At 49.4% G+C, this 115,992-nt stretch overlaps 4 protein-coding genes and 1 long non-coding RNA gene across 9 annotated transcripts; 2 read left to right on the top strand and 3 right to left on the bottom strand.

Annotated features, from left to right (window-relative positions):
• Positions 1-12,999: 12,999 nt before the first annotated feature.
• LOC133356641 (gamma-crystallin S-like) lies at positions 13,000-16,442 on the top strand. Its single transcript, XM_061574265.1, has 3 exons — positions 13,000-13,083; positions 13,875-14,117; positions 16,061-16,442. Exons 1-3 carry the CDS (start codon positions 13,075-13,077, stop codon positions 16,337-16,339), a joined length of 531 nt encoding a protein of 176 aa, XP_061430249.1. The 5' UTR covers positions 13,000-13,074; the 3' UTR covers positions 16,340-16,442.
• A 3,066-nt stretch (positions 16,443-19,508) lies between these two features.
• Positions 19,509-28,693, top strand: CCDC174 (coiled-coil domain containing 174). The gene is made up of 11 exons (XM_061574280.1): positions 19,509-19,988; positions 20,801-20,902; positions 21,802-21,902; positions 23,094-23,152; positions 23,859-24,084; positions 24,906-25,004; positions 25,286-25,422; positions 25,729-25,823; positions 26,526-26,664; positions 27,301-27,444; positions 28,331-28,693. Exons 1-11 carry the CDS (start codon positions 19,944-19,946, stop codon positions 28,585-28,587), a joined length of 1,404 nt encoding a protein of 467 aa, XP_061430264.1. The 5' UTR covers positions 19,509-19,943; the 3' UTR covers positions 28,588-28,693.
• Positions 28,694-29,780: 1,087 nt separating this feature from the next.
• On the bottom strand, positions 29,781-35,132 carry LOC133356650 (uncharacterized). The gene is made up of 3 exons (XR_009756880.1): positions 34,184-35,132; positions 33,261-33,359; positions 29,781-31,998 (listed from the first exon to the last, which is right to left on the bottom strand). It is a non-coding gene; the product is annotated as an uncharacterized LOC133356650 (long non-coding RNA).
• A 92-nt stretch (positions 35,133-35,224) lies between these two features.
• On the bottom strand, positions 35,225-58,101 carry LOC133356676 (interleukin-1 receptor-associated kinase 3-like). The gene is made up of 13 exons (XM_061574316.1): positions 57,051-58,101; positions 49,281-49,460; positions 48,433-48,573; positions 45,938-46,110; positions 45,373-45,436; positions 43,817-43,983; positions 42,881-42,945; positions 41,643-41,757; positions 39,571-39,689; positions 38,472-38,682; positions 37,433-37,495; positions 36,471-36,623; positions 35,225-35,260 (listed from the first exon to the last, which is right to left on the bottom strand). The coding sequence occupies exons 1-13, from the start codon at positions 57,178-57,180 to the stop codon at positions 35,225-35,227; spliced, it is 1,617 nt and encodes a 538-aa protein (XP_061430300.1). The 5' UTR covers positions 57,181-58,101.
• A 4,271-nt stretch (positions 58,102-62,372) lies between these two features.
• On the bottom strand, positions 62,373-104,770 carry CCKAR (cholecystokinin A receptor). Of its 5 annotated transcripts, none has more exons than XM_061574380.1 (7): positions 104,752-104,770; positions 70,815-70,981; positions 67,937-68,194; positions 67,041-67,302; positions 65,781-65,908; positions 65,320-65,492; positions 62,373-64,136 (listed from the first exon to the last, which is right to left on the bottom strand). In XM_061574380.1, exons 2-7 carry the CDS (start codon positions 70,939-70,941, stop codon positions 63,534-63,536), a joined length of 1,551 nt encoding a protein of 516 aa, XP_061430364.1. In that variant the 5' UTR covers positions 70,942-70,981; positions 104,752-104,770; the 3' UTR covers positions 62,373-63,533. The 5 variants fall into 5 exon arrangements, with proteins under 5 accessions (XP_061430364.1, XP_061430365.1, XP_061430363.1 ...); XM_061574381.1 differs by lacking the exon at positions 104,752-104,770 and adding an exon at positions 95,722-95,740; XM_061574379.1 differs by lacking the exon at positions 104,752-104,770 and adding an exon at positions 89,552-89,826.
• Between the last annotated feature and the right edge of the window lie 11,222 nt (positions 104,771-115,992).

Below are 115,992 nucleotides of genomic sequence, written 5' to 3'. Positions count from 1 at the left end.
AGGAAAACCGCAATCATCCAGCAGCCACGTGAACAACAACAAAAAAACGAGGGCCCCGCTGCCACTGGCCGGAGATGTCGGCACGAGCTAGAGCCGAGGGCATGGATGCTGTTCTCGCCACGCCGAAAACTCCGGGCGAATCTTTGTCTGGCGCGAAGGGGGAAAACGGCGAGGAAACCGCCGGGGCCACCACTCCACCCCCTCTTCGCTGTTGGTGAAGAGTCATCAGCCCCACCGGGCAGGGGCTGGCTCCGAGCCAGTTCAATCGCATATTCCCCACGGTAGAACACTGATCGCTCGCACAAATTCTACTGATTTCGAAACGTTTTAGTTTGAACGTGAAGGCGGCTGGCTCCTCGAGTCTCTCTTCGTGACGAAGATAAAGAATCGTCGGCTCGTTCGGAGTTAGGCGAAATGAGTGGCGGTGCAGGGGTCAGCGCGCCGCGGCATGAACCCAGGAGGCCGAGCTTCGTTTCCTGTCGCCGTGGCAATTATCGTTGGCGAGTGACATCCTGGGCCAGGAGCGGCGTCACGAGCGTGGGGCAGGCACGGGGTGTCTTGCAACCCACCCCACGCCCCTGGTGGCCAACCCTATAAGTTACCCTTCCCCCCCGACACTCACGAAGAGAAAGAAGATGAACAAAGAAGAGCGACGTGCAACGGTGTTTGGCACGGCCAGACACCGTTGCACGTAGAGGCCTTCATCCAGCAGTGGATTGGTAATGGGGCTGGATATTATTCGTTGCTAATGTATCAAATGAGCCACGGTTTGTTCTCAGTGTGGGAACGACCTAAATATAATGCAGCACATAATCTATGAGAGTTGCAGAAGTTCTTCCAGATCAGAGGTTTTATCCCTAAACATACAAACACATTTGACGCTTATCTGTGGTGGCTGTGTTAGAGGCGCTGTCAGTGGCTCCTGTTATCTGCGCCACCCATGGAAATCACCCTCCACTATCAACTTGGACATCTGGGGACACCCGAGAATAACCGGGAGAATTTACCGCCACTTCCAAATCACTCCTCTTACTTGCGGCCACCACTCCTCGTGACTTCGTGTCCGCCCGTGGCTGGACACAGGTAAGAGGCAGAATTAGCCACCACTTACAGGTTACCCTCCGGATAGTGGGGATGATGTAGCTCTTGGATGTGTTTTGTTTGGGGTCGCACTGCGTTTTGTTTGCCACGATGTCCGACGTTTCGCCCCGCGGGCTGGGAGCTTCTCATTTCAACTCAATTTAAAGATCTATAAGGATGCCAAAACATGTAAAAGGACACAATGAGTAAAAATTTTATTTCGGATAGCAGCAGGGTTACACAACAAGGCCATTCATTAGCATAACTAGAGAAAGGAAATGTTCGATTTCCTGGCCGTGTAATGAGAAAACGAGAGGCTGAATATGAATATAAAATCTACAGGTACAACAAGAAGACAGATAATTAATTAAGCGAATTAAATAAAACATTGTATCCAACTGGAAAGTATCCGACGCAATATTCCAGAGTAAATATCACAGACGGGGCTCAATGTAAGAAAGTCCAAATGATCGCCGACGGCAAGGAGGAGTGATGAACGTGCATGGCACACGCGCACAGCGAGAAAGACACTTCACGATTGCAGAAATACTTGCGGCAACTTCACTGTCGAGTTTTTCGCAGCAAAACATGTTGCAATCGGCCATTTAAAGTTGGAATTGTATTGCTTTTCTGCCGTAAATTTCCTCAGCTTATTTTGGGTGCATTTATTAAGCAGATTTTTCAAGTAAGATGGTAAAAAAACGAATCTTAAAACAAAAAAATCGTTACAAAAATTATTTGGAAAGCTGGCTCATTTTGCTATCAATGAGCTGAATCAAAAGCCCCGAGACCGGCGACGGCTGATGGCTGGGGGCTGACTGCAGGTGAAGAGTCGCCGGGAAGGGAGAAGGCAATCACAGCTCCAGGGTGGCAGGGAAGCGACGAGGGTGGCGGGCGGGAGGGGGAAGTCATAAATTGCTGCGAACGCAGATCCAGAGACGCGATTACAATCCAGCGCACGCATCGCCGATCCTGACTCCTGGCCGTCGAGAGGAGGAGTCGAGAGGTCGGCTCGCCACACTTACGTAAGTAACACTGCCGGCTTTGTCCAAACCGACTTAAAAGAGGGCCCAGCGACGTTTCCCACAGAAGGGAAGTACTTTAAACGTCTGAAGGGAACGTAATTGCGCACATCTACAACATCTGTATACAATAAACTTGTCAGATGCAATCTGATGACATGAACTGGCAGTAATCCTACTTATGGAGCCCCTGACATTAACCTACAAAGAAGATAAACAAAGAGTTGTTGGCGCTGCTGGCGCTGCGCTCCACGGCCCCAGGGTGCTGCGTGCGCACGCTGCGCTCTGGCGGACGGTCCGCACGGGGGCCTCTTCCAGGGTCCCCTTCAAAAGGCTCGACCGCGGGGCCGGACAGGGGCTTGTGGGGGGGGGGGGGCTTGGGGGGGGAGGGCTTGGGGGGGGCGTGTGGGGGGGACTTGTGGGGGGGGGGGGCCACGGACGGGGAAGCGCTCGGTTGGTGTGGGGTGCGCTTGAGCCGGAACGGCGGCGGGGGTGCGCTGCATCTCGACGACCCCCGCCGCCTCTGACTCTGTGCCAGGCGACACCGCCTCGACCACCGCTCCTCCTGCTCCGCACGCCGCCAGAGCGGAGGGGTTGCCCCCCCCCCCACCGAGTGCCCCCCCCACTCCGCCTCGGCCGCGTGCCGCAGACACCCGCGGACTCGACGCATTCGTCGGAAAGCGATGCCGTAATGGATCGCGAGAACAAACACACAAACACACACAACACATACACACAGTGACACACACACACAACACATACACACACAGACACACACACACAACACATACACACAGTGACACACACACAACACATACAACAACAACAACCGCCATTCGCCACTAAGTGGCGGTGACGTCACCACGATGCTTGTGCCAGGCCAAGGGCACCTTGAGGCCACGTGAAGTGTCGAACGCCCGCTGGCAGGAGGTCACGGGGCAGACCCAGCAGGTGCCACGGGTCGACTGACCGAGATGACCGAGATGACTGGCTGTGCCTCCTAATGTGCCAACTTGCTGTGCTTTAGCCACCCGGCGCTCCGCTCGTTGTTGTGAGCGTCGCTCCTCCGCCCTCCGTTGTTGTTGGAGGGCGACTGCCTCCAACTGCCCAGTAGCGTCCTTCACGAGCCTCCTCCACTGAGGCCGATCTTGACACCGCTGGTACCAGTCATCGGCAAGTCCACTCAGCTCCACGTCCTCCTGTACCACATCACTCCATCTCTCCTCCAGCCCGTGCCGCGCCCGTCTAGCCCCCTCGATCCGGCCGAACAAAAGCTGTTTAGGCATGCGGTGGCTGGGCATGCGGGCTACATGACCCAGCCAACGCAGCCTTGCCTGCCGGAGGAGCTCACTGATGGGACTTTGCCCAGATCTTTCAAGGATTTGTGAGCTCCTCACACAATCCAGCCTGGTTAAACCCGGGATGGATCGTAGGCAGGCCAGCCTAAACGTTTCTAACCGGCGAAGATGCTCCACTAGGGGGGTCCACGTTTCGCAAGCGTAGAGAAGGGAGGGAATGACTGTGGCCGAGAAGATCCGAAGCTTCGTGCGGAGCGATAGATCAGGTAGCTTCCACACAGCGTTACGCAACCGATGAAAAGATAATGCCGCTCGACTGATTCGGAGTGAGACCTCTGCTGTTAAACCGGAGTCGGTCATAAGCACACTGCCCAGGTATGGGGAACTCTCCACTCTCTCCACAACTACCCTACACACACATACAAAGACAAAGATCCCCGTATAGCCTTACCATACTGTTGGGGCAAGTGCTGTTAGCGAGCACCTATAAAGGCCGGCACGGCACACGAGGGGGTGGGTGGCCAGCACCACGTCTGACCGCCTTTGTCTCCCCAGTGGCGATGTTTACACACCGCACCAGGTACTCATTTGAGGCTGAGGCGACTTAGGGGAGGCCCAGGAGCAGTTACGATAATCGTCATCGATGTTTTCCGTGATCCTTGGTGCACACACTACGCTATTGTATCGACAACGTGGACTCTCACGATGAACAAATAAAATAAAAGCTCAGAAGTGTACGCAAACAACAACAACAACAACGCACTGAGAGGTGCATGCATGGGTGTTTGCACTGAGGCACGAGAGAGAGGAACACGCGGAATCAGAGAGCACGCGCGGGCTAGAGGCATCGTTCTGTTTGGTAAGAAAAGCGAGTTGGGCCCAGGCGGGATGCGTCGCTATGTGGAGACGATGGTGAAAGAAGAAGAAGAAGAAGACGATGATGCCATACTTGCCAATCCCTTATCAGTGCCTACTTTATTACAGACCAATTCATGACTAATGGATGAACGTTGAGATTTACACGGGCAGGGGTAACCAAAATGAATCGACGAAACTTCGCGGTCGGTGGAGGGTCGGTCTATGCACGCATCCTATTGTCTGTGTGTATCTGCTCGTTTCACTCAGCTTGTCTTCACGGTAAAGCGCGGATAATCACGGATAGCAGGATGGACGCATCACCCGCACTTCTTGATTATCCCCTTTTCATGCACGTGCACGTGTCACGTAAGAGCGCATGTTTCTCCCGGACCCTGACGGACAAGTTGGACAATGGATTTTTTTTTATCACCGCCGCGTTCGGGCTAATGCCCCTCATTCTCCGCAAAGCCTCTAATAATAGGAAGAATGTGGCAAACAGGTCAACAGGTAAATAGCAAGGTGCACAGCTCACTCATGGCGCGCGATTAATCCTTCCTCTCCTCTGGCGTGTGGCGATTCAAACGCGACGGTTGATCACCGGACCCCCCCCTCCACCCCTTCCTATCCCAGATGGCTTCAGGGGGAGCAAGGGGGCACTCCCTGCCGCTGTCCCTCCCGGGGACGCGTGCGTTGGGCGGCGATTGGCGATCAACGCGGCTCGTGGACCGTGCTTCACACCGCGTTCGCAGGGAGGGAGAGACCCTCGGTGCGTGCGTCGTGAATCGGAAATGCGGACCGGAGGATGCAGGACAAAGATCATTCTTCCGCCGAACTTAACTCGTGCAGAGTGAGCACGGCACGCAGGCGCGCAGGCGAGGTGAAGGCGGAGTACTTGCACCGCATCGTCATGCGTCAGAGATGCTTCATCAATCTTACAATGCATTGCATCTGTTGTCCATACACCCCAACACCCACCTCTCCGTAACAGCGCATCACAATGGAATGCACTTGAACTCTGTCCGATTCCTATCGTTGCAGACACAGCCGGGTAACGTTAATGCGCATTACCACGGGGACGGTATATTGATCTACCAGCTTCGCCGATCGTATTATCTGGATTCACATTAATGACGTCCATTTGGCCGAGATGGCGGTTACTAGTTGTGTGTTCGGGTGAAACGGAAATACGTACGGGGGCCACCACCTCAAGGATACCGTCTGTGGTTCGAAGAGTACAGCAGCGATGTCTGCGCTCCTTCCAACGCAGCAGGAGGGACATCAAGACGACACGAACTCTCTTTCTCGGCGTGGCCAGCAGCAGACATCGGCGTTGGCATTGCGTCCACGTGCACGTCTCTGCCAAGCGCAAGGAGTGGGATAGACTCTACCGGCGACTCGTCTGCCCGGCAGGAATTCCGCAAGTTTTCAACTTTCCACTCCGTACAAGTTTACAACGAGCAGAACTCAGTCGTGTAGTTACGTCACACGCTGGAGGGGTAGTTGATGGGATAACGTCCAGGAGAAAGAGTGGAACAACACGGGAGTCCAGAATAAACACCTCATTCGAGACCCACACATCACACCACCTCCTGGTTTTGCCATTCCTCCAAGACACTGGTGGTGTGACCATCAAATGCGTCAGAACATCAGAAGGCCGAGGCACACAATCTGCTTCATGAATGGAATATGAAAGACAGGCTACAGTCGTGTGGTTGTGGTCACGCAACCCAAACTATGAAACGTATAGTAAACCACTTGTAGCCTGCGCTCATAACTAATACGTTTATATATTCCATCAAGGTCCTTAAGATCTTTTGATCTCCAACTGCTCAGCACTCCCAGGTCTAGGCTGTACTCTTTTGGTGATCGAGCTTTTGTTAACGTGGCACCCAAGCTATGGCACGCCTGGCCACTTGAAATCAGGCAATCGGAGTCAGTAGATATATTAAAGTTTGCTTTGAAAACCCATCTATTTAAAGTGGCCTTCTTCCCTCTCTAGTTTGGTCGCTTGCCCCCTGGTTCTGTTTTAGTTTCACTGCTTTTCACGCATTTGCGCATTGGGATCCTAGGATGAAATGCGCATTATGCATTTGATTTATTAAAACAAAACTAAGCAAAAATCCTCCCTCCCTGTAGCCCTCTCGTCATGGCCAACATTGGGCCTCCAGCTCCTGAACACTATTGCTGCCATACGCGAGAATAGAACGTCCAGAAAGTTCTCGTTTGTACTTGACCTGTCCCATAGACAACTACGAGATGTAACAGACGAAAAATAAACATAGCAGTGATGCTAAATGACGCTTTTGTATTCATCGAATATTTTTGGGAAAATATAAAAAAAAAACTTCCTCAGCTCGGGACTTCCAACTGCACTGTTCTTTTTTCTCAGTTAACATTTTAAAAGCACCGAATTATAAAAAATTTCCCTCTCTCCCTCAAAAAAATGATTCACACACATGGCCCCCTTGTTGTTTAAAGTTGGCACCGTAACAGACAAATAGTTTATCGTAATCTCAACAACTGCACTTGCTTTCACGCTGACGACATTGAATGAACAAGGGCACATCGCTGGTTCGGAATGAGGCCACTCTCCCCCAATCGCTCATTCTGATGTCAGCACCACGGCAAAAAAAAACCTCTGAACTCGACTCCCAGAGTCCCTCTCCAGGCCCCGAGTGAGAATTCCGAGGGTGACCCTGGGTTAGTTACTGGGGCGAAGGCAATCGGGGTGCAGTGAAAGTAATAATATTGTTGTTTTTTAACACGTAGGTATCCATAATATGTTTTTTGTGGGGTTTTCGTGGCGTAAATACTACTGTGTCTTTAAACCCGCCACCACCCGATACAGCCAATTAGTGAGGTTTGTCACGTAAACCCACGACATTGAGAATTGTGGGTTAAAGTAGTCACTAATTGGCACGTTTTGTTTACCACAAATGTACCTCGTGGTTGATGAGGTGTGGTGGGATCAGAGGCTTTGGCCACGATGACATCTTGATTTTGATTTATTTACTGAGGAAATCCATCCCGAGTCCCACGACTCTCTGTCAGCGAGGTCCTACATCGGGATGCTTGGCCTAACAGCAGTGGGAGTGCTTGCGTTTCGCTCTGGGTGTAAACTGCAGAAACACCCAGGAAACTCACGCAAAACAGGGGGGAGAACACACACAACTCAATAGAGAGGGACACCCTCGTCAGGAATCGAACCCAAGTCCTTCTCGCTGTGCGTGCCACCACAGCGACGCGCACAGCGATTGAAAACTCAGGTTTTCTCGATTTAAAACGAATTTCTTTAGAATTAATTTTTGTGTTTAGTTTGTTGTCCCTACACCGCACCTCCGAGAAGCACGGTTGGCTTCGTACGGTGCGAAAGAAGTTCGACGTACACACATACACTGCTACCCTGCCGCTCGTGATGCATCAATTCATCGTCTGATACAGGATTTTTTCAGGCTCTTTATGTCTCCAAGCGGTCAGCAACAAACAGCACGCACGAAGTGTAAATAGAATCGAGCGAGATTGTACTAACTTGGGCCAAAGAGACTATGGGGGAAGGAAAGTGGAGCCGTGCAAAAGGAATAAGCAGAGACACTTGCTTCAGACAGACAGACGTGGAACAAGGGAGGACGCACACACACATGAGGAGCGTCACTCGCACGGACGGAGGATAGAATCGGTACCTCGGGACTACATTGACAGTCTCTACTACAATCTACCGGGGCACGGAAACAATGAGCTAAAGTCAAACGTTGGGTTAACGTCGAAAACTAACGCGTCCAAAAATCGGACCTGAAAAACTAAATTAAAAAACAACACAAACGAAACGAGGGGGAAACTTGGATGAAAACTGCTCCTGTTTCATCAAATTGTCGTTGTCCCAAGATCGGCCAAGTTTGTGCACTCGACTGCCGTCAATTGTCCCGGCCCGGCGAGGCAGCGCCGCCTATAGGCCAAGTGGCTCATGGCAGGCCCTCCGCCATCCTCTTTGTGAGGCCTTTTGCCGCCTGCCACGGCACCACCATTCTACAGCAGAGCCCGCGTGTCACCACCAAGCCCACACCGGCCGTGACTCGGCCATGTGCTGTTGCTGGCGTTAGGAAGCCACTGGGAACGTCGTTTGTTTTGAAAATTCGGTCACAGTTCCTATGATCACTGTTTCATTGCTTTTATGGCTTTATTTTGGTGATTTTCGAAAAGTTTTTCGGTTTGGCCATGTTTGTTTGTTGTAGTACAGAGTTAGACTGATGGCCTTAATCTAAGTTGTCTTGTGGTTGTTGTTGTTGTTTGACTTGCATCCCATTGGGATTTTTGCACACAGTGTTGGTGTACGGTGCTTTTTCTGCAATATTTTGCTGTCTTTTCTTGGATTTTCTGTTTGCACAAAGTCACTTTAAGATGTTTTCTTGTTCATGTTTTTGTTTTTTTGTTTGTTGCGGTTGCACCAGATTCAAGAGCCGAATGGCCCACAGGGCTATACGTAATCAATGAACTTGAACTTGAGCTGTTCGTAGCGCGGCGCGATGACCCCTCACTCCACACGCTCACACGTGCACAGAGAGCCATCGTACAGAGCCATGCTGTTCCAAAACTACACGTACATTCTAATTCAAGTCATGGACTTAACTCATCAGTGCATCGGCTGTTCACGCTCATATGATCGCACAGCGCTCTCACGAAGGAAGGCGCTCTGTTTCTCAGACGATCCGCAGGAGTTAAATCAATCAAAGTTTATTAGTCGCATACATAGTTCAGCTGATGTTATAGCGATGCCGATATGTGGTGTTTACACAATTGAGTGCGCATGTTTTGCTGCTGAATGAAATGCGAAATAGGCAACAACAACACCATGTTTACGCCCGTGAAGCCATTGCAGAGGTGCCAAGTGCTTGGTGACGGGTCCTTCTCTCCTTCTCCTCTGCTGCTCGCACTGCCTGGAAATCCACTGGGGCCAACCGAGCTCTCAACTCTTCAATAACTCAAGAACTCAATAACTCAAGAACTCAATAACTCAATAACTCAATAACTCAATTACTCAAGAACTCATTAACTCAAGAACTCAATAACTCAAGAACTCAAGAACTCAATAACTCAAGAACTCAAGAACTCAAGAACTCAATAACTCAAGAACTCAAGAACTCAAGAATGCAATAACTCAAGAACTCAATAACTCAAGCACTAAAGAACTCAATAACTCAAGAACTCAATTACTCAAGAACTCAAGAACTCAATAACTCAAGAACTCAATAACTCAAGCACTCAAGAACTCAATAACTCAATAACTCAATTACTCAAGAACTCAATAACTCAAGAACTCAAGAACTCAATAACTCAAGAACTCAAGAACTCAAGAACTCAATAACTCAAGAACTCAATAACTCAAGAACTCAATAACTCAATAACTCAAGAACTCAATAACTCAAGAACTCAATAACTCAAGAACTCAATAACTCAAGAACTCAATAACTCAAGAACTCAATTACTCAAGAACTCAAGAATGCAATAACTCAAGAACTCAATAACTCAAGCACTCAAGAACTCAATAACTCAATTACTCAAGAACTCAAGAACTCAATAACTCAAGAACTCCATAACTCAAGGTCTCCCGCTTCTCCTACTGCCCGACGACTCACTCTTTTTGTGACATGAATATACGAATACACACTCTGAAATGTGTTGTTGCCGTTGTGTTTTTTTGCTCAAAGGATGTTAAACATTTGATGGACTGACACGATGAGTGACGAATACGAATAGGTTGTTCACCCTTTCTGGTAATAGAACAGGAGGTGTCAAGATGTTCAATCACCAAACAGAAACATTTGTCAAGGCATCATCAAGGTTTGAAGCTTTCGTGACTGCAAGGATTTATACTCTTAGGTTTTTTTTCGGTAAGGTCACGTAGGTAAAATAATATTAAAATAATAAATGAAAATAAATCAATTTATTATTATTTAATTTCTATTTTTATGAAAATAAATCTATTCATTATTATTTTATTTCTATTATTATTATTTTACCTACGTGACTTTACCGAAAAAAACCTAAGAGCATCATCAAGGCTGCATTAAGCACACATACTTGTGGCAAACATGCAAACAAATACGCTCTGAAAATGTGTGCATTCTCTTTGAAACTGATTGGCCTACAATAGAGACAGTCGCCTTCTGTATGGCCTCGTCTCACCAGCGTCAGACCAGAGAACGCCAAGATGCGACCAGCAGAAAGACAATCCACTGTCAGGTCACTTGTAGCTCGGGTCGAGCTGCTGCTACATCTACGGAGTCCGTTTTCCCAGTATCCAAAATGATGAAAAATAAGAATAGGTTTAGCCCTTTCTGGCAAAACAACAGGTGGTGTCAAGATGTCCAAACAGCAAATGGAAACCTTTTTCAAGGCGTATCAAGACGAGTGACGTAAATATGGGGGGGGGGGAGGATTTAGATATTAGGGTCATGGTAGTTTAATCAGGGTAGTTTACCGAACTTGACTTTTAAAATGTAAGATCACGAGTGAAACATTAATTAACGTCCGAAACCAAATATTTACAAGAAGCGTTTCTCATCATTTCCAGGATCAACCCGTGGCGCGTTTTGCATCACAGCCCCGGCGGACCACGTGGAGGAGATTCGCGGAGCCGGAGACCAACACTCTTAGAGCCACCGCTCCCTCTAAACACGTGGGTGCTGTGGTGTGTTGTTGTATCGTTCTCTGGTTAAATGCGAAGAAAATTCCACCGCGGACAACATTGGAGGAACGTGGCGGACCACCGGCGCTACCGGAGACCAACACCACTCTGAGAACCACCGCCCCCTCTAAACACGTGGGGTGGTGTGGTGGGTGATTATATTGTTCACCGGTTAAAGGCGAATAAAATACCAACGTGCGTAGCGCATTCAAGCGTCACGTTTACCCGTTCAGATGTGTCACCGATCTCAAGTTCGCGTCGCGTTTGTGCGCCGGTGATCCCCGCCCGAACAGGCGTAGCAGCTCCGCAAGGCCACACGATACCCAGCGTGGCTCGTGCGAGCTGATGGCATCATGGCATGCCCGTGCATTCCGCTGTGTATAGACACAAGTGTTTGGGAGTGCCGCTGTGGGGTTGTTATATTTCAGCAGAGGGTGCAAGCGCATTCGAACATCCAGTGTTGGCCTGGCATTCTATGATCGCCATCGTCGATCGCCACGACACTGACGATTGGCGAAGAATGATGAGAAACTCTCCACGACGAACCCACGAGACGTGGGGAGACACTCATCCAGCAGTGGATCGACAGAAGGAATAGCAACACATCCACTGCGTGTGTGTACACACAGATGATATGTTGCTCGTGGGTGAGGGATACAATGATTGATTTAACGGAAGTTCGTGTGCTCAGTATTGTTCCATACTTAAGCACAAATCATTCGCGTGACATTTATAATATATGTTTACGCGTACACATGTTTAGAGGTTCCACGGTGTGTGTGGCAAGTGAATGAATGACACAAAGAGCGACTACTGAACGTCGTGACGTGCGATTCGTTGAACTAAGACGTTGTAATGATTTTCGAACGAGTGTTTGAATAAATTAAATGAACTGCAAAAAACAATGCGACATGCACATCGCTGGCAAAATACTCTTCCGAAAGTATAATTTCCTGAACAGCATTGAAGCCTGTCGCATCAACCCGATCTTATTGACTGAACAGAAACCGAGAACGTTGTTGACACGTGCAGTGTTCGCTCTCTGTTGCTCGTCATGATGCTTTGTGTTAAGTTTGCGCTACGCGGCGTGTTAATGTGCACCAAACTAATCACACTTTGCCTACATAAACAGCCATTACGCAACGCGATGTTGGTGTCAGTGTGTGTGAGTGTGTGTGTGTCAGTATGTGTGTGTGTGTCAGTGTGTGTGTCAGTGTGTGTGTGTGAGTGTGTGTCAGTGAGTGTGTGTGAGTGTGTGTGTTTCAGTGTGTGTGTGTCAGTGTGTGTGTGTGGTACAGTAGGGGGCACAGGTGGTGCATCAGCCAGTCATCTCGGTCATCTCGGTCAGTCGACCCGTGGCACCTGGGTCTGCCTCGTGACCTCCTGCCACCGGGCGTTCGACGCTTCACGTGGCCTCAAGGTGCACTTGGCCTGGCACAAGCATCGTGGTGACGTCACCGCCACTTAGTGGCGAATGGCGGTTGTTGTTGTGTGTGAGTGTGTGTGAGTGTGTGTGTTTCAGTGTGTGTGTGTGTCAGTGTGTGTGTGTGAGTGTGTGTGTCAGTGTGTGTGTGTCAGTGTGTGTGTGTCAGTGTGTGTGTGTTTCAGTGTGTGTGTCAGTGTGTGTGTGTCAGTGTGTGTCAGTGTGTGTGTGTGTGTCAGTGTGTGTGTGTGTCAGTGTGTGAGTGTGTGTGTCAGTGTGTGTGTCAGTGTGTGTGTCAGTGTGTGTGTGTCAGTGTGTGTGTGTGTCAGTGTGTGTGTGTCAGTGTGTGTGTGTTCAGTGTGTGTGTCAGTGTGTGTGTGTCAGTGTGTGTGTGTTTCAGTGTGTGTGTGTTCAGTGTGTGTGTCAGTGTGTGTGTGTCAGTGTGTGTTTGTGCATAATGAGCGTCGGATATCTCGCAAACTCTCCCTGTCTGTTCTGAATTGCAATCCCGCTGATTTGTGCTAAAATGGACAATAAAAGTCGCGCATCGACGGATTTGTTTGGCCATTTCCCCCCCTGCGCAAAGCGTGCACCGGGAGCGTATATAAAGAGCACCTCCAGCCCCACATCGGTACCGTCGCCACCACCAGCAGCCTACAAAAGGTCATCGGCAGCGGCCACAGCAGCAGCAGCAGCAACATCAACATCATCATGGGGAAGGTAACGTGCCCCGCGCCCACCACCTGTGCACTCACACTTGTTGTTCTTGGGTACAAGTTAAAGGCGCAGCCCTGCAATCATTTTGTAGCTCCCGCCCCTGCCGGCGGATAGGCCTCCGCTTAGAGGGTGTTTGAGAGAGCACACATCTAGAGGGTCATTTGGCCTACTCTTCCACGCTGGGCAGAAATTGTGTACACTACTCCACCGCGTGGTCCTCCCATTGGCTGTGGTGAAACCGTTGATGCTGCTGGGTGGACAGAGGCGGTCGAGGGATTTGAGAAACTTGCAACTTTGCTTCGACTACTCGACTATCACGCCGGGCATTTTTTTTTTCTTGATCGAAACAATTTTTTTATTTCCGATTGAAACGAATAATGTTTACATTTTATATATATATGCGTGTAAAATGCTTTCGCTCGGACAAGATGCCCACTAATTTGCAATGTCAAATGTCGTAATAATATAAGCAGGTTCGATATCCGAGTAAAATTAGTGCGGCATCTATAAACGTGTTGGTGTACAATTATTTACTGCCGGGGTATTGAGCAGTGGCGACGCAGCACATTCCTTCACAACAGTGGGGTTTGTTAGCCGTTCCTTCCGATGGTGTTGTTTAATGGGATCTTGCGTCACGGAATTCGCGACACAATTCACTGCACCCACTCCCCTCCTCCCCTCCTCCAGAGCTCCCTCTCGGCGGAGGAGCGCAGAGTGAGCAACTTGCAGGGCGCCATCCCTCACCAACCGGGGTGGCTACCTGCTCTGCTCCTCGTCTCTCTCTCTCTCTGCAGATCATCTTCTACGAGGAGCGCAACTTTCAGGGGCGCCGCTACGAGTGCAGCCAGGAGACCACCAACACGAGCCCCTTCCTGAGCCGCTGCAACTCGATCCGCGTGGAGTCTGGCGCCTGGGTGGTGTTCGAGCGAGCCGACTTCAAGGGCTACATGTACATCCTCGAGCCCGGGGAGTACGCCGACTACCAGCGCTGGGCCGGATTCAACGAGCGACTGGGCTCCTGCAGGACGGTCCGCGAGGTCTGAATTCGCATCGCGGCGCCACTGAGGCCAGCTCAGCCCCGTGGCCCCGCGGGCCAAACTGGCGGCTCCTCGTGGCCTTTAGTGCGGCCCCTGACGAAGCGGGCTCCGGGGTTCATCTCGCTCGCTCTCACTCTCAAACTCTCACACTCGCTCTCACACTCACTCTCACACTCCCTCTTACACTCGCTCTCACACTCTCTCTCACACTCTCTCACACTCACTCTCACACTCATTCTCATTATCACACTCACACACACTCTCTCTCTCACACTCGCTCTCACACTCGCTCTCACACTCTCTCTTACACTCGCTCTCACACTCTCTCTCACACTCTCTCACACTCACTCTCATTATCACACTCACACACACTCTCTCTCTCACACTCACTCTCACACTCTCACACTCACTCTCACACTCTCTCTCACACTCCCTCTCACACTCTCTCTCACACTCTCTCTCACACTCCCTCTCACACTCTCACTCACACTCGCTCTCACTCTCTCACACTGGCTCTCTCTCACACTCGCTCTCACACTCTCTCTCACACTCTCTCACACTCACTCTCACACTCATTCTCATTATCACACTCACACACACTCTCTCTCTCACACTCGCTCTCACACTCGCTCTCACACTCTCTCTTACACTCGCTCTCACACTCTCTCTCACACTCTCTCACACTCACTCTCATTATCACACTCACACACACTCTCTCTCTCACACTCACTCTCACACTCTCACACTCACTCTCACACTCTCTCTCACACTCCCTCTCACACTCTCTCTCACACTCTCTCTCACACTCCCTCTCACACTCTCACTCACACTCGCTCTCACTCTCTCACACTGGCTCTCTCTCACACTCGCTCTCACACTCTCTCTCACACTCTCTCACACTCACTCTCACACTCATTCTCATTATCACACTCACACACACTCTCTCTCTCACACTCGCTCTCACACTCGCTCTCACACTCTCTCTTACACTCGCTCTCACACTCTCTCTCTCACACTCTCTCACACTCACTCTCATTATCACACTCACACACACTCTCTCTCACACTCCCTCTCACACTCTCTCTCACACTCTCTCTCACACTCCCTCTCACACTCTCACTCACACTCGCTCTCACTCTCTCACACTGGCTCTCTCTCACACTCGCTCTCACACTCTCTCTCACACTCTCTCACACTCACTCTCACACTCATTCTCATTATCACACTCACACACACTCTCTCTCTCACACTCGCTCTCACACTCGCTCTCACACTCTCTCTCACACTCGCTCTCACACCCTCTCTCTCACACTCTCTCACACTCTCTCTCATTATCACACTCACACACACTCTCTCTCTCACACTCACTCTCACACTCTCACACTCACTCTCACACTCTCTCTCACACTCCCTCTCACACTCTCTCTCACACTCTCTCTCACACTCCCTCTCACACTCTCACTCACACTCGCTCTCACTCTCTCACACTGGCTCTCTCTCACACTCGCTCTCACACTCTCTCTCACACTCCCTCTCACACTCTCTCACACTCGCTCTCACACTCACTCTCACACTCATTCTCATTATCACACTCACACACACTCTCTCTCGCCCTAACACTCTCTCACTCTCAAACTCTCACACTCTCTCTCACACTCGCTCTCACACTCTCTCACACTCTCTCACTCTCAAACTCTCACACTCTCTCTCACACTCGCTCTCACACTCTCTCACACTCCCTCTCACACTCGCTCTCACACCCACTCTCACACTCACTCTCATTCTCACACTCACTCTCAAACTTTCACTCTCACACTCACACACACTCTCTCTCTCTCACACTCACTCTCACACTCTCTCTCACACACACTCTCACACTCACTCTCACACTCTTTCTCTCACTCTCTCTCAACTCCCCACCCCGCGCGCTCCAACCGGGACAGGCGGACCGCCCCCAGCAGCAGCGCCTGGCCCTCTACGAGAGCGAGGACTTCGGCGGCCAGCTGATGGAGCTCGCCGACGACTGCCCGTGCCTGCTCGAGCGCTTCCGCCGGCGCGAGGTGCGCTCCGTGCGCGTCCTCGACGGCGCGTGGGTGGCCCACGAGGAGCCCCACTACAAGGGGCGCCAGTACCTGCTGGAGAAGGGCGACTACCGCAAGTGCAGCGAGTGGGGGGCCTCGAGCCCCACCGTGCAGTCCGTGCGCTGTATCAAGAAGCACTGACGGACGTGGACGACGACGGGGCGACTTTGAGCGCGCGCGTGCACGTGTGCGTGTGTGCGCACGCGCCTCGACGCACGCGCATGTGTGTGTGTGCGCACGCGCCTCGACGCACGCGCACGTGTGTGTGTGCGCACGCGCCTCGACACACGCGCACGTGTGTGTGTGTGTGCACGCGCCTCGACGCACGCGCACGTGTGTGTGTGCACGCGCATCGACGCACGCGCACGTGTGTGTGTGCGCACGCGCCTCGACGCACGCGCACGTGTGTGTGTGTGCGCACGCGCGACTTAACCTGATGAACGACACTCCGAAAGCAACTCTCCCCACCCCTCATTGACACAGACAAATGTAGTACCTGGTGAATTATTTTCTTATTTGCTGCAGATTTAAATAAAGGATTACGATGTTGCAAAGTACCGAGTGTGTATCGGAGTTTCCTTGTGGGTGTGCTTCTACTCTGTATACGAGGTATCTTTCACACGGCATATGTTGATGGAGAAAAGCTACGGTAATTTTACAGTGAGGTGGTTAATCAGCAAGATCCATGCTGCGGGAGTAGAAGAGTCTATCCTTCTGAGATCTACTTCACATAGTCGTCTGTGTGAGTCTGTGGGTGTCTGTGTGAGTCTGTGGGTGTCTGCGAGTCTGAAGGATCTCGGTGGGAATCTCTAAATCTATGTGTGAGTCTGTGGGTCCTCTCCATGTATAGGTATCAGTGTGGATCTATAGATTGCTTTGTGAGTCTGGGTCTCTGTGGATGTATGAGTTCAGTATCAATCTATAGATCTCTGAGTGTGTGCATCTCTGTGTGAGTCTATGAATCTCTATGCGAGTCTATGGGTCTCTATGTGAGTCTATGGGTCTCCATGTGCGTCTATGGGTTTCTTTGTGAGTCTATGGGTCTCTATGCAAGTCTATGGGTCTCTATGTGAGTCTATGGGTTTCTATGTAAGTCTATGGGTCTCTATGTGAGTCTATGGGTTTCTATGTGAGTCTATGGGTCTCTATGTGAGTCTATGGGTCTCTATGTGAGTTTATGGGTCTCTATGTGAGTCTATGGGTCTCTATGCGAGTTTATGGGTCTCTATGTGAGTCTGTGGGTCTCTGTGTGAGTCTGTGGGTCTCTGTGTGAGTCTACGGGTGTCCGTGTGAGTCTATGGGTCTCTATGTAAGTTTATGGGTCTCTATGTGAGTCTATGGGTCTTTATGTGGGTCTATGGGTCTCTATGTGAGTCTATGGGTCTTTATGTGGGTCTATGGGTCTCTATGTGAGTCTATGGGTCTCTGTGTGAGTCTACATTGAGGTGGTGAATGAGCCATACAATAATTGCACGAGGAGTTTCGGAGTCGTGCATCGCTGCGATTATGTCTCGTCCTATTTGTCAATCGGCCATGTAGTCGTTGTGAATTCTATGGTCTGTTGTGGATGGCAACCACAGTTGCACACTGCCAGAGAGTTGTTAATTTTACATTTGTGCATCATCATCATCAGGTAACCGCATCTGATGCCGTGGTTTGTGCAGTGAATTCGGTTAAAGGGGTTTTGGCCGATAAGCTTCGTGGAAGGTCGAAGACCCAACGTTGGGTCTGACAACAGTTTCCACGTGGAGGTTGGTGAAAGAGACCGAACCAAAATAATAAATTGTCGGAGTTGCTCCAGAGCGATTGGTGGCTGAACAGGAAGGAAGTGATGGATGGCAGCAAGGTTGCCAAAGTTGGGGGAAATCGTGACATTCACCAGTTTTCTCCACTGGTAGCCACCAGGCGGCGCCAATGCGAAGGTTTCAGGTCAGCGAGGGGCGTTTAAATAAAACGACAGTCGTTCATGAAGCCTGTCTTCGCCAGGCTAAAGGTTGTAATAAATATAATAATGAACCTGATATGAATTTCGACTTAAAGCTTTCGTGACTGCAGGGATTCATATTCTTGGTTCTTTCGGCAAAGTCACGTAGAAGGGAAAGAATTAAAATAAAACAATTAAATTCTCACGACTTTTCGATTGCAACACAAGCAATCATCATCAGGTGTGAAAACAACAGAAAGAATATTTTTCAAAATTAAAAAAAAATCACAAATTTAATTGAACTGGGTATTGATTTCTCTAAGACGATCAGCCACGGCAGAAGTATTGGTGCTACCGTGTTTAAGATCTGCCTTATGTTCACCAACACGGTCCGAGACATGTGGCGTAGTTTCCCCAATGTAACTGCTGCCGCAGATACAGCTTAGTTTGTAGACACCGGGATATTGCATGTCAGGAATCTTGTCCTTCACAGATGGGATCAGATCACGAATTTTATCTACTGTGTTAAATCGGACCTGGATCTTGAGTTTGTTCAATATTATTATTTTATTTTTATTATTTTTTCTATGTACGTGACTTTACCAAAAGAACCATAGAATATGAATTCCTGCAGTCACGAAAGTTTTAAGTGAAATAATAGGTTTTACCCTTTCTGGCAATAAAACAGCTGTTAAGATATATATATTCTTGGTTCTTTCGTTAAGAAAAAACCACGACTTTTTTCAAATGTTCTTGCTGTGTTTTTCACACCTGATGATGGTTGCTTGTGTTGCAGTCGAAACATCGTGAGAATTTGATTGTTTTTTATTTATATGATTTTATTGTTTCCCTTCTACGTGCCTTTACCGAAAGAACCAAGAATATGAATCTCTGCAGTCACGAAAGCTTTAAATCAAAAGGTGTTAAGATGTTCAAACACCAAACAGAAGCCTTTAGCAAGGTTAATTTGAACTTTATTCCTTGAAAAAGGTTTCTATTTGGTGTTTGAACATCTTTACACCTCTTTTTGCCAGAAAGGATAAAACATATTCCTTATATTTTTTCATAATCCATAAAAACCTCGATACCACGAATAACGAATCGCGCTCGCGAGAAGGGAACCCGCTCGGCGACCCGTACGCGGACACCACTCAATTCCCCCCCCCCACCTCTCTCCTGCCCACCGACCAATAGGAATGCGGCGTTTTAACTACGCGCGGCTGCGGGAACCAATCAGGGGGCGTGGGAGTAGCAAGATGGCGCCCCGTGGAGACGACTACGGGAGCCTGGTGGTGCTAGTTCGGGCCGCGTAGGGGGTCGAGGGGTCCGTGTAGAGGGGGGCTCCGTGTAGAGGGGGGCTCCGTGTCGAGGGGGGCTCCGTGTAGAAGGGGGCTCCGTGTAGAGGGGGGCTCCGTGTCGAGGGGGCTCCGTGTCGAGGGGGGCTCCGTATCGAGGGGGGCTCCGTGTCGAGGGGGGCTCCGTGTCGAGGGGGTAGCGTAGTGGGGAGCGGTTCTCGCTGCGCTACGAAGCCCGTCGGCCCGAGTTTGATCCCCGCTCACGGCCACCAACCCCAGTGTGACGGTACCTGGGCCTCCCCTAGGTCGACTCGGCCTCAAATGAGTACCTGGCGCGGTGTGCAGTAAACATCGCCACTGGGGAGACAAAGGCGGCCGGGCGTGGTTGCTGGCCACCCCCTCGTGTGCCGTGCCGACCTTCATAGGCGCTCGCTAACAGCACTTGCCCCCCTGCAGTCTGTCAAGGCCCTCTCACGCGTGGTGGCTGAAGGGCGGGGGTTGTTCACTTTGTGATTTGCTCGTGACGATGGACAAGAAGAAGAAGATCGTGTTCAAAGTGAACGCGTCCTCGGTATGTCGTCGTGTCTCTTCCCCCCCCCCCTCCCAAAGGGTTAAGAACCATTGTCATCATGAATATATAGAGCATCATGATGATGAGTATGATCAGTCATCACGGGAACAGTATCTTCCCCATCAATACTAACACCATCGTTATAATTAAGGTCGTTATCGTTCACTGTCTTTAACACAATCGTCATTTATGTACGTTGAACTTCTTTCGCACCATACAATGTATGGTGTATACATTCGCATGTGTCGAGTTGAGTGGTGGAGGGGTAACATTACGAGAGGGTACGTTGTTTAAATGCATGCCTATGCAGGTCACCATACTTCAATGGGGATTGCCATTGGACTACATCAGGCACGGATATTTTAGTGCACACAATGGACAGGAGGTACAGACTAATTGGCGTGCATAATGTGCATGCGTAATGTACGTTGATTACAATATAAATAGCCCAACCGGCAATGGATACCCATAATCATGTATATGCATTCATTAATCCACCCCACTTCTAAGGAACGAACCGGGAGGATTTCTCCACAACTCTGGCTGTCGCCTGATGAAGCTAGTTGTAATTACTGGCAAGACGTCGTACTCAGTAAATCTTGTGGATTTTCTCACCAACACACCGGTGTGCTGTACTGGTAGCGAATTGGCAAGTTCTGTTTACGTGACAAACCTTACTAATTGGCTGTGTCGGGTGGTGGCGGGTTTAACGACGCATTTATATTTACGCGATCTAACCCAAAAAACCTGTATGAAGGCTGTTAACGATTGTGTGCAATCCTGACCGCGTGTGTCGTGACGCCTCTCTCCAGCTGGTGGACCTGAAGGCCGAGCTTTACCGCAAGCAGGAGTCTTTCAAGCAGGAGAAGATCCATCAAGAGCAAGGACTGCCCACTCAGAGGCTTCCCATCAAGGTAACGTGGCCATGAGTGTATGCTTGTATGCAGCAGAATACTTGCTCTCGGTAGACAATAGAAGAAATTACATATTCGCTGGTGTCTCCCGTTTATAACAGCATGTATGGTTAAGGTGGTCATGATTTTCAAGGTGAAAATGCACGGCTTAAGTTTATGTTGTATTATCTTTGCATGTGTTGGTTGTATTGTATCTTATTGGTTGTTTCTTGTGGACTCGGGTCACCCATAAAGGGACTTGTCAGTCTCAATGTTGGGTTTTCACTTGGCAAAATAAAGTTGTATCAATACACCAATCGTAAGTAATTGGCAGATTTATCTTTACAATTTCAGAGTAATGATTTATACTGGCGGTTTACTCTTATGATTCAGTGTTATTTTGTAACAAACTTGCACCAGTGTATGCTTTTATGCCTTTCATATATGAACCTTATGGCGGTACCCCGGGGTACCAAAGTACCCCGGCTCTCGCATAATGTCCGTGATGCAGTCATTTTTAGTCTGTCGATGGTTGCGATGCGGCAATCGACGAGCTGTACACGATGCACCACCACGGTGCGTACCGCGAGCGTTCAGGGTTTCGGCGCAATCGTCCTCGCTGTGTTTCGACATCGCGGAGTGGCACCGATTTGGGATCGATTGGTACCCCAGTCGCGGAGTGAAGTACACACACCCTGGACAAAAATAAAAGTGTCCCAGAAATAACATGTTTAATTGCCTCGGCCATGTTGTGTTATTTTGTACCCCGGGGTACCGCCATCAGGATCATATATTTAAGACGTTTTCCAGATTGTTTCAAGTTTATTATGTTTAGCCAGGATAAGTGTCATTTGCAAGAGTGACATGGGTAAATGCTGTCACCTGTTATTTTATTGGTTGCCTTTGGTCTTGTGCTTTAGAAACCAGGATTGTGGAATAAGCAGAATGTGGGTGTTGCGGAACGTTCCGAGAAGGACCAGAAGGAAAAGACTGAGGAGGAATTGACTTTGGACAAGGCGAGGTGAGTTATGGTTACACTTAAACACCGTTGGCGTTATATTTCGATTTAAAGCTTTCGTGACTGCAGGGATTCATCTTCTTGGTTCTTTCGGTAAAGTCACATAGAAGGGAAATAATAAAATAATAAAATTTAACATAATAAAATACAATTCTCACGACCTGTTCTTTACTTGAGGATGGCTGCTTGCGTTGTGGCCGAAACGTGAGAATTGTATATTATTATGTTGTATTTTTTATTATTTCCCTTCTACGTGACTTTACCGAAAGAACCAAGAAGATGAACCGTTGGCGTTCCTTTGATTTATCATCAGCAGGCATGTTCATTCCACTGCTGCATGAAGGACTCCCCAAGCTACCACCCACCACCACCTGTCTTGATAATTCAGTGGGATGGAAATAATTTAGGAGAGGTTGCATCTCTTGGCAACATTAGCATTGTCATCAACATTAGACCGTGTTATGAATGCGACCTGGACTACATCTGAAGTGCTTTAATTATAAGCAAAGCTGGCAGCTATTGAACTATGTAAATCTTCAAACACCAGAACATGTTCAATAACTAAACTGCACCACGGCAATGTAAGTGAAGAATGTTTTAAGATTAATTATTTTGTAGCAAACCATAAAACACAAGGTGACATTCATCAATTAGCCTTTAGGCCTTATCTACACATGTTTTTCAGGAGCATTAAAGCAGGGAAACTGGACCAGTTTTATCTTTCTGGGTCACATCGTCAGTCGGGCTGTTAAACGAATGCTGCTGAGTTGACTGATGTTATAGGAAAGAGTACTTCAAGTATAGGTTGTGAATCGTGCAGGTCAAAGTAGCAAAGTTATATATATGGCTAACTTCCAAACATTTAACCACATCTTTGCTGCCCTCCAATCCAATTACTTTGCATATCCAGTTTTCCAGTCTCACTGTCCATCCTGCATAGTTTACCCTCCCATTCAACAAACCCAGCCCACGTATGCTTACCTCTCTTCCCATCTTCCTGCTCTGCTGCCTTTTGGAGTTGCATTAATGAAGAGAATCGGTGGTTACATCTTTTATTACATGCTCCACAGTACCAATTACTTAAATGTTTACTTTGTGGCACACAGCAGCAAAGGTCATATTTTCGAGATAATTTTCTTTCCCCCTGAATGGCCTTGATTATTAACAACCATTGGTCACTCGTGATTTTTACAGGGAGAAATTGGAAGAAAAAGCAAAGCTGTACGACCAGATGGAGAAGGGTGGCCTGCCTGGTATGGAGAACCATAACCATGATCGTGTCCCTTACCACCGGTGTTCTGTCATGGGTAGTGAGTGAACTCTGGCCACAAAACACCACTGCTTTGTCCTATCTATGTCAACTGCAGGGCTCTGATTCATGATGTCGATTACAATTATAAACACACAAGTATAACAAACAAGCAAGGAGGCAATATATGCACGTAAGATAATGTGTGTTGTGCATTGACCTGTCTTATACACCTTATGAAAGTGTTTTCCAGCAGAATTATTTATTTTTTTACCTACGTGACTTTGCCGAAAAAACCTAAGAGTATGAATCCTTGCAGTCACGAAAGCTTCAAATCTAGAATTAATGAGTAAGCAGGCCAAATCTCAACTGGTTTCATCCATAGATAAGAATAGCACATTAACTCGTACACATTCAAGAGTGAATACATTAAAGCCAGTGTAAATGAAAATAAATGTGTATTAATTTAAGACTGCAGAACTGCATCATGGGAGAAAAGTTACAAAATCTGGGAGTACTGAAGGAATTTCATTTGTGTGAAGTCACTTATTCACACTGCAGACACTTTGGGAATTGTGTGTGCGAGTCAAACCTGTTCTTCTGCAGTTACCTCTATTGGTACATTTGCACGTTTAAATCATGTGTGTTTTTCTTAGAAACCCTTTTAGTGACATGCATCTTGTGTGTTTAATATTGGATGGCTTGGCAAGGTGAGGAGGCAGAGGAGATGTTCCTGGTGGACTTCACTCAGAAGTTTCTCGACAAACAGAAAGACGCAGTGGTGCAGCGTGGCCTCCGGGAGCAGGAGGAGGCGGTGGGGGGCCCAGACGAAGGGGCAACCAGGGCCAGGCATCCAAACGGGCTGCAGGAGGAGGAGGAAGAGGAGTTGGCTAAAGACGAGGATATCCCAGCACCATCAAACCCGAGTGAAGAATGGTGAGAGGCTTTTCACGGGTTAGGATGGATGTTTTCTGAAGGTGATCTTCGGGATGAATGATCTTTGGTTTGTGAACTGTTATGTTCTAAATTCAGTCTGTAATTCTATTTGGCATTAGCCAGCATTGCTGGTCAATCTTGTCTTTCTGTCGGCTGCATACAAGAGGTCGTGGGTTCGATCCCGACCTTGACGATGCCTTTATATTTGGAGTTTGCATGTTCTGTGTGGATTTTTCTCCGGGTGCTCCGGTTTTCCCCTCCACATTTAGAAGCATGCGTTTAGAGTATTTTGCTGCTGTAAATGTCCACATGATATGCATCTTTGTTGAGCTATTCTTTGTGATAGGCAGGTCGCTTCTTAAAAATAGTTATATAGCTCAGTGGGCCTTACCTGGTAAAACAAAAAAGTTTAGTTTAATAATTGCTGTCCGTGTTCTTTAATTCCCTGCTGTTGGTCATCCATGCTACCAACTCCCTGCCCCGGTTCAAGTCCAGGTTCAAGGCCTTCCTCTTTTCCTCTGCCTGTAAACGTGTCTCCTCTATTTGAAGTAAAACAAACAAAAACTTGTCTTCTTCCAGTGCGTCATGTGATGCTGCATGTCCTGAAACTTAGTACAAATCACAAAATGCAATTGCATTCAAAATCTATTGAATTGTATTTCTTAAGATACAGAAATTGTGTACACACATGAGACGGAGTTTAGCATTGCACAGCCGTGTGCATATCTGAATGCACACGCCAGTCGATATGAGCATTGAGAGGGGAGAACAATCTCGTGGCATGGGCAAATTGTCAACGCACCTGATTTGTGTGTGTGCAGGGTTGACTTTGTGGACTCGCTGGGCCGATCGAGACGCTGCTTGAGGAAGGATCTGCGTGACTTACAGGAAATGGACAAAAAGCTGTCTGGCAGCAGGGGGTGAGATTCCACTTTTCACCACGTTGAGCTAACGGGCAATCACGTGTACGTGTATTTAACCATCGTGACGTGCCTTCTTTTGTTACATGTTTTCATGTTGAGTGGTTTACACAGAATCCAGGTTTTTAACTTGTTTTAATACGTATAGAAATGTACCCTCATGTAAATGGATGTACATAACACACGAGCTGTTCTCCAAATGGGGAGGCAGCAAGTGAATGACCACCCATTATACATTGTTGATTTTTGTTGTTGTTGAATCTTTGTGTGTAACCTGGCAGGCCCGTGGCCGGTGAACGGACTCTGCTGTCGGAGGATATGCGAAAGGAGATGGAACGCGAGCGCTGGGAGAAAGAGCAGGAGGAGCTGCGGGCGCAGCCAATTGGTCCTATCCACTACGAACACCTCCGAGAGCACGGTGCGAACACACGCACACAGGCCCACGGGGAGAGATTGCTGGATGTTCTTGGCAGGAGCACTCCCGTCAAAGCTACGGCACCCTAGTCCACGAAAAATAATCAACATTATGCACAAACTCGTTCTTCGGTTGTTGTTGTTGTAAAGCGTCATGGGTCTTAACATTTGGCAACCCAGTAGCATTGCGTGAAACAAGCCCGACCCTTTTGATGGGGTCAGAGGTACAAAACTGGTCCAGAGTCTTGCTCGCAAGTGTGTGCGGGTGTTTGTGTATGCATGTGCAGCGTCCTCTTTGTGTTCAAAACAGAGGTACGAGATCTGGGCGTCGGCTACTTTGCATTTTCCAAGGATGAGCTCAAGCGCAAGAGACAGATGGATACCCTGGACATGCTGCGAGATCAGGTGGGCCAATATGGTTCCTCTGCATTGCCCACCGGCTGACTGATCGCTGTCGATTGACTAAGTCAGTTGCTGCTTGTTTTTGCCTGGAATTACCCTGTTGTCCTCTCCTTGGAAGCATGGAAGCGTAACCTTTGCATCACACCAACCCGTTGTCAAATTGCTCGTGTTGAATTTGATGGGGGGATAGATACACCTCTTACAATTTAGGGTTTGTCCATGAGAGTGAATTTAATGTTATTTATAATTCAACATTTTCGTGCCTCCACATCCATTATTTAGATTCCAATTATTTTTAAAAAAATGTCCACTCTAATGTTCATTCTCCTTAATCCGATGCCAAACTCGCCAAACTCGCCAATCATCCTCCCAACCTATAAGCTTTACCCAACATTTCATGGAAATCACCCGGAATGATGTAGCATTTTGCCCTCACTTAACTAGTTGGTTAAATTCATTTGACATGTAATTTGTGGAAATTTTAAAACATTTCAAGACGTGGTTTGGATGTATCGTGGACATGAGGAATCGATTGATCAATGCGTCGTTGAACAATCTTAGTTGCCCATCTCATTGACCCTGGAGGGATGACTATGCGCTAAGTTGGTTCCGTATTGGGATTTAAATTTGCGACTATCCCATGGCGAATCTTTGCTTTACACCCCCACTACGTACACTCGCCAAGCGTGGTTTGCTTCTGCACAGACACTAGACCAACGCTCCAAGAGAGAGAAGCTGAAGGAAAAGCGTCAGGCCGTGTTGGAGGCCCGGCTGGAGCGAGTGCGCCAGCGCAAGGGCAAGAAGCCTGCCACGGATGGGCCCGAGAGAGAGACGCTGGATGGAGGTTGGTTCAAACGCACCGCGTCTGCAGCGCGGTGATAGACAAATGTGCACATTTTGACTCTCTCGTGCATGAATTGTGAAGAGCAAAAACCAATCGCTACAGTACATTTTGAATCTATATTTTTCTTTTCAAAAGATTCTGATCGTGTCCATTGGTGGGTGCTGAACTTCTGCCAACTGCTGTTATATGGAATGTGAAGCTCTGCTTTAGCCCTCCCGTGTTCTGGCAATAGTCGACACTTTGTCCAGCACTCTGGTCACTGCCACGCAGGATAGATTACGTCCTACGGAGATGACTGTGCATCCACCAAAGTTTTGCGGCTTTGTGCACTGTGATTGAGGTGCAAACAAATCGTAGCAGTCCACTATAGAAGATGTTATGAATGAGAGTAAAAAAAAACATTAAAATGCAAATCAAAAGTCAGTGGCAGGCTGAGCCTGCATTTGTATTATTCATAAACATGGTGAAGGGCTCTTGGATTGTAAAATCGATGTTAATTGGTTATAAAAAAATATACTGTTTCTGAACTAAAGGCGAACATTCGCTCACGTTTTAACTTGTCTAATTGCTGTAATTATTGAATGTTATCTGAATGACACTGTACCACTACAAATATCCTCAATCGTTTTTTTACAGAACATTTACGTGCTGGGTCAGAGCCTGCAGAGGATGTCCTCCAGCCAGGGCCGAGTGCAGCGAAGGTGGAGGTCGTGGTACAAGTGAGGAGAGACACCAAGAAGGGAGAAATGCCACGGGTCCGAGAATGGGACCAAGGCAAAGGTAAGACAAAATCATTCGGCTCCGTACTTTGTCTGGTTTTTGTGGCCTTGTATATATGACAGTCTAAAGAGTTGTTGATGCTTGTGATGTTCATGTACTATTAGGCTGGATCACATAGTGGTGTGGTCACTTGACCTCTATAAAGGTCATTGCTTCAGGTCCGGCTCTGCCTTAAAATGAAGCTTTTACCTGATATAGGTGGCATCTGCTGCTGTCTGCAGAACATACAATTGGCATATTGAAATGGCTGTAACTCAATTCACACTTTTTAAAATGTACTTTGCTTTAGTACAAAAACAACTGCTTGCGTATGTTTTTGCAGCTATGGCGATGGTGTTTGTAGGTTGTACTTCTTGTTGAACGTGTCTGATATTTTGATCCACGTTGCTGGCAGCTTCATATCGTAACGAAGCAGCAGTCCCTGGAGAGCTCCCAGCACGATTAGCGAAACGTCACCCGTCACCAACAACACGCGTTAGTCCGGAAGCAAAAAAACATTGGAGAGCTTTTTTTCATGTTCCTATTTAATGAAATTAAGTTTTACTCTGTTGATTGTTGTGGTTTTATAACATTATCGGTGGTGAGATGTTAACTACCTCGTGGGTTCGATCCCGTCCCTGATGCCTGTATATTTGGAGTCTGCATACTCTCCCTGTGATCGTGTGGCTTTTTCTCCCGATCCTCTGCTTTTTTCTTCCACATTTAGAAACATCTGTTTAGAGTATTTGGCTGCTATCAATTTCACTCGATAAGCCACTAATCCTTGAGCTATCATTTGTGCCCAGGTCGCTTCTGACAAATAGCTACATAGCTCAGTGGGCCTTACCTGGTAAAATAATAAAAATGTGTATAGTTTAGCTTAATAATTTTCTCCTCCTCCGTGCAGACTTCATGTTGCAGGACTGGCAGAAGGGCCACGGGTCCCAGCAGCGTTTGCCACGCGATCGCCCAGCTGAGTTTGCCCCTCCCACGAATTACTTCAGTGGCAACAAAGCGGGGACCCTTCCCAGCAGCGAGAGGCTGCCCCCCCCCCGTGTGGCCACCCAGGGTCCACGGACATCCGACTCCTCTCAACACACGCCCGCACAACCACCCACCCAGTTGGATGAGATGCTTGCATTCTACAAGCAGTCGAATAAATAATGTACAGTGTACAGCATTCTTTTTATCGTATCATTCATTTGGTAAGCGAGCAATGTGTGTATGCAGTGAACGATGGATATGGTTACGGGGATCTATACAAAAAAAGGTGTGATAATTGGTTCTTTACCCTTCTATCTGACACCTTGCAAAAAGGTGTCAGTTTTGTTGCCAGATAGAAGGGTAAAGAACCAATTATCATATTTTTTACTGGCAAATGAGGTCCCCATAGTGTAAAAAAAGGTGTGTACAATAAAATATTTCCATTGCTAATTTATAAGAATCCTGTGATTGTCTTCATGGCTTATTTTGAAATGTTTTAAAGAAGACATTACAGATAACGTTAGTGTGATGCAGTCTTGTCTTGGTATGATTCTTCCCAGTTAAATGCATCCAAAACACAAGTGCTGTGGCAAATTTCACCTCCAATGTGCTTATCCGAAATGGTATTAAACTCCCCAAGATTATCCAAATTCTTAAATTGTCGACGCATCCCAACTCTGCAGGAGCTCTTAACTTCCACATGTGCAACAATCTCTACTAATATTTGCAAGTTTAGCGTCTCCTCTACAACCAAGAGCCTCATACCCGAGTCACCTCCGACTGCAATCATTTCCTGAGGCTTCGGCAAATATTTAACTACCAAATCTCACAGCAAGACTCGTCGCCCACACCCACAAATGAGACGACATCACCCTCTCGGATCTCTCCACTGGGTCCCGTTGAAGTGCCACAACAAGCTGAAGATCCAAAGACTTTAAAAATGACGGCCACCTCAGCACCTTGCCTCTTGGAAGGTGGGAAACCCCCATACAAGCTCCGCCCAGTGTGATGCGGCTGATGACATCACAAAGCAATCACCTGCCCATCGTCGCACGCGGGAATGAGAGGTGAAACATTTTTCAACTGCTGTCTTATGCAATTGGTTTACCAAACCGATAATCGGAAGCGTAACTTATTAATTAAATAATTGGCTAGCCCATCTCGAGAGAGTACCTAAAATATGCTGCGCTCAAGGCAAAATCGGAATGTGTAAAACGTCATAAGCTGAAACAACGTGACATTTACACGCAAGGGTAGTTGCTGGCCTATTTAAAAACTTAACACAATTCTACAAAATTGAAAAACAATTGTGGAGGATGTGAATGTTTAAGATGCGTATCTTAAAATTATAAAAAGTAAATAATGCAACAAAATACAATTCATAAGACTAGTTTAATGTCAACTACTTACTGCAAACTATACAATAAATATACAATCTTCAACATTCAAATGGTTAGTCTCCTCACACTAAGCAAAAGAAGTGTTGATAATATGTATTCCAAATCTCGCTTTCGATATCCTAAGCTTCGCGAACCTGACACCGGAATTGATACGATATCTCGATCACTACGATATCTCGATCACTACGATGAACAAACGTGCCAGTACTGATTTTTTTTTACCTACGTGACTTTACCGAAAAAACCAAAGAGTATGAATCCTTGTAGTCACGAAAACTTCAAATCTAGGAAAAAAAACGTGCCAGTATATTCCAGCTTCAGCAGTACCACACCAGTCTATTGTGGGAGAGTGATCCACACACATTTGACAACAGAGAAGAGTTTTCACTGGTAGTTACAGCCAGCATCATCAGGCAGTTGACAGGATTCTGCCCAGCAGTCGTAATAAATCAGTAAATTTGTTAACGCCACAAACTTTATCCATTGGCTGTGTCGGGTGGAGGAGGGTTTACGACAACATTTTACTTTCGCGATCAGACCCAAGCATCAATAGATATTGAATCGTAATTCTGGTAGCAAAAGCACAGCAAAGTGCCAAATCTCTCGAGCGTTCGTCCGACGCACACCGACCGCATCACCGGCGATGCTGAAACCGCCACGCGTAGAAGCCAAGTACGGGTTTCCCCTCGCTACGTGCGGGTTCGGTTTGTGCGATTTTGCATACACGCGGCTAAGCTATTTCTACCCAAAATTCGCTTCGTGCGGGTCAAATTCACTCGTATGCGGCTGTGCAGTCAGATGTGGGACACAACATTGTGCGTGTGTGTGTACTGTGTATGTACTGTGTGTGTACTGTGTGTGTACTGTGTGTACTGTGTGCGTACTGTGCGTACTGTGTGTGTGTGTGTACTGTGTGTATGTACTGTGTGTACTGTGTGTGTAGTGTGTGTACTGTGTACTGTACACGCTAATCGGCAGGCAGCGGTCTCCTCGTGCGGCGCATTGTGGTGACCGTGCGCTCCGTGGCTGCGCGATTTCGCTTCGTGTTTTTGGAATGCATCCATCACAGCAAGTGAGGGCAACCTGTAACGTAGACGTTGGCGACAATACTGACTGGTCACTTTTACGGAAGCAACTTCGGACCATGTTTTGTATTTGATTAAGCTTTTTGATTTTCCGTAAGTTAGAAATTAGTTTCTTCACAAACCGGTTCATCCAACAATAACATTCGTTTCACATTGATTATTAAAAAAACGTTATGCGCTAATATACCCAACACGGCCGCGCACTAAAATGTACTCAATATCCGCATGCTGATGAGTGACGCACTGAAATGGTAAAATAAAAACTTAAGCATTAAAATGAAGAGCGTATCACTTAATTCATAACGTTCCCATTTAAAAAAAAAATTTTGCTTTTGGCATAACACGTTTGACTCTAATATTTTAACAATATATGTACAAAAACTTGTATACGAATTGGCAATAATCGGCATGTAGGTTCTGATGGATCACTGTAACGCAGGCACCGGCTTGGCGAGGCCTTCCTCCAGCAGTGGACTGATCATGGCTGATGATGAATCGATATTCCTGTATAACAATGAACAATAAATGGAATGAGTCATGGTGGCACCACCACAAGTCCCTTCAGCTAAAAACCCGAGTTCACATCTCCTCCTTAGCCGTGAATCACTGTCACACATGGTGGCCCAACACAATAGCTCTGCTACCCTGAAAAAACTTCGACTCAGGTGGCTAGGAAAAGTGACAAGAAGAGAGGAAACCACTTGGGAATTCAGATGAAAGTGCCTGAGCAGAGGTCGAGAGGCAGGCCCAGAGAACGGTGGCTGGAAGTGATGAGAGATGCTTCAGATGTTGACTCAGGACAGGGATGGGTGGAGAATATGGCCAAGCCCACACGAGCGGTAACAATGCCAGGAAGAAGATGGAATGGTCGAACAACAATTTTACGTGACACCGCAGGGTCCTCCCTAACACAACAATGAGACCAATTCAGTTGGAGCATTTACACATCCGAGCCCAACGCCCCGGAGGAAATGAAGGTAACTACGCTGTCGTGTCGTGCTGTGGCGATGCACCGCATTCTCGGCTGTTTGATTCCGCCGTGCTGTGTACAACATCTGCTTGCGACTATGAAGAGTGATTTTCTTCAGCTGCGGCTTGATCTTGATCTAAAAAAAAACAAATATTTGTATAAATTAAAGTATTCATGTTGATGCAATGAGTTCGAACAACAAATGATGAATGTTATTTCATCCACTTGTACATCTCTTTTGGTCTATCAACTGCTGGACGAAAGCCTCCGCAAGCGTGAGGGTTTTGTTTTTTAACCATATTTCTCCCACGCCGATCGGGGCGGCAGAGTGGAAGGCGGGCAGCATGCCCGTGGGAGCATGCACGTCGAGCAGGGCAATGTGTGGTTCTGCACTGCCACCTGCTGCCCACAACGTAGCCCCGCAGCAAGTTCAAGTTCATTTATTTGGCATAGCTCTGTGAACCATTCAGCTCTTGAATCGGGTGCAACCGCAACAAACAAAAAAACTAAAACATGAACAAGAAAACATCTTAAAGTGACGATGTGCAAACAGAAAATCCAAGAAAAGACAACAAAATATTGCAGAAAAAGCACCGTACACCAACACTGTGTGCAAAAATCCCAGTGGGATGCAAGTCAAACAACAACCACAAGACAACTTAGATTAAGGCCAAACCGAAAAACTTTTCGAAAATCATCAAGATAAAGCCGTAAAAGCAATGAAACAGTGATCATTGATCATAGGAACTGTGACCGAATTTTCACAATAAACGACGTAAACAACATCTATTACCAAACTCTGCAGCCAACGCTGGCTGCATGAGTCACGGCAGCCTATAGCACCTGTTTATGGTCAGCAGCCACCCATTCAAACACTGTCCGGGCTCAAAACGTGCTTTGCTTCTGAGGTCTGACAAGATTCCAAAGCAATCCGAGTGATATGGCCATAATATTTTGCTCAAAAATCTGTTAAAAATCAACACACAAAAGGCTTAATTGGTAAACGTTACATATATATTTTTCCACCAAACTATTTCCTCAGAAGTCATCGGGGGCAGAATACATTTTCCATAAATAAATGTCCTTGGCTATTCATAATAAAGGTTTATAAAGAACACTGTCTCAAAAACACTGAAAAAAAAAAGAATTAAGAAATCTTACCGACGTCACTCGCCAAACATTTGAATACGTGTGACTCATCCTAAAATACTTGTTTTACATTTACAAAGCTTAAGCTAATGCCAGACAGCCGAACACGTGAAACCTCGATATCCATATTCGTTCAAGCGACGGCTGGAGGAGTCCACGTGATCGTCTTATTTGCTGCAGCAGAGGGACGGTTAAAGCGCCTGAGACTAAAGCCGCTGACCTGACGCTCCTCGCCTTCCACGCCGTTACCTGCATCCAGAGAGACCAGCTCCGCTGTGTCGATACGTCCCTCCATGTACAGCTGGATTTTGCTCATCATCCTCACCTTGGCAGGATGCGTATGCATTTCTGTAAGTAAATATAATTTTGTAAAAATCGGGTGGTTTTGTCAGGCATCACATCGCATTGGGTTTGTCCCGTCATGCTTATTTCTCCAGAGCACAGCAATTAAGGGCCACCGCCCAACACACACACACAGCTATTTATTTATTTATATCACGTAGGCGTTTGGCGGTTGCGCCGTTGTAGCTCTCCGATGTGTTTTCGGGTCGTACTGAACGTTGTTAGGCGTGGTGTCAGACGTTTCGCTCCACGTGCTGTTCCAGGAAGCTCCCAGCACATGCGGTGAAATTTGAAGACTTTGTGCCAAACAACCCGCGGTACAACCAGGAAACGTGTTCGAGGTGTCTCTATGGGACCTTTTTTATTACCAGTATCCACAACGATGAAAAATAAGAATAGGTTTTACTCTTTCTGGTAATAAAACAGGAGGTGGTAAGATGTTTAAACACCAAACAGATACCTTTTTCAAGGCATCAAGTCTGCAAAGATGAACACTGGTGAGACTAGGCTAATCAGTTTCAAAGACAATGCATACATTATCAGAGCATGTTTGTTTGCATGTTTTGCCACAAGTACGTGCGGTTAATGCAGACTTGATGCCTGGCGATGATGACAGTGACGGGGTTTTTGCTCTCTGCCCCGGTCACCGACAGCCAACGCACTCCGTTTGACTTAATCGTTGGTTTTAGGATGAACCTTTTTTTTTTATATCAGAAAAGGGATGTTATTTTGAGACTAAAAGCATTACTCGGTCCACATCTCCTACCCCTAAGTGATGGCTACACATTCTGGACAATCGCATCTCAACCTTAATTTTTGTTTGTACTTACCTTTAGAAATGTGCTGCGGATCAGGAGGCCTCCGTTGACCCACACGCTCCAGCCTGCTCGCCGACACTCCCTGCCCCTGAAATTACTTGGACCTTGCTGAGAGGTCGCCCCAGCGGCAGCCGCCGGCTTTGTAGAATCCTCGCAGGAACCGCCCTCGTCGGCGCCACCACCCGGGGGACGTTCCCGTGTGAATCTCTTCTCGGGGACCGTGCACGAATCGGCTCCGACTACCTCCCGCTCGAAGTCCGCGAGGGCGTCCCGTCCGGTGGACGGCGGCGGCGGCGGCATCTTCCCTTGCGCAAGAGAGGGAGAGCCTGCTCAGGGCCTCGCTTGCCGTGCCAGCGCCGTGGTCTGCCCGAGGTACGCGACTGCTCACGGCTTCGGCGTCAGCACGGTCGATCGGCTCCGCCGAGCGCCGTCCGTCAGACTTGTCTTCGCCACAAGCCGCCTGGAAATCCAGCTGCATCGCAGGATCCAGAGACTCGACGGGAGCTCGGCCATATTTTGCTTCGATCAAATCAAATGTCCACGAGTCGGTGTTAGCTTTGAACGGCGCTTCGAGGCTTTGCAAAAGCAGTGAAGAAGTGGTGCCCTCGTGTGGAAACACTTCGAAGACGTCAGCTTTAGATACGCCGCCGTAGGCTTTCTTTGTTCCGTCCTCTGTGTCGAAGGCTCCTGGCATCGACAGGTTTGCAGCTGGCAACGTCGCTATTTGCTACAGCTGCACCGCCTGCTTTGAGGCTGCAAGGGCCTGCAGCTGGTTCTGCGCGCGGCAGCTCGGCCGAATGAACGTCCGTCATCTCTGCCGGTCTACGGCGTTGCGGTCTGTGCTGCTGAGGAGCATTTGCAAAGCTTCCTTCAAACGTGGAACCGGCAAGCACGTGTTGATCATCTGTGAAGTGTCCTTTGTGAAGGATTTCGAGTCTTCGTAGACCTGAATGAAAATAGACAAAACACGAGGATTTCACCAGCTTTACGTTTTAACGAACTCAGTTCTGTGTTTGTAGTCGACATTTAAAACATACGTGGTGCAAGGCTCCCTTATAGTCGAGGGCCTTCTTCCAGCGGTGGCGTAAACTGGCAATGGCAGGTCTGCACCCTTACTTACCACGTGTGCATTATGTTGTGTCCACATCAGAAATGATAATAAAACCCATTTCCACAACTAAATAGTCGTCTCTCCAATGTATAACTACAAAGGCCTCCCTTACCAAGAGAGATGTACAAATTAAACGAGAATACTCTTACTTTCAAGACATAATTCGAGAAATGTGCTGTAATAATGAATAACCTCCTGCAGCAGATTATAAAATGCTGTTCCTTTTCCATTCAACTAATAGAGGAAATAAAATATGGATCGGTGACACGTAGGGAGCGGCGAGCTGCAGGAAAGTGATGGTGAGGAGATCATTTGAGCAAAGAGCGAGAGGAAGGAAAAGGAACGGTGACGCTGGGTGGTGTCGAACAGCGGAAGTCAGCGAGACAACGAGGAGAGACTTCGTGCCTCGGACCGGTCTCTGCACACAACGACAGAATGGTCCTGCCCCACCATATCTCAGCCACTCTTGTGTATTTCTCCGTGTCGCCTTCTCGCCCTCTACGTTCTCAATCTCTGCTCTCTCTCTGTCACTCCTTCAGCGGGTGCTCAATCCGCACTTTCGCTCTTCCTCTCTTCTCGCCCCCCTTCACTGGAACAAACTTCTCCCTTTCGATTTAAAGCTTTCGTGACTGCAGGGATTAATCTTCTTGGTTCTTTCGGTAAAGTCACGTATTTTTATTATTTTATTATTTTCCTTCTACGTGACTTTACCGAAGGAACCAAGAAGATGAAACTTCTCCCTCCACATCCAGCGGTCACCTACGCTCACTAGTTTCCGCTCTTCACTCAAACCTCACTTATCTTCCCGGGCTCACCCCACGACCCCCTTAATCTCCCCCCCGTAACCACCACCGTTACTGTTCCCTCTTCATATTCTCGTGATATGGCGATCACTCATTCCCCGTTCATTCATTCCATTCATCATCATTTACTCTCATCAATTTCACTTCCACCAAATTCACGCACCACAGATTCGCACTATTGCTTCCTCTCATCTATTCCATTCACCTCATCTCCACCATTACATTCACATGTAGTACCGTTGTTTATTCTTTGTAAAGTGCCTTGGTTAAGGCGCTATATACATTCTGTTGAATACGTGATTATGTAGTATTCTAATTAAGTGCAAAGCAAAAAAAACAACAACAACGCACAGGCAGATGCCACCGATGTTGTCGCCGTTGTTACCTCTCTTATGTGAGGCCGCGACTTGCGTGGCCCGATGCACCGCAGGGCGAGCGCGAGCAGGGCGGACGACACGGACGCCGGCCAGGCACCCGCAGTCTTGTCTACAAGCTGCTCTGGCGGCAGCGAGGGATCGCTGTCCAGGACCAAGTCCTTCTGCGCTCCACAAACAAACGGCGTTCAATAAATACCATCACAGACAAAGATCCCCCGTATAGCATTAACAGTGTGTTGGGGCAAGTGCTGTTAGCGAATAGCACCGATGAAGACCGGCACTGTGGCACACGATGGGGCGGGTGGCCAGCACCACGCCCGGCAACTTTTGTCTCCCCAGTGGCGAAGTTTACACATCGCTCCAGGTACTCATTTGAGGCTGAATTGATCTGGGGGAAGCCCCGGACCGGTTCAAATATTTGCCACCGATATTGGTCGTGAGCAGGTATTGAACTCGGCTCGCTGGGTTCTAAGCGCAGTGCGCTAACCATTGCGCCACCGCTCCCCACACACACACACAGGGTGGGTGATACAAACAAGTCGAGTTCATTAAACAAACAGACGGTTTGGTATCATCCATACTGCGTTCAACCACCACACACCGCAGGTCACAACACCTGTTGGATTCTTCCCTTGCACTGCTCCACTTTAGAGTTCCATCCCAAGTTGCAATAACAGGCTTTGCTCAATTCAAGAAAAGTGTAAACTTTTATCTAACACAACCGCGATCGCGATGGTGATGTTGTGTTTTGCTGCCACTTAACATTTCGGGTCATTGGGGGCCTGTGTTCAGCAACTGTGCTTAGAGAAAAAGGCTTCACAGCGATGGGAAATCAATAAATCACGGCCCTCTATTAACTCACCGTAGGATTAAGGCCTCCCCAGGCCAGTGCGAGTGAATTGTGTTTGTCCGATTGCTCAAAATATAATTCACAAAGGAGATGGAAACTGTCGAGGAGGGAAAGGTTTACCAGTAATCGGGGCTTCCGGCTGGCATCGTAGGCCTTGAGCCCACTCAGAAGCTCGAGCAGAACCTTGGGATTGGGAGGAACAAGAGGAGCGTGCGTTGTGAGCGACAGACATTGCAGCGTTGTTAAGGACAGCCAAGATGCCGCGACCATGCTCGGCAGTGGCAACATACAACACCGTCATTCCACCGCTGGATCAAGGCCTCCCCAACTGGCCTGTCAGCCAAGGGGGTTGTTTGATCATACTACACCATGCTGGTCTGTGCTCGTCAGCGAATGTGGAGCTAGGATCGGCTCAGATTTCACTTGCCACTGATGTTACACGTGGCCTGGGATCAAACTCGTGTGCACAAGGTTGATAGTGCAGTGGCCTGACTGCTGTGCAAGTGCTCCACCCTCTCAGACATTGCAAACCTGGACCTATTCTTGCAACCGATATGCTTCATTTTCATTTAGTATTTATTTTATACGCTTTACGCCGTCTAGTTTGTCCCAGGCTTCCGTTGAAAATCAGACCGTAGGCCTCAAATAGCCTGTCAGCTGTGGGGATCTGTGAGTGTTATCTCCGCTTAGGCATGGGTTGTCTCTGGGTTATCTCCAGGTTATCTCTGGGTACTCAAGTTTTTGTCCCCCACAAACAAAACAATTATTTTAATGGGATTCACCTATGACCCTATTGCAGAAGCCTCCTGGAAAAAAAAAAAGATACCTGATACTCTCTTTAAACTATTTTTATTGTACCAGGTAAGGCCCACTGAGCCAGAGAAGTGACCTGGCCACAAATGACAGCACAACGAGAGGTGGCTTATCATGTGGACATTTTACAGCAGAAAAACAAGAGGTCCCGAACAAAAGTCCACGCGACCACGGGGACAGAGACACGCAAACTCCAAATATACAGCAGGCATCAGGGTCGGGATCGAACCCACAACTTCCTGCATACCAGGCGAGGTAGTTAACATCTCCTAGCCACCGTGGCGCAGTGAAGCTTTCCCAAATAAACAGGCGGGGACATCGTCCCTAAAAAGCACGCGCGACTCACAATGCCGCAGCTGTAAACGTCCAGGCTGGCGGAGAGCTGTCCATCCTTCAAGAACTCGTCAGGGAGGTACGCCAGCTGGCTGCCGAGCAGGCTCGTGCGCATCGTGACGGTGACGCTGTGGTCGCGAGCGAGCCCCAGGGACGGGCGCAGGCTCGCGAACCCAAAGCCCCCCAGCTTCGGCTCAAAGCCCTCGGTCAGCAGCACCTTCGAGCTGTGCGGTGAGGGGGGCGGCAGTTTGTTCATCAGCAGCACAAACAAACATCAACAAATCAAATCCACGCTGCAGTTGTGGCGCTCGCACGATGCCGCAGTCGCGAGAGGCGTCGAGGGAAGGGACAACAACAGTGGGCGGCAGCGAGGCGCGATGGCAACGCTCGTGCCACACGGCAAGAAACATCTGGGTTCGACTCCTGACTCGGGTGCCTTTAGTATGTGCGCCCCCTGTTCTGTCATGGTTCCATCTGGGTTTCTCCACTACCTTCTCACGGTTAGAATAATATAAAATGGTGGCTAAACATCCCACCAATGTATAGACCTTCCCAAAACAGTCAAAAGACTGGTCGAAGCTTTCCTGATAAAAAAATAAACAATTCATAAAACCAAAACAGAGGTCTGTGTTCACATTATAGATTAAATTTCACCGTTGCTGACATTGTTAATGTTACTTTAACGTAGACTAAAGAAACTATCACTTGCATATCAGAACAAGTAACAATATCATATACACACATACAGAATATACGGCAGTATTTTTTTTTTTGGAAATAAGCGATTGAATGGAATTTACTCATCTACAGCCCTTTTTGTCGATAGAATTCTGCACGAGGCCCTCCCCACCGCGGGTACATTGTCACGTGTTTGGCAAGTCGGTGACCAAAACACCGGCACACAACCACCACAGGGGGGGAGCGTCGGCGTCTGCCGCGGCGTTAATGAACCAGGGGCGGCCGCGAGTGGGAAACGCGCCGCCGTGCGGCCGTGCCCACGTAAGCCCGCCAACCCCCGTTTGGTGCCTCCTCCCTCCACACGTGCAGCTCTGTGGTCCGCGGCGCCGCGACATGCGACGTGCGGGCGAGCGGCCGGGTGTGGGGAGGCCGACCTGCGGACGTTCCCGTGGACGACGGGGGCCGCTTGCGACGTGTGCATGAAGAGGACGGCGCGCGCCAGGCCCGCGGCGATGGCGACGCGCCGTCGCCACGGCAGCGGCGCCGTGCCGCCCTGCGGGACAAAACGACCAAACGTCGACGGGAGGCCTCGGGTCCATTCGTACTTTCGGGGAGACGTTGAAGATTTTGCGAGGCAAGTTGCGCTCGGGCAGATTTATTTTGAGAATGGTTATCCGGCGTGCATGAGTTGAGACGTTGACTTGGCAACGTAGATAGGTATGAGGTTTTATAGTAGCTTGAATACGTGACCTGAGTAGCCAAAGCTTTTTAGCAGGTAGATTTTTTGCAAACAATATATTCGTTCGTAAATGATTTTTGCGTTCGGTCACGACAATTTGACCAAATTTGTGTCGTTAATACCTCCCCCACCACCCGATACAGCAAAACAAATGAAATCGTCATGTGTGCAAGCGTTTCACGCACCAATTATCACGGTTTCAGCTCACACACGTGAGTTGACATAACAATCCTCACCGCCAAATTTAGCAAATAGATTCGACGTTTCTATTCACACTGCGTCATTAAACATCAAAATAAATTAAACTTAAAAAAACATCAAATCTTACACATGTGCGGTTGGATCAATGTGGAATGAGCCTAAGGACTGATATTAATCGATGTATAGGGAAATCATCCACCACTAATTAACATGGTACGTGGAATGCTGGGCAGGGTTGTAGCTACACTAAATACAGGGTGTCCATCAAGCTATCATCCATTATTAAGGCATCATCACGAGCCAACATTGTGGCCGCTTGGTTGAATATTGGGGTTATGATGCGAGAAATGAATCCATTAAAAAAACCTAAATATCTTGAGTGATCTTCAACAACACATGAGAGAAACATCGTAAATTGTGACCCGAGATATTTGGTGGACGCTTGGCTCTCTTAAATGTGAATGCGACGCTGTCGCCAACAACGCAATAGCAAACATGCGGAGGTCTGGTGATGACACCCGTAAGGTAACATTTTCACACTACCAAGTGTGCGTGGGGTTTTACATGTCAATCGACCGCGCGCAAACTGCCGGTCCCAATTATAAACCGAGAACAATGGATGACACCTTTGTGGACGATGCCCCGCTGGGTGAAATTGCCACGTGGGGAAGGGGGGGGGCTTTGCGCACGTACACGATACTGAGCGTGCAAGCGTGCGATTGCAGAGGCCGCGTGAGCATGCACGTGCGACATTCGCTGCGAAGAGCGTGCGCCTACACGGGGCTCACACAGCGCTGTTCATCGTTACGCAGCTCGCAGCAGATGATTCGCAAAGCGCCTTACCCACAAGCGTCAGGACCTCCTCTAGCCTGTAAATATTTTCACAGCACAAAAAAATAAGTTCAGGGGGCTCACTCTATACTGCGCATGTAGCCACGAAATACACGTTGATAATTCCAAGCTTGAAACGTAGTGTCGCACAGTATCCGCCCCACTCCTCGGAGAGACGGAACAACTCGGGGGCAAGTGGAGGAACCACAGACAATAAGGAAAGCAGCAACCAGCCGGTGTGTTAGCGCCAATAATTGCCCAAGCTCTGCGGTCCTCTATATACTAAAATGTTTACGGCCAATTAATGAGTGTTGAAAACGTGTGAGGAAACCATAGCGCCTGCCTTGCAACTCAGGAGGGCTTCAACAATGGCTCACCTATACTACCCCCAACTTGAGACTTCATGTCAGAGTCGAGGTGAGACAATTGTCTAATTTAAACCCACATCCCACGATGGAAACATCTTTCACGTGGCTGCTGGAATATAAATGACAAAATCAGTTACCCGGCTTGCCCTTCGGATTCCACATTCTACAACAGCCTGACAAACTGAACATTTAACTTGGCAAAGCACCTTTTTCCGACACGTGTGGCCATCGTAGAAGAGTAGGCCCAAATACCTGCACCGCTACCACCTTCACCTTTAGTGGGGTTTGGGAAAAGATATTACGAAAGGCCAACGCATGTTACATTCGGCAATTAAAACTACGGGCATGGATCTGTAGCCTGACTCACCACACACTGGAGCCGGTCAGACAGGGATCCGTTTGCCGCCAGCTCGTAGATTAGGCAGCACTGCTCACCCTTCTGGCTGTAGCCGGCCAACACGATGATATTTGGGTGTTTCAACCTGCAGCCACACGGGGAACAAACCCATTTGTGAATCAATGCCGTGGCGTCTCAGAGCCCTTTGCGCACAATAAGCGACTTGCATCACATGGCGAGCATCTATCCCTGTGGGCACAAGGTGACCTCGTACCTGGCCTGCAATCAGGAATTAATCTGCCAGTAGGGGGGGGGGGAAATGCTGTGTGTCATCCAAATTATGCAATGTTGGTAATTTTTAGAATTTGGCAAATTTGGAACAAAGACACCGGCACACAATCGCCCACTCGTTTTCCAATGACGTCAGAGGGGATTTCGTTTAACGCCCGTTGTGGAAGCAGATGGCGCTTAGTATTCTGTGATTATTACAAATATATGATAACCAGGGCGGCCGCTGGGGTTCTAACCGTGAACCTCTGCCAACCATTCATTCATTCAATTTATTTTTTGAGTAAGAACTGGCCCCCACTAAAGAGGGCATGGCAATACTTTACAGTATAAATTATACGAAGGTAGTCCCTACCTATAAAATCAAGAAACATAAAAAATACCAAAATGAGGGAACATACACAGGGAAAAGCTAAACGGAAAAAAATTGTCTTGCAGATTTTCCTGCACTGTTTGGTGCTCGGAGCCAATCAGAGTGCCGGCGGCGAATGCACGAACCACTGGGCCATACCACCGACAGCAGCGGCACGAGCGAAGCAACAAGTTGCAGGGATTGCACCTTGAGCTCTTTCAGCTGCGAACTGAGAGATTCGCAGTGACGGAGACGTATTTCACACGCCCGCCGTTTCAGAGCGGCAGGCCTCGAGAAGCGGAGGTACGGGGGCGGTATCTTCCCCACCCCCAGTGTGAGGTGTCGGGATGAGAGCACAAAAGAATGCTCTCAAGATGGATGTGTCATCGTGGTCGAAGGCGTTGCTGCCACCACACCTCGCCAAAGCCCTCTACCCTCCTCCGTCAGATCCCATGGTTGTTACACCATAGACACGTGACCCCCCCCCCCACCCCCATCTGGTTACACTGTCCGAAAAAATTAAGCTTTATTCAAAATAAATTTCTGCTTAATCTCTCATGTCAATGTGTCGTGGTACATGCTTTGATAGTCGACATGATATTGTTGACATTTGTTTTTGCGAACTTACTGGGAAAGGTTTCTGGCTTCTGACTCAACAACTTTCCAAACGGCCTCCTCTTTAAATCCACCCATCTGCGACAGACAACAACACAATCCTCAGCACGCAACGCACATTTCTTTTTATGAACGCATCGTGTTTAAAGCCATCGGAACAAAAGAAATACACTCGAACTGTACGCATTTTAGTAATACAAACACGGTGTTAAGTACAACATTGTCCATCAAAATTTCACTGGCAAAATAAGGGGCAGTGGAATGCACGCCCAGTCCAAACAATCTTCACGCAGAACACGAAATGGGGTAGACCTTCATGCAGCAGTGGATTTATAAACGGCTGCAAATCGTTTCTTTTTATATATTACAATTATTAAGTAATACAAACGACACATTTTTGGGGGAAAATGTAATTTTACAGCCTTAGCATCATATGTAGCGATGTACAATGACAGATCCCCTGTATAACCTAAAAAGATGGTTGGGGAAAGTACTGTTAGTGAGCGCCTATAAGGGCCGGCATGGCACCCGAGGGGGTAGGTGGCCAGCACCACGCCCGGCCACCTCAATCTCTCTAGTGGCGACGTTTACACACCGCACCAGATACCCATTGAAGGCCGAGTCGACCGAGGGAGACCCAAGATCGGTTCAGATAATTTTCACGGGTATTGGCCGTGAGCAGGAATCGAACTCTGGTCGCCAGGGTTCGGAATGCAGCGCGCTTAACCATTACGATGCCGCCGCCCATACATGCGTACGCACGTCAATGTACGTGCATTAAGAATCCACTTGTTAGAAAGAGCACGAAGATGCACTCGCATCGCAGGTCAAGGCGAGGCCAACGAGCTTGCGCACCACAACACCCCACCTGCGCCGTGTTTGCACTCAAAGAAAGCAGAGACGCTGTGTGAACACGGCTGGCGGTGCCCTCCTACAGTTCCCGTAGCACCTGTCTCAGCAGCTTGGCAGCGTAGTCGGTTCGGCAGATGCAGGCCCCGTACACGGTGCCCAGACTGCCCTCGCCTAGCTTGCGGCCTTCGCTGAAGTTCTGAGTGCCAGAGCAGACCAGGTCGTGCGAAAACCGTAGCCGGGATTCTGGCTCTGCCTGTAGAGACGCTGGACACGATGGGACGCTGTTAGTGACACCGGACACTAACGTGTATATATATATTTAGCTTTTACATAGCAGCGTTGTTAATGCTATTGTATCTCATATAGTATCAGTGAATGTTTTGTATACATGTTCAACACGAGTAATTGTGGTTAATGCAGACTTGGTTCCTCGCAAAAGGTTTCTACTTGGTGTTTGAACATCTTAACACCTCCTGTTTTATTGGCACCTATTTTTATTTTTCATTCTTTTATACTGGTAAAAAAGGTCCCATAATGTAGCTGCTCACCCCGGGCTACAAATGCTCTGATGGTGGCATTGTCTTTGTACTGCTCGTCTTTGTGAGTTGTTCTCTGGTCTGACGCGAGTGAAACTAGGACATAAAGAAGGCTGTCGCTGGTGTAGGCCAATCAGTTTCAAAGACAATGCCGATAGAATCAGAACATGTTTTGATTGCATGTTCACCACAAATAATTGTGGTTAATGCAGACTTGGTTCCTTGCAAAAGGGATCGATTTGGTGTTTGAACATCTTAACACCTCTCTTGTTTTTATTGCCAGAAAGGGTAAAACCAAATCTTATGTTTCAATCTTTGCGACTGCCAGAAGAGGTCCCATGCACGATGCATCTCACAACGCTGCGCAATCGGCAACGCACGCAAGGCGTGTTCCACGTGGAGAAGTGTTCATTCAACTACTGAGTGTCTATGCACGTGGGGAGGAAGCTGGAGCACCTGGAGAAAACCCACACGTGCAAGGGGTAAACACTCTATTCCGTACACATGGGACGGATGGTGATTAGTCCACGCTTGCTGTACCGCTTTTTCCTAGCAAGCGAGTACATTTATTTAGTTATCACATAGGCTTTTGCAACCAATATCAGGTTTTTTTGGGTTAGATCTCGATCTAACCCAAAAAAAACTGTATTATGGACGTTTATTTATTGTTGGAATGTGGCGTGCGTCAGAAAACTGTGGAATGCACGCATCGCTGAATTTTGGGTTCAAAATGTAGTTGATGACACTTGTTGGGGTTGTATCCCGTGAAAACGACACCGTGTACATTACTGGAGTTGAGGCATAATGTTGTCAGGAGGGCGATTGTCTGCAGAGGGTGGTGATGGAGGGGACACTGGAGATGGAGCTAGGGGGATGAGGAAGAGCAGAATCGCTCTGAACATCACGCATCAAACACGGGACGGGATGGAAGCTCTCTCAGTTGAACAACGGAGTGGTGGACAGAGAGAGACGTGGAGAGAGCGAGGTAACGGTTGGGCCCCAGTAGGCCCAAAGGCCAAGGAGGCATGGACAAGAAATGCGAATGATGTCAGTTGAGTAGTGCGAGGTAATTTCTCTGCCATAATTGTGCCGCACAAGGAACACCATAGACACTTACCGGAAAATTTTGAAGAGGGAGGTTGAGAAAGATTGTTGATGGTCCCCTTCTCTTTTGGATTCCCCTGGGGGAATGAACATTCAAAAACATTAATACGTAAAAAAAAAATTTACCCTCTCGCAGAGAAATTACAACCGCGGGCGGCCGCTCTCCGGATCACGGTGACGGCATGTGAAGAAGACGCGCAGGTTAGCTCGACGCCGAATTATCGTCGACTCTGAGTGTACACTCATCTGTTGCATCCGCAGAAGCGAGGACACGGTGCACTTCCTGTATCGTTACGAACCAGTGCTGCTGAAACTCAAGCCTCACGACCGCACGGGTGCAGCTTCCCCAATTACAGCCCATAAGGTGCACGCGACGCGCACATGCTTTATTTAAGTATGCATGGAAAAAGATCACCAAATTATTACGGCTGTAACAATTTGACTACCATGGATTCAAATAATTGTCACGATGATGCACTTAGATGAATGGGAGAGTCGCACGTAGCCAACCGTGCCCATCGGAGGTGCGAGAGAAAGACGGCCAGTGCAGGACAACCATTCAACCTGTGAACGCTGACCTGGGGCGCAACGGACAGAGGCGATGGTGTTGCCGACGTATGGTTTGCACACTTGATGGAGTCGCTTGGCTGGAGCAGATGCTGCTTGTAGCAGTTCAGGGAACAGAAACTGTGGCTGGGTGGATGTGGGGGAAGTAACAGGACTCCAGGTTTATCCATCTCAACACCTCGATCTGAGCGGAGACACAAAAGAGAAAAGGAGACAAATTATCATGGCGGTGACGGTGGACAAGTGGCAGCGTGTTTGCAATTTAAACTAAACGAAACCATTTTTATTTTACCAGGTAAGGCCCACTGAGCTGTATAGCTCTTTTTCAAAAGCGACCTGGCCACAAATGATAGCTCAACGAAGCCGCTCACGTGGGAATTTATAGCCAGCCAAATGCTCCGAACACGTGTTGTTGATTATTCTAAACGTGGAGGGAAAACCAGAGGGAGGACCTGCAGAAAAATACACACAACAACGGGGAGAGAGACATGCAAACTCCAAATATACAGCAGCGACCAGGGTCGGGATCGAACCCACGACCCTCCTGTCTAGCAGGCGAGGTAGTTAACATCTCCTAGCCACCGTGGCGCCCCCAACGTTGCACAGCATCGCAGTTCGAGGACAGCGGCCAACCTGGTTAATACTGCGGGTGCACCAACTGTGAACACGCGCCATCCGCTCCATAGGCGGCGTGTTTGCAGTAGGTGCTGCGATGTTATTCTAAAAAAACTAGGCCGTGTGTACCCGCGCCACGGTCCAAATTATATAAATCATTCGCATATGACCTAATTGGGGAGATAAAGAAAACCCACATAACAACATCGCCCCCCGGCACGACACCACCTATGCTGACGTTTGATCGATGTAGCCTAAAGTTTATTCTGGTTTTATTATACATGCTTAACATTCCCTTAAAATTTAAAAGCCAAATATGCCTGGTTACACAAGTGACATTGCTATTGTTGTTCAGGAAAATACAAGTATCATTCCAAAGTAGTTTCAGATCATTATATGAAGTAGCATTTCAAAAACACTTTTAATGCCAAATATATATCAGAAATGACACATCGGCAATGAAGACAACAGCACCCCCATGTTGCTGTTGGCTGATCCTATTATCCACCTATCTTCCTCATCTCAAAACGTGCAAATAAGCGTACACACATGTGGAAAATCGGTCGAATTTGCTGCCAATTATTGTTACACATCTCAGCGGTAGGCAATCGATTCAGGTGCGAATATATTATGGAGAGGCTAATAGGAGGGGCAGATAAGAGCTGTGTTTTAACTGCATCTGTGCACACTGGATACTGAATTAGGATCTGGTCGTGATCACTCAGTCATCCAGTTGCGATGTACATCCCTTTGCCAATCGACAATTTGTGGATGAAAGCTTCCCCACGCCATGTCGACTGTGCGGGTTATGTAACGCGGCACAACGACACTGCAGACAGTGCACGTGTGTGAAGAAGGCGCTGGTTCAAATATCACCGTTCAAGTGATGTTAGTCACGGCTAGGAATCAAAATCAGGCGGCCGTGTTTACAGTGCAGTGAGCTAAGCTCCGATGTGATCGCTCCCTCTGTTAACCCTCAACGGGTTGGCAGGTTACAACCGGTTGACCAAAATGAAAAGGGCTGTGCACACACCGATGGCAAATGTTCACACTCTTCCACTTCATGTGCAAGTTAATCTGAAACGAAGCCCATTTACATTATATGCAATTACAGTTAACGTGCTTACTTGACGATATATTTGCAATGCTTCATCATGTGAACGCATGTATATTATTACATACAGCATCTTGAGGTGTGTTTGCACTTACAGTATATGCTCCGTATACCCAAATTGCATTGTAATTGTATTGCACTGCTGATTGCTATCTGATTTTGCACGATTTTGGAGAGTAAAAAAAAAAGATTACGTTTCATGCTATTAAATTGGCCACCTGAAAATTCACCAATGTTCCTGGCTCTGTAAAAGCGCTGATGAATAAAACTTGCATATTTCAAAAGACCATTATCACCGAACACCAGTGCCCTATTAATAATCACCATTATAATAATTACTTGCTTATGACTGGAAGAAGGACACAACACTTGAATGTGTGGTATTATGTTTAAATATATTATGACATATTGTTGATCCTCTGACCAAATTAACAGGAATGTGTCCAACCTTGACAGATCTGGCAAGCTAAGCAGAATTGAGGCCTGGATAGTGCCTGGGTGGGTAACCATCATGTACACAAACAGGTTGTCATGGGGGAGCACCGGGGTGCATTGTGGGCCATGTGGTGGACAGCAATGTTCGAACAAAAATCCACCGTTGTATTACACTTATAAGTTCCCGTGACTGTGCACCACGTCTTCGCCAACCCCGCACGGACCGGCGTGGCTAAAGCATGGTGACGTCACCCCCACACGAGCAGCACACTGCAAGGGGGCGAGGGCCTCAATCCAGCAGTGGGCGTGAGGCGGTGGTGAACGCGGGAAGCAAAAGGGCACCTGGTGTGGGTGGCACGGCTTCTCGCGCCAAGTCTGGCGAAGCCGGTACGGAGTGGTGGTGGTGGTGGTCAGGAGGAGGGGGAGGAGGAGGAGAGGCACCAGGGAAGCTGTGTCGTGGATGTGCACTGGGGGAGCCGGTCACTGCAAGCAAACGCAGCCGCAACAAAAGAAAACAGGCGCCAAGCAAAATTTGGCTTCTAAGGATTGTTCTTCGTGTTACCGGTGAGCCGAAAGAATAAATTAAGTGTCGAGTTAATAAACACTTGCACGCATGACATATTGCATTTGTTTGGCTGTGTTGGGTAGGGGGCCCTTATTGACGCCCACTCGTTCACATGGCCTCACCGAAACTCACAACTGGGGTGTGTCCTTTACACGTCAAATCACTGTGAGGTTGGTGACAATTGTCATTTTCATTAATGGCCTAAATATGCCATTATCTCTTGATGCTCGACACAACAGGTGGGACAAGTTTATCGGGATGGGGTGGGGTCTAAAAGATTGAGTGGAAGTTATATATCATAATGGAGGTGTACTACTAATCTGTTTTTTATTATTGAATTCAATGTAATGACAGTTGCAACACATAAACATATACATAATTACACACACACATACTAAGGATGTTATCGATTACCTGGTGAATTTGAAACATTTGCAAATCATCCTTAGATATGAACATTTGGAAGATGTGGCAATTTTTTATTCGTGAGAATGGCGTCACCTACATCACGTCACTACTTCTGTGTTTTTCCTACCAAAAGTGTCGTCACGTGGCATTGGGCAACGTCACTGTTGTGAACATGAGGCTTGTCCCGCGGTGTCTGTGTGTGTGTGTGTGTACGTACGCTCGCGCTGCAGGTACTCGACGCAGCGATGGTTTTCGATGGCGATGAGCACCTGCAGGAGGTCGTGAACCGTGGCGTTCTTCTGGGCCCACAGCCAGAGCACCTCCTCGGCCATGCTGTGTCCTCGCCTGGAATTCTCGATTTCGCGCACCTTCATTTGGTCGTCCAGAACGTGTGCCGCTGCAATATCAGCGACGACTTGTGTCAAGACGCGTTGAACCACCGCGGATATTTTGTTGCGCGATTGTGCCGTACAGCTCTCTCAATGTGTTCAGCTCCACGTGTCTGTCGGGGAGCTACTCCAGGAACTGAATTCAGGTCCTGAATAAGCCTCCAACATGCACAGCAAAACGTCGAACATCATGCCCGAACTGAATGTGCCCGGCACATTCAGTCCAGACTTTGGAAAGGGCCCAAAGTTTTCACGGCTTCACTTTGTGCATTTAGATTGACAAATTTCACAAAGGTCCTGGCCTATGACGGTGCACAGTTGCAAAACATTGCTTTGTAGGCAATTGTTGATGCGTTGCACAGATATGGGAACACTCTGAAATTGACTCGTCGAAGGCTGTGGTGGGACAGCAAATGGTTCCTCAAATATCGCTGGGACCTTTTTGCCAGTATCCAAAATGATGAAAAAAATTAGATGAAAAGGAAGCTTTCAATGCACACACTTTTATTTGCACTCAAATGTGGAAAATAACTTATTTTGACCCCGGAATTAATCAAATTTTATGTGCTCAATAAAAGTATGAGGCTTGCATATAGAAAATTAAGCATGCTCTGATTCATATATGCCTTGTCTTTGCAACCGATTCGCCTAAATCAGAGACAGTCTTCTTTTTGGCCTCGTCGATGTTTTTACACAAGTACGTGTGGTTGACGCAGAATTGATGGAGGGTCTTTATGCCACCAATTTGGTCAGACAGGTGTGGCCTGAGGTAAAAACCATTGTACATAATTCAAAACAAAACATCCAAATTTGTTTTCTAAACTCTTCACACACCATAAGCATTGACACACACCTGCATCAATTATATCCAAAACTTTGGATTTGTCTCGCAGACTCAGGGATTTATACTTCAGTCCCTTGCCATTGCTTCTTGGTGTAGGTGTAGACGACATTGCTGAGAGGGTTGGCTTGCGCAGAGTGCACATAAACAAGGTAAAGTCCCAAGCGACGAGTCTGCACTGACGCTCACCACGCTCACCACGCTCACCACATTCACCACGCTCACCACGCTCACCACGTTCACCACACTCACCACGTTCACCACGCTCACCACGCTCACCACGTTCACCACGCTCACCACGCTCACCACACTCACCACGTTCACCACGCTCACCACGCTCACCACGCTCACCACGTTCACCACGCTCACCACGCTCACCACGTTCACCACGCTCACCACGCTCACCACGTGCGCCGCCGCCAGACTGAGTCGTTGTTTTGGTCGTGCCGTCGCTCCACGTGCGTGCCGAACTTGGACCATTCGGTACGGCAATTCGGCTCATGGCGAATTACTAACACACCGTATATGTGCCGAAAGCACAGCCGTGCCGACTTATCCCCCATTACAAATGATCAAATACCGAAATAACGAGGTTTTACTGGAAACATAAAACACTGACACACCAGTGAAAACCCAATCACGATACAATATTCTTTGCAGCACACGAAATTCCCCTTCTTACCTTTCCCAATGCAATGCAGCCCTACATAAAAAATAATCCTACGTTAAAGAATGTAGGGCTGAATTGATTCTAAAAAAACAGAACTGGCAAAAAGCCTCTGTTCATTAAACCCACCGCAGCCATTCAGGCCAGTGTGGGAAATTCCCTACCCTGTTTGTTTAACTTTCTTCAAGCTCTTTCAAATCTTGAAGACCTACAGTGAACCCCCATGAGTAAAGAAAAGGTACAAAATGTACATCTCGTCACGAGCCGACCTCACGGCATCTCCTAAAGCGTACAAAAAAAAGTCAAAGGTGGGCGTTGACAAGTTCACTTGCAAAGTTGAACTGCTACGACTGCACAAGTCGGACACAGCGGTCGATGCCGCGTCCACTCACGACCAGGAGAGAATGGCTCCACCGAGTAGACCGACTTCACCGAACACCCCTCCCTACCGAGACGGGCCCCTTTGAGCGGCCCACCCCTCTCCGGAGACATCACACACGCGTGCCTCTATGACGGACCAACTTTTAGCGAATTCACTGCTCGATGAAGACCTTCACCAACACCACGTTGGTCACAGTGGTTGGTTGGTTCAACATGCATACTTCACAACGCTGATCAGTGTGAGTGAGATGTTAACTACCTCGCCTGGTATACAGGAGGACGTGGGTTCGATCCCAACCCCTGTATATTTGGAGTCCGCTACCCCTGCCGCGGTTGTCTGGCTTGACCAACCTGGATGTGAAGGTGTAGCTGTTGCGCTGCATCAGCCTTACGGAAGAAGGATGACCAATGGAATCAATGACTCAGACATTATGACTGGGTTGAAACACATTCCAATCATTGAGGCATGTTGTGCCATTAGACCACAAATCAAAATAAACTTTTGCTCAAATAAGCATTTGGGTGGTGCTCATTTGCTGTGTTATAGCCCGAGCCAGTGGTGGAAATTCCACATTCCTATGACGGGAGGGGGGAGTTTAAATAGGATTAACCACTGTTGACTTCCTGAAAGTGTCACGGATTTCATAGACCCTAGGTGAACGATAGTCTGAGTCAACTCCCAACTAGGATTTGGACTTGCACAACTCAAGGATATGCTCCAATTTGTATACTCTCAATTCATGACAGAACGTATCCCATGTACCTTGTGTCCTGTTGTCTTATCCCATGCATTATCTTGCCCATGGACCACGTTAATCCTCCTGTAATCCGCAAACTCTCCAACAAATTGAACACTACAATCCTAACAGCAGACTTCATGCTGTGCATGATACTGCTGGCAACATGGAGTTTCCCTGCCATGCGGTTGACCAACTTTGTGTAGCGAGCTTTGTTATCATCGGATGGTAAGAAGTGGGCATAAAAGATAGTGTCGTCCATGGACAACAAGGTCGTCTGCCCAGTTGGCATCATGTTCGGGTTTCTGTCAGGCTCAGGGCGCTGGTTGGCATTGTATCAACAATGGAGAAGTCTTTAGCAAGTGCTTTCAAACCACTACACAAATTACACACGTTATTGGCCACATCATATCCGACCACAAAATGAAATAACAGAAGGAAAATAAGATTACATGTTTTTGGTTATAAATGAATGTGCTTAACCACAATATCAAGTGCCAAAAGCATGTACAACACATTTGACCACATCACTTCTTGATGAGGGCCCTCCCCATGCCGTTGAGGCCTTGGTGAAGCGTTGACACATTGCTTCACGATGCCAGTAATAGCAGGTTGGTGAAGATAAGGAGCGTAGACGTAGAGACATAAAGTATAGTGTAGAAATGAACTTTGCTGACCACTCCCTTGTGCGGCCCACCACTTGGCCTAGCGGTGAGTTCACCCGCTGTATGCAAGGTGATCAACCCTCGAAACATAAAGCAGGTGAACTATCCAGGCACAGCCCTTCTTAGCTTCTGCTATCGGGTGACGGTGGATGCATTCCCGGTGAGTTTGGCTTCAGCTCCAGTGACGTATTGATCTAAACCGAAATTAAAACCACCATTTTGGCACGGAGGGTACCCAGGTAAAGGAAATCATGAACTCTAATAAAGTTTGCTAAAGCTTGGAATTTGCTGTAGTAACGTAAATAAATTGGCCCGCTCCATTTATTTCCCTTAAAATGCTAAATATATGTAAATCTGTGTACTGTAGTAACGCCATGACGTGGGGCAGTGGCAGCACTACGATGGGCATGGGGAGGACGTGGGGATGGATGTCTCTGTGTCATTCTATTCCATCCTGAATTGATTTTAAATGCCAACTTTTGTTTTAAAGGAGGGAATTTTCTTAAATTAGTCACCCGTTTTTTTTCTTTTTTTAATAGACTTGTACATCTTTAAATACATTTATATGTTCTTATTTAAACAATAATTAAAGGAATGTTTAGATGGGGCATCAACTTCGATCTTATTCTTGTAACCTTTTTTGTGAATTATAGTTTTACTCAGCTCAGCCATGTACCTTTGACACAAAAATTTGTATCGTGCCTCATCTATACTGTTCTGTATAATAAATTAATTCGAAAGAGAAATGTGGCTTAACAAAACATTAGATTATTAACAAATGTTTTTAACCAAGCCAAAAGTGCAATCTAAAAAAACCACGGATAGAATCCCACTCTGGCAATGTATCTTCTCAACGCGTTAAGACTCTGCAATGAAATTCATGCGACTCGTTTTGTTTTTGTCAATCGCCAGCAAGGATTTGAAGTGGAAACCTTCCGATTGTGATCGAGCGAATACCACGGGTAGTACAGAAGTGGATTTAGTGAATGCGGAGTCAGAACAGTTGAAGTTGGAGTGATAGCAGTGCGAGTAGACCGGTGGAGTTAATGTGAAGGCAGTACAGCTGTGGTGTTGGTGGATGTGGGGCAGTGGAGCTGGTGAGTGTGGGTGGTGGTGTGAGTGGGTGGTGGTGAATATGGGTGGGTGGTGGTGTAAGTGGGGGTTGGTGTGAGTGGTGGGTGGTGAATATGGGTGGGTGGTGGTGTGAGTGGGTGGTGGTGTGAGTGGGGGGTGGTGTGAGTGGGGGGGTGGTGTGAGTGGGGGGTGGTGTGAGTGGGGCTGGGTGGTGTGAGTGGGGCTGGGTGGTGTGAGTGGGGCTGGGTGGTGTGAGTGGGGGGTGGTGTGAGTGGGGGGTGGTGTGAGTGGGTGGTGGTGTGAGTGGGGGGTGGTGTGAGTGGGGCTGGGTGGTGTGAGTGGGGGGTGGTGTGAGTGGGTGGTGGTGTGAGTGGGTGGTGGTGTGAGTGGGGGGTGGTGTGAGTGGGTGGTGGTGTGAGTGGGGGGTGGTGTGAGTGGGGGGTGGTTAATGTGGGGGGTGGTGGTGTGAGTGGGGCTGGGTGGTGTGAGTGGGGGGTGGTGTGAGTGGGTGGTGGTGTGAGTGGGTGGTGGTGTGAGTGGGGGGTGGTGTGAGTGGGTGGTTGTGTGAGTGGGGGGTGGTGTGAGTGGGGGGTGGTTAATGTGGGGGGTGGTGGGGTGAGTGGGGCTGGGTGGTGTGAGTGAGGGGTGGTGAATGTGGATGGTGAATGTGGTGGTGTGAGTGGGGCTGGGTGGTGTGAGTGGGGGGTGGTGTGAGTGGGTGGTGGTGTGAGTGGGTGGTGGTGTGAGTGGGTGGTGGTGTGAGTGGGTGGTGGTGTGAGTGGGGGGTGGTGTGAGTGGGGGGTGGTGTGAGTGGGGGGTGGTGTGAGTGGGTGGTGGTGTGAGTGGGTGGTGGTGTGAGTGGGGGTGGTGTGGTGGTGGTGTGAGTGGGGGGTGGTGTGAGTGGGGGGTGGTTAATGTGGGGGGTGGTGGTGTGAGTGGGGCTGGGTGGTGTGAGTGGGGGGTGGTGTGAGTGGGTGGTGGTGTGAGTGGGGGGTGGTGTGAGTGGGGGTGGGTGTGAGTGGGGGTGGTGTGAGTGGGGGGTGGTGTGAGTGGGGGGTGGTGTGAGTGGGTGGTGGTGTGAGTGGGGGGTGGTGTGAGTGGGTGGTGGTGTGAGTGGGGGGTGGTGTGAGTGGGGGGTGGTGTGAGTGGGGGGTGGTGTGAGTGGGGGGTGGTGTGAGTGGGTGGTGGTGTGAGTGGGGGGTGGTGTGAGTGGGTGGTGGTGTGAGTGGGGGGTGGTGTGCGTGGGGGGGTGGTTAATGTGGGGGGTGGTGGTGTGAGTGGGGCTGGGTGGTGTGAGTGAGGGGTGGTGAATGTGGATGGTGAATGTGGTGGTGTGAGTGGGGCTGGGTGGTGTGAGTGGGGGTGGTTGTGAGTGGGTGGTGGTGTGAGTGGGTGGTGGTGTGTGAGGGGTGGTGGTGTGAGTGGTGGTGGTGTGAGTGGGGGGTGGTGGTGAGGGGGGGTGGTGTGACGTGGGGGGTGGTGTGAGTGGGGGTGGTGTGAGTGGGTGGTGGTGTGAGTGGGTGGTGGTGTGAGTGGGGGGTGGTGTGAGTGGGTGGTGGTGTGAGTGGGGGGTGGTGTGAGTGGGGGGTGGTTAATGTGGGGGGTGGTGGTGTGAGTGGGGCTGGGTGGTGTGAGGGGGGGGTGGTGTGAGTGGGTGGTGGTGTGAGTGGGGGGTGGTGTGAGTGGGGGTGGTGTGAGTGGGGGGTGGTGTGAGTGGGGGGTGGTGTGAGTGGGTGGTGGTGTGAGTGGGGGGTGGTGTGAGTGGGGGGTGGTGTGAGTGGGTGGTGGTGTGAGTGGGGGGTGGTGTGAGTGGGGGGTGGTTTGAGTGGGGGGGTGGTGTGAGTGGGGGGTGGTGTGAGTGGGTGGTGGTGTGAGTGGGTGGTGGTGTGAGTGGGGGGTGGTGTGAGTGGGGGGTGGTTAATGTGGGGGGTGGTGGTGTGAGTGGGGCTGGGTGGTGTGAGTGAGGGGTGGTGAATGTGGATGGTGAATGTGGTGGTGTGAGTGGGGCTGGGTGGTGTGAGTGGGGGGTGGTGTGAGTGGGTGGTGGTGTGAGTGGGTGGTGGTGTGAGTGGGTGGTGGTGTGAGTGGGTGGTGGTGTGAGTGGGGGGTGGTGTGAGTGGGGGGTGGTGTGAGTGGGGGGTGGTGTGAGTGGGTGGTGGTGTGAGTGGGTGGTGGTGTGAGTGGGGGGTGGTTGTGAGTGGGGGGTGGTTAATGTGGGGGGTGGTGGTGTGAGTGGGGCTGGGTGGTGTGAGTGGGGGGTGGTGTGAGTGGGTGGTGGTGTGAGTGGGGGGTGGTGTGAGTGGGGGTGGTGTGAGTGGGGGGTGGTGTGAGTGGGGGGTGGTGTGAGTGGGTGGTGGTGTGAGTGGGGGTGGTGTGAGTGGGGGGTGGTGTGAGTGGGTGGTGGTGTGAGTGGGGGGTGGTGTGAGTGGGGGGTGGTGTGAGTGGGGGGTGGTGTGAGTGAGGGGTGGTGAATGTGGATGGTGGTGTGAGTGATGTGAGTGGGGGGTGGTGTGAGTGGGGGGTGGTGTGAGTGGGTGGTGGTGTGAGTGGGGGGTGTGTGAGTGGGTGGTGGTGTGAGTGGGTGGTGGTGTGAGTGGGTGGTGGTGTGAGTGGGTGGTGGTGTGAGTGGGTGGTGGTGTGAGTGGGTGGTGGTGTGAGTGGGTGGTGGTGTGAGTGGGGGGTGGTGTGAGTGGGGGGTGGTTAATGTGGGGGGTGGTGGTGTGAGTGGGGCTGGGTGGTGTGAGTGAGGGGTGGTGAATGTGGATGGTGAATGTGGGTGGTGTGAGTGGGTGGTGGTGTGAGTGGGTGGTGGTGAATATGGGTGGGTGGTGGTGTGAGTGGGGGGTGGTGTGAGTGGGGGGTGTGTGGAGTGGGGGGTGGTGTGAGTGGGGGGTGGTGTGAGTGGGGGGTGGTGTGAGTGGGCTGGGTGGTGTGAGTGAGGGGTGGTGAATGTGGATGGTGGTGTGAATGTGGATGGTGGTGTGAGTGGGTGGTGGTGTGAGTGGGGGGTGGTGTGAGTGGGGTCCGGGTGGTGTGAGTGTGATGGTGAATGTGGTGGTGTGAGTGGGGGGTGGTGTGAGTGGGGTCCGGGTGGTGTGAGTGTGATGGTGAATGTGGGTGGTGTGAGTGGGTGGTGAATGTGGATGGTGAATGTGGGTGGTGTGAGTGGGTGGTGAATGTGGATGGTGAATGTGGTGAATGTGAGTGGGGTCCGGGTGGTGGAGGTTCCTCACCTAAGTGCCTCGCGCCGCTCACGGAGTCGCACGAGTCCAGGATCCGCGCCACGCCGAAGAAGACGGCGGGGGGCAGCTCGTGCACGCGCAGGCGCCACCACGCGGGCTCCGTGCCCCCCACGGGCTCCATGCCCCCCACGACTGCCACTACCACCACTCGACTACCACCACCACCACTCTACTGTTACACTGACTCTACTACTGCTGCTGATACCACTACTCTACTGTTACACTGATTCTACTACCACTACCACTACTATACTGTTACACTGACTCTACTACTGCTGCAACTACTCAGTCTGCTGTCACAGTGTACTACTACTGCTGCCACTACTGCCAGAATGAATGTAGTAGTGACACGACTGCACTAATTACCACCCACTACTGGGACCAGCGCTGTACAACTACCACTGACACCACCAACACCGCCGTCAACTCACCACCAACACCGCCGTCAACTCACCACCAACACCACCAACACCGCCGTCAACTCGCCCTGTAGGAACACCGCCACGTGGTGGTACTGCAGCTGCTTCCTGCTCCTACCGATTATCGTGCCGTCAATGACTACAGCCCCCCCCTAATCACCTATTAGCGAATATCGATTATCGTGCCGTCAATGACTACAGCCCCCTCCCTAATCACCTGTTAGCGAATATCGATTATCGTGCCGTCAATGACTACCTCCCTACCATTGACAACTTTAAACAGCCCCCCTAATCACCTGTTAGACCTACCACTGACTACTCCCAATACACCCCCACGGCTATTATTGAGTATCGATACACCCCCACGGGTATTAGCGAGTATCGATTATCGCGCCGTCGTCGCCTCTCCCCCGCTGGAACCTGCGGCGAGTGACGCCGCCGTCGATTTGAATCGACGATTCACTTCTATTCAAACAGAGTTGTAGTTAGGTATCGATGTCCGCAAAGGTTCTATTATAAATATATATTTTTAAATCATCTCCCAGTAGGAGATGTATTAGAATTTAATCCCAGCGATGCCATCCCAGCGAGCAGCAGAAATTCTTGACTCCGTTTAGTGCCGAATCTGGAGCCAGCTGAATCGATTACCGAAGTTGAATCGATTACCTCCTTCGATTCCTAACGCGGAAATTCCCACGGCGCGCGTTCATCCCTTCGCGGACGAGCGGCGAGATAATCGATTCTTTTTATTGCGCGGAGTCGAATCGCAATCGACGAATCACTAAAGGATGCCCCTTTCTTAGGGGCCGTCCCTAAATGACGTCACGCACCTAAGGGGGGGGGGGAGTCAGACATTTGTGACGATGTGTGACGAGGGGGGGGGGGTGAGAAATGTGACGTCACATCATAATGCGCAACTTTAAATAAATACAGACAACACGTTCTACTTAGTTAAATAGACTTTTAAATAAATGTTTTCTCCTACAACATCAGAGTGCAGCGCCACATTAAATAGGCACTACAATGACAATAGTTTAAAGAGATTTTTTTTTGGGGGGGGGGGGCAGAGCTTTGTGACGTCATATTTGAGGGGGGGGTCTAACCCTCTAAACCCCTAATTCTTTGTGTGGAGTGTGGTGGGTGGTGGGCATCACGGGGTGGGTGGACGGTGTGTGTGGTGGGTTATGCGTGGTGGGTGTGGTGATAGTGGTCGTGGTTCACACCGATCCACGACCACCACCACCTCTACTGTGCGCTGAACCGGCCACCACAGCAGCAGCAGCGCGAGTCGGAGGAGTGAGCGGATGGCTCTCCCTACGCGGGTCAGGCCCCCTCGCTTCGTCTCCTCCCCATTACCTGCTCCTCTTTCCTTGTCTTCTCCTTCTCCGCCACCTGCACCACCCTCTCCAGCACCACCATCTCCTCCACCACCATCTCCTCCACCAATGTCTCCTCTTCCTCCTCCACCTGCACCACCATCTCCTGCACCACCATCTCCTCCACCACCATCTCCTCCACCAATGTCTCCTCCACCTGCACCACCCTCTCCTGCACCACCATCTCCTCCACCACCATCTCCTCCACCAATGTCTCCTCCTCCTCCTCCACCTGCACCACCATCTCCTCCACCACCATCTCCTCCACCAATGTCTCCTCCTCCTCCACCTGCACCACCCTCTCCAGCACCACCATCTCGTCCTCCTGCTCCTTCTTTGTCTCCACCTCCTCCGTCTACCCCCCCCCCCCCCCATCTCCTCTTCTTCCTGCACCACCAGCTCCTCCACCAGTGATGAGAGAAGCCCTGCTTCTCTCTGGCAGTCATCTTTCAGCAATGGGATGTTTTGGCCCAATACCTGTTTACACTGTGTGTGGGTCCCACAGTCTCACACAGGGACTCACAGTCTCACACTGGGACCCACAGACTCACACAGAGACCCACAGACTCACACAGAGACCCACAGTGTCACACAGAGACCCACAATCTCACACAGAGGCCCACATCCTTAACACGGATTCACACGCTTGGACACTCCTGTACGCTATCAAGTAGACGTATTTTCCACCAGAGGGCAGAACGTAACCATGTACAGACAGCTCTGTACAGGTGCTTTAGTACTACGACTCCCACATGGTTCAGTGTCAATCGCTCAGGCTCCCCAGAGCCAGACTAGAAACTCCCGTAGGGTTCAATGTTATACAAATTGCGTGCACATGGGCAGCTCTGCCAATCCACTGCTGGATAGATGCATCCCGCTTGCCGGGTCACACGTGACCCACCACACGTGACTCACCACGTGTGCTCGCCGTGGCCGGGAGATGTCTTTCAGATCGCCGGGTTCCGAGTGCAGTGCGCTAACCACTGCGCCACGACTCCTCCGCCACTGTGTACAATACGCGTGCCTATGCGTGTGGTGTGAATCAATGCAGTGTAGACTTACACACAGACCCATAGATTTACAGACCCATACACAAACACACGCAACCATTGACTTACACACAGACCCATAGACTTACAGATCCATAGACAAACACACGCAACCATTGACTTACACACAGACTCATAGATTTACAGACCCATATACAAACACACGTAACCATTGACTTACACACAGATCCATAGACAAACACACGCAACCATTGACTTACACACAGACCCATAGACTTACAGATCCATATACAAACACACGCAACCATTGACTTACACACAGACCCATAGACAAACACACGCAACCATTGACTTACACACAGACCCATAGACTTACAGATCCATAGACAAACACACGCAACCATTGACTTACACGCAGACCCATAGACTTACAGATCCATAGACAAACACACGCAACCATTGACTTACACACAGACCCATAGACTTACAGATCCATAGACAAACACACGCAACCATTGACTTACACGCAGACCCATAGACTTACAGATCCATAGACAAACACACGCAACCATTGACTTACACGCAGACCCATAGACTTACAGATCCATAGACAAACACATGCAACCATTGACTTACAGATCCACAGACAAACACACCCGACCACTGACTTGCACACAGATACATAGACATACACACACAACCACTAACTTATACACAGATCCATAGACACACACACACAAGCACTGACTTTCACACAGACCCATAGACAGACGCACAGAACCACTGCCATAGACATACGGTCTACATAGCATCATTGACTTGCACATACCCATAGACACACACAGACCCACAGACTCAAATCGATACCCATACACTTACATAGGGACCCATAGACACCCACACAAGTACTCAGACTCCCACAAAGACGCACAGCCTCACCCGGACACCCACAGACGAGAAGGCCTGTGCAGATGGCACTGGTCGCACTCATTCCACACAACGTGCTTGCCACAAACGACCACAACGCCTTCGCCGATCTCGTCAAGGAATATAAACCATCACGCGAACTCCGGCGGTCATCCTCGCAGCAACAAAGGCGGTGGTCCCCGTATCGCGCGGCGCTTTCAGACGCGCTTCTGCGGCCGTCTGGAACGCTCTTCCTTCCGATATTAGCAAGCCGCTGGAGCGATGCACTTTTACATCATCATCATCTAGATTGACAAACTCATTTCTTTAGAACTGCTTGTTGTGTTTAGTTTGCTGTCGTTCTCCCGCACCTCCGATTAGCGCGGTTGGCTACGTACGGTGCGAACCAGGTTCTGCATACAGAGGAAGGAGAGGGACATTGCGGGGGAGATGGGAAGTCTACGGAGGAGGGAGATGTGGTGACAGTGAACGTGAAGTGGCACAGAATATACAATCTGAGCACTGCAGTGACATCACACACACACACACACCACGTGTGCATCACGTCACGGATTCGTGTTTGCACATTCTCTCTCTCACACACACAGCAGCAGCAGCAATCGGAGAGACCACAACTTCCTCGGGAGTTTCATGTCCTGAAGAAGATCCCAGCAACGTGGAGCAAACCGTCGGACATCGTGCTGAACAAACGCGCGGCTCACCCCGAGCACATGCGATGATTCTTTACTCTTCTGTGTTCGTGTATTGGATGAGACCGAGTTTTATTTCGCATTTACACGCGATGTTTAGTTAATGCAGTCAGTGTCCTTTTGCAGACATTATTGCATCGCATTTCTTTACGCACATTTAATTGCGAAGTACCAATTCTCATGAAACTAGTTGTTAAAATGTACTCTAGACATATTTGCTCAGCGTAATTTTTTTAAAATAATTCAGTGTGCTTAAAGTGTCTTGAGGTAGGCTCAGGTCACCCCTTGCAAAAGAATCCCACGACGTCCCACGTGCCTCTCCGCACGTGTATTGCATCCAGTGGTAAAAACAGCAGATGCCCAGTGACTGAACTGCTTACTGCTGATGATACACTGAATGTCAAAACCGGTTCAATTTTAATTACTGTTATTACTGTTGTTGTTACTGTTATTGTCTTGAGGCAACAATAACAATAAGGTTACAATCCTGTCCACAGGGGGCGCCCAGGGGCATCGTGGCTGAAGTAAAAATGGATGACGGTACTGCACTGATGAGTCCGAGTGAGAGTGAAACCAGTCTACAGCGATCTCGTTCCACTGCTGCCTGCTGCTCGGCTGGGCCTACATCTTCTCCTACTCTTGAGTTGGTGGCGCTAAATGACAAAATTGCCGCACGTTCAGTTATGTTTGAGCCGGTGGTCTGGCTAAGGCTGAACGTGTTTGTGCGTGCAACGCAATACCCTGCGCTTGCTGTGGTGACGGATTGCAGGTGTCGACTTGCAGGAAGTGAAGTGATGGTTCTATGCGAGGTGGAGTGCTGGGACGCTATTAAGCACGTGGATAGAAACGCGTTTTTGTTCCGTTGGAAGTAAATCGACACGTTCACTTGAAATTGAATCTTGTACATTTTATTTAATGCAAGGTTACACGTTGTTTTACGTATGAATGTGCCAAAGTTGGTTGGCTTTTGATACATGCCTCTGACCTCACGTCCCTGGGTTTAAATAAACGACGCGAGTTCGGTGTGTCATCGGCTTTTGGTTGTGACCAACACATACAGGGATACAGAGCCCGCGTGATTAAAGCACTCCAATGAAGCCAGAACACACCGCATACGTTGGTGAACCGGGCCATACATAATAACCATTGCAGCTCACCTGCTCTGTGTGAACAGCATAAGTTTAACTGGAACTGAAAGCGAGGCCGATTCTATTCCTTGACACTCGATATACAGTATAACGAACAGGCTGCAATGTACCTGCTAGTTTACTCATCTGTGATGGTTGTTGATTACATTATTTGAAGCAGAGTTCTACGGCACGATATGTGGAGCGTAAGCATACACTTCAATCGTACTCTGGTACAAGGTCCAAGTCCTAACCCCAAGTTACCGGCAGATGTTTGGAAACCCATCTTTCGAGTCTGAGCCAGTTTTTACGACAGACTTGACCGTCGCTATCCCCAAAGAGCATTCCCCGTGTGATCAGTGCGGCGGATTTGTGGTGGAATTGGGACTCGGAGGAGCGCGCGATGTCAAATGTTCAGACTTGCACGGAATGCGTCTCTGCACGAGCACGCGAATTGGCACCATCAGACGACGGGGCTACTCCGACGAGCGTGCGTCAGTGGCCATATCCATCGCTGGCTCGGAAGCAGATGGCGAGTGCTGGGGAATTAATAAATCCTATGTCAGGACCGATATCGCCCGTACGGTGACCGCCGTTAACTTCCCACATATTCCGACTCATCTTGCCAACCCCCGGCAATATTTGGTCTCTTCCATGCGACCCACAGCCCTGGGATGCTTCTGACAGAGTGGATGTCTAACACAAAACCCCAACAGCAACAAGTCCGTGCACGTCGACAATGGCAGTACGCGCGTTACACAACCCACGGAAATACGCACGGGACACCTCACGTACACATGCGAGTGAACGGCGACACAAAGATGCACATCACTTAAAGCAGCCTATGCGAATAGGCGGTCCACACCACACACCACATGACTCTATGACGCGCGCACAAACGCCATTCTTAACGCCGCTCCTGCGATCTAGCCCACGGTGCTGACGGTCGTGTACGTGTAGCGGGACATGGACGCGCTCGTCCCAGTCCCGTCCTCATCCCCGCTAGCCTCCAGCCGAACGCCACCGCCCCGAGTTCCCCACGACCGCAGGTCCCAAACCCACGTTCGTCCGCGCGCCACGATCCCCCGAGGTTCCCTCGAATCGGGCCACTTGCCCGAAGGGGGCGTCCCCCTGTGGGCGCAGCGAGCGCCGGTGGCGGCGCCCGTGGCCGAGCAGCAGACGGAGGCGCAGCAGCGCGAGATGGTGGCGGTGCACGCCTGCCTGAAGCGCTTGTTCATGAAGCAGTAAATGATGGGGTTGAGGCACGCGGAGGCGTAAGACATGAGGTGTATGAAGGAAATCGGAGCGCCGGAGAGGACCTGGCTCGCTCTGCATTTGTCGAAGGCTCGCCAAGCGTTCGCGCTGAACACCGGCGTCCAGCAGATGAAAAACATCACCACGATGGTGATGAGCATGCGGATGACGCGCTTCTTGGCCAGGAGGTTGGCTTCCGAGGCAGTGCTGCGAGCGCGGTCGATGGGCTTGGAGCCGCAATCCGCGGTCTCGCCACTCCGTCTCGCGGATTTATTCTATAGCCCACACACACACACAAACATTATTACACACACACACACAACATTATTACACACACACAAACATAATTACACACACAAACATAATTACACACACATAAACACACACACACACAAACATAATTACACACACATAATTACACACACACACAAACATAATTACACACACACACAAACATTATTACACACACATAAACACACACACAAACATTATTACACACACACACACAACATTATTACACACACACAAACATAATTACACACACATAACACACCCAAACATAATTACACACACAACCTACTACACAACATAAACACACACACACACACAAACATAATTACACACACATAATTACACACACACAACATAATTACACACACACACAAACATTATTACACACACATAAACACACACACAAACATTATTACACACACATTATTACACACACAAAAACATAATTACACACACAAACATGATTACACACACATAAACACACACACAAACATTATTACACACACATTATTACACACACACAAACATAATTACACACACACATTATTACACACACACACACACATACAAACATTATTACACACACATTATTACACACACACAAACATAATTACACACACACAAACATAATTACACACACACAAACATAATTACACACACACACACAAACATAATTACTCACGGCTCATAAACTTTACTCTCAGCGTCTCTATCAACTTGCATCCTATCGCTCTTCACGGCTGAGTTCTTATCGAATGAGCAATAAAAATCGGACATTTCATTGTCCTGTTCTAACGCCAAACAAACACAGATAATCGCGACACACGCATATCAATGACATGCTAAACTTTGATTTAAAGCTTTCGTGACTGCAGGGATTCATTGTCTTGGTTCTTTCGGTAAAGCCACGTAGAAGGGAAATAACTAAATAATATAAATTTAAAACAATATTGTTTTATATTTATATTATATTCCCTGTGTTTAGTGTACATTACAAAACAATATTGTTTAATATTTATATTATTTTGTTATTTCCCTTCTACGTGGCTTTACCGAAAGAACCAAGAATATAACACGCTAAACATTGACGACCATGTGACAAGACATGTTGCATCCATGCAGGAAGGTTAAGAACACAAACGTTTGTGAATAACGGTCCCAGCTTACCATAGACGGGTTGCGATGTGCCAGGGATGTCTGCTGCTGCTGCTGCAGATTGCCCATCTCGACAGCGGAGCGACTTGGGGAAACGTAGCATCCGTCACCATCCCCATCACCATCATCGCCTCCATCGCTGTAGCCGTCAGAACCAGAAGCGTACCTTGCGCCTTGCTTTATTTCTGAAAGTCAGATCAGGGATTAAAATGTAAATGCTGGCCGTTTATCCCAGAGCATCTGAGAGCCCATTGGGTTTTTCCCGTTTAACGAGTAGTTTGGGGGGGGGGGGGGGTAACACAAAGTGAAATGCGTTTGCATTCTTCAATCGACGATTTAAGATGCTGCTACGCCGTTGCAATGAGGAGTGACGTCACCGAGCCACGTTTCGGTGAGAAGTAAAATTTCGATTGTTGATTTGGCCATGGCTCAATGTTTGCGGGAAAATTGCGAAGTTTAGGTGCGTTTCGCACCCTCGGCCTCTCTCCTCTGACGACTCTCGAACTTGATGCCCTTGTACAGCTCCCAGGAGATGAGTCCATAGGCCACCATCATGATGAGGCCGGGCAGCAGGAATAGCGCCACCAGTAGAAACAACTGCCTGCATTAGACATGGACATACACAACACACAACGACTGTTGGGGCAAGTGCTGTTAGCGAGTAGTACCTATGAAGGCCAACACAACGCCCGGCCACCTTTGTCTCCCCAGTGGCGATGTTTACATATCGCACCAGGTACTCATTTGAGGCAAAGTCGACCTAGGGGAGGCCCAGGGATGGTTCAAATACTCGTCACCGGTGTTGGCCCTGAGCAGGAATCGAACTCGGCTCGCCGGGTTCATAGCGCAGCGCGCGAACCGCTACACTACCGCTCCTCATTGGACACACACACACATATATGGTGTTAGCGAGCGCCTATTAGACTGCCATGGTATATGAGGGGGTTGTGGTGTGGCCAGCACCACGCCCGGCCACCCGTGTATTTCCAGTGCAATGTAATTGGTCGTTTCAGCGCATCGGTGGTTGCAGCGCGTGCTGACATCGGCACACGTGGCCCCAGGCTCCCACCAGCAGCCCCCCGCGGCTTGAGGCGCAGAGAGGGGAGCCCCCCGCCCGATCTGCACGGCGAGGAGGACGAATTTGGTGGAATTTCTTTGACGTAATTCAACCCATTTGTCGCTACAAATTCGGATCAAGGGGAGCCAGTTGAGGTGGTTCGGGCACCCGCTAAGGATGCCCCCCGGTCGACTCCCCCTGGGACTCTACCGGGCAGCAGCAGCAGCAACGTCCCACTGGGCCAAGACGCCGGGGCCGGGCCCAGGACACGCTGCTGGCGGTGGTGAGACTGTGTAGCTTGGCTGGCCTGGGAACGCCTGGGAATTGCTCAGGAAGAGCTAGAGTCTCTGTATAACAGTGTAGTGTGTAGTGTATAGTAGTATAGTATTGTATAGTGTAGTGTATAGTGTAGTAGTGCTAGAGTCCGTCACCAGGGAAACGGAGGTCTGAAACTCCCACTACTCAACACGCTGCCTCCGTGACCCTCACCAGGACAAGCGGACTGATAAACCCACTAACGATTCCACCCACAACCTGAAGCTGGATCACACCGTGTTGGATCAGCCCCTGTTAACTTACTCCACTTCCTCAAAGCAATTCCACACAATTCCCTTTTTCACCCGCTCCTCCCTCCGTGCCCCCAGCCCAACCAGGGCGTGTTGCGCTGCTCGCGAACCAGGCCTGCTGCAACGCCACGTTGGTCAATGCCATCCGGCACATCTGGCCCATGGTGCCGTCTCGCTTCTTGAAGACGACCAGGTCGTAGAACGCGGCGTATGGGACCATGAGCAGCATGGAGAGGCTCCAAGTGACGGCGATCACGCGCTGCGCGTGGGACCGCGTCTGCCACACGCGCGACGCCAGCGGGTTGCAGATCGCGCCGTAGCGCTCGATGGAGATGGCCACCAGGCTGAAGGTGGAGACGCTCACGGAGAGACCTTGGAGGGACGGGGGCAGAGAGCCGCATGCGACGGGGGAAGGGGGGGGGGCGTTCGTGGTTTTAGTGGCGCGTTCTGGCCGACCGCTGTGGCTGGGAGACCAAATATATAGACATGGGTAGCAATATATAGACATGTGTAGTAATATATAGACATGGGTAGCAATATATAGACATGTGTAGCAATATATAGACATGGGTATCAATATATAGACATGGGTAGCAATATATAGACATGGGTAGCAATATATAGACATGGGTAGTAATATATAGACATGGGTATCAATATATAGACATGGGTAGTAATATATAGACATGGGTAGCAATATATAGACATGGGTAGTAATATATAGACATGGGTAGTAATATATAGACATGGGTAGCAATATATAGACATGGGTAGTAATATATAGACATGGGTAGCAATATATAGACATGGGTAGTAACATATAGACATGGGTATCAATATATAGACATGGGTAGTAATATATAGACATGGGTAGCAATATATAGACATGGGTAGTAATATATAGACATGGGTAGCAATATATAGACATGGGTAGTAACATATAGACATGTGCGTTGCACCTCCACGCACAAGCGCCACCGCGACCACGAAGCGCGCGCGGCCTCACCCATGAGGTAAGCCACCGCCCGGCACACCACCTCGCCGAATATGAAGTCCTTCATGAGGTTGGGCACCAGGGTGAAGGGCATGCAGAAGAGCACGAGCAGTAGGTCGCTGACGGCGAGCGACAGAAGGAACACGTTGGTGACCGTGCGCATGCGCCGGTTGCAGGCCAGCACGGCGATGATCATGCCGTTGCCGACCACGCTGAGCAGGAAGATCGCCGAGTAGAGGGCGATCCGCAGGGACACGGCAAGGTCTGAAACTGACAAAGGGGGTCAGCGGCCATGAGGTTTTTTTTTAAGCGGAATTTGTTCATTTCCATACGATTGACAACAGGTGGAAGCCAACAGATGATAATAATAATAATTCACACCACTTATAAAGCACGTTGCACTCAGAGGTGACAAGGCGCTGCGCAGGGCTAAAAGAAAGTCAATAAATAAACGCAATTCCAAAACCTAAAATGAACAAAGCAGGCTCATAATTTAACCACAGATACAAATACCCCCCTCCCCTCCCCACACACTCCCAAAACACACACAACACAATTAACAAAGGAGAAATAACCTTTAAAGAAACAAAATGTCTTAAGGCGGGATTCAAATAAACCGAGGGACTCAGCCGATCGAGTTTTGGACAGGGAGTGAATTCAACAGCTTGGAAGGGGGGGAGGGGCACACAGGATAAAGAACCCCCGGGTCACCCATTGAACGGAGGTGCGATCTCGGCACACGCAACAGGAGCCCACACTCAGACAAGCGGAGAACTGGAACATGCGGGTGGAGGAGGTCACGGAATAAGAGAGGGGGGGGGGGGGGATTATTGAGGGCCTTGAAGGTGGGAAGAAGGATTTTGAACTCCACTCGAAAGCTGACCGGCAACCAATGGAGAGATACAAGTTCAGGGGTCATGTGCTCAGCGGCTGGTGTTCAAGTAAGAACTCTGGCAGCTGCATTCAGCAAAGCTATTGTCTATAAACACAGCTAATAAGCACAACTATTGTCTTGTAGATGTAGATGGATACGTGCCATGCTTGCGGGCTCCAGGCTGTTTGGAGGAAGATGGTTGTGTTATAAAGAGAAACATTTAAATATTAAAGTCACGATCAAGAATCCTCTGGCTATGTCACTGCAGACCATTTCTGTACGGTTTCATGAAAACACTTCCAACTCATGTCAGACAACCCAAGACACGCCACCTAGATATGTATACACAGCTGGTTTATTTGATCGTGGCTTGCATCTTCATTCAATAGCATTGAAAGTAGTAACTTTAAAAATGAAACGAATGTTAATCGACAAAACCAACGTGTGCATCGAAGCAGAACGGCTTTCTGGAAGGAATATAAAGTGCCTTGCACCGCATTCTGGCAGTACAGTTGTGAAATTAATCCTTTCATATTACGTGAATATTCAACCGACCTTCCCCTGCCACTCCACCTTAATGCCTTCCCTCTTCGGCTTCCCCCATTCGTCACGCTGTGAAAGAGCCACACAATCTCCTCCGCTGCCACAGCCGCCTTCAGCTGCGTTGCAGCGGGCCACTGTCGGCACTGCTGTGGGCATTTTACAGATAAGAGATGGGCTCCCCCCCCCCCCCCCACTGAGAAGTTATGCGTAGCCTCCATTTCTCGCTGGGTTCAAACTTCCCCCAGGTCACTGCAAAATCCCTTCTTGGTTCTGTAATGCGATGGTGTTGACCCGATCTCTCAAGGATCTCGCGATCTCCTCACACAATTGCAGCTTGGTCAAACCCGGGATGGACTGGAGGCAGGCCAGCCTAAACGTTTCCGACTCGCGCAGATGGTTCTTTAAAGGGGCCCACATTTCGCAAGCACAGAGAAAGGAGGGCATGACTGTGGTCGAAAAGAACCGACGCTGCATATGGAACGATATACAAGGTAGGCGATCCCACAATAGCCTGGAACTCAAAGCGTCCACACCACCATGGTCTCACGCTCCCCTTCATTACTTTGTTCAGCAGAACTAGACTAACCTACACTTTTTATTTTCCCAGGTAAGGCCCACTGAGCTATATAGCAGCTATTTTTCAGAAGCGACCTGGCCACAAATGATAGCTCAACGACGTGGCTTATCGTGTGGACATTTATAGAAGAGGGAAACACTGGTGGACCTGGAACAAAATCTATTCAACCACGGGGAGAACATGCAAACTCCAAATATACAGACGTCAGGGTTGGGATCGAACCCATAACATCCTGTAAACCAGACAAGGTAGTTAACATCTCACAACCACAGCGCCCAGAAGAGCCCACTCCCTGTTATTGGGCAGTTTTCTGCCCCGAGTGGAGAACTGAACACCCCTTGTAGCGACCAGAGCCACGTAACCAGTCCACCAGAACTCCTGATCTCCAAAGAGTTCCAGGTAGATAAGGTCCAGCTCCTGACAGAGGAATTGCAGCATCTCCCCCCCCCCCTGCAGTCAGTCAGCGTTTGAACATGCCCACGTGACCAGGTACAGGGTTTTTCGTTGCTTCTGGGCGGACTCGCAGGAGGGGGGGTGGGTGGGGGCGGTCAGTCTTGTGGCTCTGCCAAATGGCGTTGGGCCAGGAGATCTCACAGGCTCGTGCATGCTGAGTTGTCCCCTGAACGAGGAGTCGGGTTTGCATCACAATCTGGCTTCAACCAACGTGTAAGCGTAGCAGTAAAGAAGGCCGAAATAAACCACACCTTGCCCCCCCCCCCCCGCCCCCACCAAAACAAACACACGAGCCAACTCCATTTTAGAGAAACTAATTGTTTATTTTACTGGACATCATCGACGTGCTTCGTATTTAAAAATATATATATATATATTTTAAACGTGAGTAAATAATCCATCTGTTGCCACTGGTTTACGTGGAGCAGAGCGCTGTCCCTTACCTTGCTGCCGAGTCGGGCAGGACACGTTGCGCTGGGTCTGGTTTGGGTCAGAATCCTGAGCGACTTGTCCCACCGCGTGGAGGAAGGCCGCGGAGCCATTGGCATTGCTGCCATTCAAAGCTTCCATCTTCAGGCCGTTGTCATCGTCACACGAGTCTCATTGTGCACTGCAAGGGGGTTAAGGGGATTTGGTCAAAAGAGAGGCACGGATATGGGGGGGGTTCGTTAATAAAAGTACATGAATTAAATTGTTTACAGATGTTATTGTTTTACAATGCTCCTTGTTGTTTGATTGATGGGGGTGTTGTTTGTGGTCTGAGGGCCAGGGGCCAACAGCAAGGGATCTCAGCCACGGCAGTGCAGGGCAGGCATGCCTCGCATGGTGCGCAGGATGCACTCTTGGTTAACGGGGCGTTATAGGAAACCGCGCTGTAGGGGGGTCACTATCACGTGGCCGCGATGAAGATGCGCTTACTGACAATGCTGGGGGCGCCACAGTGGCCACGAGATGTTAACTACCTCGTCTGGTACGCAGGAAGTAGTGGGTTCGATCCCGACTCTGACGCCTGTATATGTGAAGTTTGCGTGTCTCTCTCTCCCCGTGGTCGCGTGGATTTTTCTCCAGGTCCTCCGGTTTTTTTTATTCTACGTTTAGAAACATGCGTTTCGAGTATTTGGCTGCTATCAATGTCCACGTGATGAGCCACTCCGTTGAACTATCATTTGTGATAGCCAGGTCGCTTCTGAAACAGAGCTATAGAGTTCATTAGGCCTTACCTGGTAAAATAAATAATTACTTTTCACCTATGCGTGACATATGAGGGCTTCATTTGGGGTATTGGTAATAGCCTTAATAATGATACTGTACACATGATAAATGTATTCCATAGATTCATAAATTATTATTTTAAATAATAACTACCATAAGAATATAAAAACAAGGACTCCTCTATTTAAGAACATTCGACTTACGAACATTCAGAGATACGAACAAACCGATCTGTATGTCCTGTTGCCTGCTCGGACCGAGAGTCGTAAATTCAACCGCCACGCACAATAGATGGCGGTGGTGGCATCCACATCTACAGGAGATTATATAACTTTTAAAGCCATTCCCATGTTTAGTGTACACGCCATACAACGTGTTTGGAATCGACAGGAGTAAAGTTGGACTTACGAACAAATCGACTTACGAACAGACCTCTGGAACCCAACCACCAAGTGGCGTTAATAGTTTGATCGAGATAAACAAAAAAACATCCCATTCTTTACAACACAGCCTTGCCTGGACGTCTAAGAATACAGGTGTTGCTGTTGCATGATGTTTTTTTTTATTGTTCCCCCGTGCACAGTTCGTCTCACTTGCACCGTTTTCACTCGACCCATCGACACGTCCCACGTGCTGCGGAAGCTGCACTTTGATGGCGACATGTTTCCGCCGAATCTGACGGCGGTCACTGCGCGCCCCCTCTACGTCTCGGCGCTGAATCAAAACAGCAAGAGCACGAAAAAACCACCACGGTAATAAACAATAAAAAAGAATTTAACATTTCAACATGTTTTTGTATCGGCAAACTAAATACTCGGCACGAATGCGTTGGCCTCATCGCGAGGGTACACGGATTGGGCCGATGCGAGCTGGCAGAGGATGATGACGGGGTGCAAACACTCACTTATCTCTGACGCACACGTGACACACTCACTCAGAGTGAATAAATGTGAGCACTCACACAGAGTGAGTGAAAGTGTGGCAAGGTGGACAAAAACAATCCACGTCAGAGCTCTCCTCCACTCGCCTTTTCACTACGACACAGACAGCCCTGATTCAGCCGTGGCCACTGGACATCAATGTGCCCAACTCGAAGTGGGGAAGAGGATCCTTACCGGTCAACATCTGGCAGTTCACCAGCACGGGTTCAACCAAAGACGACTGCTGATCACACACTGGATGTCAAAACCGGTACATTTTTAAACCAATGCTGCTTGAGAATGCACTGTATTTGTCTGTGTAGACAGAAAAATAATGCCATATTTTCTGCTTATCTATTTTATCACAATGGAATAAGGTGCGACACTGGGAAATATACAATTCACAATTTTGACCTGGGTTAAGAGTCACACGTGATTTTTTTAAAAGTTATCTAGCCGCTCACTTCCAGATTTATGAGTTTATTTCCTTATTTATGCACTTATTTAAGAGGTCCTATGATGGACGCTTCACTTCCAACCCTCTGGGATGACATTTTCACCCATGTTGGTATTCATATATTCATTTGTTTATTTATACTCTTAGAGCTTTCATTGTGGTATGGTATTGACTTAAAGAAAAAAAAAGTGGAATAAGTAATATGTGGAACCCCTCAAGCGTGAAATGCGTTGACGGATATCGGATAATAATAGATGGCGAGTTGAAAGACATTCCGATCGAACATCATAGGAAAAATCCCATATTGCCTTGCGAGCCTTAGCTGAGCTCTCACATCCACATCAGCCCGAATGAGCGAGCATCTTCACAGAAGCCATTCAGTCATTTCCCACGATGTTTCACAGGCTACCTGTCTTTCACCTCAAAGTGAATTCATATATCGTCCTGGTCTGCAGTAAAAAAAAGAACACAACACGTTCTTGCTGCTAAGAATTCCCTTTGGCGAGATAAATTCATGCGGCGATACTGCGATGGCAGTGATGCAGAGGTCCAAATAATAAAACAAAACAATAAATCATCACGTAAGTTATAAACACTGTGGCCTTTAAAAAGTTACAAACTATATTTAATAGTTGAAGTTTTGGGAAATAGACGATCGTTCTTCATAGCACACAGAGAGAGAGAGAGCAGAGACTGGGTCGATAGTAACAGTTGGAGACTGTGCGTTACATCATTTAAAACATTTTGCCGATGAAAAATTTTCACTTTGACAGAATTTCAAAGTAACTATTCAAATATCAATTTAAAAACTTGTCGTGAAACGCTGTTCACAATGGCTACTTTAAGAGAGGCACTGGAGACGTCCTGGGGGAGGGCTGAAAAGTGTGCAAAGATATAGGCAGAGACGGGCGCTCAAATCGGTTCGCTGCAGAGCAACATGTGGATTATTCTTTGGTTCTTTCGGTAAAGTCACGTATACAGATAAAAAAATAAATTAAATAATAGCATACTACGACGTTTATTATTTTATCTTTATACGTGACTTTACCGAAAGAACCAAAGAATAATTCCTGCAGTCACGAAAGCTCCAAAATTAAGATTGAACATGTGGATTAGATTAGAAAATGCTCTCATAAAGCAGACGTGCTGTTGAGTATTAAGAAGATAATGTATTGATGTGTGTTGAACTTTTTCGCACCGTACGTAGCCAACCGTGCTTCTCGGAGGTGCGGGGGGGGGGATAACAAACTACACACAAACAGCAGTTATAAAGAAATTAGTTTTTTCAATCTAGATGATAATCTAAAAGTGCATAGCTCTCACTGACATCCTAATATCGGAAGGAAGAGCGTTCCAGACGGCCGCAGAAGCGCATCTGAAAGCGGCGGGATGCGGTGACCGCCGTCTTTGTTTCTGGTTAGCCAAAAGCCGCCGCTGCTGCTGCTGCTGCTGCTGATGTTGCAGCAGCTGCTGCTGATGCTGCTGCTGCTGCTGCTGCTGCTGCTGTGAGGTTGACTGGAGTGAGTGGGGCCTGAGCGGGAAACGTCGCTTCAGGCGATGTGGTGTCCGGTGGTCGAGACTAACAACGGAGCGGCAGCTGGGGGAGGGAATGCCCCCAGGAGAATGCCCTCCACGAAGACGCAGGGAGTGCATGGAGGATCGTTTACTCTGCAGCGCCGTGAGCGGTAGCAATAGCCCGGCGAGGGGCACATCCAGCAGGAGATAGATTGTGGCCGGCTGTGACGATGATGCTGATAATGATGATCGTAAAAGGTTGTTCATTCATATCATATCGTGAATGTAATAAGGTTACGATTAGTGGGTAGTTTTCTCAAACCAGTGGCTCTGGACGGCTGCTTGCGTGCACATTGATACCTCAAGTCAACTTGCTTCAAGATACCCTCAAGTGTGAGTGGCACAAGGTTGGTCCCACCACAGCCACCACGAACGCGATATACTCTATTAATGTACAATTCGGATATACTGTTAGTATTTATTTATCCCCCCCCCCCCCATTTAATTTAATCTCAGCTCTGAAAATGTTCATCTGGAAGCTTGACGGACACATGACGACACAAAACGGAGCGCCCCCAGTGCCTCGAAGTGGGAGCCACGGAGGGAGTGGCATCGGTGGGAGTCGCTCTCCCCGCCTCGCGAATCTCTCTCCCGGCCACACAATGGTAGGCGATCTGGTGCCAAGAGCTTTCAGGAATGACGAAGTAGGTCAAATTACAACGTAGACGCCGAGATTGTGTCGGTCAGCTGGCCGGGAAACGCCTGGTAATTCCCCAGGAAGAGCTAGAGTCTGTGTATGGTAGTGTATAATGTATAGTAGTGTCGTGTATAGTGTAGTGTATAGTGTAGTATATAGTAGTGTAGTGTATAGTGTAGTAGTGTATAGTGTAGTATATAGTAGTGTAGTTGTATAGTGTGTAGTGTATAGTAGTGTATAGTAGTGTAGTGTAGTAGTGTATAGTAGTGTAGTGGTGTAGTGTATAGTAGTGTATAGTGCAGTAGTGCTGGAGTCTGTCGCCAGGCAAAGGGAGGTCTGGACCGCCACTGTTTAACACGCTGCTGTAGTGTAGTAGTGTATATTAGTGTAGTGTATAGTGTAGTAGTGTAAAGTAGTGTAGTGTATAGCTGTAGTAGTGTAAAGTAGTGTAGTGTATAGTGTAGTGTATAGTGTAGTAGTGTAACACGACCCTCGCCAACACAAGCTGATTGAGAAACAAACGAATGAACGAATAAAATGACAAAAATGTAAAAAAAAAATCAGCTGTCTAAATAAATAAATAAATCCCTTTTCAGCAAGGAGACTTTTAATGTTTTTAAAAACAATTTTATAACTTAGAAACTTAATCCTGTTTAAGATACATAACCTTTGGATCTTGGGAATTCACAACAAATCATAGTCTGGCAACCCTAATGATTCCCTTCTTTACTTCCCAATCACAAACACGCAGTAATTGGACAAAAAAATACAAAGGAATAAATCCCTATATAATTCACAACGAAATAGATCAATTGCGTGTCCCTGGTCTCTCATCCTCGTTACAAACGCCCGTGATTGGAATCAAAGTCAATTAAAATTCAATTCGACCATTCGAAGGGGGAAAGTGGTTTGTTGAACTTAGGTGGTTTATTACCCTAAAAAAAGTATAAATCCCGGGAGATATGTGTTGCATACATCCTCCCACCGTGCAAAACATATTTAATCATTATACCTTTAAGGATGCTTTTCCACGGTAGTGTTCCAAGGCTAAGCATCGTAACGATTACGTAGTACATCTTTTATATATATAATAACATCACTCCCAGCGAAACCAGCGCCGTGACCTCGGTTAACACATTTCATGAGCCGCAATCTGAAAATCAAATTCTCACACTGAGAACGATCGGATTGAGGTCGCGTGGTCAAAGCGGCCCTCTGTACGCACGCGACTCTCACCCCGACAACGGGAGGGGTGGCGCCCCCACACCGAGGGGGGGGGGTGACAGAACCCCGCGGCTCTGGAGCCGCACGGCGGCTCTCGAAGGGACCGCTTCGTGATCGTTATTCACGCAGGGCGACCCACCACCAAAGACAAAGATCCCCCGTATAGTCTTAACAGACTGTTGGGGCAAGTGCTGGTAGCGAGCAGCACCTATGAAGGCCGGAACGGCACACGAGGGGGGGTGGGTGGCCAGCAGCACGCCCGGCAGCCTTTGTCTCCCCAGTGGCAATGTTTACGCACCGCACCAGGTTCTCATTTGAGGCCGAGTCGACCTAGGGCAGGCCCAGGACCGGTTCAGAAAATCGTCACCGGTGTTGACGTTGAGTGGGAATCGAACCCGGGTCGCCAGGTTCGTAGCGTAGCGCGCTAACCGCTGCACCACCGCTCACCACCGTCTTTGCGTTCATCCACAGAGCATTGCGGGCTCTTGAAATATAGAGTTTTTGTTTTAACCGAATGTTGTTGTTTAACAACAAAAAACTGCGGCTCTGTTTTGTTAATTTGGTTTCCGACTCCCCCCCCCTCACCCCCCCCCCTGGTCTGCACCAAAGGCTGCCCAAGGGAGGCGCGGTCCCACGTGGGATGGATGCCCCGTGCACATTCCCACGGCGAGCCGTCAATTCGTCGTCATTGCACGGCGATAACAGTGATCGTGTACCTCGATTTGTGTGTTCGTGCAAGAAATACATCAATATTAAATAAATGTGTCGATGTAATTAAGCATAAGGGGTACAGATTAGATATTAGAATGGATTTTGTTATTGTTATAATATTTGTTTTAACAGGATACCCGTGCCTTGCCGTGTGATGGCGACATCGCGATATGGGGCAATATATACCCTGCTAAATTAAAGTAAACATTGATAACATTGTCCGTTTTCACGCGATATCACTCAACAATTGACACTCGCTCACCGTACCGCCCCCACACACTCTGCATCACTATGTAATCTATTTAGATACATACTAAGTAGGACCAAGAGAACGATCATGAAGTAACGAGGGAATGAAACGGGAAATTAGGAAACTGAAAACGCAGTGACAGAGCTTGCTTGTTTTTAAAACACGATTTGGTGATATTTGTAATGGATTCTATAACCTAACGTCTGCACATCCTACAGCTCCCATTGCCCCATCTAAAAAACTTAGACACACTGTGGTCAGCAGACACATTATATGACAGTCTTACGACAGATGAATCTATGCACTGGTCCATTTAAACCCATCCAGGACAGAAGCAGACACCAGTCAGATGTTAAAGTCGTGGACTATATTTGTGTAACTAATTGGTCAATGTCACCTTCACATATCAGTCTTTCCAAATAAAATGTAATCAAAGTGTTGCTTACACGACCCATCAGCCACACGGCCTTCTGGGAATGCACAATTTCAGCAGCATTGATGTCAAGACGAGCAGAGCTCTGGAGCAGTTTTGACATCCAGTGCCTCATCAGCAGAGCGAGGCTTGGCTTTACACAACAACGCTGCAGGACGGGCAATGGTACAGGCGACAGGGATATGAGAGAGTGTTGTTCAATGTGGAGAGACGGATACGTGGTGACATCTTATCTGCTTATTTGTTTTGTTATTGAAATTCTCTAAGGGGCCGTCCATAAATGACGTCACGCACCTGGGGGGGGGGGGGGTTCAGACATTTGTGACGATGTGTGACGAAGGGGGGGGGGGGGGTGAGAAATGTGACGTCACATCAAACTGTGCAACTTTAAATAAATATAGACAACACGTTCTACTTAATAAAATAGCCTTTTTAATAAATGTTTCTCCTACAACATCAGAGTGCAGCGCCACATTAAATACGCACTACAATGACAATAGTTATAAGCGATTTGAAGCATGTTTTATTTTGGGGAGGGGGGCAGAGCTTTTTGATGTCATATTTTAGGAGGGGGTCTGACTTTTTGTGACGCCGTGTGAATAGGGGGGGGGGTCAAAAATCGTCCAAAATCGCGTGACGTCATTTATGGACGGCCCCCAACAACGACGCAAGTCATTCTTTTAGTACGTGTACAAAAGGTACATTTTACATTATAATGATGAATGAATAGCATTGGGACGACGTCGTAATCGATTTTAAGATTTTATTTAAAATAAATTACGTGGGCTTATCGCCAGCGAATCTCACATAACTCAACACACCTATTCCGGGCACCCGTGATGTTATCTTCCCACAGTGCTGCCAACCGTCGTGGCTGCTGCTGGCGTTAATCATGCACAACTATAACATCTCGTTTCTAGCCAATCCTAAAACACGTGGCTTTTAGTTGTTGTGCCATAACCCAAACTAAGGGCCATGAAGTAAAGCAGCGTAACAGAGGTCGCAACCGGGTACCCGATACCCGTACCCTACCCGATACCCGGCTACCCTGGTGCGGTCGAGTACGGGTACGGGTAAGGAATCAAAACCCGTTTGCGAGCTCTGCACCGTAATCAGCGCTCCTTCCACGGAGGAGGAGGAGGAACAGAAAGAAGCCACGCCAAGTCTCTCCTCTCGTCGTCACTGCTGAGACAAATCGCCGACATGCGGAAGAAGAAACTAAGAATATATTTCTTAAAGGAAATTTAAATGAGAGCAATGTTTAAAAGCGTTGTGTGTCTTCTCGCGCCTGGGTGAATTTGTATAACTGAGAGTTTAAACGGTGGGGGGGGGGGAGAGTTACGTGAAGGATACTTTGCGCGCTGCCAGGAGGCTTGCGAGCGTCTTTCAATACGCGATGCGGTGGAGACGCGATTCCTGTTTAAGCTTCCAAACTCCCAAGTTACACGTTGAGCGGAGTGTACGAAAACCAAGCGTGTATGGAAACATGCGTCCCCTCTCTCTCTCACACATATATGTTACATTTTGTTTATGAGGGGTAATGTAATCAAGTATGGGTATAATTAAATTTTAATACATAGTTAGTATGTGATCGAGTATGCAATATGATTGGATAGTGATTCTGCGAAAATATTGCATTAAACAAGACCCAGGATAATCATATTGTGTGTTTTTCTAATTGAGCAAATACAGCTATTGTACCTTGATCGTTTAATGTTACTTATAGCTTATTTCCTGATAAAATATTCATGAAATAGCCAACTGAATAATTTAAGTTGTAAATAGATGGCTACTCTGAAACAAAATGAGCGGCTTATACCAGAGGTTGTTTCGGAGTTAATTGATGGCATAGTGATTGTACGATTTATAAGTAATCTCTAAGAAAGTAATCTCTATGTGTAAGCAATCTCTATTCATAGTGGGGAGAACAGCAAAACACAAACAAGTCAAAGCAAGATGTGAAACAATGAACAAGCCGATTACACGATGATGACGATGATGAAGATGCAAACAGATATCATGTAACTTGATAAACAGAGAACTTGTAACTCGCTTAGCGGTATTTGCTCGCTCATGAAGAGAGGGAGAGAACGGGTGTGTGGTGAACTTTGTTTTAACTATCCCAAGAACAAGAATTGTAAAAGTGACAAAGCCATTGCAGCACCAACGTTTTGCAACAACAAACCTCGTTAACTCGCTTGGCATTGTAAATCTTCCTTCAAAAAATATTCTGAAGCAGAAGATTCGTGCTGGATGCAGCCACATTTGCCAAAGTGATTTGTAAATGTAATCCTTAACAATGTATTGAGAGTTAGATTTTAATGCACTATTTTTATTATTATTATTAAGGGGCTGTGTGTTTTCTTGATGTGGTCTTGGAGTGGTTTTATCTCTGTTGTTCTACTGCCTTTACGAAGCTTGGGAATTGATGATGCAATTTTAACTTGACATATATGTATTATTTATTTATTTGTTTATTTACGGGGCGTCACGGTGGCTAGGAGATGTTAACGACCTCGCCTGGTGTGCAGGAGGTTGGTGGTGTCGACCCTGACCCTGACGCCTGCTGCTGCTGCTGTATATTTGGAGTTTTCGTGTCTCTCCCCGTGGTCGCGTGGATTTTCTCCAGGTCCTCCGGGTTTCCCCTCCACATTTAGAATCGCGCATTGAGATGTTTTAGATTCATTTGCTGCTTTAAATGTCCAAATGATGGGGGCACTTTGTTCATAAATCAATAATTTGTGGCCAGGTCGCTTTTGAAAAAGAAGTTAACGCCTCAGTGGGGTTTGCCTTGCAGGATGGGGATGGTTTCGTTTTCTTTGTTTGTGTTTTGGTGATTTGTTTACCTTTCTTGTACTTTGCAGTGTCATGTTTTCGTACTGTTTGTTGTTGTAACGTTCCTACCCGCCCCTAGTAGATATCTGTGTAATGCGGGCGTAAATGGGCGGGGCGGATATGACTATCCAAGAGGGAGGAGTCAGGGTGACGTGGGGGAGAAGTTATAGCGGGGAGACAGGAAGCTATCTGGGGAGTCGGGGGAGTGAAGGGTGGTGAACACGTTGGGTGGTCGCCGTGCCTCAGCCTGGTGGCTGAGGGGCTCATGACGGCGCCAGCCAGCGGGGTGGAAGAGAGAGTGGAGGATTGAGGTTGGAGATGGCGAGATAGCCACAGAGGCCACGAAGGGCTGAGGTAGGAAGTGGCGAGATAGCCACAGAGGCCACGAAGGGCTGAGGTAGGAAATGGCGAGATAGCCATAGAGGCCACGAAGGGCTGACGTTGGGAGGTGGCGAGATCGCCACGCACGGAGGAACAGGGAGCAGCGATGGAGCTGCTGGGGGAGCAGCCAGAGGGCTGTACCAAGAGCCTGCAGCGGAGCTGCAGGAGCGTGGAAGGCTACGGGAGCGAAGGCAGATGTGGGGCTGCCAGGGAGAGAGTCTCAGGAGGAGTGCCGTGTGGGAAGGAGAACGCGAACCCCAAATAAAGGACACGGAGTCAGCAAGAAGTGTCTGAGTCCTTTTATTACACTGGAGTCAGAAGTGAAACGGCATCTCAAAACAACTGAGAGAAAGAAAAAAGAATATTCCTGCGCCATCATCTGCTACATCATCCGACGACGACGACCTTCCTCAGACGGTGGACCTGCCTGCGATGGAAAAGGAGATCCGTGCTGGAACGAGTACGGGTCCGGGTGAGCAAGGTGTCGCCGCGTTGGTGGACCTGTCTGTGCCGGAGGATGCCAACTTACGATGGAGACAGATGGCGGCGCAGATGGAGACCTTGAAAATCGTGCTGGCGCAACTGTGTGAGTTCACCACGCCGAGGACGGCGTCGGGGAGGCCCGGTGGTGATCCGCAGGCCTCCGCCTTTCCTGCGCTGCCAGCGCCATCTGCCACGTGGCACGAAGACGCCATCTTGGGCGTGGCAGGGGAGAAAAGGCGGGAAGCCGCCATCTTGTCTTCACCGTGGCGGGAGGACGCCGCCATCTTCAACATCGCGGCGGAGAGGCAGCCTTGCGCTGCCATCTGGAGGTGCCGCGGGGTGAGCAGCCTGCTGTGAGCTGCTGTTTTTCGAGGGGGTGCTGCGAGGAGAAGACGCCGATGCTGCAGCTGCTGGGGCGGGAGCTTCCCGTCCTGGCTCGGGTGCGTGACAACGGAGCCGTCAAGTCGCCGAACGAGTTCTGCGAGGCGTCTCAAGTTGCCACCCTGCCGTCCTCTTCTTGCTGCAGCCCCGGGCGAGTCATAACGATACGCACCCGGCCTTAACACACACCTCACTCATCTTTCGAGGGCCGGGGGGCTATTTTGGTTTTCTCTTATGACTCGATTGTGCGGAGCGCGGTTCGGACTGTGTGTATGTGTGTGTAATAACGATGAACGCCGCTATCTGCTTGTTGCTTGGTGTCAATATAAGTGTGTGCGTGTGTTGAGAATGGACGGAGAGTCTGCTGTATTTGCTGAGTGTCAAATTGTGTGTGTGCGCTGCTGCGTGGAGTTGTTATCTTGATGGTGAAGTTAATTATTAACTTGGGAGCGTCGGGTATCTTGCGCTGTATTATTTGTGGGTTACCTTGTGCGATGGGCTTAAATGAAAAAAAAAAATTTTTTTTTGGTGTGTTGTGCTGCGAGGTGCTGTGTGCGATGCGATTGTTGCAAGAGAGAGAATAATTGTGTTGTTGCTGCAAAGTTACGACAGGATTAATGGTGTGTTGGTTGCCTGCAGATCTGCTTGCTATTGTGCTTAAATGTACGCGTGTGATCGCGATATGCTGATTGCATGTGCTGTTATACCGTTCTGTATGGTTATGGGGTGCGATGCAGTGGTTGACTATTGGAATTGAGATTGTTATTATATTGTGCGTACTTGTTGGAAATTGGTAACAAATTCGAGGGGGACCCAAATATTTGGTTGTATGGGTGTTGTGCACACGAGATTGCGCGTATATTATAGAGGGGGACCCAAAAATTTGGTTGTATGGGTGTTGTGCACACGACATTGCGTGTATATTATAGGGGTAATTGAGCTTTTTGAAAATGAGGGTGCGCGATGACGCCGTTGTGGGTGGCTTAGATGTTAATGCTAATGGGATCGTAAATGGGCGCCAAGTGGCGTCGTGTATTGGTTGATTGCATGCAGCCACGAGTTGCTTTGCGAGTTGGGTTGAGTAACCAATGTGGTTGGTAAAATATTGGTTAAAAATTCCACGATATGACAGCTGTGCTGTGCGCAGCAAGCTGGGGCTGTGCGTCTATCGTTGGTGGGGTTGTTATAACGTGACGGGGGATGCGTCTTGTGACCCCCAGCTAAGGGAAGCTGGGGTGCACGAATGGAGAAAACTGGCCACGTGTTCGCACGTTGGGCCGCCATTTTGCGCGCACGCGGGGTATGGCGACGATGCGCTTTGCGGAAAGGGCCGCCATTTTGAGTGCGCGCGAGAGATTGCGCGAACGCGCTGGGCGAAGGGGGACGCCATTTTTGAGCGCGCGGGAAAAACCGCGGTGGGGCAAATATTCCATCTGTTATGCCGCCATTGTTGATTGGGTGATGCACGAGTTGTGGTCACATCGGCCTATGGCTGATGGCTGACCTGACAGCCCGGAGGCGAAACCTCCGTGGTATGTCTTAAACTAATGGGCCATGTGCTCATATGGCTCGGGGAGTCATGGTTCAGTTGTGCGGTGGCAGACTGAACCTGGTGTGCCTGGGGCTCACGGGATCTGGGTTAGGGTGTTATTGTCTCTATAAGAGAACATTGCCCCGTGGGGAGAGTACATGGGGTCTGGCATTGCTGGGGGATGAACCTTCCCTGGGCTATAAAGCGTCAGACTATAAGAGGCTGGTGTGTGTCCATCGCTGATGGGATAGTAAGGGAGGAGCATGGCCGAGTGCTGATCTTCCCCGAAATGGCACTAGCCGAGAGTATGGTAAATGGATGTTGCTGTGGGTTGACGACCACGGTGAGGGTTACGGCGAGTTAAACGTCACCGCTGGGGAGCGTGGCTCTCTCCACGCGAGGGTGTGCGATTAGGTGTTTTGTTGGGTTGCTGAGAGTGACCGTGGGTACATGCTGTGTACGTGCGATGTCTGTGCTGGTCCTCAAGGGAGGACTGCTGGTGGGTAAGAGCAGGAAATTTTGTTGTTGTTGTCACGTGTAAATAATATTGTTGTTAAAATGTAAATACTGGGGCATCCATTGCGTTATTTTAGGTATTTATGGGGAGTTTTTTTTAAGCGGGCTGGATTTACATCATCTCCACTACCCTGAGGCCGGGTGGCTGTCGTGTACGACATGCGGATGTGCGTTCTTGTGCTGTGCCTCAGGGGATTGGATTCTCCTTCTCGTCACAGATTCTTCAGCTCCCGTCGCACTGGGTGTTACCTGGTGTGCTAGCTGGATGAGGACTTGAAGGAGCAATTGAGCGCCGTTCGTCATTCTGCTCTACCACTTGCTCTTTGACGTTGGACTTGAGCCGAGCGGATGGAACTGCAACATGGACACGCACTAAAACATCACATTTCTGGGTTGTGCGCGTTGGCCGTTCTTGCGTGTCAGTTGCCGTTTTTGTTCATTGTGCCATTTTTATTCTTGTTGTTGTTGTGCGGAGGACAGGCCGGTGTTCTGTTCCAGTTCCTGATACCTCCCCTTTCGTTGCTTGTGTTGTTGTTATAATCTCCGTTGTGTCTGGGGGACTCCTGATTGTGATGCCTTCGCCCGCATTATTTTGTTCTGTTTCAGCCGAGGACGGCTGGAATTTTCTCTACGGGGGAGGGTAGTGTAATGCGGGCGTAAATGGGCGGGGCGGATATGACTATCCAAGAGGGAGGAGTCAGGGTGACGTGGGGGAGAAGTTATAGCGGGGAGACAGGAAGCTATCTGGGGAGTCGGGGGAGTGAAGGGTGGTGAACACGTTGGGTGGTCGCCGTGCCTCAGCCTGGTGGCTGAGGGGCTCATGACGGCGCCAGCCAGCGGGGTGGAAGAGAGAGTGGAGGATTGAGGTTGGAGATGGCGAGATAGCCACAGAGGCCACGAAGGGCTGAGGTAGGAAGTGGCGAGATAGCCACAGAGGCCACGAAGGGCTGAGGTAGGAAGTGGCGAGATAGCCACAGAGGCCACGAAGGGCTGAGGTAGGAAATGGCGAGATAGCCATAGAGGCCACGAAGGGCTGACGTTGGGAGGTGGCGAGATCGCCACGCACGGAGGAACAGGGAGCAGCGATGGAGCTGCTGGGGGAGCAGCCAGAGGGCTGTACCAAGAGCCTGCAGCGGAGCTGCAGGAGCGTGGAAGGCTACGGGAGCGAAGGCAGATGTGGGGCTGCCAGGGAGAGAGTCTCAGGAGGAGTGCCGTGTGGGAAGGAGAACGCGAACCCCAAATAAAGGACACGGAGTCAGCAAGAAGTGTCTGAGTCCTTTTATTACATCTGTAACAAAAAAGAGCTTCATACCTAATCAAATTCCTTCACTATAAATACTTATTCGGATTCTGATTCTTTCGCATCGTACGTAGCCAGCCGTGCTAATCGGAAGCCCGGTTGACTACAGACGGCACAAAATGAGTTCAACACGTGGACACACGCAGGCGAGCGCAACGGCAGCAGCAGCAACAACCACCAAATTCGCGCCCAAGCTCGGTGGTCCTCTATATATGAAGGTGTTTCATCGGTGGGTGGGAAACCGGAGCACCTGTGAACGGTCCACACGCACGAGGGGAAAACACTCGATCCCACACAGAACGAACAGATGGAGTCCACGTTTTGCTGTGTACCGCATTCTCCTGGCAAATCGGAGTTATTGCTTATCCTCGACGTCGATGGGAAGGGAGTTTCACAACCATCTCTGCCGTGATCCATCAACCCTCGCTGCTGCCTCCGCAGTGCTGGATTAGAGGCATGCGCGTGCATGGCCGTCTGCTGCCTGGCAATTTCACGATGAGGATGATGATCGTCACATGCCTGACATTTTACATGATATCATACAATTTTTGCGGCAGCTGTAAAATATGACCTTGATATTCTAAAACGATACTCTTATATTTATTTAGAAAATTACACCGGCAAAACCTATTTTAAATCTCGTAATAGTTTTGCCCTACATTCAGATAAACTATCCAGGTCTCGTCAAAAGCCAAGGTGGACAGGCAGTTAATTGCCTCCATTTAGATGCAAATTGCCCTTTCGTCTGGCTCGACGAAGATGGGAAAAAACTGTGCCACTGCGGCGTGAGACAATTGCAGCTCGAGATTGGACGTTCCAGGCCAGAGCGGGGGGACACGGCGAGCCTCGAGTTTACGGGGAAATCATTACGGCCGAGTCTGTTCGTGCGCTCCACGTTGACTGTCTTTCGCACCGTACGTATCGAACCGCTCTGATCGAAGGTGCGGACTGCCACGGCTCCCAGCGCAGCAGCGCAGCCCGTGCCGACCACTCCCAGCGCCCACCGCCGCCTGCAGCCCCCCTGGTCTCAAACACAGCTCGCTTCGCGTGAAGCCAGCGTCCTCTCTGGCCAGGTGGCTTCAGCGCAGGGGCCTGGGCGGCTCGCAGTCAGAAGGTCACGGGGTTCAGATCCTGAACGGCGGTTGATTCAGGCACATCATCCCTCCTCCCAGGGTCGATGATTATAAATACAATAAAAAAACAAAGAGACAACCAAATTTGTGGGGGAAATCAACGGTGGTTGTCCCTATGGATACACACTCTCTCAACCCGCCATAGGAACGTGGACTTTCCAAACTGGGCTCAGTGGTGTAAAGAGGAAATGAGCAGCACCTTCATGCTCATTTCAGCATAAATTAATAGTTTCAGACTTTTAGAATTTTTTTTTAGTTTGCTTCAGTTACTACTATTATTAGCCAACGTTAATCCAATGATTCAACCACAAGCCAACATTGACCCAACATTGGCTCAATAATTTCAACCTTTTTGACTGCATTGTTCAAGCAGAGCAGGTCTTGAGAGCTGATTCAAACGTCAGAGGTGGCAAACCCCTTATCGAGGTCTGCGAGTTCATGGCATTTGGTATTCTGTTGTCGTGAAACAAGAGCCTTGCCTATACTCTTTGGTTCTCTAGGTAAAGTCACGTCGGTGAAAATAAAAATAACTAAATCACGACGTTTCGGAGGCAACACAAGCTTCCGTCATCAGGTGGAACAACACCAGCAACATTACTTGTTGTGCTGTAGTGGGCAGAGAGAGCTGTATGTGACAAGCGATGATACGGGGTGAGAGCCGGGGAGGAGGGATGCGGGGGGGGGGGCGTGTGGAGTCGGGGGCTTAAGCTCTTGTCGGTATTTACTGTCACCCACGTGACTTTACCGATAGAACCAAAGAGTTTGGATCCTTGGAGTCACGGAAACTTAAAATCTACACTTAAGAGACTTGCCTCTATTATTACTATTTTATTATTACGTAAAATCAATAAATATATACCGCAGATTTTCTCGGTTGAGGTTGATAGTTCTGTTTGGCAACGACCCAACAACAGTGTATAGGCACACAGAGTAACGCAACGTGATGTCGTTAAAGTTGATTGCTTTGGTGCCTCCATTAACCCATTAACCGGCAAAGGGGCACATACTTATTACGATTATTATCTCAAAAACATTAAAATGAGGAAATAAAAAAAATTCACGTGTGATATATTATTTTACAGAACGGCAATTAACCACGATTGTCCACTAAGCCCTATTAACCGAGATGCTTCCGAACGACGCACCACCACATCACATTTAATCTGAGCCAAACCACTGTCTAAATTTGTCTAAGAATGCCTCGCGGTTGGCTCTGTTCGAGTTCACTGGGGTGCTTCGTGCACCGCTCGCGCGTGCCGCGGGCTGTCGGTCACCGTTCACGCGAGCAGCGGCTGCCCGGCACGGACCCTCAAGCTCCGCCACCACCACCGCCAGCACCACCAACAAAACAAGACAAAGATCCTCCGTGTAGCCTTAACAGACCGTAGGGGCAAGTGCTGTTATCGAGCACCTATGAAGGCCGGCACGGCACACGAGGAGGTGTGTGGCCAACATCACGCCCGGCCGCCTTTGTCTCCCTAGTGGGGCCGTTTACACATCGCACCAGGTACTCATTTGAGGCTTAGTCGACCTAGGGGAGGCCCAGGACCGGTTCAGATAATCGTCACTGGTGTTGGCCGTGAGCGGGAATCGAACCTGGGTCGCTGGGTTCGTAGCGCAGCGTAGCGCTAACCGCTGCGCCACCACTCCCGAGCACCACCAACAACACCACCATCACCTCGCCATTCATCATCAGACGGGACTCACTCAACCAAACTAGCACGAATGTTCCACATCACTCATCCACACCACTCACACAATCACAAATACACCACACCACTCACCACATCACTCACACAATCACATATACACCACACCACTCACCACATCACTCACACAATCACATATACACCACACCACTCACCACATCACTCACACAATCACATATACACCACACCACTCACCACATCACTCACACAATCACATATACACCACACCACTCACCACATCACTCACACAATCACATATACACCACACCACTCACCACATCACTCACACAATCACATATACACCACACCATTCACCACATCACTCACACAATCACATATACACCACACCACTCACCACATCACTCACACAATCAGGTATGAAGCACACCACTCACTCCACCACACCACTCACTACATCACATATACACCACACCACTCACTCCACCACACCACTCACTACATCACATACACAGCACACCACTCACTACCCCACTCACTACACCACTCACTACATCACATACACAGCACACCACTCACTCCACCACACCACTCACTACATCACATACACAGCACACCACTCACTCCACCACACCACTCACTACATCACATACACAGCACACCACTGACTACACCACTCACTACACCACATACACACCACACCACTCACTCCACCACACCACTCACTACATCACATATACATCACAGCACTCACTACACCACACCACTCACTACATCACATACACAGCACACCACTCACTACACCACACCACTCACTACACCACATACACACCACACCACTCACTCCCCACACCACTCACCACACCACTCACTCCACCACCCCACTCACACGACCACGAATGCGCCACGCCACTCATTGCACGACCGCGACTCACAGCACCCACGCCCCATCACGAACCACACCGCTCGTGATGGTCAGGCGACTCGGCACGCACTGACCACACCACACATGAACCACTCACACGAAGCCACCGTCACCTTCCCTCACCTGGGACTCACTCACCTGGGACTCACTCACCTGGGACTGACCTGAGATTCACACACCTGGGACTCACTCCCTGGGACTCACCTGGGACTCACTCACCTGCCGCTCACTCATTACTGACACCACTAATTCACGACTTCATCCACTGCGCCGAATGTCCACATCGCCAACTTCACCCCACCTCAGTCCCTCCACTCATTCTCCCCACACCCGCCAGACATTTACCGCTTACTCCACGTGCACCCCAACCTCTCACTACCCACGCTCACCCGCCACGCCTGTTCCGCTCACAGCGAGCTAGAGCGCTTTGCTATTGCCCGCGCATCTCCTCGTTCGCACGCGGAACGCCATTCCCCTCCTGTCGCCCCATCCCGCTTTTCTCCCAGTTTCTCAACAACCCCGCACGCCGTTTCGCCCCACGCATGACCGCGACTGCCCTCCCACCGCTCACCATTTCAAACCCTCGCCCCCAACCCCACGGCCACTCACTCAGAACCATCGGCAGCTGCCGACCCAAGCGCCGTGGATGCTCGCTGCCAACCCGTCACCTGCTCGCTCGCCACCGCTGCCGCTTCAGCCGGGCGTCGACCTCGACCACCTCCTCCTCTTGACGCGCCGGGCTGCAGCCTCGGCGCCACAAGCGAGGGCCACCCGATCAGGAGGGGGGCTCCAGAGGCACCCCGAGCCACCACCACCACCACCACCCCCGTACAGCAGCAGCAGCGGCAGCAGCCGCGAGGGTTCAAGCTGAATGCACTCTGGCATCGAGCGTAAGGCAACTGTTGACTTCAAAGGCATCGTTCACCCTCTCCCCCTCTCGGGCCCTCCCCTCTCTCCCCCCACTGCTCCTCCCTCCACCCCCCACCTCCATCTCCTGCACGCTGCCCCCCTCCACCTCTCTCCCACCCCCCCCCCACTGCTCCCCCACCTTCATCTCCTGCACGCTGCCTCCTCCCCCTCGCTCAGGCCGTGGCGAGCGGGAGGGGAGCCCGTGCGTTCTTCCGCTGTCAGGCAAACAACAAAAACTCCCCAGCCTCGCCGAGGGGCATTTGCAATGTCCAGAACACTTCGTTGTGTCGTGCGAGACAGCTCACAGTCACCGACGGTGGTACGTTCCGTGGTGGGCCTTGTTGTTGTGGTTGTTGAACAATCACCTGCGCAATTAAGTTGTACCTCCCCCCACGCTCCCACGCGTGTTTTCTCCAAGAACTCAATCGCTATAGGATCAGAGAGCTTGGGTAACGTGTTGGTCGTGCCGGCTCTGTCTGCTTCCTCTCCTGCTTCTCTGTAGTTTCCCCACGCCTTACGACTTCTACACCGTTTGAGATGCGATTGCCATAAACGACGCGATATAAACACACGTGGAATGTGATCATTATTTTAGAACATGCTTCAAGCTACCAGATGAAAACAAAACATATACAATTATGAGGCCAAATAATTGTAAAAATAGTGACAATGCTGTTAACAATAAACGTGTCTCCAGCAATAGGATGATGTTTTCCTGAAAGTGTTCCTCTTTAAAGGCAGAGAGAACGAGGATGCAGAGATCACATCGGAGTCGGACATTGAACTTGTTTCACCCTGGGATGGAAAAAAAGCCACGAGATTGTTCTCTCCCGTCTTAAGCAAGGCCATTTTCCCAACATTTCATCCGCTTGTATTGGTCATAAGACAAACTCTCAGCAAAATATGTATGCTGTTGTCAAAAAGTGTAAAATAATCATCTATTTTACAATCATTGTCACCACCACCACTACCACGCATTTCATGCACAGGCTTTGACCCTCTCTGGGGGGGTCCGGACAGCTTGCCCTGGATTTTCTGCCTTTTATAATCCACAGCTGACCATCCGTTGTGCATTCGCAAGACGCCGAGGGAGACCAACAACTATGCACGTCCTCCTGCCATCGCTCACACGAGATGCACTGCTTGTGGCCGCCGCCACTTGGATGCTAAATAAATAAATAAACGTACACCTTCGTAAGTCCAGAAATGTCTCTTGAATTAACGACTTGATTTATTTAAATGTTCAGTATTTTCTCAATTGTGGAACCTTTAAGTGAAAAGCCTCGTCAGCTAAAGCGTCTAAGTTGCCTCGTTTCTCATCCCATTGGCAGGTACCACAACAACCTTTGGGGTTATTTCAGATCCTGGACGTTCATTCATCTGCCACGTCTGTAAGAAACTCTTATGTGCACCTGCGTGACATCGCCTGCGTGACATCGCCCACACACGGAGCTGTCTGGCCCCACTTGCCGCTGAGACCCGAATCCCTCACTCCGCCTCCATTGCCTGTCGCCTGGACCACTGCCACTCACTCTTCTCCGGCCCCCCAATTCCCCGCATGTCAACGTTACGGATGATTCAGAATACCGCTGCAAGGTTTCTCACCCGTACGCGAAAATGTGATCGCATCACTCAAGTGCTCCGATCTCTCCACTGCTACGGTGTCAAGTCTCGAATGTGCTTATCGGGTTACAATGACCGTTCTGCTTTTTGTTGTAATTCCCCAAGGTCTCGCACCCCTGCCTCCTACCTCTCCTCTCTCATCTCGCTCTACTCTCTGGCCACGTTGCCTCCGCTCCAATAGCAATGAAGGCCTCCTCCACCCTCGGACACGGCCACCCACACTCATCGACTCTGGTTGCACGGGAGGAGGTCACTCCTTCTCCGCTTCTGCTCCTCAGGGTCTGGCATTGTCTTCATCCTTTTGAACTCCGTGCGGTTGAGACTCTGATGCGACCCGAGTTAAAATCAAGACACAAGATTCCGTTTGTTTTATATCTGCATGGAGCTAATTCCCTTTTTGCGACGCGTCCGGAGATTGCCGTTGAATTTAGATGCTATATAAATGTAAATTTTTATTGTAGCTACCGAACACTGCGCTCTGTATTCCCACATGCGTGCATCTGTAACGAATAGTCGCATGCACGAAAACGCAATTATGCTCCACGTGACCGTAAATATCCACACAACGCATCATCTCTCGCAAGGTCAAGAGGTCATCACGGCCACCTACAGCGCGGATGCCCGCCACAGCGAGCGCCAAATGCTTTCCTCCTCTGCGACATCCCCGCGGCTGGCAGCTGGGGCATGCCACGCCACCGCAGAGCCCTCTCAGAGGGCACTCACCCCGACACCTCGTTCAGCAGGGGAGGTGGGAGCGGTAATTGGGGGCCAGCTCTGACAACTCGCCTCTTGTTCGAGAGACGGATTGTGCCCCCATTGATCCATATTGAGACCAGGGAGGCGCCAACCCGCGTTATTCATTAAGGGGCCGAATTCAAAGAAATTAATCGCCCTTCATGTTATTTGAGTTGCTGATCCGCTGGGTTAGATCGCCGTGTAAACATGTGAGTCGTCAACCCTCCTCTAGCCGACAGAGACAATTGATATAAGTGTCAACCGCGACAAATGTTTGACTGCTTCGGGAATCTTAACAACAACATGTGATTGAGGTCGAAATCAGGAGGCTTTCTGGACAACTCTGGCTTTCGCCTGATGAGGCTGGTTGTGATTATCGGCGAAAACGTCACGATACCCGAATTGTAAATGTCGTGGGTTTTACTCTCCAACACACAACCGGTAGCTGAACTAGTCACCCATTGGCGCGTTCTGTTTACGTGGTAAACCTTCCTCATTGGCTGTCGGGTGGTGGCGGGTTTAACGACACACTGATATTTACGCGATCTAACCTACACAAAAAAAACCTCTGTTCTGGATGTAACGGTTGTGTAGATTCCTCTCCAACGACAACAACAACAGCGGCGATGCTGCAGCTCAGGCAGTGTGATGCATGTGGCGTGTTTAATTCGCGCGGCACTTTTATTAATTGCCTCTTTCATGGGTGTGATGATTTGAAGGACGCGGATGAGCGAGCAGGACCCCGGTGAGTGACATCACTCACCACTGATGTTAGCCGGGGGGGGGGGGGGGACGAAACTTAGCAGAGAGCCGCTCACCACCAGTGCGCTCACCACTCTACCACCGCTCTCCTTCGTCTTGTGCATGTAGTTAATGCGAAGTATGCCGGACATCCCCACACCGCCGGAAAGGGCTCTTCCCAAATTACCCCGGGCCTGCTGGAGAAGCTGCACAATTTGTAATGAATTCAATTTTCTCCGTCCGTGCCTGATAAGAGATGTTATTTCGCTGATGTTATGCACATGGTGACTGATTATGCACGCTGTGGAGATAAATGTCTGATTTGACGGCATATTTTTGTTCTCGTGATACGCCACTGATAGTAGGATGGGAATATAAATTGTCGCGGGGTGTAAAAAAAAAGTTTTAAAAAACCTCCAAATGTAATGCACCTGAAGAAAACCCGTCGTGTTCAATCAGGGCACAAAGTCAGCAATGATACGGATCACGAGCGCGGATCTTAACGAAGAGAATGCAACGAAATCTGAAATATAAGCAATGAAGCGTGGGGAGAGAGAGAGAGGCAGGAATCTTGGACATTACACTCAAGAGACAGAAAGCTGATTGCACGCATGGCTTACGGAACAAATGCGAGTCAGAAACACCAACGGAGACAAGCGGCCCGTCACTCCGCATTTATTAATGCCACGTCGAAGGCCCACCCGGAGTGGAATGTGACGTCTTGCCAAGTGCACTCAATCGTCAAAATAAGTCGCCGTGCGCATGGGCGCCCAGGACGTGGCTCGTGGAGCACGACGCGTGCCTCGGGCTGTCGGTCACGCGGGCGGCTTGGCCGCACGGCACGGACCCTGAAGCACCACCACCAGCGCCAGCACCACCAGCACCACCACCACCAGCGCCACCACCAGCACCACCACCATCAGCACCACCAGCACCACCACCAGCACCACCACCAGCACCACCACCAGCACCACCAGCACCACCACCAGCACCACCACCAGCACCACCACCAGCACCACCAGCACCACCACCAGCACCACCACCAGCACCACCACCACCAGCACCACCAGCACCACCACCAGCACCACCACCAGCACCACCAGCACCACCACCAGCACCACCACCATCAGCACCACCAGCACCACCACCACCACCGCGGCAGAGCGCGCGGCTCGCAATCCGCGGGTCGCGTGTCCCAGCGCCTGTGCAGGGGCTGACTCAGCCTCTGTCATTCTGCCGGAGTCTGTGAAGTAAGCGCCACTTTCTGGGGAGGTTCACGTTGGTTGCCCTATTCAGTCTCACCCCTGTCACAGGAAGGTGAACTTTTGAGTAAAACCAAACTCTGGCAGGAGAGTCCTCAGAGGGCGGCGCCCATTGTGTCCGTTGTCACGTGGACGAGCGGCTGCTCATCAATGAAGCGGCCAGTTTCTTTGTTTTGTCGCTCACTGCAGAGAAGTCATTATCACTCGGTGTCCCCACAGTGCTCCTGTTGTGGCCTTGATAATGATGGCGGTGGTGGTGGTGGTGGCCGTGGTGGTGGCGGTGGTGGTGGTGGACGTGGTGGTGGCGGTGGTGGCGGTGGCGGTGAATGACAACGAGGCGGACATGGGCACCGTCATCGCCTCCATCGGCGGTTTGGTTTTGTCGCCGCCGTGGGGATTGTGGTCGATGCTGCTGCTACGATTGACGATTTAACAACAACAACAAATGGCTATCTTCTTTGCAACAAATGCCTCCGCTCACCACCAATGCCATCGATGATGATGATCAGGTTAACACGTCGGCTTTCGCGACCAATATCCATAATAGAGATTGTTGGGTTAGATCGCGTAAATATAAATGTGTCGTTAAACGAATTGCCACATTTAGTTTACGTGACAGCCCTTACAAATTAGCAGTGCCGGTGGTGACGGGTTTAACGGCACATTTATATTTACGCCATCAAACCCAAACACATCCATTATGGATGATGATGACTGTCATTACCGCCATCGGCCACTCTTCAAATCACTGGCAATGCCACCGTGAACGATAATGACGTTGAATTATGAAGGTGGGCACCGATGTCATGAAAATCACTCTCTTCACCTGCGTCAAGGATCGATGACGATGATGATGGTGGTTGTGATTATGCATCTCCATCATCCTCACATGCCATTGTTGCTGGCTGTCCATTACTGCGAAGCAGTGGTTTTTAACCTGAGGTGCACGCAACCCCCACCTGGGAATACGAGATGCACTTTCTAGGGGTGCGGGACATGGCCAGATTTCTTTAGCAGGTAAATAATCGAAACACAAATTAAGAACGGGCACGTAAGTACAACTTACTTTGTTCCATCAAACCCTTAACTAACATGATACATGTGTGTTAATTAACATTGTACATTTTTGTTTACGACTGAGAACCAAATGGGTACAAGGCTGCAGTAATGGTGAAGAACGGCTGCCATAAAAGGTTTAAATCCAGCCACACCACCACCACCACCAGCAGCAGCGCACGAGGCCAAAGGGAGACACAGATCATAGGGATGGCAATGGCACGGAATGATGGCTCCGTGCAGCGCAGCACATCCGCGCGAGCGGCCAAGCCTTGACACCGCAGCGCCACGAGCATCGCCAGCCCACCCGGCCGATAGTGCAGCTCGCACGCGCCAAGCCACGCTGCCCGCACCGGACGAACGAGGCTCGCAGGCATCGGACAACTGACGCCGCGTGGACAGAGGCCGCGGCAGCAGCGACTCACACGTAGCATCTACACGCCTCTCACTCACCTCGCCACCCAGCTCACTCCTCCCCGTTCGGATGACCCCCACAACCACTTAGCACGCCCTCTCTCTCTCCTGGACATCAGGTGGCACATGGCCCGTGACCTTCCCGATGGGCGTGGGGAGGGAGCTCGCCGCACCTTGCGGAGCCCGTGGCCACTTGTGACCGCAGCGACTCGACTCGACCCCCACCACAACCTCTGCCAGGAGAGACACACGCAAGCAGGAGGGGGTCCCTCCGACACCCGTCACCCATCCAGACCCCCCCCCCGCCTTCTGTCACGCGCTCATCGGCACCAGGCTGACATACAAGGCAGCACCCCCCCCCCCCCAACGTTGAATCTCGATTGCATCCAAACTCCCGCACGGTGACTTTGATTTCCTGCCCGTCCCAACAACGAGGCAGTGATTATCTCACGTTGACAGCGCCAGAATTTGGAGGCTGAAGTTCCACAATCCCATGGCGGTGGGCGAGTCTCATCCACCGGGGGGACAGCCACTGTCGCGATCTTCCCCACAAAGCGTCGCGCATTCAGCGGGGGAGGGGACGATGGGGCCGCTAAATCGACACTCGGCCCAGGGGGATTTGAGCTCGCGACCTTCTCATTTGCGAGCCGCTCACTCGCTCTCTCGCCCGCTCGCTCGACTCGCAAGCGGCCAGGGCAGAGATGGATAAGGGCGCTCCAAGGCGCGGTTGGCGATGGCTCCCAACCAGACGTGGGGTGACGTGGAACACGAGGAATACAATTACAAAGACCATCAGCAGTCAATCACGACTATCCGAAATTCAATCCTCTGGTCACGGACAGGATATTTGTTAGAACTGTACGCGATTACAAACTGTACAAAGTGGTTAAACGCAAAGTCTCGCCATGTACGCCCAGTACGGCGCCGTTGTGATACCTTAAGAATTCCCCGCGGCAGTGTTTTGATGTGGTTGGACGCAGATGTAGTTGGCAATGGAGCGTTTTGGGGGTTCGATCGCGTAAATATAAACGTGTCGTTAAAGCAGCAGCCACCATTAGTTTAACACGTCGGCTTTCGCGATCCAGCCACCAACACTAGACACATCCAATCCGTAATGTTTGTCACGTCAACTAAAAATATGGCAATTCGTTACGAGTACAGCACACCGGTGTGCTGTGCCAGTAACGAATTAATTATCTGTGTCGGGTGGTGGCGGGTTTAACGACACATTCACATTTATGCGACCTAACCCAAAAACCTCTCTTATGTATGTAACTGGGTTTCGAGCGGTGTGCATGTGGACCGTGTGTGTGTGTGCGTGTGGGGTGTACGTGTGTGCGTGCATGTGTAGCGTGTGTGTGCGTGTGGGGTGTGCGTGTGTGTGTGGGTGCATGTGTACCGTGTGTGCGTGTGCGTGCGTGTGCGTGCGTGTGGTGTGTGCGTGCATGTGTGCCGTGTACCGTGTGTGCGTGCGTGCGCGTGCACACGGAGTTTGGCGATGATTGGCGTGTGGATTGTGGGCACGTGGCAGGGCATTGTGTGCGTCGCTGCATTCAGCCGGGCGACTGGTGGTGGTGCGGGTGGTGGTGGTGGTGCTGGCGGTGGTGCTGGTAGTGGTGCTGGCGGTGGTGCTGGTGGTGGTGCTGGTGGTGCTGGTGCTGGTAGTGCTGGTGGTGGTACTGGTGGTGCTGGTGGTGGTGCTGGCGGTGGTGGTGGTGGTGCTGGTGGTGGTGCTGGCGGTGGTGCTGACGGTGGTGGTGGTGCTGGTGGTGGTGCTGGCGGTGGTGCTGGTGGTGCTGGTGGTGCTGGCGGTGGTGCTGGTGGTGGTGCTGGTGGTGGTGCTGGTGGTGGTTCTGGTGGTGGTGCTGGTGGTGGTGCTGGTGGTGGTTCTGGTGGTGGTGCTGGTGGTGCTGGTGGTGCTGGCGGTGGTGCTAGTGGTGGTGCTGGTGGTGGTGCTGGTGGTGGTTCTGGTGGTGGTGCTGGTGGTGGTGGTGCTGGTGGTGGTGGTGCTGGTGGTGCTGGTGGTGGTGGTGGTGCTGGTGGTTCTGGTGGTGGTGCTGGTGGTGGTGGTGCTGATGGTGGTGGTGCTGGTGGTGGTGGTGGTGGTGCTGGTGGTGCTGGTGGTGGTGCTGGTGGTGTCCATGCACATTTGACAAAAAAAAACCCTCAACACGTTCGTCAATACGTGTGGCCTTAACACAAAATGTAGTAAAAATATGAACAATTTGCGCGTATTAGGCAACGTTTTGCCTTGACGTGCTCTGAAGAAGAGGATGCATGACCACAAACCTCGCTTATTACATATGTGTTCTTCTTTTGAGGCCACGCACACAGAGTGCTGTTGACGGATGTGTCGAGGTGTTGCGTTGTTGTTGTCAGTTAACATGAGGCGAATATTGGTACGCTGAGAGGTGAGAGCAGGATACGTGTGATGTGCTGTGGTGCTTGTGTGTGCGTGCAGTAGGGGTGGGCCTTGTGTGTGACAGCGACAGCCGGTCAACAACAACAACAGCAGCAGCAGCAACGTGATCCTGGTCATCATCACACCTGACAAAGAAGATGCCAACTTTGTTTTTATTGCAACTTAATGCTGCGAAGTTCGCTTCAACGTAACCCGAAAAGAGGGCAAAACGAATTAACAGGCAACACCCCAAGGTAGTTGTGGGATCAAAGGTCACCAGGTGGCTGATTTAAAATAAAACACGCAGCAACGTATTCAACGGGTCGAGGAGCAAATCTACGAACTTGAAGTCAGCCGGAACGGCGAGAGAGCGGAGCGCGCGTCGTCTGAAATCGCAAAGAATGCGTCGAGGAGTGGAAGGAAAATAAAAAGGAGACGCGGATGCGAGAGAAAAAAACTGAACGCAGAAACTCCGCGAGTCCAATCGGGAGGACATCGTACGGAGGACGCGGCGCCGACGTAAACTGAAGGCGCCGCGGCAAAGAGCCCTCACCCATCAAGTGGAGGAATTTGTAGGAAAAATAAATGCAAAAAATGTTTAACTTTAATTCAAATGTTGAATTCCATTGCCCACATTTATTTTAAAACCAGACAAGGCCCACTGAGCTACGTAACTTATTATTTTTCAAAAGCTACCTGCCCATAATTGATAGCTCAACAAAGTGGCTTTCTGTCATCACGTGGAAATAAATAGTAGCAGCCAAATACTCTAAACACATGTTGTTGATTTTAAACGTGGAGGGGACCCGGAGAAAAATCCACGTGACCACGGGGAGAACATGCACACGTCAAATATACAGGCATTGTCAGGGTCGGGATCAAACGCACGACCTCCTGTATACCGGGCGAGGTAGTTAACATCTAAACAAGTCCAGGATGAGGCTTCCCTAAACAGACACTGCTGGAGAGCATTCCCATGTGGCCAATTGGTGGCTGCACTGAATGTTCATTTATTGGGATTTTGAGGCAGGCTGGGCCACGATTGGGCCCCACTTTCCACCCAGTAAAACCGGGGAGCGCGGCCTTCGATATTTCTCGACTCTAAATTCTAAATGAAACCATTTTCAATTGCTTACGTCATGTTCTCCATTCATCAAACCTACATGCATCGAAGTGGATCTTTGATTTCTGCAGTAGATCGATCTGCTCACACTCGCTTCTGTAGAGAGCCATATTTCATGGTGTAAAAAAAAACATTTAAAAAATCTGCCACAATTGTTTTTTAGATGGGCGACGCGGTGGCAAGGAGATGTTAACTCCCTCGCCTGGTACTCAGGAAGTCGTTGGGTTCGATCTCAACCCTAATACCTGCTGTACATTTGTAGTTTGCTCCCAGTGGTCGCGTGGTATTTTTTCGGGGTCTTCCGGTTTTCCCCTCCAAATTTACGAACATGCGTCTCGAGCATTTGGCTGCTAATCTTTTCGACGTGGTGATGAGCCACTTCGTTGAGCTATCATTTGTAACAGCCAGATCGCGTCTGAAAAAAAAAATCTACACAGCTCCGTGGGCCTTACCTGGTCAAATAAAATAAATAGTTTAATTTAATTTTGTATTGGTCACGAGTGTAACAACACAGCCATGCCACATTACAAATCACACCCAGGCCTCGATTGTTATATTTTAACGGGGCTCTCGCGTGCCTGAATGAAGGATATCAAGGTGGATAACACGATTATCCGAAAATGATTTCAAACCTTATGTAGCTAATCGGTCACCATGACAACCACAAAGGCAGCAGAGCTTTTAGCCCTTCAGGTATCATGGCGGTGCGCTTTGTGTAGTGCTCCCACACAAAGCGCCCGCGCGAGTTGCGGGCACCCGTTTGACGAATCCTCACAATTGGTTACTGGTACAACCCGCTGTAGAAATGTACAACAGCCAAATACTCTGAAAGCGTGTTTGTAAATGTGGAGCGGAAAAAACCGGAAGACCCGGAGAAAAATCCACGCCACCACGGGGGGAGAGAGAGAGACATGCAAACTCTAAATCTACAGCAGCAGGCGTCAGGGTCGGGATCGAACCCACAACCCCTGTATACCAGGCGAGGTAGTTAACATCTCCTAGCCACCGTGATGATGATGATAGAGAGAGACATGCAAACTCTAAATCTACAGCAGCAGGCGTCAGGGTCTGGATCGAACCCACAACCCCCTGTAAACCAGGCGAGGTAGTTAACATCTCCTAGCCACCGTGATGATGATGATGATAATAGAGAGACACGCAAACTACAAATCTACAGCAGGCGTCAGGGTCGGGATCGAACCCACAACCCCCTGTATACCAGGTGAGGTGGTTAACATCTCCTAGCCACCCATGGTGCCTACTGTCTCCTACTGCCCGCCCGTCGACAAGCACAGGCCCAGGTGCGGCCTGCTTATCAAGTCCCAGATCTGGAGAGACCAGCGGCGCCTTCCGAGCGATTTGGTTGCCATGCAAGCTCACGCGATTAGTTGCATTTGCCGATGGCCGTTGCAGATTAGGCCCACTAGTTAAAGTAATGTTATTACACCCTCGTTAAACACGTAGTAGTAGGGCTTTTGCGACCTATATTAACCACAATAGGAGTTTTTGGGGGTGAGATCACTTGTGGATGACAAGTGACGACATCACATTTATCCCCCCCGAAGATTTAAGACCGAAACGGGAAGACGATTTCTCCACAGCTTTGGCTGTCGCCTGATGATGCTGGCTGCTGCTGCTGTTGTTGTTGTAATCACCGGCGAAACGCCACTGTCCAGCAAATTGTAAATGTTATAGTGGGTTTACTCTCCAACACGCAACCTGTTAGTGCTGAACTAGTACACTACACTATACACTACACTATAGTTGTAAATCTTGTAGTGGGGTTACTCTCCAACACACAACCGGTTAGTGCTGAACTACTAATGAATTGGGACGTTTTGTTTAGGTGACAAACTTTACTAATTGGGCTGTGTCGGGTGGTGGTGGCGGGTTTAACGACAACACATTTATATTTACGCGATCTAACCCCAACCCCCCCCCCCCCTACTATGATTCTTGCACCTGCCCACTCAGAACGATTGCAAGTGTTGGCTCGTGGCAACCGTGACAGCAAGTGGCCAGGACTGGGACTTTAATTATTCCACAATCCTCATGGTGGTCGCCTTGACATTACCCGCTCCGCCTGGTGTCAATGGTAGATCGCATTCCTAACCTAACCCTCGCACCTCAGGATTTAAACAAATGTCACACGCAGCTTTTAAGGAGAATAAACAAAAAACACGCACCAGGCAATTTAAACACGTTCCAGATTGTCGAGTTAATCATTTGCTAAATGTGCGCGTGAGTTATATAGCGATGTCCGATTATCTAAACATTTACATTCACATCAGCCCCAGGGACTTGAATTCGATTCCTGGCCTTGGTCCACATCAGCGGCGGTGTTATTATCTGCGACCGATAGCCACCGCGGTGAAGTATGGTCAAAGAAAACAACCCCCATGGTCGACGCAGCGCGGGGAGTCCTCCATCCATCCAGCAGTGGATTGACAAATCGATGTAAATAAATGGGGGTCACTCTCCACGTGCAGCCTCTTCTCCTATGACACTGCATGTTGTTTTAAAACGCGAATTGGATGATATTTAGATAACAAGATGAATGTATTAGAATTTGATGCAACGCGATCGAGCAAATGGAACCACGTCGCGTGAGTAGGAGTGAGCGGTTGTCCGGCTGCCTTGGCCTAGCGTCACACAACAAGGCGGGATGCTGCTGGATGCTTCTAGATGCGACAACCCACGCGCCTCAGTCTTTGTTCAGCCTGCGTTATGCAACTCACGTGTCATCACGGACTGTGCTTTACCCCCTATATTACATATGTTTTATCATACTGCGATTTGTCCATAACGCGGTGTTGTCCAGGTACGCGACTACCACGGCGTTACAGGAGAACAGACTGCACATAAGGGGGCTGCTACTTGCAAAGCAATGCAAGCTTCAAACAGTGCACCCGAGATGGGATTCCAGGCAGACACCTGTGAAAAAAATCTTCGTAGATAACCCGATCCCTCCCGTCTAAATAAAGATTCTCAATGAAAAGATGCTGAAACAGTCGAACAAATGTTACGAATGCACGGCACAGCTATTTCATTTGGCAAAAGTTGAACGACAATGAAATCGATCGACCAATCGACCGATGCACGTGCTCAGTGATTATAACACTTTCCTGCTCCCGCCCAGCAGGAAACTCGGCACACTAAGTGGACAGCAGCAGAGCCACGCCAATCAACAGCAATCAAACTCCGCCCACTGTTGTAAAGATATGCAACTCCTGTACTGCAGAGCCGATCACGTGGATTTTGTATTAAGTAACATATTTGTTCGGTTTCAACACGCGACTTGTACTAAACATTTCCAAGAATAACAATGTACAACTGTTCATATATTATTTATTTGGGCTTAAGGGAATATCCATGAGTTATTAAATTATGTCAAAATCTCGCAGATAATCTATATTTTACTGTACTTGGATATCGAATAGTCATGTGACACCACCCCCTTTGTTTAAGACATAGTTAGCTTTCACAACCAATATTATCCATACCAGAGGGTTTTTTTGGGGTTAGATTGCTGAAATATAAATGTGTCATGAAACCCGCCGCCACCACCCGACACAGCTAACTACTAAGGTTGGTCACGTAAACTAAACTTGCTAATTCATTACGAGTTCAGCACAACGGGGTGTTGGGAGAGTAAACCCAAATCATTAACAATTCAAGTGCTATGACGTTTCCGCTGGGAATTACAACAAACAGCTTCATTAGGCGACTGCCAGAGTTGTAGAAAGATCTTGACTTAAAACTTTCGTGGCTGCACGAATTCATATTTTTGGTTCTTTCGGTAAAGTCACGTAGATAGAAAATATAAAAAATGAAATGAAATAAACATTTTAAAATAAAAATAATAAATTGAAATTAATAAAAGCAAAAACCCCGTGAATAAGACCGCTTGTGTTGCGATCGAAACGTCGTGGGTTTTTTTGCTTTAATTTATTTCTATTCATAAATTTTATTTTAGATTTTTTTTTCTATCCACGTGACTTTACCGAAAGAACCAATATTTGTAGAGAAATCCTCACATTTCTCGGTCTTAAATATCATTTTGGTTGGCCAAACATTGGCAAGATCGGTAATTTCATCACAGTACGTTTTTATTCCACCACTAGCGTGCCGTGAATTTTCGGATTCACAGACTTCGAATGTTCACCACGACCCGCCTTCGTTTTGCTCCTTCGCTTACGCACGCGGCGATAAAACCGTGCGCCCGACGAAATCAACGATCAGAGATTTTTTTCCCCCATATATGGCTGATAAAAATAAAACGCACATCAGAATCCAAAGTTCCCGGGTTAATCGTAATATGCGGGGGGGGGGGGGGGGGGAGTGGTTAATCGCTGTTGTCGATTCATCGCGCCGATCGATACGCGGATCGAGTAATGACGTGACACGCCCCCCTCCATTTGATGAGCCAACATCAGCAGGGTCGGTGATCCCGTCGTCGCGGTCAGATCTCACCGTGAGCACAGCGCCGCGGTGGCACGAATCGATCAACTCGTCCCATTCCACCGCTGGCGCGCGCCTGCGGTCCCATTCGCCACGTCCCAACATTTCCGCTATTAATTTCCCCCCACGAGGGGGTGGGGGGGGGGCATCACACAAACGCAGCGCCTACATCGCTGGCATTGTTGGGTTGTTTGTTGTTGGGGGGGGCTAAGCGTGCAGAATTCTACCCCCCCCCCCCTGGGGGTGGTGTCCGTGAACCTCTGGCCGGCCCCGCCTTTGCCTCACATCACCCCTCCCGTGTGGCATTTATAGAAGAAAAACCAGGAACACAAACAAATAATAATAATAATAACCTTCAACCCAAAAATGCATTTTCCTACATTGAACAGCTAATGTTGTGTTTACCGCGGGTGTCCCGTGTTGTTTATGCCCCTTGCAAGCGAAGCACGATTGATGTGACATTTCAATTTCATTTTATTAAAAAAATATGAATTTCTGCCCTCGAGCAGTCATTCCGAGAACCTTGGGACACGACATATGGAGGGAGGGGGGGGGGCTTGCATCGCGTACCAACAATAGGGGAGCGGGCGAGGGGGTGGCTGTTGAACTCACGGCTGCGGCGACGGGGTCAGGCTCTGGGGGAGCCGGTGCGGTGGCGGGTGCCCTCGCACGCCACCACGAGGAGGAGGAGGGCTCCTCGTGCCCGCGATGTCATCAAAGAGTGACGGGCGACCTATCCGGCCCGCGTGGTGATTTACAACACCGCCAGTGCGTGTGGAGAATGCTCCCCTCCGGGCGATGTGACAGCCACGAGAGACGCCGCACGCGCTCGTCGCCGGCTGTCGAGAGTTAGGCGCGGGGCTGCCACTGCGAGCTTTGTATGCGCCGCGCGCCTCACAGACAACGCCGCAGCGTACGCAGATAAAAAAGAAAAAAACAAGACAATCCCCTGCAAAAATTAACGATCCGTACCGTGAATTTTTAAAAAAGATATTAAAAATATATATAATGAAATGTTAATAATAATAAAGAAACAGTGTAAAGAAGCCACACAGAGCACGAGAGACAATGAGATGGGAATGACCTTGGAATGCTGCCCGAGTGGACATGTCCTCGTAGATCTCACGGAGGGAGCTGCCCCGGGTAGGCAGCTCGCGCGGCGCGTGCAGCGACACCGACACCGCCACCGCGTGATTCATGGCGATTGAAACACATTGCTTGAGGTGGCTTACCGGAGTTGGGGGGGCGGGTGGGTGGCCGAGCCGGGGTTGGGGGGGGTGCCACACGACGCAGACATTGATGGAGTGAAGTGGTGCGTCCACACGCGGGCATCACGACGGCGAGCGGCGTCTCCGAGCCCCTTTCACGATCCTCTCTTCACTCGGTGCGTCCCGCCGAGGCGTTGACGAGGCGTCACAAAAACGAATAAATCCTCATCGATGCGCGCACACACACACACGTACTATGCCGTGCACACATTACAAACAATCATAACGGGAGCCAAACGTCGAGTTTGACTTCTACACTTGGGGAGGGGGGGGGGGCATGTGTTCGCTTTGTCCCTCACATTGGGAATCACTGGTGCATATAAGTCATTAATTTAAATCTTCATTGTAAATAAATTAATAACTGTGCCCCCCCTCCCCGTGCCCCCCCCCCCGCCCCCACAAACTCCACCCATGAGGGTAGCTGACACGGCGCGGGTTTCAGGATATAAGCGACCACGCGTTCTGGTATATTCTTACGTAAAGCCGCATCGTCGTGCGTTAATAAGTATGTACAGTATGTTGAACTTTTTTCGCACCGCACGTAGCTACCCGCGCCAATCGGATGAAATGCGCCACGGTGCCGAGATGTAAACTACCTCGCCTGGTAGTTTACATCATCATCATCACGGTGGCTAGGAGATGTTAACTACCTCGCCTGGTAGTTTACATCATCATCATCACGGTGGCTAGGAGATGTTGACTACCTCGCCTGGTAGTTTACATCATCATCATCACGGTGGCTAGGAGATGTTGACTACCTCGCCTGTTAGTTTACATCATCATCATCACGGTGGCTAGGAGAGGTTGACTACCTCGCCTGGTAGTTTACATCATCATCATCACGGTGGCTAGGAGATGTTGACTACCTCGCCTGGTAGTTTACATCATCATCATCACGGTGGCTAGGAGATGTTGACTACCTCGCCTGGTAGTTTACATCATCATCATCACGGTGGCTAGGAGATGTTGACTACCTCGCCTGTTAGTTTACATCATCATCATCACGGTGGCTAGGAGATGTTGACTACCTCGCCTGTTAGTTTACATCATCATCATCACGGTGGCTAGGAGATGTTGACTACCTCGCCTGGTAGTTTACATCATCATCATCACGGTGGCTAGGAGATGTTGACTACCTCGCCTGGTAGTTTACATCATCATCATCACGGTGGCTAGGAGATGTTAACTACCTCGCCTGGTAGTTTACATCATCATCATCACGGTGGCTAGGAGATGTTGACTACCTCGCCTGGTAGTTTACATCATCATCATCACGGTGGCTAGGAGATGTTGACTACCTCGCCTGGTAGTTTACATCATCATCATCATCACGGTGGCTAGGAGATGTTAACTACCTCGCCTGGTAGTTTACATCATCATCATCACGGTGGCTAGGAGATGTTGACTACCTCGCCTGGTAGTTTACATCATCATCATCACGGTGGCTAGGAGATGTTAACTACCTCGCCTGGTAGTTTACATCATCATCATCACGGTGGCTAGGAGATGTTGACTACCTCGCCTGGTAGTTTACATAATCATCATCACGGTGGCTAGGAGATGTTGACTACCTCGCCTGGTAGTTTACATCATCATCATCACGGTGGCTAGGAGATGTTAACTACCTCGCCTGGTAGTTTACATCATCATCATCACGGTGGCTAGGAGATGTTGACTACCTCGCCTGGTAGTTTACATCATCATCATCACGGTGGCTAGGAGATGTTAACTACCTCGCCTGGTAGTTTACATAATCATCATCACGGTGGCTAGGGGATGTTAACTACCTCGCCTGGTAGTTTACATCATCATCATCATCATCACGGTGGCTAGGAGATGTTAACTACCTCGCCTGGTAGTTTACATCATCATCATCACGGTGGCTAGGAGATGTTGACTACCTCGCCTGGTAGTTTACATCATCATCATCACGGTGGCTAGGAGATGTTAACTACCTCGCCTGGTAGTTTACATCATCATCATCACGGTGGCTAGGAGATGTTAACTACCTCGCCTGGTACGCAAGCAGCTCGTGGGCTCGATCGCGACCCTGACCCCTGCTGCTGTATATTTGGAGTTTGCGTGTCTCTCCCATCATCATCACGGTGGCTAGGAGATGTTAACTACCTCGCCTGGTACGCAAGCAGCTCGTGGGCTCGATCCCGACCCTGACGCCTGCTGCTGCTGCTGCTGTATATTTGGAGTGTGCGTGTTCTCCCCGTGGTCGCGTGGATTTTTCTCCTGGTCCTCTGTTTTTTCCCACCACATTTAGAAACATGCTTTTAGAGTATTTGCCTTCAATGAATTTCAATATTGGTGATAAGCCACTTCCATGGGCTATCATTTGTGGCCAGGTCGTTTCTGAAAAAATTCTACAGTGTACAGCTCATTGGGCCTTACCTGGTATAATAAAAATAGTTGCGTCTTAGGTTGCGGGGTAAGGACAACAAAATGAATACAAAAAGTAGTTGTAAATACATATAGCGTGGATGTGCTGTGGTACTAGTACACCGTCGTTAGTGGGTGACAAGCGTCAGCGTAGACGTACGAGTCTCTGCATACACCTGACGCATCACCCTTCACTGCGCCCAGCCGACTGACAGCAGCCGGTAGCGCGGAGATGCATGGAGTTGGACAGAGTTGTGGCACCCGTGGTGCTGATAAACACGCAAAGTTCAACATTTAGATAACGAAAGGAAAAATTAAATTTATGACTGACGTAAATTTGGAGGCATTTTTTATGTTATTGGCAAGTACAGTTTATTGTGAAAATGCTATAAGGCGATTATTTGAAATGTGACGTAACATTGCTGCAATGATGTGTGGCCTCGGGTCTGTGTGCCAGTGGTGCTGAGCCTGGCCATGCCGAGGGTTCGGAGCCCACACCTAAAACATGGACACATTCACATTTCGTTAAATGTTCTATCTATCACATAATGCGTCTTAAGCCCATTGCAAACGATCATATTTATAGCCAGGACAAATTGTATCGAGGTCCGTCATAACGTGGATAAAACCACACGCTCTTTGAAGTTTGATCTCAGCAAAGTTTCATCACCTTTATTTATCTATACCCGACTCTAACAAATAATTTTGATAACACTCGTAACGTTAAAATGCGTTCAGAATAATAAATACATTACGTATCTCGGGAACCCGCTACAAATAATGCGAGTCGTTTATAGCATGCGCACCTTTAAATGTGGAGGGGGAGCTGCGACAGTGGGATGATCATATTAGCAATCATTGTGACATTTATAACGCACCAGATTCTGCAGGCAAGTCAGCAGACAAGCTTAGGGCTGCGCGAGAGCCCTGAGCCAACACAGATAGAGGGGGCCTTTGGATGTTTATTGAAAGTCAAAGTGCATTTGATGTTGCGGATGTGCAAAGGGATTAGAGAGTTCCACCCCGAGGAGGCGGCTTGGAATCCCAGCGGGGAGGTTGTCCGGTTCGAGTCCTCCTCCCCGCACGAGCGAGTCCACGTGCAGTGACGTGTGGGGTGCGGGCCCACCACGTGGGCTGGCGGCCACGTGGTTGCTCTAGCGGGAGGCCCCCTTCCGCCAGCGGTTGGCGTGAGCAGGCAATTGCAGGGGCGGTGCCGTATAACCGAGAAAACACGAGGGTACAGTGAAATGGGGGGGGGGGGGGGGCAACATGGTGACTTAGGCCGGGCCATGCCGTGTGTTCGCGTGCGATCAATTCGACTAAAACTCCGCCGGACTCGTCGATTTATACCGGTGGCTGACTTCTTTCGTAACCGATCGTTGATGATCGACGATCGACTCTGAAAAGGGATTCCCATCGGCGAGCCCCCAAGATCGGTCAGCAACAGCAACATCTGCACGCAGCTCTCGTGCGTGGGCAGGAAGGCAACCGTGACGGTGGCTTGACGAGCCCTTACTGAAGCCACAGAGTTGCTCCCACGCTTTCTGTCCAACCCCCCCCCCCCCCGGCTCAGCCCCATGGACTTGGCTTTTTGAGACAATGCAAAATAAATCACACGAATGCGGATTGTTTCACTTACACACACGTCCTAACTGTTAGGCCGTGCCATTCTGACCCCCCCCCCCCCCCCCCCACCGGGGGTGACCTTACGCAGTTTCCTGTCAACCCAAGGTGAACTTGCCTCGGTTGGCTTCTGGGCATAGAGGGAGTTGGGAGGATGTGGGACGGGTGGGGGGACGAGAGGCCACAGAGCCCATCGCTCTCGCTCAGGATGGTGGCGCTTTTCTGGGGGTGTGATGAGAACGGCGCCAAGTGAAGCATGATCATGGGCAAGGAGCAGCTGCTGAGTTGATTGCCACAAAGCACTCCGCTCTCGTGTTTGTTTATCGTTATCATGGGAGCGGTTTTTGCGTGTGCCAGTATCAAGGTTATAGAGAATAATAATCGGTCTTTACCCATTCTGGCAATAAAACAGGAAGTGTTCAAATATTCCAACACCGAATTGAAACCTTTTGCAAGGAGTCAAGTCTGCGTTAACCACACACAGCACTTGTGAATATGCAAACAAACATGCTGTGTGATGAAACTGTATATAGACATTGTCCTTCAAACTAATTGACCCACACCATGAAGAATGGCTGTCTCTGGTGTAGGCCATTTAGTTTCAAATGCAATGCGTGCAACATTTTTTTTTATCACAGCGTGTTTGTCCTTGCATGTTCACGACACGTGCTGTGTGGATAACGCAGTACTTGAGTCCTTGCAGAAGGTTTCTATTTGGTGTTTGAAGATTTTCACACCTCCTGTTGGTTGTTTGACTTGCATCCCACTGGGATTATTGCACACAGCGTTGGTGTACATTGATTTTTTTTCTGCAATATTTTGCTGTCTTTTCTTGGATTTTCTGTTTGCACTTAGTCACATATTCACTTTAAGATGTTTTCTTGTTCATGTTTTTGTTTTTTGTTTGTTGCGGTTGCACCCGATTCAAGAGCCGAATGGCTCACAGGGCTAAACCTAATAAATGAACTTGAACTTGAACTTGATTGCCACGAAGGGTATAAAACACCGATGGTTATGTGTCATCGTTCATTGAGTTTGTGAGCCGCGCTAGGCCAGCGACCGAGGCACGAAAGAAGTCCCACTAGAGTTGCACGCACAGCGACCACAAAGCACAGAGACATACGCAGTCGCTATTGATTCGTCACTGAAAGAAATACATTTAAGAATGCACGATTTTAAAATAAATAACACGCATACAATTAATAAGAAGTCGATTTATTTTTAAACAATTCAACTTGGAATCGTGCTAATTAGAAGATTCTTATCATTTAACAATATCAATGAGTTATCTCTGTCTGGTCCTGTCTCACCAATCCCATGAGTACATATCGGTGCCCAGTGCCTTTCCCATCACTCACCATCACTCACCATCACTCACCACCACTCACCGTCACTCACCATCACTCACTACCACTCACGATCACTCACCACCACTCACCATCACTCACCACCACTCACGACCACTCACCATCACCACTCACCATCACTCACCGTCACTCACCACCACTCACCACCACTCACCACCACTCACTACCACTCACCATCACTCACCACCACTCACCACCACTCACCACCACTCACCATCACTCACCATCACTCACCACCACTCACCATCACTCACCACCACTCACCACGACTCACCATCACTCACCATCAGTTCACACAGCGCGAGGGGGGGATGATGCCGACTGCTTGCAGAGCAACCCTCCTGGGGAAAACCATCCCGCACGTGCATCTGTTTAGACGTGATCGTAATACCCCGCACTAATTCAGCCGCCCTCCTTACTTGGAGGCGCTTTCAGCCATTTAGGGATGAGTGGGTTTATTATCCATAACAGAGAAGGGGGGGGGGGGGTGGAGTTAGATGGCGTGAATATAAATGTGTCGTTGATCCCGCTACCACATAGATAATTAGTACGGCTCGTCACGTACACAACACAGTACTAGTTCAGCACGAACCAGTGCGTTGGAGAGTAAACATACAACAACATTTCTCGCCAACACACCGGTAGGTGCTGAACTCGTCACGAATTGGCACGTGTTGTTTACGTGACACCCCTTACAAGTTGGCTGTGTCGGGTGGTGGCGGGTTTAACGACACATTTATATTCACGCCATCTAACCGAAAAAAATCTCCATTATGGATAATATTGGTCGCGAAAGACCTACTACCACAACGTGTTGAAGTATGCTCATGATTCACGTGCGAGGAAATCGGAGAACCCCCCCCCCCCGCACACACACACGTGATGGGGGCAGCAACGCTCTGAACACGTGTTTTTGCCGAGCACAGGCCTCAAGGGGCCCACGTTTGCCAAACGGCCAGCAACAAACAGCCTCGAGAAAGTGCAAACAGCGTCGAGGAAACAAGGCGCACGCGCCACGCGAAACAACCCTCCACCTCACGAACTGAAACCCGGGGCCAGCCAGTCACTAAACAAGGCAAAGGATCCCAATGGTGACAAGTCTGCAGCGGCGTTCACAAATAACCACCACCACCAACAACAATGCAGTAAAGATTACCGCCCATGCATGGTTGAGTCATGAAAGTGAAAATGCGAAGTGGTGTGATATTTTAATGTAGTTCATTAGAATACGGAATGATGTGTTAAATTCACATGGGGCGGGGGGGTGTTCCACCCACTCTGGTACTGTGACAGATTATTTGAGTGCTCACACAAAGGCGCACTATGGAAACAAAATGTGTAAACTGTAATTGAATGTTCTCAGTGTGCTCGTGTTTTTCAACGGTAATAAATACGATTTCTTAGAAAGGTCCTGGAAGGGTTATACTTTCGCCCACCTCTCCAAAACATCTCTCCCTCAATGGGTCTCTGTGACTCGGTGCAATCTGGTTCCTGTCAATGCCACACGTGCGAGACTGCTCTCCCACGTACGTGCGCTAATGTGGTGCCGTGTGTTTTATTTGTCTCAGAAGGTGCATCACATCCATTCTCCGAATTCCCCTGGGATGTGTGTCCATCGCTGCCAGCGACGTGACTTCTCCAGGGGACACGTCTGTCTCCTCCTTCGGGCACCTGCCCATCACACCGCTCCCTACTACGTTCCCATGCCAAGACTGTCCATATAATACACAAACACAAACCCGTCGTGAGCACCGCCGTGGAGAACGCAAGTGTCGGAATAAATAACGAGTCAATGAACCCCCTTCCCATCTGTTTCTTCACGTAAACAAAATAGAGCGGAGCTTCAACAACGCTTTAACACTGATATGGGACTCGCGTTTCAAATGAAAAAAGAACGGATAATGCACTGTAACATGATAACAAATGCATGTTAATAGCTTCAATTAGTCAAAGAGTCTCCACGTGTTCGCCAGCATTGTCAACACGTGCCTGGAATCTTCTCCAGGTGGTTTTCAGAGCCCGGAGGCATCACATTTATTGTGGTTTTGTTGCACATTCTCAGACGTGTCAACTTTTTTCGAAGCACCCTGCATATAACGACACGTGGGGCATTTTTTTGGCATTTTCACCACAAGAACGTGCGGTGAATGCAGACATGATTCCTCGCAAAAGGTTTCTACTTGGCGTTTGAACATCTTAACACCTGTTTCATTCTTGACTTAAAGGATAAAACCTATTCTTATTTTTTCATACTTTTCAAAATATATACTATATATGTATTATATGGTTTTGAATCAAACTGGAACGCACACCAACAGAAAGGATGGTTCTTGCCTATAAACGTCTGGCAGTTCACCAGCACTGATGCAGCACTCGTGTCTGGTTCTGCCGATGTCGACAACCAATGTGGAAGACCCGTCCAGAGTTGACTCGCGTTAAACTTCACGCTGCGAAAATGATGCAAATCGAGAAGGCCGTCTGGCTCGGGAAAAAAGGAGTTTCCTGTTGCAGAAATGCGTTTCGTTTACCCCGGCACCAGAATAGGCGCCGCATTCGCAAGGTTTACCTGTGTCACCAAAAATGACATAAAGGCAGCGCCATGAAGACGAAGAGAAGAAACAACAAAGTTCAGTAAAGTCACGTAGAAGGGAAATAATAAAATAATAAAAATATAACATAATAAAATAATATTTATATTGTTTATAATATATTATATTCGTATATTATTTTATTATATACTTGTATTATGTTTTATTTTTATTTTATTATTTCCCTTCTACGTGACTTTACCGAAAGAACCAAGAAGATGAATCCCTGCACTCACGAAAACTTTAAATCGAAACAACAAAGTTGAGTGTAACAGTTAAACCTCGCGTAGCATGCCAGGTGCGAGGTGAGGTTGTACGTCTCTGATCGCAGAACTAAACTATTCACAAGCTCCACCATTCCGGGAATGCGGCAGTCGAACTTTGAAAGCATTCCATGGCATTGAAAGTGATTGCCCACTTGGTGCTGTTGGGGGGAGTGTGTGTGCGTGTGCGTGTGTTTGGGGAGCGATCCTGGGCCTCCCCTTGATCGACTCAGCCTCAAATAAGTACCTGGTGCGGTGTGTAGATATCGCCACTGGGGAGACAAAGGCGGCCGGGCGTGGTTCTGGCCACCCACCCCCTTTGTGCGCCGTTCTGGTCTTCATAGGTGCTCATCGCTAACAGCACTTGCCCCAACAGTCTGTTAAGGCTACACGGGGATTCTTTGTTTGCACATTTTCGATCCACCAACCGATGGTGGCAAGTGATGTGCTGGAATGTTCTGGAACAGATGACGACGCGACGAAGCAGTCGGTGCATACCAAGGAGAGAGGGGCAAACATTCACGGCCCATTCCCCAGATCGCCCCACGTGCCCTCCCGAACACGGTGCAGTCGTAACGTTGCCCAGATATAGTCATATGTTACCTAGACTTGATTGACTATTTTATTTGTATATGTGCCAGTCACCACCACCAGCAGCTCCTCTCGCGACCCGGTGATGTAAGGACCTGCCCGGGACGTGCTGCACACCAAACTGGCTCCATGGCTCCGTCTGGCAGTGCGGAAAGTCCTCTCGGATTCGTTCCCCGTCCCTCGGCTGTCACCTCCGTCATGAACAACATGGGATGGGGGGGGGGGGGGCTAGGAGGTGCGACACGTCTTGGCTGGGTGGTGGAGGGGGATCTTACACAGTTGGCGAGGCGTGTGTCCTGGTGACACCGGGCGTCGAGTGTCTCGGATGTGAAAGGAGGTTTAGATGAGGTCACTCGGGAACGTTTAACAGCGGTCGACGTTTTCTCTCCAATTCACGCGTCACATCCCTCGGTCACACGCAGGGTCGGATTAAGGTTATTTGTAGGCCCTTGGGCACTTCCGTTTCGTTAGGGCTTTCAGTGACACCTTCAGTGACACCTTCAGTGATACCGTCAGTGATACCTTCAGTGATACCTTCAGTGACACCTTCAGTGACACCTTCAGTGATAACACCTTGCTCTTTCCTTGCACTACTCTCTATTGAGAAGGGGATTGTGCAAAAAACACAATTTGAAGATGTTATTGATAATTTTGCAAGAAAATGTTTCGATTAGTTCACCTCTGGTTGTTCATTTCTCTCACGTTATGGGAACAAACGATTGGCACGACTCTGTCTCTTTGTATAAACAATGTGCTTACTCTTGCTATCTGTTGCACACTCAAAATGAAGGACGTGGGCAGGTGCTCCAAATCGAGGGCAAACACATTTATTGTGGTTAATCTGTAAGATGCAACAGCGCGTGTGTCACACACAGCAATTCTTCAACCGAGTCGCCATTAACCATGTGACTGGTGTCCAAGTGCGGTTAATCAATAACCCTGCCAGCCCCCTACAGGCCCAACTCCGTCATCACATGCTGCTGTACACACGTGCATTGATGCACTGCACAGCACATAAGGACTGTCACAGAACCACACTTTACTCCCTTGCTGCACAAGGAAATAATTAAAAGAGTGGTCCATTCATAATGTGCCACATACATGAATATATTTATTCGAGAAAATATCTTGGTTATTTTTTTATCATACAAACAACAACAAAAACATGATACAACAAATCGTAGCCCCTTTTCGTTTTCGTACTCCCTACGCACAGTGCCCACTGTGACCTATTGGATAATACGGCCCTGGTGGGTGAGTGGGTTGGTGGGTGAATGAGTGAGTGGGTGGCTGGGTGAGTAGGTGGCTGGGTGAGTGGGTGGCTGGGTGAGTGGGTGAATGAGTGGGTGGCTGGGTGAGTGGGTGAGTGGGTGGCTGGGTGAGTGGGTGGCTGGGTGAGTGGGTAACTGGGTGAGTGGGTGGCTGGGTGAGTGGGTTAGTGGGTTGGTGGGTGGCTGGGTGAGTGGGTGAGTGGGTTGGTGGGTTGGTGGTGGCTGGGTGAGTGGGTGAGTGGGTTGGTGGTGGCTGGGTGAGTGGGTTGGTGGGTGAGTGGGTTGGTGGGTGAGTGGGTTGGTGGGTGAGTGGGTGAGTGGGTGAGTGGGTGAGTGGGTTGGTGGGTTGGTGGGTGGCTGGGTGAGTGGGTGAGTGGGTGAGTGGGTTGGTGGGTTGGTGGGTGGCTGGGTGAGTGGGTGAGTCGGTGAGTGGGTTGGTGGGTTGGTGGGTGGCTGGGTGGGTGGGTGAGTGGGTTGGTGGGTGAGTGGGTGAGTGGGTGAGTGGGTTGGTGGGTTGGTGGGTGGCTGGGTGAGTGGGTGAGTGGGTGAGTGGGTTGGTGGGTTGGTGGGTGGCTGGGTGAGTGGGTGAGTGGGTTGGTGGGTTGGTGGGTGGCTGGGTGAGTGGGTGAGAGGGTGAGTGGGTTAGTGGGTGAGTGGGTTGGTGGGTGGCTGGGTGAGTGGGTTGGTGGGTGAGTGGGTTGGTGGGTGGCTGGGTGGGTGAGTGGGTTGGTGGGTTGGTGGGTGAGTGGGTGAGTGGGTGAGTGGGTTGGTGGGTTGGTGGGTGGCTGGGTGAGTGGGTGAGTGGGTGAGTGGGTTGGTGGCTGGGTGAGTGGGTGAGTGGGTGAGTGGGTTGGTGGGTTGGTGGGTGGCTGGGTGAGTGGGTGAGTGGGTGAGTGGGTGGGTGAGTGGGTTGGTGAGTTGGTGGGTGGCTGGGTGGGTGGGTGAGTGGGTTGGTGGGTGAGTGGG

This window comes from Lethenteron reissneri, chromosome 55 (assembly GCF_015708825.2).
Source record: "Lethenteron reissneri isolate LAM-NWPU_2019-01 chromosome 55, ASM1570882v1, whole genome shotgun sequence".
NCBI classification, from domain to species: Eukaryota; Metazoa; Chordata; class Hyperoartia; order Petromyzontiformes; family Petromyzontidae; genus Lethenteron; species Lethenteron reissneri.
The sequence above is the reverse complement of the archived record's forward strand: the minus strand, read 5'-3'. Positions and strand labels throughout refer to the sequence as shown.

Coding starts and splice junctions, on each gene's coding strand:
- LOC133356676 (XM_061574316.1), bottom strand. CDS start 57,180: ATGGAGCCCGTGGGGGGCACGGAGCCCGCGTGGTGGCGCCTGCGCGTG. Junction 45,437..45,937: donor CTCTGTCCGTTGCGCCCCAG/GTCAGCGTTCAC, acceptor TCATTCCCCCAG/GGGAATCCAAAAGAGAAGGG. Junction 38,683..39,570: donor GTCCACGGGAACGTCCGCAG/GTCGGCCTCCCC, acceptor CTCACCGCACAG/CTCGAAGGTGCTGCTGACCG.
- CCDC174 (XM_061574280.1), top strand. CDS start 19,944: ATGGACAAGAAGAAGAAGATCGTGTTCAAAGTGAACGCGTCCTCG. Junction 19,989..20,800: donor TCAAAGTGAACGCGTCCTCG/GTATGTCGTCGT, acceptor GCCTCTCTCCAG/CTGGTGGACCTGAAGGCCGA. Junction 26,665..27,300: donor GAGAGAGACGCTGGATGGAG/GTTGGTTCAAAC, acceptor GTTTTTTTACAG/AACATTTACGTGCTGGGTCA.
- LOC133356641 (XM_061574265.1), top strand. Junction 14,118..16,060: donor CCTGCAGGACGGTCCGCGAG/GTCTGAATTCGC, acceptor CAACCGGGACAG/GCGGACCGCCCCCAGCAGCA.
- CCKAR (XM_061574380.1), bottom strand. CDS start 70,941: ATGGAAGCTTTGAATGGCAGCAATGCCAATGGCTCCGCGGCCTTCCTC. Junction 68,195..70,814: donor CTGCCCGACTCGGCAGCAAG/GTAAGGGACAGC, acceptor CCCCTTTGTCAG/TTTCAGACCTTGCCGTGTCC. Junction 65,493..65,780: donor TCAGAGGAGAGAGGCCGAGG/GTGCGAAACGCA, acceptor TCTGACTTTCAG/AAATAAAGCAAGGCGCAAGG.